This window comes from Moschus berezovskii, chromosome 18 (assembly GCF_049115385.1).
Source record: "Moschus berezovskii isolate FMDL1 chromosome 18, NW_MosBer_1.0, whole genome shotgun sequence".
Lineage (NCBI taxonomy): Eukaryota > Metazoa > Chordata > Mammalia > Artiodactyla > Moschidae > Moschus > Moschus berezovskii.
Window position 1 is genome coordinate 53,014,887 of NC_142477.1, and position 144,179 is coordinate 53,159,065.

General features: G+C 42.7%; 1 protein-coding gene across 1 annotated transcript; it reads right to left on the reverse strand.

Moving 5' to 3' along the window:
• Positions 1–31,136: 31,136 nt before the first annotated feature.
• LOC129553261 (chondroitin sulfate proteoglycan 4-like) lies at positions 31,137–109,119 on the reverse strand. Its single transcript, XM_088827687.1, is given in 12 exon segments — positions 31,137–33,713; positions 33,716–33,928; positions 33,931–35,313; positions 35,940–36,123; positions 54,613–54,785; positions 66,431–66,562; positions 71,298–71,496; positions 85,221–85,397; positions 90,083–90,553; positions 92,149–95,718; positions 96,042–96,205; positions 108,558–109,119. Coding segments are annotated over 12 exon segments (7,617 nt in total). The 5' UTR covers positions 109,072–109,119; the 3' UTR covers positions 31,137–33,276.
• Positions 109,120–144,179: the final 35,060 nt, after the last annotated feature.

A 144,179-nucleotide genomic window follows, 5' to 3' on the forward strand; every position in this document is an offset into this window, starting at 1 on the left:
GATATATTTAAAGTGGTGAAAGGGAAGAACCCACAACCAAGAATGCTCTACCCATCAAGACCCTTCTTCAGACTTGATGGAGAAATAAAAAAAGCTTTCTAGACAAGCAAAAGAGAATTCAGAACCACCAAACCAGCTTTACAACAAATCTAAAGGAACTTCCCTAGGCAGGAAACAGAAGAGGAGGAAAAGACCTGCACAAAATACACCCACAACAATTAAGAAAATGGTAATAGGATCATGAGTTCAGTTCAGTCACTCAGTCGTGTCCGACTCTTTGCAACCCCATGAATCACAGCACTCCAGGCCTCCCTATCCATCACCAACTCCCGGAGTTCACTCAAACTCATGTCCATCGAGTTGGTGATGCCATCCAGCCATCTCATTCTCTGTCGTCCCCATCATCTCCCACCCCCAATCCCTCCTAGCATCAGACTCTTTTCCAGTGAGTCAACTCGTTGCATGAGGTGGCCAAAGTATTGGAGTTTCAGCTTTAGCATACATATCAATAATTACCTTAACTATAAAAGGATTAAATGCACCAACCAAAAAGCATCAACTGGCTGGGCAGATGAGAACATGTGCATGTATGCATTTCCACTTACTGCATCACTCTACTTAACCCCCAAAATTATATGTAATTATTTTATATTGTTAAGCGTATGCTGATTGCAGCCATGAAATTAAAAGACACTTACTTCTTGGAAGGAAAGTTATGACCAACCTAGATAGTATATTAAAAAGCAGAGACATTACTTTGCCAACCAAGGTCCATCTAGTCAAGGCTATGGTTTTTCCCCTGGTCATGTATGGATGTGAGAGTTGGACTGTGAAGAAAGCTGATCACCGAAGAATTGATGCTTTTGAAATGTGGTGCTGGAGAAGACACTTGAGAATCCCTTGGACTGCAAGGAGATCCAACCAGTCCATTCTAAAGGAGATAATCCTGGGTGTTCGTTGGAAGGACTGATGCTGAGGCTGAAACTCCAATACTTTGGCCACCTCATGCGAAGAGTTGACTCACTGGAAAAGACTCTGATGTTGGGAAGGATTTGGGGCGGGAGGAGAAGGGGACGACAGAGAATGAGATGGCTGGATGGCATCACCTACTCTGTGGACATGAGTTTGAGTGAACTCCGGGAGTTGGTGATGGACAGGGAGGCCTGGTGTGCTGTGATTCATGGGGTCGCAAAGAGTCGGACACAACTGAGCGACTGAACTGAACTGAATTGAACTGAACTGAAGCTGATCATGTTTCCATATGGCTTGCAAGTGCAATTATCTTTTATTTTTTGTCTGACTATTTATTGATTGTGAAAACTGATAAACATCTTTTACTATTGAAAAAATAAACAATGTTTTTCTAATACTGTGATATTTTCAGTGGCGAGAGGAAAGAAGATGGGACTAAATGCCAAGTTCAACGAAAATAGCATTACACTTTCCCCTCACCCTGAAGAAATTTCCTCCCAACCATACACACACACACACACACATACACTCACTAGTGATATAGCAGTTGGCTTCTCCAGTGATCCAAGAGAGAGAGAAAGACGCCTTTTATGACTTAGCCAAGTCATGCCATTAGAGTAAATGTTTCTTTTCTTTCTGTGTTCTGAATGAGGATGTACACAAGGAAATTTTTCCAAAATGGACAAGTTTTGTATATATCTAACCTTAGCTGCCCCACCCCTGAAGAAGTACCCAGTTTTATATTTAACTCTTTATTCCTTTTAAAGAAAAATGTGGTAGTAGAGAAGAATCTGGGGGAAATTCTTAATAGACACATCACCCTTTCCAAACAATATTTTCAAGTAACTTCTTCACAGAAGATGAGGGTCATTAAAAAGTACTAGAACTGTCATATTCACAACCAGCAATTAATATTCATCAAGTAGAAATTTGTCTCTAGTCACCAGGGTTGAACACATGCATGTTGTTGCTGTTATTCAGTAGCTAAGAGCAAAGCTAGTGGAGGTGATGGAATCCCAGTTGAGCTATTTCAAATCCTAAAAGATGATGCTGTGAAAGTGCTGCACTCAATATGCCAGCAAATTTGGAAAACTCAGCAGTAGCCACAGGACTGGAAAAGCTCAGTTTTCATTCCAATCACAAAGAGAGGCAATGCCAAAGAATGCTCAAACTACCACACAATTGCACTCATCTCACACGCTAGTCTAAAGTAAGCTCAAAATTCTCCAAACCAGGCTTCAGCAATATGTGAACCGTGAACTTCCAAATGTTCAAGCTGGTTTTAGAAAAGGCAGAGGCACCAGAGATCAAATTGCCAACATCCACTGGATCATGGAAAAAGCAAGAGAGTTCCAGAAAAACATCTATTTCTGCTTTATTGGCTGTGCCAAAGCCTTTGACTGTGTGGATCACAATAAACTGTGGAAAATTCTGAAGGAGATAGGAATACCAGACCAGCTGACCTGTCTCTTGAGAAACCTGTATGCAGGTCAGGAAGCAACAGTTAGAATTGGACATGGAACAACAGACTGGTTCCAAATAGGAAAAGGAGTACGTACGTTAAGGCTGTATATTGTCACCCTGCTTATTTAACTTATATGCAGAGTACATCATGAGAAACGCTGGGCTGGAGGAAGCACAAGCTGGAATCAAGATTGCCGGGAGAAATATCAATAACCTCAGATATGCAGATGACACCACCCTTATGGTAGAAAGTGAGGAATAATTAAAGAGTCTCTTGATGAAAGTGAAAGAGGAGAGTGAAAAAGTTGACTTATAGCTCAGCATTCAGAAAACTAAGATCATGGCATCTGGTCCCATAACTTCATGGCAAATAGATGGGAAAACAGAGTAAACAGTGTCAGACTTTATTTTTCTGGGCTCCAAAATCACTGTAGATGGTGACTGCAGCCATGAAATTAAAAGACACTTACTCCTTGGAAGGAAAGTTATGACCTACCTAGAGAGCATATTAAAAAGCAGAGACATTGTCAACAAAGGTCCATCTAGTCAAGGTTATGGTTTTTCCAGTAGTCATGTATGGATGTGAGAGTTGGACTATAAAGAAAGCTGAGCACCAAAGAATTGATGCTTTTGAACTGTGGTGTTGGAAAAGACTCTTGAGAGTCCCTTGGACTGCAAGGAGATCCAACCAGTCCATCTTAAAGGAGATCAGTCCTGGGTGTTCATTGGAAGGACGGAAGCTGAAGCTGAAATTCCAATACTTTGGCCACCTGATGCGAAGAGCTGATTCATTTGAAAAGACCCTGATGCTGGGAAAGATTGAGGGAGGGAGGAGAAGAGGATGACAGAGGATGAGATGGTTGGATGGCATGATCGACTCAATGGACATGGGTTTGGTAGACTCCAGGAGTTGGTGATGGATAAGGAGGCCTGGCGTGCTGCAATTCATGGGGTCGCAAAGAGTCGGACACGACTGAGCAACTGAACTGTACTGAACTGAAGTTGTGTTTGACTCTTTGCAACCCCGTGGACTGCAGTACACCTGGCCTTTCTATCCCTCACTATCTCCCAGATTTTGCCCAACTTCATGTCCGTTAAATCGGTGATGCTATCCAACCGTCTCATCCTCTGTCACCCTCTTCTCCTTTTACCTTCAATCTTTCCCAGCATCAAGTTCTATTTGAATGAGTCAGCTCTTCCTATCAGGTGGCCAGAGTATTGGAGCTTCAGCTTCAGCATCAGTCCTTCCAAAGAATATTCAGGGTTGATTTCCTTCAGGATTGACTGGTTTGATTTCCTTGCTGTCCAAGAGACTCTCAAGGGTCTTCTCCAGCACCTCAGTTTGACATCAATTATTTGGTGCTAAATCTTCTTTATGGTCCTACTCTCACATCTATACATGACTACTGGAAAGACCATAGCTTTCACTATATGGACATTTGTTGGCAAAGTAATGTCTCTGCTTTTTAATATGTTATCTAGGTCTCTTGCCTGGAAAATCCCATGGATGGAGGAGCCTAGTAGGCTGCAGTCCGTGGGGTCGCTAAGGGTCGGACACGACTGAGCAACTTCACTTTCACTTTTCACTTTCACACATTGGAGAAGGAAATAGCAACCCACTCCAGTGTTCTTGCCTGGAGAATCCCAGGGATGGGGGAGCCTGGTGGGCTTCCGTCTATGGGGTCACACAGAGTCAGACACGACTGAAGTGACTTAGCAGCAGCAGCAGCAGGTCTGTCATAGCTTTTCTTCTGAGGAGCAAGCATCTTCTAATTTCATGGCTGCAGTCACCATCTGCAGTGATTTTGGAGCCCAAAAAGAGACAATCTGTCACTGCTTCCACTTTTCCCCCTATTTGCCTTGAAGGGATGGGACCGAATGCCGTGATCTTAGTTTTTTTAATGTTGAGCTTTAAGCTAGCTTTTTCACTCTCCTCTTTCACCCTTATCAAGAGGCTCTTTAGTTCCTCTTTGCTTTCTGCCATTAGAGTGGTATCATAATTACCCCAGTTACTAAAGATGAGGTCTGATCTTACTTACAAAGTTTTAGTTACAATTAGTATCCACAGTGGTACAATTTTGACACCACTGGGTATCGAAAAGGATGACCAAAACATACAGACATAGCTGGAGTATGGTATCTAGACTCCAAAATAGTCTCCAACGAGCCCTGTCTTTTTGTAATTACATGCTTGTGCAGTCACCTCCCACACTGTATCAGGATTTGTCTATGTAACCAATAGAATATGTCAGAAGTGATAGCATATAATTTATTAAGCTAGGTCATAAAAGATATTGCTTCTGTCTCTCTTAGATCACTTACCTCGGGAAAAGCCAACTGCCACGTCATGAGGATACTCAGGTGGCTTCTGTGGAGAAGCTCATGGCAAGGAACTGAGGCTCCAGCTAACAGTCATACTCTCCAGCTCCAGCAAGTCAGCATCTTAATTATAATGTCATGAGGGATCATGATCCAGAACCATCTAGCTAATGCGTTCCTGAATTCCTGACTCATAACAGTTGTGAGGAAATAAATGTTTGTTGTCTTGAGCCACTAAAGTTTGGGAGTAATGTGTTATATGCATGCGTGCTAAGTCACTTCAGTCATGTCTGACTCTGCCACCCTATGGACTGCAGCTTGCTGGGCTCCACTGTCCATGGGATTCTCCAGGCAAGAATACTGGAATGGGTTGCCATGCCCTCCTCCAGGGGATCTTCCTGACCCAAAGATCGAACTGAGTCTCTTATGTCTCCTGCATTGGCAGGCAGATTCTTTACCACTAGTGCCACCTGGGAAGCCCTAATTTGTTAATATAGAGGGGCTACATGCTCAATAAGAAGTATTCTCACTTTGTTTCTGGGATGTGACCCAGAGTAATATTTAAAATTCATTTTAAAAGGAAAAAGTCATTTGCAAAGCCATCTATGAAGCCAGAATAACATGTATTCAAAACCTGACAAAAACGGCACATGATAAAGAAAAGTATAGTTTAAGTCTCACTTAAAAATATACAGGCAAATATTCTAAATGTTATATGAGAAAATGGAATAAAAATATATTTTTAAAATACATCATAATCAATTAACTCATTCCAGGAATTCAAGGATGATTTGATTCGTTCATCTATTCATTCAACATATTTTGGAAAATCAATTAATAGAATTCATTGCATTTTATATTGAATGAAAAAATTATGTAATTATCTGGATAAATGTCAAAAGACAGTCAGTGAAATTAAACATCTATTCTTGATAAAATATACATGTGTGGGCGGTGTACTTAGTTGGTAGGTAGTTGCTAAGTTGTGTCCGACTCTTGTGACCCCACAGATTGCTCCTCTGTCCATGGGATTCTCCAGACAAGAATACTGGAGTGGTTGCCATTTCCTTCTCCAGGGGATCTTCCTGACCCAGGAATCAAACCCAGATCTCCTGCATTGCAGGCAGACTCTTTACTGACTGAGCAGTTGCATATACATCAGTTCAGTTCAGTTCAGTCGCTCAGTCATGTCCGACTCTCAGTGACCCCATGAATCACAGCATGCCAGGCCTCCCTGTCCATCACCAACTCCCGGAGTACACTCAAACTCATGTCCACAGAGTCGGTGATGCCATCCAGCCATCTCATTCTCGGTCGTCCCCTTCTCCTCCCGCCCCCAACCTTTCCCAGCATCAGAATCTTTTCCAGTGAGTCAACTCGTCGCATGAAAACCAGATATAGAAAGAAGTTTCCTTATTTGACAACATTTGGTCAACAGATAACACATACTTAAATGGAACTACTTCTAGTGTTGTACATTCCATCAGAAATAAGGTAAATATGATTGTTTATAATATTACACATTTTTGTGAAGGTTCTAACAAATTCAATAAGACAGGTTGAAATATAAGGAAGGAAGAGACAGGTGGTCATTATTTGTAATACAACTATACCTCAAAAACAATTAGAACTAATAACAGAATTTAGGAAGACAATCATATAGCAAGATGATACTTAAATATCAATTACTAATATAGCAGAAATAATTTAGGAATTACTAAATATTTTACAAAGTTCCAACAAAAGTTTTATGCTATTATAAATGGAATATTTTTAGATTTATATTTTCCTACAAACTGAACTGAAGACTTCTATAAAAAAAAAAACTTTACTGAAAAACAGGAAGGACTTAAATAAATGGATTTCTATATTGCAATGGACATGAGTTTGGGTGGACTACGGGAGTTGGTGATGGACAGGGAGGCCTGGTGTGCTGCAGTTAATGGGGTCGCAAAGAGTCAGACACGACTGAGCAACTGAACTGAACTGAATATTTCATTTCTGTTTAGGAAGATTCAATCTCATATAAATTTCTATTCCTTTCAAATTAATTTATAAATTCACACAATTCTAATAAAGTTCTAATGGCAGTTTGACAGAATCAAAAAGTTAAAATCAGTTACCTTGATTCTAACTTTCATTTGAAAGAATAAATGCACAAAAAAATTAATGAGTGGAAATCTGCCCTTCTAAATATCAAGACATACTTTAAAGCCACAGCAATGAAAACACACTGGGTTTGAATTAAGTATGGAAAAAGAGACCAATGAAACAGAATATAGGGTCTAAGTTAAAATCCACACATGTTTAATTTGTTTTTATGTTTAAAACCTATAGATGAATTTTAAAATAACTGGAGTATTTTAATGTTTCACATTTCATTATGTAGCACTGAAATGATGGTTATATACTGGGTAAATAAATATGTTAACTCCATTTTGGAGAAATATTTTTTTATACGATGAGAGCATATTCATAAGTTCTTTTGTTTTTACATTTAGAAGTACTTGAAGAAAATGTAGAAAACTTTTTTACTTTTGAGGTAGTAAGGGCTTTTCTAAGCATGTCACAAAGCCAGAAACATTAAAGCAGAAAATTAACTTTGTGACTTTTGCTTTTACAGGAGTACATAAAACTTTAAATCAAATCTTTCAATATGAGAAACGAATAAAATGTGTTATAAAATATTTTCAATGTATATCACAAAGATTTAAGATCTATAAAATATATAGAGCTTTTATCTATCAGTTATAAAACATAAGCAAAAGAAAAAAGGGCAAAAATTAAACACTCAATTAGATAAAATACAAATGATTACCACTATCTGAAAAGAAACTGCTTAAATTCAATAATAAACAGAGAAAGGCAAATTTTTTTAAAGCAAGATTGAAGATTTATTTAAACCTTTCAGAGTAATTGGAGTGGTAATATTCAGTGATCCAAAGGTATGCAAAAATGGGTACTCTCATTCTAGTTTCCAGAAGTATAAACTGTTGCAACATTTCTAGAAAATGATCTATTAACAATTTGAAAGATATCCTGTACATGCCTTTGTGCTAATATTTCTAATTCTAGTGGTTTATCCTAAAGAAATTATAGGACAGATGTACAAAGATATATTGTATAAAGATGCTTATTGTAGTAGTGGTCATAATAATAAATGAATGGCTATAACCTAGTCTCTATCAATGGAGAGTTAAGTAAATATGTCATGGTCCACCCACATAATTACACACTGTAGATTTTTTTTTTTTTAATGAGGTAGATCCCACTGACATGGAAAAATGTCCCAATACCTTAAAGTGAAATAAAAATTTAAGTTACAGAGCAATATATACATATAGTATGATCCCATTTGGGCTTCCCAGATGGCACTAGTTGTAAAGAACCCTCCTGCCAATGTAGGAGACATAAGAGACAAAGGTTTGATCCCTGGGTCAGGAAGATCCCCTAGAGGAGGGCATGGCAACCCACTCCAATATTCTTGCCAGAATTCCATGGACAGAGGAGCCCTGCAGGTGGGCTAGAGTCCATAGGGTTGCAAAGAATCAGACACTACTGAAGCAACTTAACATGTGTGCATGCATGATCCCATTTATATTTTTTAAATATGTGGATTTGTGTGCATGCATCCATACTAAGTCACTTCAGTCCTGTATCTGATTCTCACCAGGCTCCTCAGTCCATGGGATTCTCCAGGCAAGAAAGTTGGAGTGGACTGCCATGCCCTGTGGATATGTTAGCATAAAAACATGGAAGAATATATGCCAAATAGTTCACTTACCTGTTCGAGATTTAGGACTAGAAAATGACCATTTCTTTCTGTCGTATTTCTTTTATCTTTACAATTGAAATAGATTTTTCAAAAAGATAAATGTCAGGAAAATAAAGTATTTGTGACAATAACTCCTTGGTTTTATGCATAAAATATTGGGCATTTGCTGGCTCTTCTAATTCTCTATTTGCTAATTATTTTATCTACCAGAACCTAGTGAAGACTCTGTCATTATTAATGAAAATGGAAGAGATTAACCCAGTTACAGGGATTTCACACATAATCTATATGATCAACAACCACAGAATCACCGTCCAGCTGTATCACATCCTGTTCTCTGAGAAGAGTCTGCATGCAATGAAACCACTAACTATGACTTTAAATAGTAAGTCTTATCAAAAGCTACATGAGGTGAGGATATGAAAGTCTGGCCTTGCACCTGCTGACACTGGAATACGTGACTGTGATCATCTATGGGGGAGTCACTCCGAAATAAAATGCCATTAATGGAGGGAGAAAGGCACAGTCAACCCAACTCTCCTCAGTGAACTTCACCACTGTGGGTGTGCCAGGTTCAGTGGCAGGACACCCAAAACCACCAAGGCCAGCTGGCCAGAATTCAACACTGGGGCCAGCAATCCATGTTTCAATTTGAGGTCCTAGAGCCAATGGCCATCCAGTTATTGCTGCAGAACCAACTGCCTGGCAGAGAGGGGCTTGTCTGGAATCACAGTTGTGCCCACCAGGGGAAAGGGTTGTGAATTCTCAGTTCAGAGCCAGGTCCTGAGAGGCCCACTGCAGGTGGGGCATGAACTGGGGTCTGAAGAAGAGGTTTCATAGGGAAGTCTCATTGGCTCAGTTCCTCCTACCAGTTCTGAGGTCACTTATGAGAGGAGATGCAGCTGGGCTCAGGCTTGAAAAGGCAATGTGGCCACAACCCCACCCTGGTTGTAGAAAGAAAATCAAGAAAGAACACACCAGAGCTACCTAACAGCCTTCTCCATATCCTTGGAAACTTGATTTCCTAGAGTAGGAAGGTACACTCAAGTAGCAACTAGTCTTTCCTCAACTTTGAAATTCCTGCCTTCTCTCAGGCCTCTGCCTCTGAGTTGAGAAGGAGGTGTCCAAGTGATGAGTATCACATTCCTATTGACTTCTCCCACATGGAGGCCTGCTGTTGCCAAATCTTGCTCCTTATGTATTGTTCCAGCAAGCTGGCCCAGAAATATAGAAGCCTGTTGAGTTGGTGGTGAATACTTGCATCTCAAAGGCAAACTTTTGAAATCTCAGTGGCTTCAGAGAGCTGTGGCTTATTTCATGCTCAGATGAAGTCTCATGTAAATTGGAAGGCCATCCTCTGCCTTGCAGCTTTGCCGTATGTTCCAGCTGATCTCCAAGTTCTCCTTTGCAGAGCACATGAAGAACGGAAAAGGGACACTGACCTGAACTCACTAGCCTGGATGAGGCTCCTCCTCCAATTCTACTCACAGTTCAAGCCAGATGGTCTCGTGATTCCAACCTAACTACAGAGGAAGCTGGGATGTGTTAGAGGGACACATGGAATATGCACTGTGCAGCAACTGTCTCTGGCACATTCATCATATTGGAAATGCTTTATGAAATCTCAAAATGGAAGAGTAGAGCAGTAGAAAGAGCCCTTGAGTGGCAGCCCAGGTACAGTGTTCCAGAGCCATTTCTGCCACTGGTTAGCTGAGAGGACCCTCTGCTTTTCTATACTTCAGCATCCTCATCTATAGAGGATGAAGTGGGGTTGCATGTCCAGAGCTACTCCCACATCCAAAGACACAATTCCATAAAGCTTGTGAGGATGGTACATGGATGATCACTAAGCTTTTCACCAAGGATTCCACACAGAGAAAGCCCTGATGGAGAAAGCTGTGGTGGCTTCTAACCTTCTTCCAGGGCCTGCCTCCCTTGCTGTCATTTACAAGGCTCAGTTCTCAAGGGCCCAAGAGTCATTAAACTCAAATTTTAGAAGCTCATTGAAAAAGAGTAGAGGCCCTTATTTCTACCAAGGTGTGCAACAGATCTCTATTCATATCACTAAAACATGTACAGGGATGGGGGAATGCATTGGCTAAGAACATGGCCTATGGAGCCAGATGGCCCAAGTTCAAATTGTGGCTCTTGAACTGTCATGGTGTGGGTTCTCCAGGAAGCAGACTCTGAGTCAAGGGTTTTAGAAGGTTGGAGAGTTATTAGGGAGTGTTCCTGGAATCAACTACTATGGAAGGAAAAGGAAATAAGTAGGACTGGGTTAAGGGAGAAGTTAAGCTGCAGTGTAATCTCATTGAAGGCCTAAGTCAAATTTTCAGGCTTCTGAAACTGAGATGGACCTTCAGCATTATCCTGAGATGAACTGGGGGTGAGTGTTACCTTTTTATTTCTCTGTTAATCAATTACTGGATACGGGCTGCCCTAAGAAGCAAGTATGGCCCTAGGCTTGATGGTTCTCTTCAGCAAAGGCCTTTCCCAAAAAGGGCTGACAGCTAAGGGCTGTCTGCAGCCACACTCTCAGCAGCTGGAGGTGCAAGTCCTTCATCTCTGAAGAGGGAGCTGAGCAGTACATCTCAACCTCTTTATAAGTACTCATTAGTTACATGACCTTGAGCAAGTTAGTCTCTTTATACTTTACAAAGGAGAAAAATTAGATACTATTGGAATATGTAGTTCATCGTGATAGTGCTCGGTCATGTCTGACTCTTTGTGACTCTATGGACTGTAGCCTGCCAGACTCCTCTGTCCATAGGATTTTCCAGGTAAGAATACTAGAGTGGATTGCCAGTTCCTTCTCCAAGGGACCTTCCTGATCTGGGGATCAAACCCATGTCTCCTGAGTCTCCTGCATTGGCAGACAGATTCTTTACCACTGAAGCTCCTGGGAAGCAAGAACTTCATAGAGTATGATCATTAAATAAGTTAAGACATGTAAGACATTCATGAAGTACTTGCTGTATGCCTAGTGCTGTTGCAAGTGTTAGATCACATGCCTCTCATAAAACTGCATAGTAACAAGAATGTTAACATTTGGGGATTAATTGGAACTGTGGAATCTTATCGGAGACCAGAAAAAGGGGAGATGTCCCCACAAAAATCTATCTGTGACCCACCCCATTGTTGATTCCTCAGAGGCCCAGGCTCTCAGCCAAAATGGTTAGCATGAAAGACTTCAGATCGGTTCGCATTCATTCCTAAGCTTACAACCATAAAAGTTCAAGGAAGTAACTTCACCTCAAAGGTCTCCTTTTTAATGCTTCTGAATGTGATCAACTCTCATCTCCCTCAGTACCACAGGGAAAATGTTCTCTCTCTCGTAAGGAAGGCATGTAAGAGCTCTTCCTTTTGAGCTTAGCCCCCAGATTCTCTGGATTCTTCAAGTAATGGAAGAATGTGTCAGATCTCCTGAAGGAATCCCAGCCTCCACTCTTTCAGGGCTGGAAGAGACACTGCTCAGTGAGAAATTGTTCCACGTGGGGACCTAGCTGGCAAAGACTCCGCCCTCATCTGCATTTGGTATGGGCCATTTGTTTAGGAATCAAATTCTGACTTATGAAGAAAAAAAAAAAAAAAAGCTAAGGCCAGAGAATATGGAGTCTGCAGGAAACAAAAGGCAAAGGGCACGATGGGATGAGTGTTCAACCTTCCTCGTTGAAGTCAGACAGATACCTGGAAAGGTAATGGGAATTTTCCTTCTAAGGCTGGGAGGGTCTCTCCTTATCTTCTATAAACTATTAATATTCCCATGGCGGTGTGAACTAACGTCCGCTTCTCTTTTTTAAAAATATGGATGGCAATAAAGAAAGGAAGTTTTTTGTGCTGGACTCGCCTTCTTACTGCCTGCCTCTGAGACTGTTACTCTAAAAAGTTCAACCGGCTTCTCTCATCCATAGCCTACTTTGCCATCAGGCGGGTCAGACGGAAATTTGTTCTACATGGAAACCTCCAATTATTTTCCCTTCTTTTCACCAATAAATTTTTTTTTTCTTGCCCCAACCCAACCACTATTTTCCCCTCCCATCCTCCAAACCATTCTTTCCCCACCCGCTCCTGGACTAGCTGCCGGTGTTAGTTCCAACTCCCTACACATTTCAGTAGAAACAGAACAGTTGTTTTCAATTACATTCCAAAGCACAGGCGAGGGTTTCTGCAAGAAGCTTCCTAGTTCTCAATTGACCGTGGCAATAGCAGCCTCAGAGAAGAAAACTCTTTCCAGGAAGAATGCAGACCTCACTTACTCAGAAAGCAATTTGAGGCTTCTTTTTCCATTGCGCACACACACACACACACACACACACACACACACACAATTATTGGGGGCTTTCCGGTGCTCTCGTAAGGAAGGGTTTTTCATCAAATCACTCCATCTAGAAGCAAGTCCATCAGAGAACAGGATGGAGGGGCCATAAGATAGTTTTCTGGCCTCTGGAGCTGGGAGGAAATGCAAGAAAAGCAGGCGTGAAGGCCAAGGTCTTTCATGACTGGACTGTGTAAAATGCAGACCAAACTGGGGCCCTCACAGTTTGCAAAGCTAAGCTGCTCCTTCATCTGTAACATGAAACAAACCTTGGAGCAGCCGGTCTAGGGTAACAGGAGAAAAAGAGAAGTCAGAGTGTTTTAAAGACCTTGATGATACAAGTCTGGTAACTGGGGTTCTAGGCCCGATTGGGCCACACACCATCTGTCTTGTACCTTCCTTGTGTTACTGTAGAGCCATTTCCCCACCCTCTTTACCCTGCTGTCTGTCCGGGAAGGCTGCTTTCTATGGACTAAATCAAAGGCAACCTGGCCCTCTGGCTTCCCATTGGGTTCAGTGGATGGCAGTCAACTGGCAGGAGGTCAGAAGGAAGAAGGCAGGGATAAGTGTGTGTCCCCCACCCCCCACCCCAGCTTTCTCCCTTCCATTCTCTGAGGTTGGCTGCTTCTCACAGCCAGGGAACCTCTCTCTCCAACTCTAGGAACCACTCCTTCCTTTGTCCTTCCAGCCTGAGGGGTCACGATGGCTCCCTGTGGTGGCAAGTCCTGGGCGTACTGAGCCATACTTCTTTTTTCAGAACCCTGTCCACATTTCTGTAGAGTCCATTGTTAACTGCTTCTCAGTGACCCAGTTTGGGTGTGCCTTCTGGGACCTTGAAAGTTTTATTACTAAATTCATCGTTATGATGTTTTTAGAGGCAGGAACTCTGAATTTCCCAGGGCCCCTCAGTATAGTTTCGTGGAGGAGAATGATATATGAAAGCAGTGACTTTTCATTCTTCAACATGAAAACTGGGACCCAGAGAAGTAAGTCATTTATCTGGTCTGCTGATGCTAAGTCACTTCAGTCATGTCCGACTCTGTGTGACCCCATAAAAGGAAGCCCACCGGGCTCCCCCTTCCCTGGGATTCTCCAGGCAAGAACACTGGAGTGGGTTGCCATTTCCTTCTCCAATGTGTGAAAGTGAAAAGTGAAAGTGAAGTCGCTCAGTCGTGTCTGACCCTGAGCGACCCCACGGACTGCAGCCTACCAGGCTTCTCCAGCCATGGGATTTTCTAGGCAAGAGTACTGGAGTGGCTTGCCATTGTCTTCTCCGTTATCTGGTCTACATCCCTTAAACCATATTCTGAAGGGGATCTTGGCAGCTACTGGGGAGAGGATGGAGAGGCTGAGAAGGTGACATGAAAGCCCCCACCAAGGCTTCCAGAGCAGCTAAATTTTATTTGCTTAAGAAAATTTTAGATGGATACTCCAAAATATTCGAGAATAAAGATGATCACTGAAGAGCCCATCTGTAGACTTTGAAATGAATGCAACTCTGGATGTTATTTTAGTTTTGTTCAGTCGCTAAGTCATGCCTGAGTCTTTGCTACACCACGGACTGCAGCATGCTAGGCTTCCCTGTCCTTTACTATCTACTGGAGTTTGCTCAAAACTCATGTCCACTGAGTTGATGATGCCATCCAACTATCTCTTTCTCTGTCACCCCCTCCTCCTTTTGTCTTCAATCTTTCCCAGCATCAGGGTCTTTTCCATTTATTCAGCTCTTCACATCATGTGGTCAAAGTATTGGAGCTTCAGCTTTAGCATCAATCCTTCCAGTGAATATTCAGGGTTGAATTCTGTTAGGATTGATTGGTTTGATCTCCTTGCAGTCCAAGAGACTCCCAAGAGTCTTCTTCAGCACCACAATTTGAAAGCATCAGTTCTTCAGTGCTAAGCTTTCTTTATGATCCAACTCTCACATCCATACATGACTACTGGAAAAACCATAGCTTTGTCTATACGGACCTTTGTTGGCAAAGTGATATCTCTGCTTTTTAATACGTTATTTTAGTAGTAGAACCCTTACTCCAAGAAGAGTCAAAGAAAGTGCAGTAGGAGTATTTTGCAATGTCAGCCCATCATACTGACATTTTTTTGCCAAGTAATTCTACCCCACTGCTAGTCACAGCTAACTGAATTCAGGTGGATACCTGACTCAGGAAGAATGACTATAAGTTAGGCTGAGAAAATTCCTTTCTCTTGAGAATTTGAGCCAGGTGGCCATAGTCAGATGCCATTATGACCTGATGCAACAGTCATAAAAGAGCGACTCAGGCTATATGGAGGCTCTGGCTAGTTGAAGCCATGAGGAAATTAAAACTAAGAACCTTGTAGCAGGCGCCAGTCGACTGCCAAGGAAACAGAGCAGGTTCATAGAGATCATCTCTCTTGTTTCCTCCGTGTGGTCTCTTGTCTCAGTTTATAATATTTCTCTAGACCTTATCATGCCGGTTATTTTTCCTGCCATTGGATTCTAAACTTTCTCTCTGAATTTTTACTAACAAATGCCCTTTTCTTGTGCTAGAATGAGAATTGAATAGATAGATAAATGTCTACAGACATACATAAAGGAGAAAGGACAAACCTTTCTTACAGAAGAATTCCAAGTAATATATGAACACAAGCCTTCTCTAGCAGATGGAACTCACCTTCCCTATCTCTAAGTGTGAGCTGGACTTAGGGGCTCCCTTCTAACAAAAGTATGAAAAGGGAAAAATAGTAGCTTCACAGTGGAGAAATCTGTCAGCACTTTACTAGATGATCAAAGTTAATATACCAGTGATAAATCATGTGGATATCATGTACGTCCTGATATTCAACACTTGAAGGGAAGAGACACTTCACCTCTGTGCAGTTCTTCCCCTAAAGCCATAATTCCAGTCAAATAGTGAGAAAACGTCAGAAAAATTCAACTTGAAAAACATTTTACAAAACAACTGACAAGTTCTCTTAGAAAGCAAGAAAAGATTATTAAGAAATTGTCACAGATGAAAGAAGACCCAGGAGATATGACAACCAAAAGGAAAGTGGTCTCCTGAACTGGATTCTGTAAGAAAAAAGGAACCTTAGTGGGAAAGTTGGTGAAATAAAGTCTGTTGTTTGGATAATAGTGTTATACCAATGGTAGTTCCTTAGTTTTGACACAAGTATCGTGTTTATATAAGATATTAACCTTGGGAGAAGCTGGGTGAGAGTACCTGAGGACACTCGCTACTATGTCTGTAGCTTTTTGTAAATCTATAATTACTTCCAAAAAAATAGAAAAGGAAAAAGATGACTGAGAAGCTCAGCGAATGTCCAGGAGCACCAGAGAACCAGGCATAGCTACAGAGCCAGGATCTGCTGCCAAGCCCACATGGCAGAACTGGGCCAACAGATTCTATGGCCTCGGGGCATAGGCTCTGCAGGCTCTACCACCCACACTATAACACCAGGCCCTTTCCTCGCTCACGGCTGCCTCTAGAAACAGATGTGGCTTCCGCTACCACCATCTGTCACCACAGTGAAGTCCAGACAACCCAACTCCTCCCGTTGCTGGGCTACACTTGCACAACCTCCACAGGGAGGGTGGGACTTCAACACCGACATTTTGGCTTCTATCCCTTGGTGGGGTTCTGCTTCCTAAGATCAGAGATTTCCCAGACATAGGAAGGAGGTACCAATGCTCAGTGGCCAGAAAGAAGGACATAGGTCCATTGTGGTTACTGAGTCCATATAAATGGGGTGGTCAGACAAGGCCTCTGGGAAGAAATAGTATACAGATACGGCATTATTAGAGTGAAACTGAAATAGAAATAAAACTCAGCAGCCTCTGGCACTCAGCCCTGTGGTCAAGGTGTGATTCTAACAAATAAAAATGCATCCTTCTCATGCAAACACTGTACTGAACAAGCAGTACACAGAGTGTCAGCAGAAAACAATTTCAGTTTTGTCTTTGACTGTCTCCTTCCATCAGCTCTGTGAGGCCATGTCTGCTGATTTTTATGCCAGAAGCATGGAAAGTCCTCAAGAATTCTCTGGTTGGTCTTGAGTAATACACACAATTCTAGGGTCACTTCAAGTCATAAATTATAATTTCAGATTTGCTTCAAAATGTGTCTAGTCTTAAATAAGGGTCGAAATTTCAAATTTGCCTTTAAATTGTGGCTTCTCCCCCTCTGATGGTGTGGGTCTGAAGTCAGGAAGTAAAGGGTCTGTCTGCTCTCTTCTCTGCTTCCTCTGGCTTTTATGGTTTCAATCCATAGAGCTGAAGCACACTCAGGGTGAATAAGTCAGGGGAGAAGAAAAGTTTCTACTTACCTGGTACTGTCAAATTTATCTAAGGATTCAATGAGACATGTATCAAAATCTTTGCTGCCTTCTTTGAAGAAATAAAAAAACTGATTTTAAAGTTCATATGAAAATTAAGGAGCTCAAAATAGGCAAACCAATCTTGAAAAAGAAGAATAAAGTTCGAGAACTCACTTCCTAATTTCAAAACTTACTATAAAGCTATAGTAATCAAGACAGGGTGGAACTGGCATAACGGTAGATATAAAAATCAATAGAATTGTATTGAGAAGACAGAAATAATCTCTCACAGTCAACTCATTTTTGAAAATGGAGTATAGACAATTAAATAGGGAACTAATAATCTCTTCAACACATGGTGCTAAGATAAGTATACATTCAACGTAGAATGAAGTTGGACCTACGCTTCACACCATATATACTATGTGTAAAAATGAACTCAAAATGAGTCAAAGATCTACTTTTAAGACCTAAAACTATAAAACTCTTACAAGAAAGCACAAGCATAAATCCTCATGACTTTGAATTAAGAAATGTTTACTTAGATTCTGCACCATAAGTACAAGCAACAGAAGAAATAATAAATTTTTTAGATATCGTCAAAATTAAAACATTTTGTGTTTCATAGGACACCATCAAAAAAGTGAAAAAACAGTCTACAGAAAGGGAGAAAAATTTTGTATATCACATATCTGATAAGGATTACTACCATAATATATAAATATTTCTTACAACACAAGAACAAAAAGAAAATGCCGTTAACAAACGATGTGAGTAGATATTTCTCTCAAGAAGATAGACAAATGGCCAATGAGTAAATGAAAAGATGTTCAGTATCATTAGTCATTCCGTTCCGTTCCGTCGCTCAGTCGTGTCCGACTCTTTGTGACCCTGTGGACTGTAGCCTACCAGGCTTCTCCATCCATGGGATTCTCCAGGCAAGAATACTGGAGTGGGTTACCGTTTCCTTCTCCAGGGGATCTTCCCGACCCAGGGATCGAACCCGGGTCTCCCGCATTGGAGGCAGACGCTTTAACTTCTGAGCCACCAGGGAAATGCAAATCAAAACCGCAATGAGATAATCACTTCACACCCAGTGTGATGGCTAAAATCATAAAGGCAAATGATAAGTATTGGTGAGGATGTAGAAAAATTTGAACTCTCACACATTACTAGCGGGAATGTAAAATGTAGTAGCCACTTTGGAAAAATATAGCAGTTTCTCAGAAGATTAAACATAGAATTACCATGTTACCTAGCAATTCTACTTTCCTTTCAAGAGAAATGAAAACATATCAACACAAACAGGTCCATAAATGTTCAAAGCATTATTTTTTACAAAAAAGAGGTGGGAACAACCCAAATGTCCATTAACTGATGCATGGATAAATAGCTCAAATGGTAAAGAATCTGCCTGCAATGCAGGAGACCAGGGTTTGATCCCTGGGTGGGGAAGATCCTCTGGAGAAGAGAAACAGCAAACCACTCCAGTATTCTTGCTGGAGAATCCCATGAACAGAGAAGCCTGGCGGGCTACAGTCAGTAGGGTCGCAAAGAGTTAGACACGACTGAGCAACTAACACACACACATATTCATACACTGAAACATAGACAGCTACAGAAAGGAACTGATACATGCTACAACATGATGCACCTTGAAAATATTATGCTAAGTGAAAGATGCCAATCTCAAAGGCTCAAATACTGTATGATTCTGTTTAAATGAAATGTCTAGAATAGGCAAATCCATATAGGCAAAATATATTAGGGCTGAGGGATTTGAGGATAAATGAAAAGTGATTGCTAATGGGCACAGGGTTTCTTTTTCAAGTGATGAAAATATTCTAAAGTTGATTGTAGTAAGGGCTGCACAGCTCTGTGAATATACTAGGAACTATTTAATTATATAATTTGAGTAAATTTTATGGTATGTAAATAATGTCTCAATAAAGCTGTAATTAAAAAAAAAAGTGCCAGCGTAGTCATTGCTATGTGAAGACCTGCAATGCTGAAATGAAATGCAGAATTTTTTTCAAATATTACAAAATGCAGTAAATCTTGGTCTTGCTACAAGTTGTGGTGGATAATTTATTGTTTCTGGGATCTAACACAACCAGCAGAGAAACTGTAATCTAGAGTGAGGGGATTTTCAACTAGAAGGTGGTTTGGGAAAAGCCTAGCTTCTCAGCATGAGACCAAAACAGCCAAGTCTCCTACCCACACAAGGCCTCCTGGCTTCCACTTGCAGGCAGACAGCAGTGTCCCAGCAGACCCAGGTCCTTTGGGAAACAGATCCTGGAGGCAAGTAACCCAGAGCATAACTGTGTACCTAAGGGCTGTGCAAGAGCCAAGACCCTGAGAGTCCACGGTCCTGAGGCACACAATACAAGAACAATGAACTATCATCTTAGCCTAGGTTTCCTCCAAAGCAAAGGGTCCTCTGTGAGACAGACAGGGCTAATAAACAGAACCGGAAGTATCCATGCAAGTGTATTTGTGCTCAACCTTCAGAACATTCTGAGAAGCCTCACAATGCATTTTATAGCTGTTTACCCCTGAGATGAATGGAGGAAGTGCTTTTTTGTCAGCTGCACTTGGCCAATGGCCAAGGGCCATTCTGTGGAGAAGTAACTCTCCCTCCTTCTGGGTTGTGCAAGCATAAGTTCCCACAGGCATGCTGTGGAGACCAAGGGACCCAAGGTAGAAGGTACCAGGCACACCATACACTCATTTTTAGCTGTAAACAAGTTGATAACAATGCTTATGAGATGTCTGATGTAGCCATTAACTAAGTTCTGTAAGGTCTCAGAATCAGCTACAGAATTTTTAAGGTCCAGTGAAACATGAAAATGTGGAGTCTTTGTTAAAAAATTATTAGAATTTCCAGATGGTGACAGCAGAGCATTAAGCCAAACCCAGGGTTCTTCTGAGAGTGGACCTTGTGTGACTGCACTGGTTGAACATGGACATGAAACTGGCCTTGTCCGGACTCTAAAGTAGCAAACTACCCTCACCCCAACTCCCATCCTGGCAATACACACACACACACATACACACACACATACCAGGTACTCCTGACTAACATTTCCATAAGAAACACCGAAATCAAGGAGCTGAATTCCCCTGTCCCTGCCTCTCCCTCAGCTCTGACCACACACCCATAGCAGGGCCTCTGCAAGGGGGTTCCTGACCCTGGTGTGTGCTAAGATTTTTCCAGGCCCAGGTCAAGTCTGCTTATTTTTTTCCCCATAAGATTCTTTAATATAAGATTTCTTCCTTACTTTAGAAATGAAATTCTGGTGATAGTAAACAGCACTTTTTTTTTTTTTTTGCTATAAAAGGATATTAGTTTTTTTGAGTGTCAGTCTTTTGCAGTTTTGGACTTAAGAAAATTACTGGCTCATGAATACCTGGAAATCCTGTGTTGGGAGGAAGAAGAGAAGATAGGTGTTCAAAATCAAGAGGTTGACTGTTGTTAGGATTTGATGCTACTCAGATAGAGAACAGTCAGTTCAGTTCAGTTGCTCAGTCGTGTCCGACTCTCTGCGACCCCATGAATCACAGCAAGCCAGGCCTCCCTGTCCATCACCAACTCCTGGAGGTCACTCAAACTCATGTCCACAGAGTCGGTGATGCCATCCAGCCATCTAATTCTCGGTCGTCCCCTTCTCCTCCCGCCCCCAACCCTTCCCAGCATCAGAGTCTTTTCCAGTGAGTCAACTCGTCGCATGAGGTGGCCAAAGTATTGGAGTTTCAGCTTTAGCATCAGTCCTTCCAATGAACACCCAGGATCGATCTCCCTTAGAATGGACTGGTTGGATCTCCTTGCGGTACAAGGGACTCAAGAGTCTTCTCCAACATCACAGTTCAAAAGCATCAATTCTTCGGCGATCAGCTTTCTTCACAGTCCAGCTCTCACATCCATACATGACCACGGGAAAAACCATAGCCTTGACTAGACGGATCTTGGTTGGCAAAGTAATGTCTCTGCTTTTCAATATATTATCAAGGTTGATCATAACTTTCCTTCCAAGGAGTAAGCGTCTTTTAATTTCATGGCTGCAATCAGCATCTGCAGTGATTTTGGAGCCCGAAAAAACAAAGTCTGACACTGAATCCACTGTTTCCCCATCTATTTCCCACGAAGTGATGGGACCAGATGCCATGATCTTTGTTTTCTGAATGTTGAGTTTCAAGCCAACCTTTTCACTCTCCTTTTTTACTTTCATCAAGAGGCTTTTGAGTTCCTCTTCACTTTCTGCCATAAGGGTAGTGTCATCTGCATATCTGAGATTATTGATATTTTTCCCGGCAATCTTGATTCCAGCTTCTGCTTCTTCCAGCCCAGCGTTCCTCATGATGTACTCTGCATATAAGTTAAATAAGCAAGGTGACAATATACAGCCTTGACGCACTCCCTTTCCTATTTGGAACCAGTCTGTTGTTCCATGTAAAGTTCTGACTGTTGCTTCCTGACCTGCATACAGGTTTCTACAACAGTGAAGGGTATTTTATCAGCAACCCAGCATCCCTTACAAGATAGAGAACCATCAATACCTCCAAACTCAAGTCTGCCCCTTGTGAGTGTTCTTGATGTGCTTTTTCCTTCATCCATTTTTCTTGCCAAGGTTCTGTGTAAGGACGAAGGAAAAAGCCCTGTCTGTCAGTCCCTTGGACTGTGAGGAGATCCAACCAGTCCATTCTGAAGGGAATAGTCCTGAATATTCATTGGAAGGACTGATACTGAAACTGAAAGTTCAATACTTTGGCCACCTGATGCAAAGAACTGACTCATTTGAAAAGACCCTGATGCTGGGAAAGATTGAAGGTGAAAGAAGAAGGGGACAACAGAGGATGAGATGGCTGGATGGCATCACCTACTCAATGGACATGAGTTTGAGTAAACTCCAGGAGTTGGCGATGGACAGGGAGGCCTGGTGTGCTGCAGTCCATGGAGTCACAAAGAGTCGGACGTGACTGAGCCACTGAACTGAACTGTCAGGTAGAGTATGAGCATTCAGGAAGCTCTTCTTAAAAACACCTCATCTATCCTTAGATCATCCACCTGGAATTCCACTGACAGTACTGCACAGCTTTGGGTAGAATATGAGCTTCTGTTTTACTTAAGTGGCTTAATGTGTTAATTCTTTAAATATTCATTAAAACCCTAGGCAAGAAGATTCAATAGCACTTAGTATAGTGCCTGATGCATTGAAGATACTGCTCACAAATGATGATAGTGATATTAACATCAGGTGATTATATCTCTAAATTCTAACAAAACCCAGAGAAATAGGTGCTAATAGCATCCCCATTTTTTGGCTGAGGAAATTGAAGTTCAGAAAGACTGAATAAGTTACTCAAAGCCACACTGCTTGGAAGCAGAGGGCCAGGATCCAAAACAGATCCAAAGTCTATTGTTTAACCCACCTGCTATGTCACTAGTCCTGTGAGAACATGAGTGGGGCACCCTGAGGGACAGTGATGCAAAGTTAGAGGTTGATGCCAACCACACTGAGAAGTGTGGGAGGTTGGTGCCAGCGAGCTCCGTGATTCTTGCTGTAACCACTGGGTGTGCAGCACTTACCTAAGAGGGCTTCAAATGAAAGCACAAGGTCCTTTCCTCACCTCTGTTTCTCTTTGTCCTTCTTTTCTGTACCCTTTTTTCTCCTAGCATTCCTTGTGTGATTCTGGCAGAGCCAATAGAGGAAACAGACCAAAAATTTCCTTTTAGGACAAAATCTTTGCGTCTTCAATATCTAGAAGCAGTATCTAGCATTTAGCATCTCACATACAGTAGGTGCCTAATAAATGTTTGCAGATCACTCTGAGAAGGCAGCCTCTTCCAGGTCCCCATGAAATATCCAGTGGTGTTCTTGAGCAGCCTGGCAAAGTCTCTGTCATCCAGCATGCCACACAGTGGGCTCCATGCCCACTTTTATTCCCACATATCTCCCTACATAGGGCCAAAATGAAAGGTTGTTGCTGAACCACAAAAGACATTGGGATTCTTGGCCTCCGGAGGAGAACAATTCAATCCGGGGCCAGTGACGAGGCTTGATCGCTCAGAGCTTTTGTGTAATAAAGTTTTATTAAAGATAGAGAAAGCTTCTGACATAGACATCAGAAGAGGGCAGAAAGAGTGCCCCCCTGCTAGTTTTTAGCCAGATGCTATATAGCTACTTGGAAAAGGCAGTGGCAAGCCACTCCAGTACTCTTGCCTAGAAAATGCCATGGACGGAGGAGCCTGGTGGGCTGCCATCTATGGGGCTGCACAGAGTCGGACACGAATGAACTGACTTAGCAGCAGCAGCATATAGCTACTAGCAGTCTGCAAACTAGAGAACGGAAATGTCTCAAAACTCAGAGAATGGCACCAGGCCCTTTATCCACAACAAGCATTTTGAGATAACATTGGCACCAGGTGAGTCATCCAGGCCATAAAATGATTGACATGAATCTTGAAGAAAGGCAGACTTCTAAGCAAATATATAGTTTCATTAACATAGATTAGGAGAACAATGTATGAGTTAAACATACTGGTTTGCCAAGTCGGTTCTGAGTCTTAGGCAGAACTGATCCGAAGACCAAGTCTAGGGTAAATGCATAGTATATTAACATAGCTTAAGACAAACATTTCCATAAGAAAAATGCCTTGGTTAGCTCAAGGTTTGAGAAAAGTTAAGTTAGGTTGAGCCAGGTGCCATCATGGCAACACAGAATTTTAAGAGAAAACTCTTTTAAAATTTGTATAGAAAAGGGGAAAAAAATCTAACACTTGTTTGTTTCCTCCTGCTGCTTAAGAGAGAGAGAAAAAAATGTCAGACACTTGCAGCCTATTTCCTCCTCTTGGAGACCCCTGGCCTTCCTGCCTGTTACCCTCTCAAAAACAAACCTCATTATTGATTACAATGCCTCTGAAAGATGCAGGAGGTGTGTAGTGCAGCCCCCATTCCCAAATTCAGGGAATGTCATCTGATATGGTCCATTGCCTCCCATTACCTACCATCCACCCTCCAAATGTATCTACTTCAGCTTCAGAAATCTAAAGAAACAGTTTCTGTGTCATTTCCACTTAATTAATGCATGACTCTAAGGAAGTACTCCCAAGTGTTTGAACAAGATCTCTTGATGCTATTTGAGCACGACTGGCTTCCCTGGTGACTCAGATGGTAAAGAATCTGCCTACCATGCAGGAGATGTGGGTTCGATTCCTGGGTCAGGAAGATTCACTGGAGGAAGAAATGGAACCCATTTCAGTATTCTTGCCTGGAAGATTCCATGGACAAAGGAGCCTGATGGGCTACAGACCATGGGGTTGCAAAAAAGTTGGACACAATTGAGTGACTAAAACTTTCACTTTTCTGAAAGGTTCAGTTCAGTTCAGTTCAGTCGTTCAGTCGTGACCGACTCTTTGCGACCCCATGAATCACAGCACGCCAGGCCTCCCTGTCCATCACCAACTCCTGGAGTTCACTTAAACTCATGTCCACAGAGTCGGTGATGCCATCCAGCCATCTCATTCTCTGTCATCCCCTTCTCCTCCCGCCCCCAATCCCTCCCAGCATCAGACTCTTTTCCAGTGTCAACTCTTCGCATGAGGTAGCCAAAGTATTGGAGTTTCAGCTTTAGCATCAGTCCTTCCAATGAACACCCAGGATCGATCTCCTTTAGAATGGACCGGTTGGATCTCCTTGCAGTCCAAGGGACTCTCAAGAATCTTCTCCAGCACCACAATTCAAAAGCATCAATTCTTCGGCAATCAGCTTTCTTCACAGTCCAACTCTCACATCCATACATGACCACGGGAAAAACCATAGCCTTGACTAGATGGACCTTGGTTGGCAAAGTAATGTCTCTGCTTTTTAATATGCTATCTAGGTTGGTCATAACTTTCCTTCCAAGGAGTAAGCGTCTTTTAACTTCATGGCTGCAATCAGCATCTGCAGTGATTTTGGAGCCCAAAAAAACAAAGTCTGACACTGTTTCCACTGTTTCCCCATCTATTTCCCATGAAGTGATGGGACCAGATGCCATGATCTTAGTTTTTTGAATGTTGAGCTTCAAGCCAACCTTTTCACTCTCCTCTTTCACTTTCATCAAGAGGCTTTTGAGTTCCTCTTCACTTTCTGCCATAAGGGTGGTGTCATCTGCATATCCGAGGTTACTGATATTTCTCCCGGCAATCTTGATTCCAGCTTGTGCTTCTTCCAGCCCAGCGTTCCTCATGATGTACTCTGCATATAAGTTAAATAAGCAGGGTGACAATATACAACCTTGACGTACTCCTTTTCCTATTTGGAACCAGTCTGTTGTTCCATGTCCAGTTGTAACTGTTGTTTCCTGAACTGCATGCAGGTTTCTCAAGAGGCACGTTAGGTGGTCTGGTATTCCCATCTCTTTTCTGAAAGGTTAGAATCTGCCAAAGCCTCTAGAGATGGAAAAATATTAGCCCCTCCACTCCCAGTCCACCTCAGACAAAATATACCTTCTCTTAAGCAAAATTAGCCACTCTTCTGATACTAACCCTTAGTATCCACTTAATAAATCACCAGTCACTTGTTAAAATGAAAGTGAAAGTTGCTCAGTCTCTTTCAACTCTTTGCAACCCTAAGGACTGTAGCCTGCCAGGCTCCTCTGTCCATGGAATTCTCCAGGCCAGAACACTGGAGTGGGTATCTATTCCTTTCTCCAGGGGATCCTCCCAACCCAGGGATCAAACTTAGGTCTCCTGCATTGCAGGCAGATTATTTATCGTCTGAGCCACCAGGGAAGCCCAGTCACTTGTTGAGAAGCATTGAATTCATCATGACAGAATTGAGACTATGCAGTTATAGTTCTGCATTTGGGAGAAATCTTTTCTGACTAATTTAACACTAAACAAGGCTTTTCCAAAATGTTTTATTTCATGTTTTATTTGAGCCAGGACCAAATGATAGGCATTTTTCCTTTTAATTGAACCCATATGCAAATAGGTAGAATATTCCAGATCCTCTGGAAGAAATCTTTCCAAGCTCTATTTGAATTACTTGATTTATGACTGAGTCTTGACAACTAGATCTCACACTGATGTTCTTATTCTAGCAGGCACACTCACAAACAATGTGAATTATCATTTTAAAGCAGTTGTGTGTGTCTCATTCCAAAATGGACACCAAGTTTGTTTGGAGTTGCAGAGTTAACAGGAGAAAGAGGAGGGAAATCAGGCTTTTTTGTTTGGTTGGGCTGGTAGTCCTAGCTCCAGAGATTTTATGACTGAAGCAAGGAAGAGGCCAACATAGTCACAGAGCCAAGTATGTCCGGCTCTTCCACAAAGAACAGGCATTCTCCTTCCCAGTCAAAGGAGAGCAAAGGCTCACTTACTGTATGCAAAGATGCTCCTTGGCCTTCTCTTTCTATGTATAAACTCAAGCACACACTGCCATTCTGCTTCTTCTGAGTGTCTGACTACTTACAACAGACATAAGAACAATCCTATGTTGTATAGTGATCAAACCAACCTTGGATTATGACTCTCATTCCTCCTTTTTCTAAAGGGATCAAGTACAAAAAACACTTGGGAGGTCTATATAAAATTCAGGAATCCAGAAACTGCAGGAGAGAATCACTTTTGGGAGAAGCACAGAGAAGTCTACTTCTACTAGAGGATGAGATGATTAGATAGCATCTCTGACTCAGTGGACATGAGTATGAGCAAACTCTGGGAGACAGTGGAGAGAAGAGGAGCCTGGTGTTCTGCAGTACATGGGGTCACAAAGAGGTGGACATGACTTCGTGATGGAACAACAACAAAGAAATTTAGTTCGGCAGCAGTTGTCCATGGCCAGGGATGGTGGCAAAGGCTGTCTGAGGCATACATCCTAGGGTAGTTGTCCCTAGGCCTACATATGCTATGGTGGTGGTGGTTAAGTCGCTAAGTTGTGTCCGTCTCTTGCAACATCCAAGGACCATAGCCTGCCAGGCTCCTCTGTCCATGGGATTCTCCAGGCAAGAATACTGGAGTGGGTTGCCATTTCCTTCTCCAGGGAATCTTCCCAACCCAGGAATCGAACCCAGGTCTCCTGCATTGCAGGCAGATTCTTTACCAACTGAGCTATAAGGGAAGCCCCTACATACACTATACTTCCATTTATTCTGTAGTTTGTGAAATCTGCTTCCACAAAGAACAGTTAAAATTGGGTTGGGAGAGAAAAGCAACCTAGAACAGCGGAAAAGGGAGAAGGTGAGGAAAAAGCCTTTTCTGTATAGAACACATTAGGGGCATCAGACTTCTGGGGACACTCTGACCTCATCTTTACCTTTGTAAATATCCTCCCCCTTCCCCCTTTTCTCTCTTTTTCTCCTGATGTGTTCCACCTGTTAGAACAAGGAAACTTTTTCCCTTTGTTGCTGTTGCTAAGTCACTTAAGTCGTGTCCGACTCTGTGTGACCCCACAGATGGAAGCCCACCAGGCTCCCCCGTCCCTGGGATTCTCCAGGCAAGAACACTGGAGTGGGTTGCCATTTCCTTCTCCAATGTGAGAAAGTGAAAAAGTGAAGTCGCTCAGTCGTGTCCGACCCTTAGCGACCCCATGGACTGCAGCCTACCAGGCGCCTCCATCCATGGGATTTTCTAGGCAAGAGTACTGGAGTGGCTTGCCATTGCCTTTCCCTTAGACAAAAGATTATAAAGAAATGAGTCTGGTCAAGCTTTGGTTTTTAATATTCTCTTTAAAAATGTTCATGTTTGCCATTAGCCAATCACAATTTCAAACACACTATGGAATTTTTACCCTTCCATTCCATTTTTAGAATACAGTTTTTGCCTAGACTTGGTAATGGATCTATTAATCCTTTACTGGATATAAAGGAAAACTCCACATTTATGACTTTAACCAGGGTTCTCAACTTGGCATTACTGACTTTTGAGGCCAGAAAATTATTGTACAATGTTGGATATTTAGCAGCATCCTTGGCCTATGCCTACTAGATGCCATCAGCACCAGTTGTAAAATCCAAAAATGTCTCCTGATATTGCCAAATGTCTCTTAGGAAGAAATTCCTCCCCCCACCCTAGAAATACTGGCTTTAAGAAAATCATTAAAATATGAAAAGGAGATATTAGATACCAATTTGAAAACTCAAAATCTTCCTTTCCAAAGTATTTCAATATTTCAATACGTGAAAACTTTTTTAGTAGATCTTATTCATTGCCTATCTAATGGCCATTTCCCAGCCCTCTGTAATTACATGGTGGGCTGATTCATTGATCTTTTCTTAAAATTTTTTCAGCCTTGCTGAATGGCTTGTGGAATCTCAGTTATCCCAACCAGGGACTGAACTAGGGCCACTGCAGTGAAAGCACTGAATCCTTACCACTAGACTACCAGAGAACTCCTGGATTCATTGATCTCTGAGCTGGCAGAATCCTGTCCCAGCCCTGGAAGAGATGCCAATCATGCAAATCCCCTTTCCCTTTGCCAGTGGTTGGTCAAGGGATGGGAAACATGTAGCTTGGTTCTAGACAATAAGAGATAAAAGTGGGGGAAATGCTTGGGAAGGCCTCAAGATTTTAAAAAATATCAATAAATAACAATAAATAAGATCCTCTCTAAGAAAAAGTCTTTCGGCCATCTCTTCTTTTCACCCACTAGGATTTTTGCCTTTGGGTGGGGCTATATTGTTTGGAGCTTCAGCAGCTATCTCACAATCACAAGGAACTAAACAAAAGGCTGAAATGCCAATACCTTGAGGAAGGTAAAGTAGAAAGAACAAAAGAGCTTCAGTCCTCAATGATGTCTTTGAACTGTTGAACTGGCCTTGGAATATCCACCTTGGGCTGCTTGTTAGTTGAGATAATTCAACACTTTTATTGCTTAGCTAAACCAACAATTGGCACACTATGGTCTGTGGGTCACATCCAGGAACTAAGAATTGTTCTCACAGTTTTAAAAGGTTGTTAAAAAATAAAAATAAACACTCATATGTGATCCACAAAACCAAAATATTTTTACAATATGGCCCTGCACAGAACAAGTTTGCCAGTCCCCAACCTAAATCCCACTCATAGCAGATGTCTGATGATTTGCTACCCAAAATATTCCTAACTAACAGAAGTACTGATGTACCCATTTTATAGCTATGGAAACTGAAGCTGGGTTGGCCAATTGTAGGCTCGACTAGGCAAGTCAAATACAAATTTGCCATTATTTCAATTCATTGTAAAGTTAAGCCAAATTGAGGCATCACAAAAGCATTAAACCTATTCCTTCAGTTCAGTTCAGTTCAGTCATTCAGTCATGTCCGACTCTTTGTGACCCCATGAATCATAGCACGCCAGGCCTCCCTGTCCATCACCAACTCCCGGAGTTCACTCAAACTCATGTACATTGAGTCGGTGATGCCATCCAGCCTTCTCATTCTCTGTCGTCCCCTTCTCCTCCTGCCCCCAATCCCTCCCAGCATCAGACTCTTTTCCAGTGAGTCAACTCTTCGCATGAGGTGGCCAAATTATTGGAGTTTCAGCTTTAGCATCAGTCCTTCCAATGAACACCCAGGACTGATCTCCTTTAGAATGGACTGGGGCTTTAAATAATGTTTGTACAACAGGTTTGATTGCTAGAATTTTGTTAAGTATTTTTGCATCTATGTTCATCAGTGATATTGGCCTGAAGTTCTCTTTTTTTGTGGCATCTTTGTCAGGTTTTGGTATTAGGGTGATGGTGCCCTCATAGAATGAGTTAGGAAGTTTACCTTCCTCTGCAATTTTCTGGAAGAGTTTGAGTAGGATAGGTGTTAGCTCTTCTCTAAATTTTTGGTAGAATTCAGCTGTGAAGCCATCTGGACCTGGGCTTTTGTTTGCTGTAAGATTTCTGATTACAGTTTCAATTTCCATGCTTGTGATGGGTCTATTTAGATTTTCTATTTCTTCCTGGTTCAGTGTGGGAAAGTTGTACTTTTCTAAGAATTTGTCCATTTCTTCCAAGTTGTCCATTTTATTGGCATATAATTGCTGATAGTAGTCTCTTACGATCCTTTGTATTTCTGTGTTGTCTGTTGTGATCTCTCCCTTTTCATTTCTAATTTTATTGATTTGGTTTTTCTCCCTTTGTTTCTTGAGGAGTTTGGCTAGTGGTTTGTCAATTTTATTTACCCTCTCAAAGAACCAGTTTTTGGCTTTGGTGATTTTTGCTATGGTCTCTTTTGTTTCTTTTGTATTTATTTCTGCCCTAATGTTTAAGATTTCTTTCCTTCTACTAACCCTAGGGTTCTTCATTTCTTCTTTTTCTAGTTGCTTTAGGTGTAGAGTTAGGTTATTTAGTTGGCTTTTTTCTTGTTTCTTGAGGTATGTCTGTATTGCTATGAACCTTCCCCTTAGCACTGCTTTTACAGTGTCCCACAGGTTTTGGGTTGTTGTATTTTCATTTTCATTCATTTCTATGCATATTTTGATTTCTTTTTTGATTTCTTCAATGATTTGTTTGTTATTCAGCAGCGTGTTGTTCAGCCTCCATATGTTGGAGTTTTTAATAGTTTTTCTCTTGTAATTGAGATCTAGTCTTACTGCATTGTGGTCAGAAAAGATGCTTGGAATGATTTCAATTTTTTTGAATTTACCAAGGCTAGATTTATGGCCCAGGATGTGATCTATCCTGGAGAAGGTTCCGTGTGTGCTTGAGAAGAAGGTGAAATTCATTGTTTTGGGGTGAAATGTCCTATAGATATCTATTAGGTCTAATGGTCTATTATATTGTTTAGCTTTTGTGTTTCCTTGTTAATTTTCTGTTTAGTTGATCTATCCATAGGTGTAAGTGGGGTATTAAAGTCTCCCACTATTATTGTGTTATTGTTGATTTCCCCTTTCATACTTGTTAGCATTTGTCTTACATATTGTGGTGCTCCTATGTTGGGTGCATATATATTTACAATTGTTATATCTTTTTCTTGAATTGAGCCTTTGATCATTATGTAGTGTCCAACAACACATTAAAAATCCAACACATTAAAAAGATCATATATCATGACAAAGTGGGCTTTATCCCAGGGGTGCAAGGATTCTTCAATATCCGCAAATCAATCAATGTAATACACCACGTTAACAAATTGAAAAATAAAGACCATATGATTATCTCCATAGACGCAGAGAAAGCCTTTGACAAAATTCAACATCCATTTATGATCAAAACCCTCCAGAAGGCGGGAATAGAAGGAACATTCCTCAACATAATAAAACCTATATATGACAAACCCACAGCAAACATTATCCTCAATGGTGAAAAACTGAAAGTGTCTCCCCTAAAATCAGGAACAAGACAAGGGTGCCCACTCTCACCACTACTATTCAACATAGTTTTGGAAGTTCTGGCCACAGCAATCAGAGTAGAAAAAGACATAAAAGGAATCCAAATTGGAAAAGAAGAAGTAAAACTCTCACTGTTTGCAGATGACATGATCCTCTACACATAAAACCCTAAAGACTCTACCAGAAAATTACTAGAGCTAATCAATGAATATAGTAAAGTTTCAGGATATAAAATCAACACACAGAAATCCCTTGCATTACTATACACTAATAATGTGAAAATAGAAAGAGAAATTAAGGAAACAATTCCATTCGCCGTGGCAACGAAAATAATAAAATACTTAGGAATACCTATCTACCTAAAGAAACAAAAGACCTATACATAGAAAACTATAAAACATTGGTGAAAGAAATCAGAGAGGACACTAATAGATGGAGAAATATACCGTGTTCATGGATTGGAAGAATAAATATTGTGAAAATGAATATATTACCCAAAGTAATTTGTAAGTTCAATGCAATCCCTATCAAGCTACCAACAGTGTTTTTCACAGAGCTAGAACAAATAATTTCACATTTTGTATGGAAATACAAAAAACCTTGACTAGCCAAAGCAATCTTGAGAAAGAAGAATGGAACTGGGGGAATCAACCTGCCAGACTTCAGGCTCTACTACAAAGCCACAGTCATCAAGACAGTATGGTACTGGCATAAAGACAGAAATATAGATCAATGGAACAAAATAGAAAGCCCAGAGATAAATCCATGCACCTATGGACACCTTATCTTTGACAAGGGAGGCAAGAATATTCAATGGAGAAAAGACAAGCTCTTTAACAAGTGGTGCTGGGAAAACTGGTCAACCACTTGTAATAGAATGAAACTAGAACACTCCCTAACACCATACACTAATAAACTCAAAATGGATTAAAGACCTAAATGTAAGACCAGAAACTATAAAATTCCTAGAGGAGAACATAGGCAAACACTCTCCGACATAAACCACAGCAGGATCCCCCATGACCCACCTCCCAGAATATTGGAAACAAAAGCAAAAAAAAAAACAAATAGGACCTAATTAAAATTAAAAGCTTCTGCACAGCAAAGGAAACTATAAGCAAGGTGAAAAGACAGCCTTCAGAATGGGAGAAAATAATAGCAAATGAAGCAACTGACACAGGATTAATCTCCAAAATATACAAGCAACTCCTGCAGCTCAATTCCAGAAAAATAAATGCCCCAATCAACAGGTTTGATGTTACAGATCAGAATAGACAAGTCCTCTTGATGAAACACAATGTGTTCAAGGAATACCTTCAAAAGGGGCCAGACTGTCCCACTGTCTAGAGCACCAAGGCATTTCCTGCATTAGGAAATCAAAGCTGGAGACTCCAAGGAGGAAATGTCATTACAGAAAAACACCAGAAACAAATTCACAGATATGATCGATTCCCTCTTCTACTTGCTGACACAGTTCCTTCACTTCCTCACTGACTCACTCAGACAGTGAATCTTCAGGGAAAAACATTCAAAGCCTTCCTCCACTAACTATAGCTCCTGTGTTAATCTGCAGTCAGGGCAGCACGTTCTGTCATGTAAACAGTGACAAAATCTTAGGCACACTCAGCACTGGGTCTAGAAGAAGGCACACAAAACTTGTGGACAGCCCCTAAGGTGAGTGCTGTACAAAAGTTACAGTAAACACCTGCCAGCATCTAACCATGGAGCTGAAACTGAGCACCAAGGGGTGGCAGAGCCAGGCTTTGCTCAGTCGATCCAACCAGCATTTCTCTGCCTTGCTATCCCAGGGCCTGGCACACAGCAGGCGGTCAGTGAGGAATGAGCGCCCTGAGTCTACACCCAGTACTGCTTGTGCTTCAGTGCTGGGTTGGTTTGTCGGCAGAGCTTGACCATGTCAGGATCCAAATTCACCCATGTCTCCCAAGAAGCACATCTTTCTGCTGGCTCAGAAGCTGGAGACTTCTCCATGTGTTCACACTGTGGGGCCCTAAAAAGAGTGACTGGAGGCCTGCCGGAGCTTCTTAGGAGAGGCATCACTGTGACAGCGGGAACTGTTGCGCTCCTTTCTGGCCTAGGACCTGTGGTTGTGGGTTCTAGGTTGATCTGGGGCTTAATAAGAGGTTTTGCCTTCTCTGCCTTCCGGCCCAGCAGCCAGACACACGAGGCCACCATGGTTACTGTTAGCAGGAAGAGCACCACTGTCAGTGGTATGATGACCATCAGAGGGTGACTGCTCTCCTTGGGCTGGGTGGGGACTCCAGGGCTGGCTCTGGTGACCAAATGACTCTGGTGGGAGAAGCCGTGACATCCAGAGTGGGCTCTTCACCACTGTGTCGTCCCCAGGGAGCTGCTTCCAGCCATCTGGTGTGGGTCAGCTTCCCTAGAGTTCCTGTCTGTGTTGTGGGTCTTAAGGAAACCACAGGCATTTCCTGAGAGAGACCTATAGTCACAAGGTTATCAGTTACTAAGAAGGAAACACTGGGGGGAAAGTCTGCGAAAGAAAAGGGTCAGGTGGCACTATGGTGAAGGGGAGACACCTTGTTGCTGGTTGGACGTGGTCTGCTCTGAGCAGAAACGTGAAGGAGTCATTGAGGCTGTTAGGGCCTGTTAGATTGGCATGCGGTTCAAGCATCAGCAGTCCTTGGTCAATATCCCTCTGAGTGAACAGAGCAGCATCTTCCAAGGCAGTGTCCCGGCCTAATCTTCGTACAAGTCTGCTGTGGACAGGGGGTTCCGTCACTTCAAATTTGGGATCACTGTTAGTCCTGTTAGCAAGCTCAGTAGCATCAAGGTCCTTTCTTGTCAGCTGATGGGCCACTCTGTTGGCAATGGTCAGGTTTGACATAACCCGCAGTAAAGGTTGCACTCTGATGCACAGTGTTTGTCCTGTCAGGTTGCTTTCTGAGGTAAACAGTGAGAACTGTAGCTGGTCCTCTGAGGCAGTGAGGTTTGTCATGTGGTAAGAGAGCTTTCCTAAATTCAGATCTTCCTGTCCAAAACTGATGACCACCTGGTCTTCAATGAGCAGATGACCATGTTGGAGGGGCCACATAATCTTGTAAGTGATTTGGGGGCTCCTCCCGTTGGTCACTGCTGACAGGTGAGCACTTGTGATGGTGACACTTGTCTGGCCTTGTGGAAGAAGAAGGTCAGTGAGGTTCACAAGGGTGATGGAGACGGGGATGACATCCAGGTGGAAGAGCTTGTAGAGTGGGCGGTGGTGGCCATCGGTGACACTGAAGTAAAACGCTCCAGAGGATGGGCTTCCATCTTGTGTGAACCACACCTGAGAGTTATCAATGTCGGATTGTGTGAAGTGATGAACAGGTATCTGTGGATGGTGAGCCATTGCCAAAAAGCCATTATTAGGATCACGGATGATCACATACCTGATCTTTTTTGGAGGACTGTCTAGATCTTCCACTTTTAGGTTTTCAGGTCCTAAAACCAACCTATTGCCCTGCAGAACTTGCAGTCGAAGTCCTTTTGTCTTTAATTCTGGTGCTTGGTCATTTATAGGCGTGATGGTGATGTTAAACATCTCTTCAAGAAAGTCGGCCTCTGGCTTCATGGTGGACTTGCTCTTTTCATTGGGCCAAATGGCAAAGGTAAAGTTATCAGCCAGTGATTCAGAGTCATCGTGAAGGTATGTGACTCCAAATTTATTAATTATATATTGAGAGAAATTGGGTTTTCCTTTGGTAATATTTCTCTCTCCAACCATAAGTGTTCCATGGTGAGGAAGAGATGTAACTTGAAACCAAATTTCATATGAAGAACGCTGAGATATGGGCAATTTAAGTAAGAGATTGGATGCATCTAACTTAGATTGGTCAATGAGAACTTTGTCTCCCTCCTTGACAACTGCTCCTGTTAAAAACACACGTAAAGAACAAAGTGGCATTTCATTAGAACTTTCAAATGATCTCACATTTTCCTGTCCCAGTGGATGATTCAAAACACCTTAGTACCTGAATTAACATTGCTACCCAAGGCATACTAAAAAATAAATTTTAAATACACAAAAAATTTAAATACTAATACACACTATTAGTATTTCAAGTAAGGGTTAGGGTACCTTGAGATTCACTTATAACAAGTTTATCTCCTAACTTTCCCACTACTGGACTTTCTCTTACCATAGAAACAGGTGTAGCTTTCAGTATCTCTTTCTTTTCAAGAATTTACCCTTTTTGTTATGTTCATTTTCAATCAACAGTTTTCAGTTGTGGGCATGGTGAAGTCCCCATTTGGAAGTACAAATAGTAATTCTTGAAAGCTAATTTTCCATCCTTTCCCCACTGAAACTATTAAGGCTCAGGAGAGGAAAAAGCATACATAAAGAAATAACACATTTCATAGCCAAAGAAGTTTTATTTCAAAGATTGATATCATGGCACTGATAATTAAAAGGGTAAGATTTATTCTCCAAATGTCCCTGTTCTAATAAGTAGAGATAAGGTACTGACCTTATCAGTAGGATAAGGTGGAATTACCTGTATTTGCAAGCAGACGACTCTGCCGACCAGGTTCGTTAATTTCATATGAAATAGTTATATGAAACTCCTCAGGGCCTAGAGCTGCTGGCGGGGAGGACATTGTGAACGTGAAAGAGTCTTCCGCAGTCCAGCCTGTGTTTTCCCAGTCCATATGCTGGTATAATATCAGCTGTTCACTCACCTGGCCAGATAGTAAGAAAAATCAACCCCTGGTTTCAGAATTAATATATGTTAATTGAGAATTAACATATATCCCAATTGGAAGAGATATATGTTTTTTCAGGGTTTATTCATCCTCAGAGTATTGCACATTTCCATGCAAATTCAGGAACATTTAAAAATGAGGTAACTTACTTATCAAACCGAAGTGATTATATTACCAAAAGAGAAAGAACAGCACATTGATTTTGAGATGACTGATGCCTATGGTATTTATAACAAGTTTATAATGAACCTTTACTTCCATGTCAGCATCATCACTCCCAATTCCTAACCAATCTTGCTTCATAAGTATTCCTACTTTTCTGCCCAACAGATTATTTTGAAGCAAAACCAGACATCAAATCATTTCATCTGTAAATGCTCTAGTAAGTATTAGTAAAAGATGACTTTTTTCAAATATTCAGTTACCACCCATATGGCATCATTTAATGTGGTCCTCTGGCACCTACAGTTTTTATGTATTTGCAATTATATCTAGAGGTTTAATAAAAATCAGGTTCAATTTTCCAATAAGAATGTTTTACATGTATATTGCCTCTTGCATTGGATCACAAGGCAAAATAACGTTGGGCTTCTTCTCTTTTGGATATGTCAAGATTGATAGGTGGTTTCAAGTGTTGCCAGACTGATCCAACTATCTTTAAACTCCCCATAAGTCTATCAACTAATAGTTTTACGTGCTCACTGATACAATTGCCTAAACTCATTATTTTCATGGGTTTCCCCAGTGGCTCAGACAGTATAGAATCCGCCTGCAACGCAGGAGACTTGGGTTCAATCCCAAGGTCAGGAAGGACCCCTGGGGAAGGGAATGGCTACCCACTCCAGTATTCTTGTATGGGAAATCCCATGGACAGAGGAGCCTGGTAAACTACAATCCATGGGGTCAAAAAGAGTCAGACATGACTGAGAAACTAAGCATATTATTTTCACAGTGACAAAACACTGATATTATTCATCATTCCTTCTTCATTCTTACTTGGAATTCTTCTATAAAGAACTTTCTCTTATCAGCTAGTTGGCTGCACTGATATACAGTACATGCAAGACAGACAGGATAAGTGTTTTATTCTTTTCCTTGTAATATCATTCTTCAGAAGAATGAGTCCCTTGGCTCCAGTCTCCAAACACTGACCATTGGTTTGGTTTTGTTTGCTTGAGAATCATCATTAATTTATGAATTTTAATATATGGTGTATATCATTCTCTTGCAAGTATTACTCCTACTGATTTTCAAATTTTCCCATCTTGCTTAAGATATTTTTCAAGATTTAATCAAAGTCTTTAATGTCTGTGGTCTATCAATGTCCTTTTTTTGAAAAACTTTTTATTTTATATTGGAGTATAGCCAATTATCAATGTTGTGATAGTTTCAGGTGGACAGCAAACTCAATCATATGTATACATGTATCCATTCTCTTCCAAACTCCCCTCCCATCCAGGCTGTCACATAATACTAGCAAGGTCCTTTTTATATCAATTGATGGAGATGGTCCCACCCAGTGTTTTGTTGTCCAGATACCATGTGAGCAGCCCTTCCTCCAACAATAGTGACTGAATGTTCTCAAACTATAACCAAGAAGGGAAGGCTAGAGATAAAATATTCAGCCCTTAGTTCCTACAGGTCACGTCTTTTTCTGACCTGCTATCTATTATAATATCCGAACTTACAGGTAGGTTCTGCCGAAGTACGTGACTGTCTACTTAAAAAGTGCTGAGGATAAACTATCATATAATGTAGAGAGAGATTTTCATCAGTCAGTATTTGGAAATATGGCCTTCCATATCCGTGGGTTCCACACCCAAAGATTCAACCAACCATGGATCAAAAACATTTGGAAAAAAATCCCATAAAGTTCCAAAAGTCAAAATTGTTATGTTACATACTGGCAATGGTTTATACAGCATTTATATTGTATTAGGTATAATAAGTAATCTAGAAATGATTTAAAGTACACAGAAGAATATGTGCAAGTTATATGCAAATACTATTCCATTTTATATATGGGACTTGAGCATCCTCAGGTTTTAGTATCTGCAGTGGTGGGGGATATAGGGAGGGATGGTCCTGGAACTAAAATCCTATAGATATGTAAGGATGACTGTAATGTATTAATTAACAGAGGTTTGGTAATGCATTGCTCTGAGTCTCTGCTCATGACAGTGGCTATATCTAGAACCAGAAAGGCTGTGGCTAGTGAGTTTCATGGAATCAAAGATCTGTGTTCCCAGAGTGGCCAAAACTGCTGATGAGGAGTTTTTTGTTTCTTATACTATTCAAGGATAAAGCAAGGAAGTGCTGTCACTTGGGGATTTTAAGTGGGGAGAAGAAAATATCATCTCTCAACATTTCCTAATAAAAAAAAACAAGGTTACTCATGAGAACTCAGACTTTCTCCAAAGATAGTAATTTCTGCTACTAACTAGTAACTGGATACCCCAAAAGTTCCTGGGGAATATGTCAGTTTTATTTAGTAGATCTACCATTTCTATTCCTAGTTTAAGATTTATGACAAAAGGTTAGTTATAAATATATTCCTCCTCCTTGAAGTAGGTGACTGTGCCATGGATTTTAGACCAGAGGATGGTTCCTGAAATGTTTCCATTCTGCTTGAGAAGTATATTATAAGGCAAACAAGACCCAGTTTCTTAATATGAAAAGTAACAGACTATTAACCAGAAGGAAGGTTTTTGTGGATACAGGTCATTCGTGCCCACTGCTTCTTTAGTATGAGTGAAAGTCAGCTTCCCTAAAAAATATATAACAAATTGTTAGAATAATCTAAGATCTTTTGATGGCTATTGTAAGGAAAATGATTTTCCCATGGAAAGAATGGTTTTCATAGATGGTATTGGAAGGACTGATGCTGAAGCTGAAACTGCAATACTTTGGCCACCTCATGTGATGAGTTGACTCACTGGAAAAGACTCTGATGCTGGGAAAGCTTGGGGGCGGGAGGAGAAGGGGACGACAGAGAATGAGATGGCTGGATGGCATCACCAACTCTGTGCACATGAGTTTGAGTGAACTCCGGGATTTGGTGATGGACAGGGAGGCCTGGTGTGCTGTGATTCATGGGGTCGCAGAGAGTCGGACACGACTGAACGACTGAACTGAACTGAACTGAACTGAACTGAAGAGTAGACATGAAGGTCAGAAATCTTCTGAAAGAAGTAACTGGGGAACAGTCTTAAACATAGTTTTGTATTTCAGGTGCCTAATGTAGGAGAGGTCTGTTCTGAGGTCTGATATTGAAAGGCATTTTAAGAGTAAGAAATTGTGGATAACAAAGTGACATTTTACACTGGAGAGAGAGAATGGAATTAGATTCATCTTGAGTTCGTGAGCTTTAAGACCAGAGAACAGGTAACTGAATGGGCTGAGCTAGAAGCTAAAGGCAGTGAGGGCGCCTGTGGAATGTCAACTTGCCAGTCATGCTTTGAAAGAGGATACGAGGGTTGAGGTGATGTTTAGAAAACAACTTTGGCTTCACCAGTTTTAAGAATCAGGTTCTAAGGGGTGTGTGTGTGTGTGTGTGTGTGTGTGTGTGTGTGTGAGTTGGTGTATTTGTGAGAGTGCCTGTGTGTGTGTGCATGCTGAGAGAGGGAGGAAGAATAAGATCAAGACCTTAGGAGAAAAAGTATAGGGTCAACCTTAAGAGAGAAGGTTCTCAGAGATGATTAGGAATTACTTGTTACCTCAAATAGAAAGCAGCCTTAGGAACAACTTCCAACAGCTCTGCATATTTCCACTGTGTTAAATATAGACAGATAAGCCACTTAGCAGAATACCCGGGCTCTGGGATTAAGGGGAGGGGAGAGGGGTGTTTTTGTTTCCTATGGATTTAGATTAGCCCAGATATTTTCTCTTTCACAATCTTTCAGGTATGTCATTAGAAACTGAATGGTGTATAATTCCAATATAGAAAGAAAAATAGAAAATCAGAAAAGTCAGGGTTTTCCTGGTGGCTCAGTAGTAAAGAATTTGCCTGCCAATGCAGGAGACACAGGTTCCATCCCTGATGCCGGAAAATTCCACATGCTACGGAACATAGCCCGTGTGCCACAACTACTGAGCCTGTGCTCTAGAGCCCTCAGCTACTGAAGCCTGTGCACCTTAGAGCCCATGCACTGCACCAAGAGAAGCCACCGCAGCGAGAAGCCCGTGCACCACAGCTAGAGAACAGCGCCGCTTGCCACAACTAGAGAAAGTCCACACAGCAGTGAAGACCCAGCACAGCCAAAAATAAACAACAGATACAATTATTTGAAAAAAGAAAAGAAAACTCACCACTTGGCAACCAACTAGCAATAAACGCTTCAGGTAAGAATCCTAAATGACTGGTAAAACTAGTGAGCTGAATTATGATGAGAAACAGGATATTTAGATAGTTCCAAAGCGTCTCCTCATAGATACCTACTAATTTTCAAAGGGGAAAATAGTACCTTCACAGTTGAGAAACCTGAAAAACAGCCCCTGACCAAGTGATGAAAGAAAATATCATCAGGGACAGGGCAAAGCAAACACAGGACAGGAAGCTCTGGGAAGAATCCAGCCTCTCTTGTGGCTCTCCTGCCCCAAACAAGAGGAAACATCAGATAAAACCAAAATGAGGGACTTCCTACAAATAACCGGCCTGTTGGCCACAGAAAACGGCAAGGTCACAGAAGTCAACATGACTGTGGAATGGATCCAGATTAAAGACAACTAAAGGCTCCTGACATCTATTTGCTATGTTTTGTGCTGTGGGTTTCACCCTCTGCATAGAGGACATTCACTGAAACAACTTGTCATATTTGACTAAGGTCTACAAATTATAAAACAGCATTAGTGTTAATTTCATGCTGTTGAAAATTAAACTGTGGTTATATAAGAGAATGGCCTCTTATTTTAGGAACTGCTGCTGCTGCTGCTAAGTCGCTTCTGCTGCTGCTGCTAAGTCACTTCAGTCGTGTCCGACTCTGTGTGATCCCATAGACGGAAGCCCGCCAGGCTCCCCTGTCCCTGGGATTCTCCAGGCAAGAACACTGGAGTGGGTTGTCATTTCCTTCTCCAATGTGTGAAAGTGAAAAATTAAAGTGAAGTTGCTCAGTCGTGTCCGACCCTCAGCGACCCCACGGACTGCAGACTACCAGGCTCCTCCATCCGTGGGATTTTCTAGGCAAGAGTACTGGAGTGGCTTGCCATTGTTTCAGTCGTGTCCAACTCTGTGCGACCCCATAGATGGCAGCCTACCAGGCTCCTCCATCCATGGGATTCTCCAGGCAAGAATGCTGGAGTGGGTTGCCATTTCCTTCTCCAATGCATGAAAGTGAAAAGTGAAAGTGAAGTCGCTCAGTCGTGTCCGACTCTTCCCGACCTCATGGACTGTAGCCCACCAGCCTCCTCCATCCATGGGATTTTCCAGGCAAGAGTACTGGAGTGGGTTGCCATTGCCTTCTCCATTTTAGGAACTATACAGAGCTAAACATAAATGTACTAAATACAGAGGTAAATAAATACAAATATGTTACCAAATATAGTGGTAAGGAGGGCATTGTGTCTGTAACTGGCTCTCAAAATATCAAAAGTGTGTGTGTGTGTATAGGGATAATGATAAACGCAGTTAAATGCTAACATTTGGTGAATGTGGATGAACAATATAAGAGAATTCTGTATTCTGTTGTGATTTTTTTCCGAGTCTGAAATTATTTCAAAATATAAAGCTAATATAACAATTTTTTAAAAAATCCTGGGGTCTTTTACTATATCAACTTCAAGAAGGGATGAACAGTCCCTTTTCTCTGATGACTCAGTGTATGTAGAATGGGGGAAGTGCCTTGGGCACTCTGAAATCAACAAGAGGTTGTAGACTATCCCAGCATGCATCCCACCTCCAAATTGGTCCATTTTTCTAGGACTTTATTGAGGTTGTATTCCTCTCTGAATGGGTGGATATGTGGTTCCAAATCCAAGACCTTCTCAGAGTAGTGCTTTTACTAGAAGGGACACTATGATAACATCCTTTGGATCTCTGAGATCTAAACATTCTGGATCTCATCCTTGATTCCTACAGAACCACAAAGAAAAACATTTATCGGAGACTAGAGACAGATTTTACTCTAAGAAAGCTAGGGATCCTATTGGTTTTTGTGTGATGGGTTAAAGTTTACAGCTGAGAGGCTCCTGAGATGCTCAAAGAAGTTGGAATTTCAGTAACTCCTCTCCCTCCCCACAGTGACATGGCTAGCTAGGAGCAGAGCAGGGGCCAGAAGCCAGATGTCCAGGCTTATAAATAAGAGCTCTTTCTTAGAGCCACATTACTGGGAACTTTTTGCTCCCAGCTACTTGAACCATTAACCTTCTTCCTCCAAGAAGGAAAAGGATGTTCATTAATATAAAAAGGGAAGAATAAGAATGTTGTAAAATTTGAACCCTGGATTGATCAGCCACTGTGTGGTACTTAGTTGCTCAGTTGTGTCTGATTCTGCAACCCCATGGACTATAGCCCACCAGGCTCCTCTGTCCATGGGATTTCCCAGGTAAGAATACTGGAGTGGGTTGCCATTCCCTTCCCCAGGGGATCTTCATGACCCAGGGATCAAACCCATGTCTCCTGTGTCTCCTGCATTGGCAGGCAGATTCTTTACACTGAACCACCCGGGAAGCCAGATTGATCAGACCCAAAGTCAAACATAAATATTACCAACTGCCAGCTCTGTGGCTTTCATGCAAGTCATTAATCTCACTGAGCCTCCATTTATGCATTGAAATATAGAATCATATCTCACTTGCAGATACGCATTTGACCTAATTGGTCTTTTGCCATATCAATGTTCAAAATGGCAGGCTTTGGGCATTTCTAGGGCTTTTAAGAAAGGATCTAAGCCCTAACTAACCAATTCCTTACAGATGGAAGACTATGTTCATTTTTTATAGGGAATCATGGCATGAGAATATTAGGCAATCAGAAAGTTCTAAAATATGCCTAATAAAATAAATACTTTCCCATAAAACAAAGGAATTTGTAGGCTGAAATTCTGGCACATATTCTGGAAGCTTACTTTCAGTTGCTTTGTAAATAAGTATTAGCTCACCATTCTATGGGCTTCCCAGGTGGTGTGAGTGGTAAAGATTGAACGTTCTGATGCAGAAAACATAGGAGACACGGGTTCAGTCCTTGAGTTGGGAAGATCCCCTGGTGGAGGAAATGGCAAGCCAATCCAGCATTCTTGCCTGGAGAATCCCATGGACAGAGGATCTTGATGGGCTACAGTCCACAGAGTTGCTAAGAGTCAGACACAGCTGAAGAGACTTAGCACGCAAGCATGCACCATTCTACACTTGGTGATTCAGTAAATATTTGTTTAACACACAGTTACACTACTTACAAAGTGTTTTACAAAATTTAATTATAAAGTGTACATTTATATCATGAAGCAGTAGAAATAAGGCAATCCAAGACACCTTACCCATTTATTTAATAAAAACACATTGACAGTACCTAACTTTAATTGCACTCATCTCACACTAGTAAAGTCATGCTCAAAATTCTCCAAGCCAGGCTTCAGCAATATGTGAACCGTGAACTCCCAGATGTTCAAGCAGGTTTTAGAAAAGGCAGAGGCACCAGAGATCAAATTGCCAACATCCGCTGGATCATGGAGAAAGCAAGAGAGTTCCAGAAAAACATCTATTTCTGCTTCATTGACTATGCCAAAGCCTTTGACTGTGTGGATCACAATAAACTGTGGAACATTCTGAAAGAGATGGGAATACCAGACCACCTGACCTGCCTCTCGAGAAACCTGTATGCAGGTCAGGAAGCAACAGTTAGAACTGTACATGGAACAACAGACTGGTTCCAAATAGGAAAAGGAGTACGTCAAGGTTGTATATTGTCACCTTGCGTATTTAACTTATATGCAGAGTACATCATGAGGAACGCTGGGCTGGAAGAAGCACAAGCTGGAATCAAGATTGCTGGGAGAAATATCAATAACCTCAGATATACAGATGACACTACCCTTATGGCAGAAAGTGAAGAGGAACTCAAAAGCCTCTTGATGAAAGTGAAAGAGGAGAGTGAAAAGGTTGGCTTGAAGCTCAACATTCAGAAAACGAAGATCATGGCATCTGGTCCCATCACTTCATGGGAAATAGATGGAAACACAGTGGAAACAGTGTCAGACTTTATTTTTTTGGGCTCCAAAATCACTGCAGATGCTGATTGCAGCCAGGAAATTAAAAGACATTTACTCCTTGGAAGGAAAGTTATGACCAATCTAGATAGCATATTAAAAAGCAGAGACATTATTTTGCCAACAAAGGTCCGTCTAGTCAAGGCTATGGTTTTTCCCGTGGTCATGTGTGGATGTGAGAGTTGGACTGTGAAGAAAGCTGATCGCGAAAGAGTTGATGCTTTTGAACTGTGGTGCTGGAGAAGACTCTTGAGAGTCCCTTGGACTGCAAGGAGATCCAACCAGTCCATTCTAGAGGAGATCAATCCTGGGTGTTCATTCGAAGGACTGATGCTAAAGCTGAAACTCCAATACTTTGGCCACCTCATGCGATGAGTTGACTCACTGGAAAAGACTCTGATGCTGGGAAAGGTTGGGGGCGGGAGGAGAAGGGGACGACAGAGAATGAGATGGCTGGATGGCATCACCGACTCTGTGGACATGAGTTTGAGTGAACTCTGGGAGTTGGTGATGGACAGGGAGGCCTGGCGTGCTGTGATTCATGGGGTCGTGGAGAGTCGGACACGACTGAGCGACTGAACTGAACTGAACTTTAATTGTGCCCTAAATATATGCCAGGCATTCTGTTTGGCACATATGTAACTCACTTTATTTTTGTTTTAGGAGGGATTGTTATATTCATTTGACAGATTAAAAAAAAAAACACCAACTGAGGTTCAAAAAATTTAAATAATTCACTAGCCAACAGGTGTAAGAACTCAGTTTTTAATTTAGTCCTGTATGACTCCAGAGTTCATAGTACCTATGTGTGGAAAGCTCAGTGTGTGCTAAGTCCCTTCGGTCATGTCCAACTCTTTGCAACCCCATGGATTGAAGCCTGGTGGGCTCCTCCGTATATGGGAGTCTCCAGGCAAAAAATACTGGAGTGGGTTGCCATTTTCCCCTCCAGGGGAATCTTCCCGACTCAGGGATCAAACCCCTTCTCTTACCTCTCCTGCATTGGCAGGTGGGTTCTTTACCACTAGTACCACCTGGGAAGCCCAGAAAGCTCAGTGGCACTATAGTAAGCCAGAAATCCACGAGTTAGGCTCTCTAACCCTAAGGAATTCAGGAATGTGGAAAGTGAATGGGTAAGTATGATTAGGGCAGACAAGTGCCATTTTGGTCTGGCCTGATTAGGACACAGTCAGTAATCTCACCAAATAATCTCTGTCTTGGGCAGATATTTGTAAGGAAAGGAGACTACAGGAATCCAAACAGTTTAAAAAGAGAAAATCTCCTAGGTTCCATGTAGGTTAATAAAAAAGTCCTAAAGGCTAAGACTGGGGAAATAACAAGGTCCTGTGCTCCTGAAGGATGGTATCAGCGAAATGACTCCTTTCTGTGTGCCCTTTCTTATTTCCACCAGGACTGGGACCACCATGTCTGCAGTCACTATTGGCCAGAGCTCATAAGGATTCAAAGGAATAGCTCCACATACTGTATCTATTACAAATAGCACGTTAAGGGAAGGTTGTATTCCTTTTCTTTACTGCTGCCATTGTAGATAAGGTAGATTTTCTCACAGGACACCGAGGGAAAGAGAATAGGGCTGAAAGGAAAGGAGTTCCCACCTGGCTCCAGACTGAGGGCAATTTCTGTCCAAAAGTACATGTGGTCAGGACTGAGTGCTGGAGAATAAAATTGTCAAACTTGGCCAAAGGGAAGGGCTAGAAAGTTCCACATCACGTTTTCATTCTGGGGATCTTTCTAAATATAGCTCCCCATGACCCTGATAAGAAAATCAGAACATGAGTTCTTTACACCAATCTTTCCCTCTGTCTGTACTCAGTTGTTCTGTCATGTCTGACTCTTTGCAACCCCATGGACTGTCGCCCACCAGGCCCCTCTGTCCATGAGGATTCTCCAGGAAAAATATTGGAGCAGGTTGCCACGCCCTCCTCCAGGGGATCCTCTCAGCCCAGGGATCGAACTTAGCTCTCACGCATTGCTGGAGGATTCCTTAACCGTCTGAGCCATCAGGGAAGCCTGATCTTTCCCACAGTGGGTACTAAAAGTCGACTGTAGCTTTGATATTTCCACTGGAGGAGAGAGTAACCAAATTATCCCAGGGTCAGCTGGGTGAAGAGGCAGGGAGAAGGAGGGACATGCAGGCCACTCACTTGATTCTCCATAATATGATGGCCTACAGCCCTACCTGACAGACAGGTCCAAATCCACATTTATATGGAAGCAGACTTGCTGCCAGACCAGAGTTTTTTTTCCTGGAGAAGGGAATGGCTACTCACTCCAGTATTCTTGCCTGGAGAATTCTTTGGACAGAGGAGCCTGATGGACTACAGTCCATGGGGTCACAAAGAGTTGGACACAATTGAGCAACTAACACTTTCAGACACAGATTTGGGCTTCCCAGATGGCACTAGTGGTAAAGAACCCACCTACCAATGCAGGATATGTGAGAGACTTGGGTTCGATTCCCGGGTTGAGAAGATCCTCTGGGGAACTGCATGGCAACCCACTCCAGTATTCTTGCCTGGGAAATCCCATGGACAGAGGAGCCTGGTGGGCTATGGTCCATGGGGTTGCAAAGAGTCAGACACGGCTGAAGTGACTTAGCACACACACACAGACATAGATTCTCATGGGCCTTATACCACTAGAAGCATGGAGTCCTTTAATGAAACTACCAAGTGACATCATATGGGACACCTTGCTTTTATTCTATATGAGCATACTAGGCTAAAACACCCACCAAAAATATCCAAATCTCTTGAACCTGTGAATGTTACCTTCTATCACAAAGGCTTTGCAGATGTGACTAACTCAATTTTCCTAAGATGAGAAGAGTATCCTGGATTATTCAGGTGGGTTCTAACTGCACTCACATGAATAAGAGGGATGCAGAGGGCTATGAGATACAGACAGAAGAGGAGAAGGCAATGTGACCACGAAGACAGAAATTAGAGCGACGCGGCCACATGCCAGGAAAGGCTAGCAGCCACTGGAAGCAAGAAGACAGGCGAGGAAGAAGTTCTCCCCAAGTGCCTCCAGAGAGAGCAAAGCCCTGCCAACGCCTTGATTTCAGTCCAGTGAAATGGAGTTCCAACTTCTGGCCTCCAGAACTATGAGATAGTAAATTTCTGCTGTTTTAAGCCACCAAGTCTGAGGTCATTTATTACAGCAGCTTTAGGAAGTTAATAAAAGAAGAAAGGCTCAACCATGCTCACTGAAATAGGAATTAGTTCTCTCTGCTCTTTGGGTTATTCAAAGCCAGCTTCCAGTCTGAACAATGAATAGGTGGCTAGATGACAATGCAATACAATAATTTCCACGCATGCAAAAATATGCTAGCACATAATTCAGTGAACTGCAAGGGCCAAATCAAAATCGCCAAAACAAGAAACTGGAAAATGTTCAAAATGTCTACTGAGTCTAGTTGCCATTAAGCTTGTCACTGAAGAGACCCCAAGAAAGCAGGGGTCAGGGTGGGGCAAGAGTGATCACTAACACAAAGAAGCTTATCCTTCCCTGTTCAGAAAACAAAAGAGCCAAAGTTTAACCATCCCACCGCATGCTCCATTAAGTTGTAATAAATTAGCTTCTCTCCTATGGGAAATGCATTCACAATTTCTTAAAATGAACACGCCGATTTCAGACTCTAGAAGGGGTTATTAGACAAAACTCATAACCCAAAATCGATTGTATCATTTTCTAAATGTGGTCCTGTAATCCTGTATCTGTGCTGAAGCAGCAGGCAGAGACAAAGATGGATGATCTACCCATAACAGCATTATGGCTAAAACGCAATTACTGGGCTTTATGGGAAAGCAAAAAGGCCAGGAGTCATAAACCTCAAAACCAGAACACTTTGCTTTTTAATGATTCCAAATTATCTAAACAAGCACTGGAATGAAAATCACTCAATTAGCCTTGTGCTCTACTAGTAAGATAATTCTTTAGAGAATTCAGTTCTTACTTTGTACATTCTTTGAAATGGACAATAATTTCTCTACATTTATAAAAAGGTTTTATTTCATTTTAAAATTTGATGATTCACCTTCTCTGTGTATTTGTATGTTTAATTCTTTTGGATATAAGATTTTCAGCACAAATTTTTGTGGTTTAGCTATTCCCTCTTGGGCAGTTGTCAAATTAGGCAGGTGAAAAACATGAATGTTACCTGTTTATCTTGGTTGGTTGATGTGGTATGGTTTGAAAATCATTAATTTATTCCAGGATAAGAAAGTATTTTGAGCTATTAACTAACAAATATTTTCCCTGCAATTACTCTTCCAAAGGATAATATTAAGCAAGAAATGTCTTGATTTCTTTCATAAGCTGTAACCAACCAGAGCCATTGATTTAAATGGTCATTTTTGTTTATCCATCAAAAGCAAGACAGGGTATAGGTTTTACAAGCAAATGATACAGTGTTTCTGCCTCCCCCAGCTGAGTGGTAGAAAGCTGGAAAGAATTTAGTCCTTTAAGGTAAAGGTGTGAAAAAAGACTCAACCATCACCTGTCTGAAGCCCTCTCCCCATTGGACCCTTAGCAGGTTATAGGCTAGAACCAACTTGTGAAATTAGAAAAAACTGATCTAAAAAGTCAAAAGGCAACTGAAGCCATTATATTACATGAACATGGCTGAACAGCTCTGAGCTCCTTTTATAATGAAAATTGTTTCCTCTGTAATATCTCTTCTCACCAACCAGATTGAAGAGGACTAATCAAAGCATACAATAAGTGTTCAATTAAGGTCCTTGTTCAGTAATTTCAGAGAAAAGGTTTTAACCATTGTCACTACCTCCAAAACCTATCCCACCCTCTCTTTTACTTTTTCTGGAACTGCTGGGGAGGAAATTGAACCATCATAAAATGGCTGAGAATTTGACTAAGGTCCTGTATGACAGAGGCCATAAAGCTATTGATTTTATGAAAGGATTCATAATCCATTTGCATGTGAGGAAGAAGACAGGATCTGAAAAGAGGAAAGTCAGGGAGGTAAGTAATAAGTTTCTCTTCCCAAGTCACAGATCAAAATGTGCATTTTCGAACACACAAGCTAAACAGAATTGGAATGCCTTCACCTAAACACCAGTTGCACTGAATTTTTTGATGATGCTCTACTCTTTTTCAGTATTAATTTTCTTTGTTTTGATGTCAGGACCCTTTTTTATTTTTATATTTTTTTAGCTTTTTATTTTATGTTGTAGTATAACTGATTAACAATGTTGTGATAGCTTCAGAGGGACAGCAAAGGAACTCTGCCATACATATCTCAATATTATTGTTCTGCTTTAATGTTTCCTAATTTTATTTTTACAATAAGCATGTGTTATATACAAACTCAAAAAACCCACACACACTGAAAGAGCCAGAGTTAGCATTTGGGTTTATATTCTTGCAGAGCTTCCTCTGCACATTCTCCTCACCCCCAGTACTGATACTCTTTGTGAGTAAAGTGGAAGGCGAGTCAGGGTATTTCGATGAGATTTATTCACAGAAGTTTAGAAACTTAGCCAAACACATCCTGCAAAAAACACCAGGTTTGTTCAGCCGCTCCCAGCTGCTCTGGTGAGGAGTCCTTCCACCGGGTCCTCCGTGCCCTGACCCTCTGGGGTGGGATCCTTGTCGCTGCCCCAGCCTCAGGCAGCCTCAGTCTGCCTCCAGCCTGTGCTCTGCCCAAGGATGCAGTGCTGCTGGATCCAGACATGAAGCCCCTGACATGGTCAGCCTCCTCTTCTCGTCATCACTCAGGGAAATGTGTTCCAGAACACCAGGGACTCTTCCACAAAGGGAACCAGTGAGTGGGTGACAGGATGAAGCAAATGCCACTTTCTTCTAATGGTCTCATTTCCATTCATGGAATCACCACAGCCCATTAGGGGAGATAGAGCAGCCAATTCCAGTGTCCCAGAAAATGGCCAGCCCCGTGAAATTAGTCCTTTGGCTACGAGAGGAAAGGAACCTCTCGCATTTTCAAGGACAAAAAGATAATCACAACAGCCTTAGCTACTATTTATTTAGCATCTGCTACTCCAACCAGTCCATTCTAGAGGAGATCAATCCTGGATGTTCATTGGAGGGACTGATGCTAAAGCTGAAACTCCAATACTTTGGCCACCTCATGCGACGAGTTGACTCACTGGAAAAGACTCTGATGCTGGGAAAGGTTGGGGGCGGGAGGAGAAGGGGACGACGGAGAATGAGATGGCTGGATGGCATCACCGACTCGATGGACATGAGTTTGAGTGAACTCCGGGAGTTGGTGATGGACAGGGAGGCCTGGCGTGCTGTGATTCATGGGGTCGCGGAGAGTCGGACACGACTGAGCGACTGAACTGAACTGAACTGAACTGAACATGTGGGGCAGTGTGCTAAACATTTTGTATTTACTGTCTTGTGTTAATTCATTACAAACTCTGACAGGAAAGCATGGACTGGCAGATAGGAGCATGACCTATAGTCGAGACCCTGAGTTCCAATCCTGACTCTGACTCTTGTGAACTGTGTAGCTGCGGGCAAGTGGCTTAACTTCCCTGTGCTTTAGGATCCAAGCCTGCAAAGCAATATAATGAGTAATATAAAATAAATCTGTTAAAGTGCTGCACTCAATATGTCAGCAAATTTGGAAAACTCAGCAGTGGCCACAGGACTAGAAAAGTTCAGTTTTCATTCCAATCCCAAAGAAAGGCAATGCCAAAGAATGTTCAAACTACCACACAATTGTGTTCATCTCACATGTTAGGAAGTAATGCTCAAAATCCTTCAAGCTAGACTTCAACAGTATGTGAGCCAAGAATTTCCAGATATACAAGCTGGGTTTAGAAAAGGCACAAGAACCAGAGATCAAATTGCCAACACTTGTGGGATCATGGAGAAAGTAAGGGAATTCCAGAAAAACGTCTACTTCTTCATTGACTATGCTAAAGCCTTTAACTGTGTGGATCACAACAGACTGTGGAAAACTCTTAAAGAGATGAGAGTACCAGACCACCTTACCTGCCTCCTGAGAAACCTGTATGTGGGTCAAGAAGCAACAATTAGAATTGGACATGAAACAACGGATTGGTTCAAAATTGGAAAAGGAGTATGTCAAGGCTGTATGTTGTCACCCTGCTTATTTAACTTCTATGCAGAGTACATCATACAAAATGCCGGGCTGGATAAATCACAAGCTGGAATCAAGATTGCCAGGAGAAATATCAACAACCTCAGATATGCAGGTGATACCACTCTTATGGCAGAAAGTGAAGAGGAACTAAAGAGCTTCTTGATGAGGGTGAAAGAGGAAAGTGAAAAAGCGGACTTGAAACTCAACATTGAAAAAACCTAAGTTAAGGCAGACAGTCCCATCACTTCATGGCAAATAGATTGGGGGAAAGGGAAGCAGTGACAGACTTTATTTTCTTGAGCTCCAAAATCACTGTGGACAGCGACTGCAGTCTCGAAATTAAAAGACGCTTGTTCCCCTGAAGAATAGCTATGACAAAACAAGATAGCATGTTAAAAAGCAGAGACTTCACTTTGCAGACAAAGGCTCATCTAGTCAAAGCTATGGTTTTTCCAGTAGTCACATACAGATGTGAGAGTTAGACCATAAAGCAAGCTGAGTGCCAAAGAACTGATGCTTTCAAATTGTGGTGCTAGAGAAGACTCTTGCGAGTCCCTTGAACAGCAAGGAGACCAAACCAGTCAATCTTAAAGGAAATCAACCATGAATATTCATTGGAAGGATTGTTGCTGAAGCTGAAAATCCAATACTTTGTTTGGGCACCTGATGCAAAGAGCCGACTCACTGGAAAAGATTCTGATGCTGGGAAAAATTGAAGGCAAAAGGAGAAGGGAGCGACAGAGAATGAGATGGTTGGATAGCATCACTGACTTAATGGATATGAAGTTAAGCACACTCTGGGAGATAGTAAAGCTTAGGGAGGCCTGGTGTGGTGCAGCCGCAAAGAGGGGTCGCAAAGAATCAGACAAGACTGAGCAACTGGACGACAACACAACTCAGCAGAAAGCTGAGAAAGTTGCCATTATAATGGCATTCCGGGACATAGGCAATGTTCAAAATGGTTTCAATTGTCATTACTACTATTTCTTCCCATTTTACAGATGAGGAAACTACGGATTAAAAGATACATTATAACTCACAGAGTTAATCCAGGTCTTCCCACTTCAGAGGCCAAGGCACTGTCCTCTGTCATAAGTGGTCAGTAGTGGCTCAAGGAGCAGCAAGAAGGCACCCGATTCCTACATGATATGCTCTGTCCACACTCATACACCAAAGACAGGGAGTATGGGCTGCTGTGCTGAAATCCCACAGACTCTAAATGCCTCTCAGATGCTGTTTTGGGGAGACAGGAATCATCCCATCCGGGAGTTACCTGCATAAAGGCCTGATGCCTTGTACACAACAGAAGGGGCTCTCCTTTGTTCTCTGATTCAAAGCACTGGGCAAGGCCACACTGGCATGTTGGCTGCATGCTCTGGAGAGGAAAGGGCTGTGTGGAGAAGAGGGATGTTCTCCTGGTCCATTCAAGAAGGAGAACACACCTTTCTCTCTTACCACACCTGACTTGTGATGTTGCCCAGGTTGTGCTTCCACACTGGAGCCTGCCTCTGCCTCCACGAGGACCAACAGCTGGGTCTAACACCCCTCATCCCCGACACCACTGTGCAGGCACTTTCCAGCCCTGAGCCCCATGTAACACATCACCCACAGACGAACACCTGCCACTGATGATACATTTTCCTGATACTCACCTCTTGACTCATAAAGTAGAAAAAATAAAACCTTAAATAACTGATTTTTAATAAATCAAGACTTTTTATGCCCTACTAGTTGGCCTTCTGGGCTTCCCTGGTGACTCAGCTGGTAAAGAATCTGCCTCAATGAAGGAGATCTGGGTTTGATCCCTGGGAAGTTCCCCAGGAAAAGGGAACGGCAACCCACTCCAGTATTCTTGCCTGGAAAATTCCATGGACAGAGGAGCCTGGTGGGCTACAGTCCACGCAGTTGCAAAAAAGTTGGACGTGACTGAGCACGCACGCACTCCAATCTAAATTATTATATATTTGCAATGAAAAGTAGTGGAAATTAAAGTTTGAAATGATCACCATCAAAAAATAATTTTTTAAAGAACTAGGGCTAGAGTCAAGGCATCTTAATGTGACTGTCATTATTCTTGCTAGTATTCAAAATACTAGCAAAAAAAAAAAAAACTGAGGAAGTTTTGATGCCTTTGGGCACATTAAAAGTCTCCCTCACAATGTAGTTTTCATCCTTAATTCCTTTTTTCCTTCCTCCAGAGTGCATCTGTGAACTGGAGAATTTATACTTCCTCTTTTCAGTGTCCCTTTCAGAACTTCTGCTAGCTAACCTTAAGATCTGTTCCTTTCAATGCATCCCAGACAAAGGCAATTGCAAAGCAAAAGCTAAATTCAATTCTGCTACATCACGCTGGAGAAAAAACGGCTCAATGGTTAAAGGCAGACTTGTGGTTCACTCTGGCTATTTTCTCTAAACTTGACAAGGCTTTTTTACTCCTTAGTCATGTAAAGCTATAGCCAGATTAGCTACCATATCCCTGTACCCATTGTTTAAGAATGGAAAAAGAAAGCTGAATGACATGCAATAGTTATATTCAAGAAGACAATTTGGAAACAAAGATTTTTAGAAAATGAAATCACATATAAGCAGTCAGATTCCTAGGGTGCAAAAGTAAAAAAAAAAAAAAATCAAATTACTTGAAGGCTTATACATTTAAATAAAAAGGTATGTACATAGATGCCGGTGGTGATAAAGTACCAGTGAACTTGGAAACAGATGGCTCTGGGTGCAGATTAAACACACACACACACTTTATACACATACATATTTACATGCATACATACAACTGTAATATGTGAAATTTTATATATCACCTCATATATTAAGCATAAATGTAAACAGACATATCCTGCAGGATTTACTCTTGCAACTCTGCCTTGGGTTCCCTTTTAAATTCATCTTTAGTGATAAAAGGATCCCCTCTTATTTATTAGACACAAGGTTTGAATTTGCTTGGTGTTTTCTGCCGGTTGTGTTTTATCCTGTGTTCACCACAAAGTGTCCAGTTTTAAGACCAGCACAGCTGGAATGAGTAACTGCCTGGGCAAAGGGGCACCTCTGCTTGACTTTAACAGGATGAGGACGAGCAGCGAGGGGCCCACTTTGCACAGACACCGAGCCCTGTCCAGCTGCACAGAAGTACTCAGGACTCACCAGATTCTGCGTAAACACGGAAATGTCCTCTGTGCTGTTGTCAGAATTGACGCATAACAGCCTCCCGAGTCTGGGGGAACTTATGACAGTAAAGGTTATAGTTCTGTTTCCTGCACTGTCCACGTCATTGGTCACAGCTCGTAGGTCACGAGACGAAAGGGGCTTCATGGAACCTAAGTGAAGATTAAAACATGCATGGAAAGCATGGAAAGCATATGAAGGCTACGGTTAATGACTTTTAAAGACCCCTGGGAACTGGAAAACACATAGTTATGTACAGGAGACTAGTTAACTTTAACTTGAAATTGGGCTATGAGGCATCTGTTTGTGGACGTGCTTTGCTACTGGGGCTGGAGATGAAGAGGAAAATCCCACGAAAAGACCCCCTCAGCCCCCACAGTCCTGTGTGTCTAACTGATCCCAAGAGAAAGAAGGCATTGCCAGGTGAGTGGCACCCAGCTCAGCTCCAGGCACAGGAATGGGGAGTCGACGTTGTGCATGGAGAGAACAGGAGACAGCCCCCTCCCTAGGAGGACAGGCACATCCTGGCCTGATGGCGGCTGCAGGTGCTCCATGGAGCATCCATCTGTGGACCCCTGAAGGAGAGGCTGGCTCTGGAACAAGTATGAGAGGTCTCCAGAGTACCCCCAGACATGCACGCTGCATGGATAACATGGGGAGGGAAGAGCCTGTGTGGATATCATGGGCAGAAGAACCAGAGTGAGCGGTCAGTGTGGTAATGTGACCTCATTGATAATCAATGGCCAGAGAGACAGGGGGACATGCAGGTTAGAGCAATGCTTGTCACATGCTCTGTACTGAAGGATCAGTGTTTCCCCCCAGATCCACTGTGGGCCAATAATTTTATACAACACAATAAAACATTGCAACAGTGTCAAATTGCTATAAAATTTTCTAAACACCTCCTTTCACTTTCCATTCTTATCACTTCACAGACCAGAAGGTCCATGGACCACAGCTTGAGGAATACAGGGCTGAAGTACATATCCCTTCACTTTGCACGGGATTAGGGAGTAATCCCAACCTGACAGGATGGCAGATCTGAGAGAGATTTATGCAGTCCACCTGGCTCAGAATCTCACCTTCTCTCTTCTGTTTTAGCCTTCGCTAAAGGGCCTTACGGAGAAGGCAATGGCAAGCCACTCCAGTACTCTTGCCTAGAAAATCCCATGGATGGAGGAGCCTGGTAGGCTGCAGTCCCTGGGGTTGCTAGGGGTCAGACACAACTGAGCGACTTCACTTTCACTTTTCACTTTCACACATTGGAGAAGGAAATGGCAACCCACTCCAGTGTTCTTGCCTGGAGAATCCCAGGGACGGGGGAGCCTGGTGGGCTTCCGTCTATGGGGTCACACAGAGTCGGACACGACTGAAGTGATGCAGCAGCAGCAGCAGCAGCAAAGGGCCTTAGCATCAGGTCTTGCACAGGGGCCTTGCACTAGCTCTTGGAGTAGGCACTTGATAAACTGTTTAACTAAGACTGATGCTACAGCTGAAACTCCAATACTTTGGCCACCTCTTGTGAAGAGTTGACTCACTGGAAAAGACTCTGATGCTGGGAGGGATTGGGGGCGGGAGGAGAAGGGGATGACAGAGAATGAGGTGGCTGGATGGCATCACCGACTCGATGGACATGAGTTTGAGTGAACTCCGGGAGTTGGTGATGGACAGGGAGGCCTGGCGTGCTGTGGTTCATGGGGTCGCAAAGAGTCAGACACAACTGAGCGACTGAACTGAACTGAACTGAAGCCTCCTAAGTGACATCCACTGTGCTTTCATTACTCAACCATTATAGCCCTGGAGACTGAGGGCCACCAACTGCAGTATTTAAACCATGTCAGGTGCTTAAAAGCAGGACCTTGACTATAGCTAATACACAGGGAAAACCAGCTTTCAGTAAGATTTCTAAACATGCAAGGAATGTTCTGAGCTTTTAATTAATTAAGGTTCCCTTTAAAATAGCAGACAACAAAACCAAAAATAAACAAAATTGCCCTCACTCAGCAAAGGAAACCATCAACAAGATGAAAAGGCAATCTGTGGAGAAAATACTTGCAAACCACATATCTGATAAAGGGTTAATATCCAAAATATACAAGGATCTAATACAACTTAGTAGCACAATCCCCAAATCACCCAATTTTAAAATGGGCAAATGACTTACATAGACATTTTTCCCAAGAAGACTTACAAATAGGCAACAGGTACATGGAAAGGTGTTCATCAAAGCTAACCATCATGGAAATGCAAGTCAAAACCACAATAAGATATCACCTCATACCCATCAGGATGCCCATTAACAAAAAGACATGAAGTAACAAATGCTAGTGAGGGATGTGGAGAAAAGAGAACAGAACCCTTGTGCACTATTGGAGGGAATATAAATTGATGCAGTCACCATGGAAAACAGTGCAGAGTTTCCTTAAGAAATTAAAAGTAGAACTACCATATGATCCAGAAATCCCACCTCTGGGTATACATTCAAAGGGAACAAACTCATTATCTCAAAGGCAAATCTGTACTCCCATGTTTGTTGCAGCATCATTCAAAATAGTCAAGATATAGAGACAACTTAAATGTCAATGAGTGGATGACTAGATCAAAAAAATGTTGTAAAATGTGATATATATACACACACACATACACAGATATACACATACATATATATATATAGAGAGAGAGAGATACACACACACATACACTGTGCTGTGTTTAGTTGCTTAGTCATGTCCGACTCTTTGCGACCTTATGGACTGTAGCCCACCAAGCTCCTCTGTCCATTCTCTAGGCAAGAATACTAGAGTAGGTTGCCACGCTTTCCTCCAGGGGATCTTCCCAACCCAAGGATTCAACCCAGGTCTCCCACATTGCAAGCAGATTCTTTATCATCGGAGTCACCGGGGAAGCCCAGTTATAATCTGCATGCCCTGCCTAATTTGAAAAGTCAATCTTTAACTCAATTATTTTAAAATAGGAGGACCATCGGAGTCACCAGGGAAGCCCAAATACACTGGAGTGGGTAGCCTATCCCTTCTCCAGGGGATCTTCCCGACCCAGGAATCAAACCTGGGTCTCTTGCATTGCAGGCGATTCTTTACCAGCTGACCTACACAGTGAACACACACACATATACACACACACACACACACACACACGAATAGTACTTAGCCTTAAAAAAGAAGGAAATCCTGTCATTTGCAACAACATGGATGAAGCTAGAGGGTATTAGGCTAATGGGAAACACGTGAAACAAGTCAAAGACAAATACTGAATGGTATCACTTACATGTGGAATTTTTTTTTAAGTCAAACTCATAGAAACAGAGATTAGAAAGTAGTTGCCAGGGGCTGGGGGTGAAGGAAATGGGGAGAGTTTGGTAAAGAGGTACAAACTTTCAGTTATAAGATAAATAAGGTCTGAAGATCTAATGTACAGCATGGTGATTATAGTAAATAACACTTCATTGAATAATTGAAATTTACTAAGGGAGTAAAAGTGAAAAGAAAGAAGTAAACATAGGAAGAGATGAATGTATTCATTAGCTTGAATTGGGGGAGGATCTTTTCACAGTGTATACATATATCAAAGCATCACATTATATATTTCAGATATCTTACAATTTTTGTCAATGATACCTTTATAAAGCTACCAAACGAAAGACTAAAATAAGATAAAACAAGACAAAAAAAACATAATAAAGTAAAATAAAATATCTGAGCTCTGGGGATAGGCACTAGGCCCTGGGGCTCCTGAGAGGAGGCAGAAGTACCTGAAATATCAGCCTCAGGAACACAGTTCTGCCCCAGAGTCAGGACTGCCTTGGTACACACACACAAAAGTATCCTTTAATTGCCTCCTGTATTTCTATAGTTCTTGCTGCTGAAAGTCACTGCCACCTTTTAGCTTCTGGAACTGGGGACCCAGGCAATGAGGTCATCCCGGGGAGGCCAAGAGGACTTATTCTGTCCATTCAGTCAATGTTACATGAAGTCATAACTGAGGCCCATTCTCTATCACCTGTCAAACGAGGGTCCCCCCTCCTTCAGGTGGATTACATCTCTTTTGTGCGCAGTCTCTGGGCACCCCAACATCCAGCTTCTACTCATCTTCAATTTTTCTTTGGAACTTTTAACACTGTGCTTTCTTAATTATTTCCTTAATGAAATCAGACTCTTATCTTTTCATTTATTCCTTCACCTCAAGGATTATCTTTGGCAGGTGAAGGGGGGGTTGGTGGGAGGGCTCTTTAAAAAAATCATTTTATTTATCTTTAGTTGAAGCATGTGGCATCTAGTTCCCTGACCAGGGATTGAACCTGAGCCTCCTGCACTGGAAGGGCAGAGTCTTAGCCTCTGGACCACCAGAGAGGTCAATTTCAAAGTCTTTTTGGGTAGAGGGCCCACCAGAGATGTCCCAGGTCAAGAGTACTTCTCGCTCAGCCAGGGTATATTAATCCCTCATCCCCTTGTCCAGCTTCCTAACCCAGAAGGGTGTCCAGTTCCTAGTCAGCAGTCACCCAGAGCATGCTCATTCAGCAAGACTAGCTGGCTCCTTGCTGCAAAGGCCTGATGAGCATCTCTGACCACGCAGCCCAATTCACCAAGGGCCAAACATCACTTCCCCCCAACCCCACCTTCTTACATCCAGGCATTGATATTTTCACCAGTTAGCTTCAAGCGCTTAATTTGGGAAAAATTTCATTGAAGTCCCACCTAAATTTATATTCTATAGAAGAACTGCCCCACCAGGAGTGTGGTAATAAAAGGGGACTGTAGCCATATCTGTTTGGCAAGCTCCCACTCTCTATGTACCTCATGGCGATTTCAAAAGCAAGTTGGCATGTTAAAGACTCTAAGTCTTGGAGTAAAGATATCTTTTCACCCTTCTTTTAAGTATAGCAGTTCTCAAACATACTCATACCCTGTTGTGTTTGCTTCATGAAAAACCACCAGTGACAGTTTCACGGCCGTTGAGCTAGGAGGTCTTGTGCATTCCTTCAACAGACATTACCAGGTGCCTCGTATGTGACAAGCCCTCTGAGAAGGAATGGAGATGTACCAGGAGACAGCACAGACCCAGTCCTGCCTTTTCATTTAGATGTCATGATAACTCCTAAGATGTATGTATTTTTTTTCCTCATCGCTAAGAAGGGATGATAAAGTTAAGCAACTTGCCTAATGGTCAAACATAGATCTCACTGCCTCGGAAGTCAGTACTATTAATAAGTTGGCTCTATATTGCCTATATCATACTATTGAGTTGGCCAAAATGTTTATTTCAGTTTTTCTATAAGATGCTACAACCGAAATGAACTTTTTGGCCAATCCAATACTTTGAGCTCAGTTAAAATGACCTGAGTTAGGAAATGTGATGAATGATTCAGGAAATCTGATAGATGTAGCTCTCCACCTTCCAGACACAGCCTGCCTCCACCCTGGGCTTTGCTTCTGCATCATGCTGTCCTCACTGGTAACCTCTCCCCTCTCTGTTCCCACCATCACAATGCTGCTCACTCTGCAGAGGCAGCTTAAGACCCATCTGGCCAACAAGATCTCCCTCCCCATTGTTGCCCATGGGAAATTTTCTTCCCCCAAACTCAAGGAGCTCACCCCGGCTGCACCCTCACTGGACACTTAGGATAATATATTTTGCATGATTATTATACTTCTGAGTATAAGTCTCTTATTTCCCCAATGATTAGCTCTTTAATTTTTTCCTTGAGGATTGACAGTCTTTTCTTAAAGCTCTTGGTTATCTCCCGCTAAGTCTTACAATATTCAATTCAGTGTTTCAAGACCATCTGACTAAAAGATTTTATAAATCTCTGCTCCAAACCCTTTAGCAACATGCTGTGACTTCCTTCTGCTTTCTTCTCTCCCTCAATTCCCATCATGCAAGACAGATGGCCCATTGGTGAGATATGATTCCCTCCATAGCATAACCAAACCCCAAGGGGACTGAAGTCACACAGTTTGCTATGAATATCCTTCACTGATCAGTTACTTAACTCTAGGTCTGTGTAAGCTTATACTCCAGACCAGTTTGACAAAACTCTCAAGGTCAACCCCCCCACCACTCTTTGTAAAAGAGCCAGGTACAACTTAGATATACAGAAAGACTAGGACCTAAGGCCACAGTATGTTCCAACATGCTATAACTAATATAAACACATTCAATGGTGGCATTCAAGGTGAAAAATTGGTTACAAAATTCCTTTCTGGGGAATAAATTTCCTGAAAGAAATAGAATATATGTATAAACATATACACACATATTTATGTATGTATATTTATGTGTACGTATACTTACATACAAAATAACAATGAAAATATACATTAAGTTTACTTTCTTAGTTGAGAACCAAAAAGTCTGTTTAGAATTACACCTCCTCCTATTTTAAAATAACTGAGTTAAAGATTTACTTTTCAAATTTGGCAGGGCAAACAAATTAAAACTGGGTTTCCCAGGTGAGTCAGTGGTAAAAAAAAAAAATCCGCCTGCAATGCAGGAGATGCCAGTTTGATCCCTGGGTCAGGAAGATCCTTGGAGAAGGAAATGGCAAACCACTCCAGTATTCTTGCCTGGAGAATCTCATGGACAGAGGAGCCTGACAGGCTACAGTCCACGGGGTCACAAAATAGTCGGATATGACTTAGCAACTAAACAGTAACAACAACACAAATTATAACTAACCTTAAAACATTCACTCAGTGAGTATTTTTATAATTATTTTGGCTTACCCTACAAATTCTCACAAGTCTCAAGCCAGGGCCGCTTTTTAAGGCAGTATACAAATGAGGCAGAACAGCATGGACCAAGTCTGCTGGGCTGATGGAGAAAAGCCAATTGGTATGGGCTCAGTAGGAGTGATTAAAAAAAAAATTGACTAATGCTGGGCTATAATATTTTAATAATCCAAGAGAGCAAAGCACACAAAATTTCCACATAAGCACTGCTGCTTATTAAATTGCTCTGCACCTTTTCCTGGTTGTGTATATCAATCCATCAGTAACATTAAGGAGACAAACTAAGCAGCCACCATAATTGTCTTATTCTCAGGGAGCTGATATTCTAAAATAGAGGCAGTCCTGGAACACAGGCACATACAGAAAGAACAGATACTGTGAACCAAGCACAAGGTTTGGGGGTGGTGTCGGCACTTAGTCTCGAGGTTTACGATTCCCATTAGTTACCTGACTTTGAACCTGCCCACGTCTCAGTTACTTATGTGCCAAATAAAGATGATCAAAACTTGCTTTTAAACACATTATTTTGTTTAAATCTTTCTAACAACTCAGTTCATTAGATTAAAAAAATACAAAACACTATAAAAACATAGATATCAATAGTATCTATTGATACTATCCTATAATAGAAATAGATTTTCTCCTATTATAGTTCTATGAAGTCCATAGCTCTATAAAAAGGAATAAACTGTCTCCAATATTTCAGAACATATCGGCCAACTTGAGTCTGACAAGAACTATAGTAGCTGACAGCTGACACCTGGAGCCACACCAGAGGCGGGACACAGAGAGTCTCCCATCTCCTTCCCCTGCCAAAGGGCTGGCTAATAGATGAAGGAGGCAGAGGTCACTCAAGGCCTGCTCCCAGCAGGACCTGATATGATGGAAGGGGGGTCCCAAGGGAAGATGAGTCGGGCATTTGTCATCATCACCCCTGCAGCTTTACACAGCATCAGGGACCAATACCCTAAGGAGGCTGCAGCAGAGCCAGGCTGAGCAAGACTCAACTATGCCTCTGGAGAGAGGATGAGGCCATGTGATCTTCAGAACCACAGCCCACATCCAGGAATTCTAATGCAGAACAGAGGGGTCACTGCTACTTGGGGACATTAGGGTAGGAAGAATGCCAAGAACAACTGGACCAAGGGACCCATAATGTCCATCCCATCTCTAAAATCTATGACTCCCTCATTCTCATTCCACACCCACCCAAGCTCAGATCAAATGTAAGAATCAACTGATGGAAATGTACACGAAAACTCATCTTCCTTCCTACTGACCAGGGGCTGGAGTTGGATATAAGTCATGGTCTGGGGATAGAGAACAACAGAGAAACAAGAATAACAGACCTAACAGGCTAGGGGGAGCTGAAAAAAGAAGCTGCTCAGTTTGGGATCTAAGGATAATGTACAAGTTCTGGTGGAGGGTTCTTAGATACAGGATGCAGGGAGGCCAGAGTAGGGCAGATGCAGTGCATGTCGGAAAGGGAAGCGGATGGTTACTCAGGGCTGTGTCCATGGTTACTCTATGTTTTGCAGAGTTCCACAAGGCTGACAACAGATACTTTAACATGTTTTTCTTGCGAAATTAATATTCAGTAAAACAGGTGCCAGAAACTTGAAACTTTCTAAGCTGTAGTGGCGATAACTCCCCTTGAATCTAATAAAACTGTCTTCATTCACAAACCAGAGTTTAGCCAGAATAGATGAAAGGTATTTAATCTTTTACAGCAATCAGATTTACTTGACGTTTAGACCCTCTTTTTAATAGATGGCTCTATTTTTTGCCCAAAAATATTAGGGTATAGTAGTTTGCTTATTTTTTAAAACACCAAATGGCACTCTAATTGTCTTAAAAAATGATAGAAGCATTGCACTTTTCAGAGAAAAATTATGGAATATAAAAAGGTTTTAGAAGAGTCCAGGTTAACATATCTTCAATTAGATTTTGATAAAGATTCTTTTTTGTGAGCTCAAATGCTTAAGGCACCTAAAAATTTCAAAATTTTTCGTTAAAATTCTTGTTTTTTTTTTGAAAGTTATAAATAGTGATTTTTCTCTAGATTTATTTAGAGGTATGTAAGCTTTATCTGCATATAAGTTAAATAAGCAGAGTGACAATATACAACCTTGATGCACTCCTTTTCCTATTTGGAACCAGTCTGTTGTTCCATGTACAGTTCTAACTGTTGCTTCCTGACCTGCATACAGGTTTCTCAAGAGGCAGGTCAGGTGGTCTGGTATTCCCATCTCTTGAAGAATGTTCCACAGTTTATTGTGATCCACACAGTCAAAGGCTTTGGCATAGTCAATGAAGCAGAAATAGATGTTTTTCTGGAACTCTCTTGCTTTCTCCATGATCCAGCAGATGTTGGCAATTTGATCTCTGGTTCCTCTGCCTTTTCTAAAATCAGCTTGAACATCTGGAAGTTCACGGTTCACATGTTGCTGAAGCCTGGCTTGGAGAATTTTGAGATGACTTTACTAGCGTGTGAGATGAGTGCAATTGTGTGGTAGTTTGAGCATTCTTCGGCATTCCCTTTCTTTGGGATTGGAATGAAGATTGACCTTTTCCAGTCCTGTGGCCACTGCTGCGTTTTCCAAATTTGCTGGCATATTGAGTGCAGCACTTTCACAGCATCATCTTTCAGGATTTGAAAGAGCTCAATTGGAATTCCATCACCTCCACTAGCTTTGTTCGTAGTGATGCTCTCTAAGGCCCACTTGACTTCACATTCCAAGATGTTTGGCACCAGGTGAGTGATCACGCTATTGTGATTATCTTGGTCATGAAGATCTTTTTTGTACAGTATATGCAGAGTACATCATGAAGAATGCTGGGCTGGAAGAAGCATAAGCTGGAATCAAGATTGCTGGGAGAAATATCAATAACCTCAGATATGCAGATGAAACCACCCTTATGGCAGAAAGTGAAGAGGAATTAAAAAGCCTCTTGATGAAAGTGAAAGAGGAGAGTGAAAAGGTTCGCTTGAAGCTCAACATTCAGAAAACAAAGATCATGGCATCTGGTCCCATCACTTCATGGGAAATAGACGGGGAAACAGTGGAAACAGTGTCAGACTTTATTTTTTGGGGGGCTTCAAAATCACTGCAGATGCTGATTGCAGCCAGGAAATTAAAAGACGCTTACTCCTTGGAAGGAAAGTTATGACCAATCTAGATAGCATATTAAAAAGCAGAGACATTACTTTGCCAACAAAGGTCCGTCTAGTCAAGGCTATGGTTTTTCCAGTGGTTATGTGTGGACGTGAGAGTTGGACTGTGAAGAAAGCTGATCGCGAAAGAGTTGATGCTTTTGAACTGTGGTGCTGGAGAAGACTCTTGAGAGTCCCTTGGACTGCAAGGAGATTCAACCAGTCCATTCTACAGGAGATCAGTCCTGGGTGTTCATTGGAAAGACTGATGCTAAAGCTGAAACTCCAATACTTTGGCCACCTCATGCGATGAGTTGACTCACTGGAAAAGACTCTGATGCTGGGAGGGATTGGGGGTGGGAGGAGAAGGGGACGACAGAGAATGAGATGGCTGGATGGCATCACCGACTCGATGGACATGAGTCTGGGTGAACTCCGGGAGTTGGTGATGGACAGGGAGGCCTGGTGCGCTGTGATTCATGGGGTCACAAAGAGTCGGACACGACTGAGCGACTGAACTGAACTGAAGCTTTATCTATTTCCTGGTTGCACAATCAAATTATATCATCTCTGTAAGCCACAAATTCTGCCCACCTGCTGTGAGTGTATCACCTATCTCACACAGGAATCAGGATTAAAAGACTAGCGCCCCACTAGCTTCACAGTCTCAGTCCTGGTTGGACTTCAGGACCACCTGAAACTTAAAACAAAATGATGGCCAGGACCTAGTCCAAAGATTCCCATTCAACTGGTGAGGCTGAGACACTGGTATTTTTTAAAGCTTCGCAGCGGCTAAGAACAACTGGCTGGAGTAACCATGGAGTGACCGTATTATTAAAATGATCAACGTCTATATTTCACTGATAACACTGCTGTTGTTTGTTCAGTTGGCAATTCAAGTCTGACTCTTTGCAATCCGATGGACTGCAGCTTTACTGATAATGTATATCAGTTAAACAAGTTATAATACACAGGGTTTTTTAAAACTGTAATGTAAAATTTTATTATTTCCTGTGCCATCTATCTCAGTGCTTTTGGAGGGAAATAACAAGTTTTCCATTTTTTTCCTCCTTTATTTTATTACCCTTGCCATTGGGTAAAACCTTGTTCTATCCTTTCAGTGAGGGTTTTGAGTCAGAGATACTCACTTATATCTCTCCAGCTCAGCCAGGTTGAAATTCTTGGCAAAAACCAGTTCAAAGGCTGCAGGGCCTCAAAGCAAGAACTGCTGGTCCCCTGATACAAAAGGTTTTTATATTCAAAAAAAGAAAACCCCAAGATCTAGATAGTCATGACAGAAGCTCCTGCTTCTTTAAGGATCCTAAGGCTAGTGCAGGAAAAGTGTACATGGACCATAAAGATTCCTTCCCCCATTGCCCTTCACCAGCATGCCCTCTTCTGAGGAACAGGAAAGAGGAAGGACAGGGGTGGGGGATACCCAGCCTTACTTCTGTTAAATTCCTGCAAAGAGACAATCCTTTTGGGGACTTTGTGTACTCTTGCCTGGAAAATCCCATGGATGGAGGAGCCTGGTAGGCTAGTCCATAGGGTCGCGAAGAGTCGGACACGACTGAGCGACTTCACTTTCACTTTTCACTTTCACACATTGGAGAAGGAAATGGCAACCCACTCCAGTGTTCTTGCCTGGAGAATCCCAGGGACGGGGGAGCCTGGTGGGCTGCCGTCTATGGGGTCACACAGAGTCAGACACAACTGAAGCGACTTAGCAGCAGCAGCAGCAGCAACTGTTGTTGAAGTCACTCTATAGTAAAAGATAATACTTTATACCATGCAGGTAGAACTTTCTATATTTAGAAAGATATTATATTAAATTATATTTCAATTTATTAATTGAAAAACACTTAAACCCAAACACTCAATGAAGTTAAAATTTTACCTGGGAAGATGCTCAGTCCTCTGTTTACTTCCAAGCTAATGATCAGAGCTCGAGCTGTGATGCTAAAAATTTGTCGTGGTGCAAAGTTCAAACCGTCAGTAACCTGAAAATTAAAGCCTCCTGACATTGCTCCTTCAAAAGAAGAAATTACACTCTTGTCAGTCTGGGTCATTTTGCAAAAGCCACCCACTTGCACCTTCTCTCCCACCTGATCTCCCTGCAAAGCTACTCCTATCAATTTGAGAGTTAGTTAATATGGTCACCAAGCTCACCAAATCAAATACTGCCAAAACACAAAATGAAAAGAATACCAATAAAGGTCTAAAATGCATATTTCCACCTCATCCTCTCCTGAAAGTATAACAAAAGAAAGCAAAGACGTCACCTCCAAGAAATTTTTTTAAAAATTTAAGACATGTTCATTACCTGTATTTTATTATCTTGGAGTCAATTTACCGATAAAAGTATTATAAGGATGCCACAGACACATGCATCCCTTAGCAGTTTCTGAACTATTGATAACACTTACTTGATGATAATGAAAATCAAAACTAGAGGGAATTAAATAACACAGCCCCTTCCCCCAGATACTTCCCCATTATTCATCCATCTCTGTTTCCTGCTAAGAGGGGAAAGAGAAAAGTGGAGAAACACTCAGCCCCAGTTTTGTTAAATTCCTACAAGAAGATAATTCTACTCTCACACTTTTGTCAAGGGATCAGTGACCACAACAAAGTTATAAATTAACTTAAGTGTGAAACAGAAGTTGAGCCGGGCCCCCTATTGATCCTGTTCCCCCGAGTGCTTTATCAGTCTGACTCCCAAAGCACCTGGCAAGATCATCACGCAGAGAGCATGACGATCACAGTCCCCTCGCCTTTTGAAATTGTTCATCCAGCAGGAAATGTGCAGCCCACAGGTCTCTGCATTATGTAATGGGTAGAAATGCCCTCCTCGTTGCCCTCAGGGACATGTGGCAAGGAACAAAGGAGGCATGATCAGGATCTGCAATTACCTACAAGTACTCCCTTAATAACATGATTTAATAAAAGGTTGGTTGATGACTTAACCTTCTCTTAAGTCTCTGTTATTTAAGCACAGAAAGTTCTGACTCCTCAAAATAAAAGGTTACAGCCTTTAAACATTTTTTCCCCAGTACACTGGAGTCACCATATTTTAAAAAAAAACAGAGGAAGAGAATTCTGGGTCTGCTTAATTTAGAACAGAGGCGCACAGCCAAACAGTATTTTTGTTTGTTTGCTCCTTTTTACTAGAAATAGCACTTTGAAAGTTGTAATTAATTAAATGTGAAACTATGGAGAAAATGTTTTCTGCTATTAGGCACTTTGAACATTTCATGAATTCGGAAACAAAATGGAAATGGAATCCAAAAGAATTATAGCAAAACGAACACTAGACTAGTGCACGAGGTGCACTAACTATCATACAAATTATGACCAAAGAGACGGAGGGAGGGAAACATGAAAGTGACCTGTGGATTTTATTGTACAACCTGAGATTCTCCTGACCTGACAGTACTTTCAGAAGGGCAACCTGAAATCACTTATCCACAACTTCTTGGCTCTATCGACCTACTTAGGTTGTTATTTGGAATAATGAATTAGATTAATGGTGGAGCACTTTGCAGATATAAATGCTAAGAGAGACTAATTAAACCTAAGCCTTTGTTTGGGGCTGTTGAGGGACAGATGTAGCAGGGAGAACCAGCTGGTTTCAGCAAGAGGCTCATCTGCAGCTGGGCTCCTGCCACTTTGAAGGCTATTACTGCCTCCAGGTCCATTTAGAAAATGTGATGGATTGACTCTCAAAAGAGCTTGACTTTAACTCTCCTTTCTGCTTTTTTAGGAGAAATTATTTTCTCTATTTGCCAAAAGCAAATATTGACCTGGTAGTTGACAAACAAATCAATCCAAAGAGCTAATTTATATTTCAATCCTTCACTGCAAAGAGTAACTTCAGCTCTTCAAACTACTCTGCCCTTCTATGGTGGCAGCTATTAGAGAAAGCCCAGCTTTAGAGTCAGACCAAGTTACGTCTTTCTGGGCCTCAGTTTCTTCACCTTTATAATGAGATCGTTTACTCCCAATAACTCAGAAAACTTCTGCAGATTAAACAAAATGGGTCCTGTCATTGTAGCTCCTGCAGTGCCTAGCACACGCCAGACAATCAGTAACCCCTTCCCACTGCACATTGCTTAGTCTTAGAAATTCTGAACTTTCTCTGTGCAAGTCTCTAAAGCAGTTCTCATTATTTTGAACATATGATAATCCTTTCAGAGAGATAAAAAAACTTCTAGGCCCTTGTCTAATAATACCTGGATTTTTCGCATCTACTAACCAAAACCACACATAATTGGCAGAAACATCCTATCAATTCAATGCCCCTTTAAATGAATTTGTATTTTATTAATGAAAACAACTGCATACAATTAAAAAATAAAAACTCATGTGGAAAAGATCATTCAGTCTAGAAACAACACTTTGGTACATATGTGGGTAGATTTATGATTTTATTGCAATAAAACTAACCCCCAACAGGTCCCCGGGCTACAGGTTTGGAACCACTAGATAAGAGCAGTCACACAGTAAATGCTTTTCAGGTTATCTGGGAATTCTTTGTACTTAACTGCAGAGATAATCAGGAAATTACTACCTTTGAATTTAGCAGATTTTTATCTTTGTTTTCTTTATTATATTTTCAAAGAAGGTAATTAAAAGTGGCTGGAAAGATACAGCTTTTAGCTTTCCCATCATGCACCCCAGTCTCACACTTCTCCTCCCCCAACTTCCTCCTGTGGCTAAGAATGGGCAGCTTGCCCTCTCTGACCGCTGTCAAGGGCAGCCAGGAAACAGGCCAGATAGATCACCCCTCCTGCAGATGGACAGTGGTGATGTGGCTTATTGATTTACTGATGACCAGCTGGATCATGAAGAAAGCAAGAGTTCCAGAAAAACATCTATTTCCTTCATTGACTATGCCAAAGCCTTGACTGTGTGGATCACAATAAACTGTGGAACATTCTGAAAGAGATGGGAATACCAGACCACCTGACCTGCCTCTTGAGAAACCTGTATGCAGGTCAGGAAGCAACAGTTAGAACTGGACATGGAACAACAGACTCGTTCCAAATAGGAAAAGGAGTACGGCAAGGTTGTATATTGTCACCCTGCTTATTTAACTTATATGAGAGTACATCATGAGGAATGCTGGGCTGGAAGAAGCACAAGCTGGAATCAAGATTGCTGGGAGAAATATCCATAACCTCAGATATGCAGATGACACCACCCTTATGGCAGAAAGTGAAGAGGAACTAAAAAGCCTCTTGATGAAAGTGAAAGAGGAGAGTGAAAAGGTTGGCTTGAAGCTCAACATTCAGAAAACGAAGATCATGGCATCTGGTCCCATCACTTTATGGGAAATAGACGGGGAAACAGTGGAAACAGTGTCAGACTTTATTTTTTTGGGCTCCAAAATCACTGCAGATGCTGATTGCAGCCAGGAAATTAGAAGATGCCTACTCCTTGGAAGGAAAGTTATGACCAACCTAGACAGTATATTAAAAAGCAGAGACATTACTTTGCCAACCAAGGTCCATCTAGTCAAGGCTATGGTTTTTCCCATGTCATGTATGGATGTGAGAGTTGGACTGTGAAGAAAGCTGATCGCCAAAGAATTGATGCTTTTGAACTGTGGTGCTGGAGAAGACTCTTGAGAGTCCCTTGCACTGCAAGGAGATCCAACCAGTCCATTCTAAAGGAGGTCAGTCCTGGGTGTTCATTGGAAGGACTGATGCTAAAGCTGAAACTCCAATACTTTGGCCACCTCATGCGACGAGTTGACTCACTGGAAAAGACTCTGATGTTGGGAGGGATTGGGGGCAGGAGGAGACGGGGACGACAGAGAATGAGATGGCTGGATGGCATCACGGACTCGATGGACATGGGTTTGAGTGAACTCCGGGAGTTGGTGATGGACAGGGAGGCCTGGCGTGCTGTGATTCATGGGGTCGCGGAGAGTCGGACACGACTGAGCGACTGAACTGAACTAACTGAACTAGAGGGAAGAAAACAAAGCCTTTAAATATCAAGGTCTCGTAGATTTGCAGTTATATTCATTCATTCACCCTTGTATTCACTCATTTAACAAATGCATTTGTTGTGTTCACTAACGTATTCGTACCATTTGGAACATTACCCGGCACATAACAGGTATCAATAGGATTTCATTCTTACAACAAATTTTGATTAAGCACCTACTATGTTCAGTCATTGTTCTTAGGTGCTGAGAATGTAAGAGCAAACAAAAGGAAGACCCTATCCTTCTAGCACTTATACTCTAGTGGGGAAGACAGAGCACACAAATGAACAAATCAATCTAGACTACAACGTAAGGTAGCCAGAATAAGGGACAGAGATAAATGCAAGAGATGTGATTTCAGTGGGCGGTCAGGAAAAAGATCTCTGAGAAGCTTACATTTATCTATTTTATATATAATGGATAAACAATAAGGACTTACTATACAGCATAGGGAACTATATTCAATATCTTATAATAACCCATAATGAAAAAGAATCTGAAATGTACATATTTCACCTCACATGACAATGTGAGTAAGCCAAGTATGAGTTACAGGTACCCTCTGATGTTTGCTATTATTGGCCTTACTCAAATGTAAGCTTAAATGTACTGGCCTTACTAAAATGTGTCACTTTAAAAAAAAAACTATACAGTCTGCAAGGTTTTTAGATGGCTTGTGGTTTTCCGTCAGTAGCTATTAGGTTTGACTACATGTTAACCTTTGACTGAAACACATTTTAGTTTCACATTGCTTTTCTCAGTTACCTACCGGTATGTACAAACACTAGCTGGCCCTCATTGATCTGAGCCTGGGTAAAGTTCTGGATGCTACGGCCAGGAATGAACTTGAGAGCCAAATGTCCATTGCTGGGTGGAGAGACCAAGTAGGCCAGGTCCTGTGGGGAGGAGTCCCCATCCACTGCACAGAGTTCATCATGGGTAATCTCAGTGACAGAATTCACCCACACCTTAAAAAGAAAGAATCACAGATCTTGTAAGGACAAATTCCAATCACACAACAGCAGTAAACTGAATAGCTATGAGACACTGGCCCCTTGCACAAAGACTTAAAAGAAAAAAAACCTAGAGCAACTCCCCCAAGTTTTTAAAGCATGATGAGCTTTAATTCAAAACAGACATATAATTAAATGCCAGATGAAATGCAGAGCATGTCGTAGTGTTTAATTTATGAGATTTCAATAAAAAAAAAAACAGAATTCATTGTTATTTATTCAAACTAATTATTTAAACTGCATATGCATTTATGTCAAGCGCAAAAGCAATAAAAATTGATGGTTACTAAGTACTGCCTGTGTGGCTGGTATATGCTAAGCACTCCATATGGAATCTCAAATAATCACAGAAACTACCCCATAGGGTTGACTTAAGGATTTCTATTCATTACTTTAAGAAGCAAATGATTTCATCAGCTTTTAAATATTTGAGGGCAGAACACAAACAGTACAGTTTTTTTTTTTTATTCTCCTTTATCCTATCCATCTTGCAGGGAAACACATACCTAGTCCCTACGGCCTTGCAATGTTTGCTGTGCTGGTGTGTGTGCGCTCTGTTGCTTGGCTGTGCCCAACTCTACAGGACCCCATGGACTGTAGCCTGCCAGGCTCCCGTGTCCATGGGATTCTCCAGGCAAGAATACTGGCGTGGGTTGCCATTTCCCTCTCCAGGGGATCTTCCCAACCCAGGGATCAAACCCGAGTCTCCTGCCTGCATTTCCTGCATTGGCAGGCAGGTTCTTTTACCACTTGAGCCATCTGGCAGGCCCAGGTGAGTGCTTATTGCAGTTGTTTCTGAGTAACAGTCTTTATTTTTCCAATTGTATTTAAAATCTATTTACATTATTCAACAAGTCATCCTTTTTTGAGCATCTGCTACATCCCAGGCAATGTTCTGGTGTTTGCAGTACATCAGTATACAAAACAGAGTCCGGTCCTCAAGGAGCATACATTCCAGCAGCAGAGGATAAAGGGATACAGGGAAGAAATAACAGGAATAATGAAGAAATAAATTATGCAGTCTGTTAGAGAGTCACAGGCACTGTGAAAAAATTTTAAATGAAGCAAAATGAGATGCTCAGATGTTAAATAGGAGGCTTATCTGAGGAAAACTGGAGGGAGGTGAGGGAGGATCCATGAGGACACGTGGGGAAGAACACAAGAAGACAGCACAGCCCTACAGTGCGAGCGAGCCTCAGCCGTCTGTGGAGCAGCAAAGAGGTCAGGGCAGCGGGACCAGAACTAGCAAGCTAAGAGTAGAAGGCACATCGACACGGCCTCCAAGGTCAAATCCTGCAGGCTCCTGAAGCCCACCTGGGCTTCACTTGAGTGCAACCAGGAATTACCATGGGGCTTTAGGCGAGTTGTAACCTGGGCCAGCTTAGGTGGTAACAGATCCCTGTGGCCTTGTGTCAAGGACAGAGTGTGGGAGGCCAAGGATAGAAGCTGGACAACGGTTAGGAGATGGAGAGGAGGGAAGAAGCAGGGAAATTCTGGGTGCTGTCGACAGTTTCTAATGAGACAGACGTGGTGAGGTGCAGAAGGAAGACGGTGAAAAGGACCTGGGTTGGGTCTCAGCAACTAGAAGGACCAAATCACCATCAACCAAAATGAGGGTAGCTGTGGGAGGAGCGGATCTGGGCAGTAACAGAAGGAGTTCAGTTTTGAAACCCCCAAAGCCCCACAAGTCACTTCAGTCATGTCCAACTCTTAGCGACCCCACAGACTGTAACCTGCCAGGCGCCTCTGTCCATGGGACTCTCCAGGCAAAAACAATGGAATGGGTTGCCATTTCCTCCTCCAGGGGATCTTCCCGATCCAGGGATTGAACCCGTGTCTCTTATGTCTCCTGCACTGGCGGGTGGGTCCTTTACCACTAGGGCAACTGAGTTTAAGGTGCTCGCTGAGACATCACATCACATCTCATGGAATCATGCAGCTTGGGGTTTCTCTAATCCTGTGGTCATGTGATATTTCACCAACACTAAAGGTGTCGGCTTTATCACTAAATAGATTTTCACATTTCTCTCTGTATTTATAAAGTCCTCCCACAAAAATACTGTGCATGTTTCCAAGCTTATGTGTCATTCTCTGCTCTCTGACACGAAACTTATCCTCTTCTACACTTGTTGCTGCTGCTGCTGCTGCTGCTAAGTCGTTTCAGTCGTGTCCGACTCTGTGCGACCCCAGAGACGGCAGCCGACCAGGCTCCGCCGTCCCTGGGATTCTCCAGGCAAGAACACTGGAGTGGGTTGCCATTTCCTTCTCCAATGTGTGAAAGTGAAAAGTGAAAGTGAAGTCGCTCAGTCATGTCCGACTAGTAGCGACCCCATGGACTGCAGCCTACCAGGCTCCTCTGTCCATGCGATTTTCTAGGCAAGAGTACTGGAGTGGCTTGCCATTGCCTTCTCCGTCTATACTTGTTACCAACTCTTTAAAAATTCAATCCTATTTAGGAGGTAATCGCTCTGGTCTAATGGGCTGTTCTCCTCCATAGAAAATGCAGTTTGTGAAATTAACTATAACTAAACAGAATTTGAGAAAGGGAGATCAGAAAGTACATAGGATTTCTACATGTTTCTACCAGAAATGATATGCCACTTTAGCTATGAAACTTTGGGCACATTTCTCAATTTCTTTGTGCCTCAATTTCCTCATTAGTGTAGTAGGAATAATAGGATTATTATGTATAATGAATGATATAAAGCACTGTAAAGTACTCAGAACAAGTTTTACCTGGCACAGAGTAACAATCCAATAAATATTAGCTTTATGTTACTCATCTTTCTTCATCAGATTTGGCTCTGAGAATGGATGTGATTTTTTAATATTACTTAAAAGTCACCTGGAGTGTAATATCACTCGACGCTATTCTATTTTTTAACTTTAAAAAAAATTGGAGTATAGTGACTTAATTGGTGTTCCAGTGGTTAACCACCTTCCAACACAGGGTTTGATCCCTGGTTGGGGAACTGATCGCACACGCCACGGGTCAACTGAGTCTGCATGCCACAACTACTAAGTCCATGGGCCACAAGGAAAATCCCCCACCCCCACACACAAAAAAATTTAAAAAGAATATTGGAGTGTAGGTGATTTATAATAATGTGTTACTTCCTGGTATATAGCAATGTGATTCAGTTATATATGTATGTATTTTTTCAGATTATTTTCCACTATAGCTTATTATAAGATATTGAATATAGTTGCCTGTGCTATGCAGTAAATCCTTGTTATCTATTTTACGTACAGTAGTTTGTATCTGTTAATCCCATACTCGAATTTACCCCTCCCCCATCTCTTTCCCCTTTGATAACCATAAACTGGCTATTCTACAATATGCACCGCACATTTTGTTTCATCCCACAGCATTCCTCCATAATTTAGGATGCGTAGTTTGTCTGTTTAATGTTTGTGTTGCCAATGGATGCTCCTATGTCTTGGCATTTGGAATATGCCCACAGTGGATTTTTCAGCCCTAAACTCTAAGAACATAAATTTCAGTAGCTACCAGAAATACTAATCAACCTAATGTCAAATTGTAAGTTTTGGCTTTCAGTTAATCCATGAAAAGGCTACAGTTTCTATAAAATATACAAGTTGGACTGCCTAACAAAATTCTAAGCCCAATCATCCTAGTTTTGCACTTTTTACATTTTTAAATCCATATATGAATCTTATCTTCATTTCTTCAGGAACTTGAACTGATTTGGAAATATACTGCCATTTCTCTTCCTGTGACTTGTAGATACTCATTTTTTCCAATGGTGCACACAAAAGCTGGATGAAGCATGTTTTCCACTGTAGTTACTCTTCTGTGAAACACTGTTTTGCCCCTCTTGCCTCTAGAATATATCATTTTCCAAAACCAATGTAAAATCTGCCACTCAAAACAAGAGCAAGTAACCTCAGTTCTCCATTTCCACTCAAACAAAATTTAGTTCAGTTAAAAGTCTTATTGCTTTTGATGAGACCTGATCTAATGCCTAGTCTTGGGTAACAGAAACTTCAAATGGGCAGGGATAAGAAAACAAAGACTCCAAACTTGAATTCAGATTTCAGTGTGATCCAAAGCCCAATAAATAATGGTTTAAGGAATAAATATCTGAAAAAATTAACACTTGAACCTGGAATGATGTATTTTTTTTAATTCACTTTTAATTTAAACAGGACGTCAGATTTAGAAAAATGATCCAATATATCCAAATTATGATCCAAATATTTAAAAACCCAGGCCTTTGTTTTGAGTTTCAAGAGGGATGTGAAATATTTGTGAGTGGACTATCCCACTCTTTGATCCTTCCAGGCCTTCAGGCCTCCAAGTCACCGTTTTGGACTTCGCTGCCTTCATTGCTCCACTGTCCATAGCTCTCAGAGATCTTTACAGTGATGGCAAGTGCTTATCAGAAACAAGCGAATAGTTCTATTTTTGGTATAAACAACAACAACAAAACAAAATGTACAGTATCATTGAAAGCAAAAGGTGAAAAATAGAAAAACGAAGCCCCCTTGTGGACAACAATACATTTTATCAAGCATGCACGAAAATCACTGGTCATGCCTGAGTATGAAAGTCTCAGAAGAACATACTTCAGAGGAAAATGCAGATGATTCACCCCACACAGTCTAACTCAAATTCCCAGCTCCAGTTTGTCATGCTGAAATGACCTCCTGTACCACCACTGGTTGGTCATCATCAGCCAGCCATGTGCTTCAAAGCAATGTTGTTCAAAGTACTTCAGGAGAAAGGAGTGTACTTGGAATGCTGGGACTGAGTGGTTAATGCTCAGATTCCTGACTCTGAACTCCCATCCAGAGTCTGAGATGCCCTCAGCAGTTCTACCCCATCCTCCCGCTATCTTCTCCTACACAGACTGTAGATGACTCTCCGTGCCACCTCCTCTAAGCGCCGATGACAAGTAAGGAGAGTGAGCGGTCATGTGGGATGGTCTGAAGGTCTTGAGAAAACGCTGTTTGAAAGTCAAAGACAGCAAGAGAATCTGAAGACTCTGATGGTTAATTTTATATGTCAACTTGACTGGGCCACAGGGTACTCAGATATTTGGTCAAGTAGGGGTGTGTGTGTGTGTGTGTGTATTTGGTCAAGTAGGTGTGTCTGTGTGTGTGTATCACTCAGTCGCCTCCGACTCTGTGTGTGTGTATTTGGTCAAGTAGGGGTGTGTGTGTGTGTGTGTGTGTGTATCACTCAGTCGCCTCCGACTCTGTGTGTGTGTGTGTATTTGGTCAAGTAGGGGTGTGTGTGTGTGTGTGTATCACTCAGTCGCCTCCGACTCTGTGCCACCCCATGGACTGTAGCCTGCCAGGCTCCTCTGTCCATGGAATTCTCTAGGCAAGAATACTGGAGTGGGTAGCCATTCCCTTCTTCAGGGGATCTTCCCAACCTAGGGATTGAACGAAGGTCTCCTGCATTGCAAGCAGATTCTTTACTGTCTGAGACACCAGGGAAGCCCCATCTCAGGTGAGAGGGCCTCACCAATCAACTGAAGGCCTGAGTGGGACAAAACTGGCTGATCCTTCCCTGAGTAAAGAGTATTCTTTCCTGCCTGACTGCCTTTGAACCAGGAAAGCCTTTACATGGAGCTTCCCTTATAGCTCAGTTGGTAAAAAATCCACCTGCAGTGCAGGAGACCCCAGTTCGATTTCTGGGTTGGCAAGACCTGCTGGAGAAGGGATAGTCTACCCATTCCAGTATTCTTGGGCTTCCCTTGTGGCTCAGCTGGTAAAGAATCCACTTGCAATGCAGGAGACTTGGGTTCGATCCCTGGGTTGGGACGATCCCTTGGAGAAGGGAAAGGCTACCCACTCCTGTATTCTGGCCTGGTGACTTTCACTTCACTTCACACTATTGGCTGTCCTACATCTGCAGCCTGCCCCCTTGCCCATAGATTTTGGGACTTGCAAGCCTCCATGATCACGTGAGTCAATTCCTTATAATAAACCAACAAATAAATACACACTCACATTTATCCTATTGGTTCTCTTTCTCTGAAGAATGCTTCGTAACACAGAGGCCTTATTAATTCACATTTAGGACTGTTTTTGTCCCAGACTCTGCCACTGTCTAACTTGATTATTTTGGGCAACTCACTTCATTTCTGAAACTTTCTCTCTTTTTGAAAATGGAAATAACAGTAAAACTCACTTAATCTACTTCCCCAGGTCCTTGGGCTTCTTAACTATAACCGTGAAGGAAGACAGAGTAGAGCGTCACAGTTACAAGTGAAAACTCACATCCTCACCTCTGTCACTTACTGTCTACCAGGGGCTCTTCCATTTCTGATCATGGGCAAATGCCTGAGTCTCTCTGTGCCCCAGATTCCTCATCCTTAAAATAGAAACCATATCCCATAGAGTTGTTGAAGAATCGATGAGTAAATAAATACAAAATGCTGAGAACAACGTTGGAAGCAGAGTAAGTGCTATGTAAGCATCAGCGACTGTTGTTGCTCAGTCGCTCAGTCGTGTCCAACTCTTTGCGACCCCATGGACTGCAGCACACCAGGTCTCCCTGTCCCTTACCATCTGCCAAAGCTTGCCCAAGTTCATGTCCATTGCATTGGTGATGCCATCCAGCCATCTCATCCTCTGACACCCTCTTCTCCTTCTGCCCTCAATCTTTCCCAGCATCAGGGAATTTTCCAATGAGTCAGCTGTTCGCACCAGATGACCAAAATACTGGAGCTTCAGCTTCAGCATCAGTCCTTCCAACAAATATTCAGGGTTGATTTCCCTTAAGATTGACTGGTTTGATCTCCTTGCTATCCACAGGACTTTCAGGAGTCTTCTCCAGCACCACAGTTTGAAGGCATCAATTCTTCGGCGCTCTGCCTTCTTTACGGTCCAGCTCTCACAACCATACATGACTACTGGGAAGACCACAGCCTTGACTGTATGGATCTTTATCGGCAATGGCTCTGCTTTTCAATACACTGTCTAGGTGTGTCATAGCTTTCCTGCCAAGAAGCAATTGTCTTCTGATTTCACAGCTGCAGTCAACATCTGCAGTGATTTTAGAGCCCAAGGAAAGGAAATCTGTCACTACTTCCACCTTTTCCCCTTCTATTTGCCATGAAGTAATGGGGCCAGATGCCATGATCTTAGTTTTTTTTAGTCTTTAGTTTTCAGCCGACTCTTTCACACTTCTCCTTCACCCTCATCAAGAGGCTCTTTAGTTCCTCTTCACTTTCTGCCATTAGAGTGGTATCATCCGTGTATCTGGGGTTGTTGATGTTTCTCCCGTCTATCTTGATTCCAGCTTGTAACTCATCCAGCCCAGCGTTTCTCATGATGTGCCCAGCGTATAGGTTAAACCAACAGGGTGACAGCAGACAGCCCTTGTTGTATTCCTTTCTCAATCTTGAACCAATTGGTTGTTCCATTCAGGGTTCTAACTATTGCTTCTTGTTGCTTCAAGTTTCTCAGAAGACAGGTAAGATGGTCTGGTATTCCCATCTCTCTATGGGCTTTCCACGGTTTATGATCCACACAGTCATAGGCTTTAGCGTAGTTGATTAAACAGAGGTAGATGTTTTTCTGGAATATTCTTGCTTTCTCTATGATCCAGCAAATGTTGGCAATTTGATCTCTTGTTCCTCTATCTTTTCTAAACCCAGCTTGGACATCTGGAAGTTCTTGGTTCGCATAATGCTGAAGCCTAGCATGCAAGATTTTAAGCATGACCTTACTAGCACAGGAGATGAGTGCAATTGTTTAACGGTTAGAACATTCTTTAGTACTACCTTTCTTATGATTATGTAAATAATAGTTATTATTGCTGTTTCCCATGCTCTGAAATCTAGGAAAAGAAAAATCACTGCCTGAAATAATTCCCTACATTTGAAACTTTTCCCTAGAAAGAAGTAACTAGTAACCATAGCTTTGGGGAAATTATTATTTTGTTGGAAAAAGTACTCCCACAGCTTTACTATTTTGACAAAATGTATACACTTTATATATTAATTTTCAGAACGTTAACAAGCCTAACATGTGGTACTTCTTTAATTGTATTAAAAGTTGTCAATTTTGGAGAACACTGCAATATGTTCAACACACACAGTTTTTCCAGGAAGTTTTCTGTGTTCATTTGTCATTGCTATTACACATTGTCATGGATATGATAGAGAGATCATACTTCAATAAAAAAAAATATTAGGGGCAAAAAGCAAAGGATATCTTAGATGTCATAAACTACCAACACAGGCTCTCGAAATTAGCTGCCTCTTGGCTCTTTTTCATCAGGTCTAAATTATACTGAGATTGATAATAGACATTATAATTATATCATAAAATTTTAGGGCTCAAGATTTCCTTCTTCTAAAATCCTTAAACCAATTTCATTCACATTATACTATATATAACAGAAAAGGAAGGTTGTCATTATATACCCTGGTCTACATCCCTTTTTCCCCTAATATTTAAAATTTTATAATTTATGATGTTCTTCCTTTTCTGTATATGCCCTCCTCACCATGACTCTGGGCTGTAGAGCGGTACCTAAAGTGAATCAGCCATGTTTGCAGACAATGTACCTAGTCTGACCATCCCCGTCTCCTTTCTTGCTGGACAGAACAGGCAGATGGGCAGCGAATGGGCGGGCAGGGCTGAGCCAGCAGGCAGGCCTATGACGACAGTGTTCACAGGGAGACTTCAAAGCTGATAGTGACAGTCTATGCCCCCTCCCCTGAACACAGAGACTTCTTGCATGTGGTAAAGTACCCTGATGAAGGGGTATCTGGTGGTGGGGTGGGGTAGGCGGGGGTTGTTACAGGCTGCATTAACTCTGTTACATCCCTCTAGTATCCACTTCCAGGTCCCTGCTAGATAGAAGTTTCTACAAATGAACTTCTAAGACTTGACTCAACTTATCAAAGGTCAGGTGTTCCTAGGAACAGGAAAAGTAATTTTAAAAAGCGATTTATCTATATCAAAACATTTAGATTTGCTAGATCAGTGGCATATAATGTTCTTTAACACCCAAAGAGAGGGATACTTTTTACACAACAACCTAGAACGTATATGTGTATTTGTATGTGTGTGTGTTTAAAATGAAGCAAAAGTTTCACATAACAATCCTGCCCTTGCTACACACAGTGCATTCTGATGCTACCTGTTCTATTTGATTCTATTTAATTTGTTTTTAAAATGTTGGTCCTGGTCCACTCAATTAATTTCACAGACTGTGAACAGTTTGCAACCTGGAGTTTTAAAACACTGAACCAGATCATTCACATCGTGGATGGCAGAGTGGACTCTGCTCAGACCACCTGGGCTTGAAACTCACTCTCTTTACTAACTGTATGACCCTGGTCAAGTAACTCGACCTTTCTGTGCCCAGATCTACTGCAATCCTCATTCTATGTCAAGGACTGTGAGAGAAATGAATGAGAAGTCACACGTGATGCTTTCAGAATGGAGCCTGGCAGGGGCTCAATAAATGCTGGCCCACTGCCCCATCTCCTCTGAAGCCTAGTGGAATGAAATGGTATAGCATAGGGGGTCCCTATGCCCAGCAATCAGCTCTCACCATGGAACCTAATGGCTGAGCACTCTCCTCCCTCCATCTGCCCCAGTCACTCTGAGCTTCTCATGTCCTCAAACACTCCAAACCTGCTACAGACTCACAACTGTTGCTCTAGCTGAATCCTTTGCTGGGAATGCTTGTGCTCCTAACATTCATATGGTTTCTCTCTCCCCCACCTGAGCCCACTCACCCTGGCCTTTATTCAGAAAAAGTAGGCTTATAAGACTGCCTTTCCTTAGGAAGTCCTGTGTGCAAATCGGTACTTGGCTGGCATCTGGGAACTCCGTTATTAAACAGTTTCCTGGACTGATACAGACCTTTTCCTAAAATAATAAGAGTGTATATCTAAACAGCACAAACAATGTAATTTGTGCTGGACCCCTGCTTTCCTCCTGGGAATCTGGGACTTGGTAGATACTAGGTAGAAGGCGCCTATGTTTATTGGGCTCCAGCCCCCAGTAAACATCCGGGGTACTCAGGATCTAATGATCTTCCCTGGTAGACAACACTTCCTGCACATCATCACAATTTGTTGCTAGAAGAATTGAATGCGTCCTGTGTGACTTCACCAGGAGAGGACTCTTACAGCCTGACCTCCTTTCCTCTGGACTTCACCCCACGTGCCTTTCCCCTGAGCAGAATTTGCTTCATATCTCTCACTGAAATAAATCTTAGCCATGCTTTGACTCTAGGCTGAGTTTTGTGAGTCCTTGCTAACCAACAAAGGTGTAGAGGGCTTGGGAACCCCTGACACACAGGGCTCCGCTCAAACGTCCCTTCCTTGATAAGACCTTCCCTCACCGTACTCTCTGCAAGGTCATCATTCTCTGACCCCATGGGTCGCTGTCCCCTTAAGTGCTCTGCAGAAAAATACTGCAGTTCATCACTCTGTTTATCATATACTTTCAAGGTCTTCCCCAATCAACAGAAGCTCCATGGAGCACTCAGTCAAAATTTATTGCCCGTATTACTTGTCAGGGACTGTGCCAGACACTGAGGCCACCACAGGAAAGGGACAGCAAATTCCCTTCCCAACGGAGCTTACATTTATGGGAGGAGACAAACAATATTTGTTTACTACAAACGAGAATAAAGCAGGGTCAAGGGACAGAGGACGACACACTGCTCCTTCGGCTGGGTCGTCAGAGAAGCATCTATGAGAGGAGCATGTCTAGAAGGCTGGGTGACCAGGGTCCAGCTAGGCTTCCAGAGTAGGCAACACACCCATGCTTAAGGAGTCCTGGTACTATTAATATATTCTGCACCAGATGACTGGTAATCAGTGAAATCTAGAAAGCCTCTATGCACAATCATCACAATTTAAACAACAACAAAAAAAATCATTTTTGGCAAAGAAGCCTGAATGCCTTGATATAGAAAGATTTTCATTGATAAACAAATTCTTGCGATTTCTTCCATTTTAAAATAATTAAGCAAATCTTACCAAAACTATTTCTACACATGTACATGACTAGTTAATATGTCCTACAGTCGTACCTAGTCACCTCCAGATTTTAGACACACTGACTTTAAAACCAAAACTGTTCATACGTTCCCCAGTCAGAGAAAAGGTTCCCCCAGTCTAGCCTGGAATGATTCCATCCAACAGAAAATGGAAGCTCAATAGCCCCTTCATCCATCCAAGTGCAGCTTCACCCAGAGAGTGTCAAACAATGTGTACAGTCATAAAAACTACAAGATGTTAGAACTGGGCGGGACTGCGAGATGATCAAGGAAAACATACACATGCATGGACACTCACACACCCCACCCTGCAACAGGCTTATGGTTTTTCTACTGAGGAAGGTGAAGCCCAGAGATTGTTCAGTCGCTAAGTTGTGTCCAACACCCTGCAACACCATGGACGGCAGCACACCAGGCTCCTCTGTCCTTCTCTATTTCCCAGAGTTTGCTTAAATTAATGTCCATTGAGTCGGTGATGCTATCTAACCATCTCATTCTCTGCTGACACCTTCTCCTTTCGCCTTCTATCTTTCCCAGCATCAGGGTCTCTTCCAATGAGTTGGCTCTTCAAATCAGGTGGCCAAAATATTGGAATTTCAGCATCAGTCCTTCCGATGAATATTCAGGGTTGATTTCCTTTAGGATTGACTGGTTTGATCTCCTTGCTGTCCAAGGGACTCTCAAGAATCTTCTCCAGCACCACAGTTTGAAAGCATCAATTCTTTGAAAGATCAGCTGAGGCCCAGGGAAATTTTGCTTAAATGGGGCAGTTTACAAGCTTTTAACTCTGGTCTCCTAACTTTAATCCAGAACTTTCGTGGCAGAAATGAATTTCTTACTAGATAAATAAAAAATAAGCTCAGAAAAAGCCAGTGTCAAATGACTACACAACTCAAAACTGGGAAGTTGCATCTTTCCTGGCCTGGATCCAGGCTATGGAGGGGGAAAGGCAGGAATAAAGGCAACGGCCCCTGCTCCCAGCTACTATTATTTTATTTTATTGAGAAAAACACTGGAATCAGGGATGGGGCGAGAGGTCTGGGCAAACCACTTGAGCAAGCAAGGTTCCCAGCAGGCTGTATTTTCCTAATTTTAAGAGAAGACAAAGGCTAGGGTACACTTTTTTCTCCTCACAATTTAATGTTTTGAACATCTTAAATTGACAAGCACATTTAAATATAGTAAAGCTATTATCAAGTTGATAGTGCCTCTTACAATTGACAGTACGTCAGAACTGAACGCCAAGCCCACAGCGGGGCTTCAGCTCCTTTCCATAAGGAAGCCTGAGAGTTCACTACCTAATTCCTTGGTCCTCCTCTCTCTCAGGCAACTTGAGCTCTTCTCTTTCTAGAGCCTCGGTCCCTCCCCTGGATCTTTCTCACCCCGCAGTTTGGCATCACTCAGCAAAGGGCTCAGATCCTCTGCTGAGGCTCCTGAGCTCATAGAGGTGTCAATATGCCTGCTTCAGAGCTATTCCTGTAAGTCCAATTTAGTAGGAGCAAAAGGAAGAGAAGCTCTGGAGATTTTCTTCACTAATAAGACAGCCCTTGATCACACAGACACACTGGGAGTGCTTGAGTCAGTCATGGGTAAGAGGGGAAGTGGCAAATCACAGTGGTGAGAGAGTCAGGCTTGGGCACACTCGGCACAAGTCTACACCTTCCCTTGAGACTGCTCAGAGCCTTAGCACTGCCATCTATAACACGCGTATTAATCACAGCAGTTCCTTTGTAGGGCTGTGAAAATGACACCCGCATGGAAGATGTACAGTACTCTGCTCAGTAATAAATGTAAACTTTTATAACTGTTTTCAATAACGATTGACTCCTACAGTTCATCACACTAGCCCACAGCCTACTTCTCAGATCATTTTGCTGAGAGTGGGTCAACAGGTACTAAAATAAGTCTGGAGAGAGAGAGAAAGGAAGCTGAAAACATAGGGGGAGGCCCACATGGTTGACCAGTTGGAACACACTATTCCCAGGTACCTGGGCAATGACTGGGAAGTCAACTAAAAGATAAAGGAACGGGTTCCAAATATCTAAAAACACCATCATCAATTTTTCCCTTAAAATGTAGAGGCTGCATAACGAACAAGCTGTAATAGAATTAAAAGCACTAAAAAGCCTATTCCCAGATCCAACTATTGTGAGCAAATAAAAACATAAAACTGCAGTGATTTTTAACAATGCAAAATTTTCTATTTAGATTAGCCCCTGGTGGATTCCTGGGTATGCAGGCATAATCATCCAGCTGGTGTTGGAGTGTCTTATAAATCAAGGTCAAAGGCTTCTTGTTCCTTATTTCTTTGTTGTTCTCCTTGCTTTCTTCCTGCCCCTCTCTGTCACCTGCCAGGACACCATTCTCCAAAGATCCTTTTTCTCTTTGTGTCAACTATCAGCTGGATATTATGGTTATGTTGCACCAAGTTGTAGCTTGGGGGACTAGGTCCTTTGTTACTTAGAAAATAACATTTTAGATGACTGGTTTAGAACAGCACAAGCCAAAATCAACATAATGTCTTGGTATGACTAACATTTATTTAAAACCAGCTGGAATATGTCAACTATACATACATAGTAATATATCTTATTAACATTAGAAATAATACAAAAGAAAATCAAGCAGGTAGCCCTGTATTATTATGATAAATCCAAAAGCACGGAGCACTTACCTGGAGGATTTTATTGACTGTTATTACTGGAGCCTCATCGTTTACTGATTCAATGGTCACAAAAAGAGTTTGGGGCAAACTCTGTTTTCCAAGCTCTGAGCTATTTGCAAAGATGATGAAACTGTCAAGAAGTGCTTCGCTACCATCATGCACATAGGAAATCAATTCATTTTCCACCTGTAACCAACAAAAAAAAATCACCAAACTACTGGATATGTAATTTAAAAATATGACAAAAATGCTCTAAGAGAAATCCTGATATTTTATATCTCTTTAAAACACAGAAGCATGTGTTCATCTCATAAAATTTGATTCTGACAATCAGAATGCAAATTCTGATGGATGGCATAATTTTGATGAAGCAGTGCAGCATCCCAAAAGTAAGTTTAAGGATGAACAGAGTGATTGAGGAACATGGGGTAATAAAGAAAATGCTGGATTGGTTATTAAAAGGCCTGAGTTCAAAGGCTATTTCAAACCCTAAAATGTGTTGTAGGTGACATAGTCTTCCCTTTTTTCCAACAGATCACCCATTAAAATTCAGACTCTGCATGTGTATTTAGAGAGACTAATTTTTGAAGTTGTAGACAATTCAGAATGTTGGACAATTCAGAATATTGGGCTTAGGCTCTGAAGTTTCCACCCACTGGCTGGATTTCTGCTCTTTGGGGACACATGGACCAGTGCAACTATTGTGTGCATGCATGCCTGTTCAGACTTCTTTAAGTTTCCCCAAACTTCTCTTTTCTGAGCTAAGTATGCATTATTCCCTTAACTGCTCTTTGCATGCGAGGTTACACCTGCTACCTCCTCCTCCTGCAGAATACAATCATTTTTTGATGCATCTCTTAACAGCCACCATAAAGCTCCTGAGGACAAACTATAATGAAATATATTGTAAATAAATTATTTTATCAAGCCAGATTTCTCTCACTGTAATAACCAAAATGCAAATGTTTATTTTTATCCCTGGTTGATTTCATCTTTCTAATTTTCATTCTGAAACGGTTGTCCAATGAATCAGTTATTCTTCTTGGATTTGTGATAGCCACAGATTTAATCAGAATGCCTTTCATGTCTTTAAGGTTCTGATGAAAGTATGGATCAAAACCAGACACCAGGAGAATTTTAAAGCTAGAAGGGAACTTGGCTTCGGTGAACCTGTGACCCCAAAATACAACAGCAGAGAACTTCCAAAGCCCAACAGGAGTAGCTGAACTTCCAAAAAGTCTCTGGGGTTGTGTTTGTTTTGATAAAATACAGCCAACATTCTTAACAGTTCAACTTTGTCCAGTCTTATGGCGCACTTCCTTTGAGCAAAGACTTTTGATCTCTCAGAGGTGTCTCTGACAAGAGTTGAAAAGTTCACAAACTGTCTCAAGAGAAAGTTGTAGTCACTTGAACACAGGTGCATGAAAGTTTCTTTGGAGTTCTGTGGGAAGAGAATTCCAGACTGTAGGCCTGACCACATATTCCTGGAACATACTGTTTTAAGCTATTAAAAAAAAAAAAAAAAACGTGGAAGAAGGCAGGAGAAATTCTAACCTAACATGCTTTAAGAAGATAACATTTAAATAGACATCACCTTCTCTGTATCCTTCCTGCAGAAACACATCATTTCCTCAACAGAGTGGTACTCTCTCAAATTACCATTTAAAATGCCAGTGAGCACGTGCATGTGCTAAGTCACCTCCGTTGTGTCCAACTCTTTGTGACCCCTTGGACTGTAGCCTGAAGGTTCCTCTCTCCATGGGGATTCTCCAGGCAAGAATACTGCAGTGGGTTGTCATGCTCTCCTCCAGGGGATCTTCTCCACCCAGAGATCAAACTCGCAGCTCTTAAATCTCCTGTATTGGCAGGTGGGTTCTTTACCAGCTGAGCCAGCTGGGAAGCCCAAAATGCCAGTTAGGAGGTATTAACCTAAAGGCAAGGAGGATTTGGTAGGAATGTATCTATTCCTAGTTCTAAAGCTAGAAAAACATCTGCTGACCTTCAAGTACTTAATAAACTTGTAGAAAATCTTAAAAGATTGAAAAGCATTTGGTCCCCTGTCACCAATCATGTTCAGGGAATATTAAGTTTCCCCCCTTCTGTTCTCAGCAGGCTTTCCAGGTAGTTCAGAGGTAAATAATCCACCTGCCATTGCAGGAGACGTAAGAGACACGACCCCTGTTTTGACCCCTGGGTTGGGAAGATCCTCTGGAGTAGGAAAAGGCAACCCACTCCAGTATTCCTGCCTAGAAAATTCTGTGGACGGAGGAGCCTGGCGAGCTACACAAAGAATCGGACAGAACTGAGCACACAGAAAAATAACAACGGTTCACATTCTCTCTCCCTCACTGTTCTGAACCTCACTAGGGGTCAAAGGTGAAGTCAAAAGCCCTCCCATACTGGACCTCCCTAAATCTCACTTACGGCCCCCCACCCTTGTGTGAAGCTCCACACACTGAGCTCCTCCTGCTCCCCTCACAGAGCTGTTCGCTTGCTCTTCCCTCTGCCTGAATGCTCTTCCTCCATATCCACCAAGCTCACTATCCATCACGTCCTCCAGGCGTCTGCTCAAGGCTGCCTTGGGCATCAGCACACACAGACACAAAACACCACTGATGTTCCCTGCGTTTCCTATCTCTCTTTCCTGTTCTATTTTTCTCCATAGCACTAATCTTCATTCAACTATTTTATTTATATAAATTCACTTACTTATTTTATTTATTCTCTCTCTCTGCCTCTTTCTTTCCCCACCAGGAAAAAAGATCCATAAGAGCAGGGTTTGTTGCTGGGTCAATTCACTGCTTGACATTCAATACTTAGAACTAGCATACCTGACACATAATGGACACTCAAAAATTATTCATTGAATGAATGAAGGGCAAAAATGGCCAAGACCTCTCCTCCTCTGAGTCACTGAAGGTTATAGCCACAAGTTGTTAGGTGTCATCATAAGTGAAAATGACCGTGTCTCAAACCCTGGAGACCTCAGAAGGCAAAAAAGAAGAGAAAATGTAAAGGTCTTGAGAAATGGAGGATTTCCTGTCACATCAGTAAACAAAGGATGTCACAGTGATATTCTGGCTCTCCAAATGTGAATTCCTGAGCCTTTCGGGCACTCAGGAAGGAGAAGAATACCTACAGCCTGGCAGCCATTAGGCTGCAGCCACTCCCCACAGTGAGCTCTGAGCAGCTCAGCATATGAAAACAGGATACTGACTCCAGATAGCTGAGGTGTACGTGAAAGGAATGATTCCAGTGAGCCCAGACTCTTTCATCGTCCCATAAATAGAAAAGTGCTAAATTCTTTAGCTTGTTTAATCTGGTTTTACTTCATTAACAATAATCTTTTGACATTCAGACTACCTGCTCTTTGTTGCAAACTTCTATATAACCTGATTCCTCCCCCACCTCCTTGGAGTAGGTCTCTCAGGGTCACTTGAGATGCTGTCTCCTGGGCTCGAAGTCCTTTCCACCAAATAAAACACAACTCTCAACTTTTAGATTGTGACTATTTTTTTTAAGTCAACAGGGTCACCTGAAGATCAGGAACATATAACCTTGACTGTGAACAAGGCTACACAGCAACATGGATACTGGGAGCACACGCACTTGATGCAGATTTCAACCAGCCACGCTTAAATATACACGTCTCATAATACAAAGCACAGACGATAATGAATTGGTTAAGACAGAACCAAAATTTAGTGCTCGGTCTCTCACCCAGAGTACATGGGGTGAATAGAATAAAATTCCATTCACATGAGAGCAGGTGGTTATCTTAGGTGGCTTGTCCGGCCTTTGGGAGGGAAGCTATGATTAAGAGATGGCTGCATGGAGTGACTGAAGAATCACCTCCCCTGGATCCCCAGTTGAGAGGCACCGAGCCCCAAGGTCTTTTCCACCCTTAGCACTCTCCAGTTCTCCCCATGGCTCTGAATACCACCTGATTGAGTCTAACTCTCTTGACAGGTGCCTCAGGGCTCTCCAAAGTTGGCCCCTAAGCACCCTCCAGCACACTCTGTCCATCTGGGAGCCTTGTGAACTATTCCTTGGCCTCTAGAACACCATTCACTTCAATGCCTTCACGCCATTGCCATATAGTCTCCTTTTGCTTGCATTTCTTTGCTTTCTCTCTCCACCTCTATTATCTCTCTGCTCTTTCTCTATCCTAAAAGTCTAGCTTAAACTTTATTCCCTCTGAGAAGCCTTCAATTAGAGTCAAATGTGACCATTCTGCACACCCACAGCATCATTGTTAAAGTGCTACATGAAAGACAAGAAGAGTATAGCTTATATTAAAGTTCATGTGCCTAACTCCCCCACAGCAATTCTTGAAGGCAAAAAAAATATGTCCACTTATCATGGAAACCTTACACAGTAACTTGAACAGAGTAAGTTTTAGTAAATGAATTCAAGTCACTTGACGAGGTAAAATCCTTAGAAGCAAAATGAAGCAGCAACATGCGTTCTCAGCTAACTGGACAAAGATATCACAAGATGCTAGATAGCTGTTCAAGGTTTCCATCCTGAAGACAGTGTGTTCCTAGGAGCTTATAAAGGAAATAATGGGGATCTGAAAGATACTTTGCAATATTTTTTTTTAAGTATGGAAATCATTCTTTTATTCATGGTAAGAAAACAAACTATCACAGTAATAACACTCTAATAACTCACTGAGGATATTTAATTAATGACTAGATGACCTCTCTATGGGGTTATCATGGAAACGCTTCTCCATCTGCTGGGAAGTTGGACCAGATATCTTCTAAGGCCCCATCACTTCCCAAAGTCCATGAATCCAAGTGATAAATAGCCAATTTTTTGCTTATCACACATATCCAAATCCAAATAAATTAACTGAGAGTTATTACCTGTTTCCTGGTAAATTTCATCAGCTTTACTCGTGGAAAATGAGAATTTTGAACATAACCATGTTTCGGTGGTTTGAGTAAAACAAATTCACAGTCAAATCCTGCAAAATGCTTGTTTTGAATTCTGAAATAGTCTTCTGGAAGTGCCTTGGAGCCACCTTCCTGGACTGTGAAATTTTGTACTGTCAGAGGGATCCGTTTAGGGACAATATCCACCAGGATTTCAAGTCTGCTCACAGCTTGGAAGCCACTCATAACATCCAGTATAAAATGGTCCTGTTGTTGGTCAGGCATTGTCTGTACATAATGGATGTAACCATCATCAACATCCTGCTGCGTAAACATCAAAGGGAACTTCTTCTCTGCACCCATGCTACCCTCCTCCGGTAAAGACCTTCGAAGGTATCCATGCACTGGTGGAGTTCTAACAATGAACACTGCCTCTGAAGGAACCGGGTCTTCGTGCACAGCCTTGAGTGCACATTAAACGACACAGAGACACAAAAAGAAAAACATTAATCTATGGAAGAGTCAAGACCCTTGATGAACCAAATTTTTTTTCTATTAATGTTCACAAATGGCTTAAGTTACAATCCAGGTTAAGACACAGTTTAAACCTAGGAATGTTCTGGTAACGATGCTAATATTTCAAATTTCAGTCCTGATCACAAAGACAAAGCAACATTTGAACAGTTACTAATGTATTATCAAGACATCGTTCACAGTGGCAAGAAACCTAGGACTCAAAAAACAGAGCTGAAAGAAATAAAATGGTATCTAGAGAAGGAATAAAAGATGGTAGAAGTAGCAGTTAAAGCACTAAAATTGCAAGACTTTAAATGAAAGTCGATTTTTAAACTAGCTCAGCATTTTGAATATACATTTACTGACTCAGCAAAATTCATCTCAAAACTTTCTGTAACAGATTTATAGTCCATGAACTATGTACACCCCCTTGTGGTGAAACTTAAATTCTCTAAGATCCTGAAAAATAATTGAGAAAAAAACTGGTGGGCTCCATATTCTCTTGGTCAAAACTCATTATTCAGTAAATTGCTCTGACTTGATTTCTGCTGCTGCTGCTGTTCAGTTGCTCAGTCATGTCCACCTCTTTGCAACCCCATGGACTGTAGCCACCAGGCTCTTCTGTCCACGGGATTCTCCAGGCAAGAATATTGGAGTGGGTTGCCATGCCCTCCTCCAGGGGATCTTCCCGACCCAGGTCTCCTATACTGCAGGCAGATTCTTTACCACTGACCCACCAGAGAAGTCCAAATTCATTTCTACTTGATGTTATTGGCTGTATTTAGCAAGCAGGCAAACTCGTTTGCAGTCCTGAGGGTAGATTCAGAATAGCTTGCATTTGTGGCCAATTGTCATAAATCAGTTTACGAACCCTGCACAGATTACTCATTCTCCCCTAACTCTGATCAGAAGGGCTGTGCTGCTAAAGGCTCTCAAGTCGGAGCCTCAGGAAACCAGGCGGCTTCTGGTGTGAAGTCTCACCCTTGGCATTCCCCGGGTCTGGGCCAATTTATCCATCAATTTCAAGAAACTACACAAGGCCACATTCAGAGCTAAAGAAATAAACTGTGTAATATAGTATCCTCGTCTGTTTTAGGAATCCTTTTTATGTCTGTTAAATTGCACTTTTATACCTTACTTCACCACATTACAAATGTAACTCAGATCAAATGAAATATTGGCAGTGTTGCCACGAAAAATGAAAAAAAGTAATGACCTCTGCATTGACTATACTATATACATTCCCTCCTCCTTTGCAGGTTATTCTACATTATAAATATATACGCATACTCATGTGATCATGTGCACACAGCTTTAAAATGAAGGGATTCTTTATATTCCATTTCCAAGTATAGAACAATTAGCAGCATCAAAATCATGGAACCATCTGGCTTTTCTTCTCAATGGCATCTGCATTTTTAAAAAGTCATTCCAAATACCAGGAGAGAAATCAGCACAAAAAGAGCTCACAGAAACAAACAGATCATCTGTCCCTGTGGTTCCAGAGGGAGAGGATGCCAGGAGCTGAGACCACCACCTACCTGAAGACTTCCTCTACTCAGTTCTACTGGTTTTCCTTCTTCAACCACAAGGGTCTTGCTGTGCAGAATTCGCGTGTGTTGTTGGTGGCTTTCTAAGTCCACGTGCACGTAGACTCCCACATATAAATGTATATCTTTAACTCGCACTGTTAGGTTGAACGTGTCGAAGCTGCCACTGCCATCATGCCTGTAAGTCACACGCCCTTGCTTCAAGTCATGCATGGAAAATGAGCCAGGCGCTGAGCTGCTGACCAGCACTCTGCCGTGCTTCGGGGGCTGCACAATGTGAAATTCGACCTCGTGGTCTGTTCTGACATCCTGGTTTGTGGTGACACTGAGGTTGGCCGTCGTGAGGCTGCTGTCTTTTCCTCTCTGGACGAGCAGCCCCGTGTTGTTGACTACACGGACGTAGGGGTCTGACACGCTGACCTCGAGGAGGGCTGATGTGTAGTGGACACCGTCTGTCACGAACAACACAAAGTGGGCCGAGGCTGCGCCCCGATGCCTGAAGAGCACGCGGCCTTCCCGCAGGTCCTCTTGCCTGAACTGGTAGAGTTTCTGAGCTGGGTCACTGGCTTGCACCAATTCCCCATTCGGGATGCCCCACCGGATGTACAGTAACTGCCCGTCGTCAAAATCTGAGTCAGGGTCATGGTAGCAGAGATCTGAGAGGGTCAACAAGCGCTGGCCATTCCGCACAACCTGAAAGATCTTATCCACCATGCGCACTGGTTTCTCATCATTCTTTAACTCCACAGAAACGGTGACTTTGATTTCTGTAGACAGATGCTCCATGTCAAGATCCCTGAATGCTCCCTCTTGGTCTGGTCCTGTGGTGGAGGTCACGAGGAGGAACTGGTCACTCTGGGTCTCAGAGTCATCGCGCTCATATATCAGCCGCTCACCCAGAATGTCTTGATCCGTGAAGGCAGTGATGTTGTCCTGATTTCCAGGAGAATCTGAAGAGAGAATCAGTTTCAGCTTCCCATGTTGCGGACTCCTGGTGACTGTATATTGGAAAGTCCGATTGTCCGAGGTTTGAGCAAATAATTCTGACTCTGTGATTAATTTCCCTTCTCCTTCTTTTACAAGTAATCCTCTGTTCGTTAAAATAATGTGCCTCCTCTCTGTTTTAAAGTTGATTCTGAAAGTATAATCTTTTGATTCTATGTGTTTTGCAACCATCAAGAACCTGAAAATATCTTGTGAATGTTCCCTGGGCCTCTCCTGTGGTTCATAACTTATCTTACCATCGGTAACGTTTTGTTGGCTGAAGACTGAGTTTGTCTGTAGAACTTCTGTGCCAAGCAGCAATTTTCCTTTCTTAGGTGGGGTCAGTAACTTAAAATGCAGTTCCCTCTCAGCTACTTCCACCCCCTCTGTCACGGCCTGTAAGTGATCAGAATTCAATACGTGCCTGTTTATTTTACTGATCTCAAGAGCAACATTTTTCAGAAGGGTAAACTTTAGCCACTGTATCATAATAGGAAACACCAGCTCTTTGCTGCTTTTTCCTTCTATGTCAACTTTAAATTTAAAGTGATCCGTAACATTTTCTAGTTGCAAATCTTTGAATGTAGCACAGTACCGGATCTGACTCCGATCAACAGAACGCTGAGAAAAGGTACTGATTTGTTTCCATTCGCCACCTGGCTCTTGTTGCTGAATTTGGCCAAAGCGAGGTGGATGAGTGATAACATAACGGGTTCCCACCTCAGGGCGTTCACCATTAACTTCCACCGACAGGTTGCTCTGCGTAATCAGAACCGAACCACCCTGCTGTACAGCCACACCGGTCCGATTGGCCACTGCCAAGTCCCAAGGAATAACCATGACCCGCAACACCACTGTACTGCTAACCAGCTCTCCATCATTTGCTCTCAGAAGGATCCAGGAGTTTGGATGGCCCCTATGCACATAGAAAATGTTGTCATCTCTTAAATCCCCATATGAGAAACCATTAATGGCTCTCCCAGGATCATTGATGTTTTCTAAAAACCCAGCATCTGAATTGAAGTTGCCAAGCACTGAGACACTAAGACTCAAGGAATCTGTGTCTGGGTCTGAAACATGTATGATATTTGGAGTCAGTCGTTTCTTAGAATTCTCAAACACGAGAAGCAAGTTTCCTTCAGGGAGCTTAAGGTTTGGGGGATCATTTACTGGAATGACAACAATGTCAAACACATAAGAAACATGTCCTTGCAGATACAGTGGCACTTCCCTCTTGCTGTTGGAAGAGACTGAAAATGTGAAATAATCCCTAGGTTCTTCTGAACCGTCATGGACATACCAAACATTCCCTTGCTCCAAATCCAACAGAGTGAAAACTTTCTCCAGTCCTTGCTCGGGGGAAATATCTAATCGAAGGAACCCATAAACAGGCATCTCCTTTATTTTAAAGAGTATCTGAGACTGATGGATACCCAAATCCTTCAGCTCCATATCCACCTTCATATGTCTTTGTTCCAGTAAGGCTTGCCCACCTTCTTGGACCTCCAAGTTATTTAGGACCAAGAAACAGCTACTCACATCTTGAAGACTAGGCTTGCCTGCCTCAGAGTCAGCAGTGGAAAGGGGAACTTCTGCCAGCAGCAGTTTCTCCATGGTTGTTGCAGAAGGGTTTTCATTACCACTGCCCTTCATTTTACACCCAGCAGATATATCTTTGGAAACAAAGGCATCCTTTAATGCTCTCTTTTCTGAGTTGGCTTTCAAGCCTCTTAAGCACCCTTGAAAAGAGATTCCTCCAGCAGATTTCCCAGGCACTGAGGCAAGTCCTAACCTCTTAACTTCCTCTCTCTTGTGTCTATCAAGACCTCCCACGAAGAAGGGGCCTGCAGATACAAACAGTTTGCTCTGCAAAGGCAGGTTTGTCATTACTCTTTGTTCATCCACCATCAGGCCCAGGTATCTTTCAGTGAATCTGAGTTGAATATCATGCCACTGGTTGTCACTAACTAAGCTAAAAGAAGAGAGCTGAGTATCACTCCTGTTCCTTCCTACATGAGCCTTCAAAAGACCTTTTACTATTTCCAAAGCGACAAAATCTCCTTCCCTACCTGACTGAAATAAAAGCAAGGCTTGTTGAGTTCCAGTCTGCAAAGCAAATTCCAACAGCCCGTCCCCTTGAACCTTCCACTCTGGGAAGGTGACATAGGATCTGGAACTAAAGAAATTGATGGCTTCATCCTCCCCTGCAAAAAATTCATCACTGCATCCTAGTGACACCTCATAAACTTTCTTAAAACCAGGGTAAGATCTAAGAGAGGAAAGGATCTCCCTCTGGTTAAACACCACATCCTCCACACAGCCACGGAAATTGGGGAGCTGTCCATCAAGATATGAGACATCAAGTCCACCACGGCCTGCTATGTAGATTCCATGCTGAAAGTGCAAACTGTGCATCCCACCAGTGATCTGGCCAGTCATCTCATAATGTTTGTCAATAACCAGAGAGACATGATCCTTAACACAGTACAATTCCACTAAATGCCAAGCCAAGTCATCCACACGAAGTCTTTGCTCAGAAAGAAGCACAAGTTCACCTGTCCCCAAATTCACTCTCACCTGAAAGACAAAGAATCATAATTAAGCAATCTCATCTCATACTGTTTTACTGAGAAAATACAGCCATTCATAAAAAGAAAGAGAAACCTGGACATAGAAACCCCTTCCCACACTTATGAACTACATACTGAAATTAAAATGTTTTGAGTTGGAATATTTAAGACATGCTCGTAAAATTGGGGAAGATCTCAACCCTTACATGTGGCATCTGATTTTATTCTAGTGAAATAACAATAATCAAGTGTTTTGTTCTCTTTCTCTCACTGTTTTTCCCTCCAGTAATTGAATTGTTGTACATTTTTAAAGATTTAAAAAAATCTTACCCGTAAGTTTCCTGATAGAAGTTCTATTATACAGTAGTCATTTTCCCCAGCTGCAAGAAAAAGTAATCCCTGTGGTTTGCTGGTTTGAAATTTTAATTGAAGAGATAGCTCAGAGGAAACTTCTATGATATTGAGCCCCACGTAGCTTTCACCATAAAAAGATGCTGTAGGAAAAAAAGAAGTTAGTAAACTTATTACACGATGACTGTTACACTTATATTATCATCTCCCTGCAGGAGAGACCCTGCTGAAGACAGCTGCCTTACCCAAGGCCACACCTGCTTCCTGGGGTAGCCCACAGATCTGTCGTAGGGGTATAAACGCTGTGTTCTCTTGCTCCAACTCAGGACACTTCTGATGGATCAGTCCCTCTTCAGAACTCTCAAGAGGGCCAAGGCTTCTACTGAAACTGCATTGCAAATTTGCTTCTCTATCTACCCAATTCTGCTTCTTTACCTTCTAAAGGGGCTAATCCCAAGTCGCTGATGGTGTACTGGTGTTATAGTGAAAGGGAACACATTAGTCAGCTCTGAAATATCAACCTACGAGAAATATAGGGCAAGTAGTAGCAATGAGAACAATGGAACTGGATGTCTATTGATAAGTTTGAATGAAGCTTTGGAAAAGATAAGGAAAAACTAGGAGAGATTAGCTGACAATTACAAGGCAGGTATGAAAGCCAAAGGGCTTCCCTTGTAGCATATAGTCTTTCTCATCTCCTACAGCAGGTGGGCAGGCAAAGTTGAGACTGTCACCCAGCTTCAAACAAAATTCAAGTTCCAATCATGTCAGGCTGCCTCTGACAAGTCCAAGGCTTTGTTTGGGAAAGAATGGAAACTTGACTTACGGGATGGGGACATCTGGATTGATGCTCAAATACCCTATGTCCCTAGATCCCTCTGAACATTCTGATTCTGAAGAAAAGACCCATTCCCTGATTAAAATGATCCTCCCTTTGCTGAAAGAGGATGCAGAAACCTCTCCCCACAAATAGCATGTAAGCCCTGAAGACACACCCCCATCTCTCCTCCTGACCACTAGACCCAAAACAAAGCCTAAGTCACAAAATAACCTTATGGAGACATGACTAGAGCCTACAGGAGCTGCAGGACCTATCCAGAAGGTAGTGCCAGCAGCTGGGAAATGCACATGGGACTAAGGGTACCTAATCAAGGGGGCAGAACATAAAGTCAAATAAGGAGAGTTTATAATATTTTGGGGGCACATCCCCAGGGATGCAGGATATAACCTGCTGGCACAGACTGCTATAAATGATGTGAACTCACAGCTAAGGTAGATCCTACAAGCACAGAAAGTGTAATGACCCAATCTGAGACGCACGTGACAGAATTGCCATGATGGATGGATGGTGGAAGCAGAGATTCAAGGGACAGAAGTGGTACATCCAGAATTGAGCATGGACAGGACCAGAAGTCGTGAGCGAGCTACATGACATGGTGGCCTGGAGCTTCATGTCATCAGCTGTCTTATGTCAGCACCTTTCCCACAGCCTGTGCGTCCAGTTGCCCAATAAGGGAGAAATCCCTTCTTGCCAGTTGATGGAAGGACAAGACACCTAAGCCTGGTTCACGGCTGAGTCAGCATCATCACGTGCATGCAGACTGGAAAAGGATCCCAACTGCACTACAGCTGCCCTTAGGCGTGGCCATGAAATCACCAGTGAGGGAAAATTCTCCCCAAGGTAAAACTATGGGTGGTACATCTAATCATTCAGTTTATATGGAGCCAGAAGTGGCTTGAGGTTAGAATAAAGGCTGATAGGTAGTAGCAGATGGGCTTCCTGAGTAACCCAGGCTGCAATGCCTGCTTCTCCTCTTTGTTCCTACAACATTGAGCATTTCTTTATCCTAGCGTTTGCCTGGGGGATTAAGATTACTTGTTTATTCATCTATCTCCTGCACCAGTCCATGAGTTTCCTGTGATGAGGGACTACATCTTTTTTGCCTTCCTCTCTCCAATACCTAGCACAGTACCTGGCACCCAGGTGGTATAGTAGATTTTTGATACCCCATTTAGATCTCTTTTAACAGGTTGGTACATCCATCCCCCAGCTGATGAACTCTGTTATCCAGAAATTTCAGTAAAATCATACCCTCTGTCCTGGAGGGCAACCTCTAGCCAATGACTGATTGAAAGAGGTATTTTGCTCTTCATATTCCACAGCTGAGATGAGACCACATTTTCACTTGGCTTCTTTCCTGCCCTCTCTGCTTCTCTCACTTCCTTAAAGTTCTCTCCTGGTAGCACTCACTCAGTTATTCACTCCCACAGGAATCCTTTCCTAAGCCTCTCTCTCGAGGGAACCCAATCCAAGCTAGGTAGGTAGCAGGCAATCATTTATTGAACCAAACTGAACTAACCAATAAATTTTCATTTTACAGTTAAGTCAGGCCTAAAGAAGCTTATGGACTTAGGTAAAGTCAAAGTTACTTTGAAGCAGAGCTAAGACAAAACTTAAGGATAACCAATCACCAAGCCAGTGTTTTTTGTTTTTTTCACCAAGGTACAAAGTTGATACAGAGGTGAACACGATCTCTTTCAGACTTCCTCAGATATGCAGAAGCATTCTTTTTCCTCATTAAAAACAGTCATTAATAATTAAATTCAATAAAACTAGAATATAGAGACACAGTCATAAAGTTGAAAGAAGCAATTACAAATCCACTAGCTTATCCTTCTGGCTCTCCCATTACTGAAACCCCCCATTCCAATTTTTGACAGACTTAGAGGGCGTATTGTTAAGTTTTCAAAACCAGGAAATGTTTTCTAAATCATAAAATCTACTGCTGAGAATGACTAAGTAACCTTAATAAACAACATCCCTATATTTTCCCATGTTTCACCTCTGGCACTGAATCAATCCCAGGCTCAGCTGATGGCTAGAAATTTCCATTGCCTCAGGGGAAAAACAAGGAAGCAGGTTTAAAACTTCTGGCCTGACAGCCTGAAGCTGCATACTTCCAAGTCGACCCTAATTTCTGTGGTCCCTAGTAAGCACCTCAAAATCAGAATAAAAAGCAAGTAGAAACACAAATAAAACTGGTTTCTAGAAAAAGAAAGGCAATCTCTGCCTGCAGTGAAGGGAAAGGTGTGTTTGGGTATTTTACAGGAGGGTAGCGAATCAAGTTGAACCAAAAAATCAGAGCAGCTTCCTGATTTTGTGTCCTTAAATAAATGGTCAAGTGTCTGAATAGAAACCCAAGTTTTGCCATGAAGTAAAATACTTTGCGTGGAAGGTTTCTGTAATTTCTCCCAGGTAGGTGACTATATGATTCATTTTACCTACTTTAGAATTGGTTTCCATTCCTTCTTTCAAACTATATCTTCCTGGATTTTTGTTTGATTTTGGTTTTATGTTCAAGTTTTTTGGCATTTACTGTGTGCCAGGTACTATGAGGGGTTGGTTGGAGAATTAATAAGACAAAGGAACTCCCAATCTATCACGGGGGGAAATTGTTTAGAAAAAAGAGGGTATCCAAGTGATAATAGAAAGTACCAGAACAGAAACTTGGCTTGAGCCCAGTGGGGTATGAGGGAAGGAGCAATCTATTAAGGTCTCTCCCTGGCAGATGTAAATATCCCATCCCATGTGCATATTCTGTCCAGACAGACTGTTTGGTCCTGGGAAATCAGTGGTGACTGAGAAAGACTGTATATCAAGTAATTACAGTTGCCTGATTATTAACCAGGAAATTCAGACCACAACAGAAGCACTGGGCCTTGTCAAGGAGGGTAGATGGAGGAAAGGTGTTTCAGGCAAGGCAGTGGCTTCTAGGAAGAGCTGGTGAGGGGTGGAGGAAAGGAAGAGGAAAGAAAAAAAGTGGGGAGATAGAAGAGAGGAACCAGAAGCCCAGTGTGGCTGACCGCAGTATAAGGAGTGGGCAGCCAGGACAGAAAGAAGCTGCAGAGGCACAAAGGGTTAGGGGGCAAATACCACTGCATCCATTTGAGGCCTTCCCTGAACTTTCAGTTCAAAGTGCATGTGCACAGCCACACACACACTCACACACACACGCACACACACATGCATGCTTGCAAAAGTAGACACCCAGTCCCAGTACCAGACTACTCCCTTCAAAGACTCTTACTTGAATCTCTGATTATCTTCTCTATTTGTTTTCTGGGTTATTATTTGGTCCCAGCACCACATCACTCCAAACAGAAGGTAAGACTCTGAGGTCAGGAGCCTTTGTTGATCTTGATCACAGCTTCACCGTGCACACAGCAGTGCAGGGCACATTAGGCACTCTGTAAATGATGGCTTAGAAGCCAAGCTGAAGAGTTTAGATTATCCGAAGAGGGCTATAAAGGGGTCACACAGGGACATGACATAACCAGATTGCAATTTAGAAGAGGACTCTGGCTAAAATGCAGAGAATGGACTCAAGGGGATGGTAGGGTGGGGGGAAGCAAACGGGGGGAGAGGTAAGCAGGTTCAAGAGATATTTAAAAAGTAGGACGGTCAGGAGAGGGAAAGGGAGAGGCCAAGGGGGCAATCCAGATTTCTGGTTAAGTAGCCAGTTATTACCACTCCAGTGTTCTTGCCGGGAGAATCCCAGGGGCGGCGGAGCCTGTTGGGCTGCCGTCTATGGAGTCGCACAGAGTCGGACACGACTGATGCGACTTTGCAGCAGCAGCGGCAGCCAGTTATTAAGTGAGGGCACCTGGGAGGGGAGCTTTAGTTTTCCTTTGTTTTGTTGTGTATATATGACAGGAAATTCTCAATAAACGTTTAGGGAGCAAATAGCTGACTGATCACCTGGATCCCGACTTACAGGGGTGGGTGACTTACAAGCCATATTAAGAAGGTTGAACCTCATTCTTCAGACAGTAAGGAAGCATCATGGTTTTCAGCTGGAAAAAGACATATCAGTTCTGTGTTTTAGAAAGATCAGTCTGGTGACTATGCAAGGGCAAAACAAGAATAGGACAGAAATTAACCAGGAAAGTATTTAAAGAAAGATTTCAGAACGGTTTGCTTTCACTGAAATTAGAATTGTCTTTTCATAATACAGTATTTTTGGTAACTTTATATCATGCCTTTTTATGTACTGTGTTTCTTCCAAAATATTCTATAGATGATATGGCATAAGTGTAGAAACTTATTTTTTAAATTAAAACAAAAAACAATGAAAACAAACTTCTCTGCTAGAGTATTTGCATTATACAGACTCCTAAGATGAAGTTCTAAGAGAAGGGCTGAAGTTATAAAACAGCTCTTACTCATGCTGTATCATTTGAGTGGAATAACTTCACTTGGAAAGCCACATTTTACCCCACAAATGCATCTGTAAGAGCCTTGACAGTGTTTCACCATGGTATTGACGGTCCATACTTTATCAAACTGATGTTGAGCATTTATTCAAGAGATCACTAGCTTTATCCACCAGTTTCCCAGGTGGTGTTAATGGTAAAGAACCCGCCTGCCAATGCAGGAGACGCAAGAGACACTGATTCGATCGGTCAGGAAGAACCCCTAGAGGAGGGCATGGCAAGCCACTTCAGTATTCTTGCCTGAAGAATTCCATGGACAGAGGAGTCTGGCAGGCTACAATCCATAGAGTCACACAGAATCTAATACGACTGAAGCAATTTAGTTCACGTGCGCACAACTTAATCCACAGCATTTTGAGAAAGAAGAAAACTTACAAATGTGAAAAAAATGAGCACAAATATCTAACACGCCCTAGGAGGCCCGACCTCCTTTATTCACTGAAAGCAAATCCCAACAGGGAAAGTTCTGACAGTCTCTCCCACAAGAGTCAGGTCCACTAACAGTTAAAGAAAGAAAATCAATGGGTGAATAGATATTTGCTCCACGGCTGCAGGCTGAGCGACTGACCGGCTGTTCACTAGGCTGGGAAGGTGGGACGGGTCCCTGGCTCTACATCTCTATACTAAATGTGTTGCTGACACAGTTGGGAGGGTGGCGGAGAAGCGAGTAGTAGGCCCAAGGCCACGATGAGGATGGAAATCTTAGGTTTTCAGGAAGAGCCGGGGCAATCCACAGCCCTGGAATCCTGGCTATTACAGAACATGTCGCACCAGCCTCTCAACTTTCATTCATTCCCCAAACATCAGTCTCCATGCCCACTGTTCAGGTTGCAAGAGAAAACCAGCACTTGCCCTGCCCATACCCTCCTCAATGGGGCAGAAGTTCTCTAGGACTGCTAAAAATAGTCATAAACATTGTGTCCCGCACAACTGCAGGGGGAGCTAATCCTGTAGACGTAGATTCCTATAGAAACCCCTAGAATTGAGGCAGTGGTCATCCTAGTCCCCAGCCACCTCGGGCTGAGCTGACAGCTCCTTCCTTAGTGACCGCAGAGCTTATGTCTTATCCTGAATGCTCCATGAGTGACACTCAAGACATTTCTGTGTCTGCTCCCCCACTATCTAGGAGCTCTCTAGGCCCAGCCACAGACTCTAGAGCGAGTGCTGGAGTCAGGCTCGCTCTACACATGGACAGAACTTTCTCTAAAGCTCCCAGCTCCACTGCTCTCTGATGGCATGTGCTTTCTCCTGACAATCAGAATCAAATGGCCCCCAGAACTTTCCTCAATGATACGTGGCAGCCTGGATGGGAGGGGAGTTTGGGGGAGAATGGATACATACATATATATGGCTGAGTTCTTTTACTGTCCATCTGAAACTATCACAACACTGTTCATCAGCTATACTCTAACATAAAGGGCTTCCCAGGTAAGGCTAGTGGTAAAGAATCTGCCTGCCAATGCAGGAGACATAAGAGACATGGGTTCGATCCCTGGGTGGGACGATCTCCTGGAGGAGGGCGTAGAAACTCACTCCAGTATTCTTGCCTGGAGAATCCCACGAACAGAGAAGCCTGGAGGGCTACAGTCCATGGGGTCACAGAGCTGGACACAACTGAAACGACTTAGCACTCACGCACACTCTAATATAAAATAAAAAGTTTAAAAACAAACAGAATTAAATAGCCCTTTATATGATCTCTTACTAGTTCAGACACTCCCTCTGTAAACTTCCTATTGCTGCTGTTAGATCTTCCCTAACAGGGCTAGGGCTCAGCTGGTAAAGAATCCGCCTGTAATTTGGGAGACCTAGATTTGATCCCTGGATTGGGAAGATCCCCTGGAGAAGGAAAAGGCTACCCACTCCAGTATTGTGGCCTGGAGAATTCCATGGACTGTATAGTCCATGCAGCCACAAAGAGTCAGACAGGACTGAGCTGCTGTTAACAAACTGCCACTAATTTAATGGCTTAAAATGATACACATTGATTGTCTTAAAGAGTTCTGGAGTTCACTGAGCTAAATCAAAGTGTTTGAAGGCCTTCATTCTTTCTGGAAGCTCTGGGGGAGCCTCTGTCTCGCCTTTTCCAACTTCTAGAGATCATCACATGTCTTGGTTTGTGGCCCTAGCCAGCAATCATATCACTCTGACCTCTGCTTCCATCACATCATCTCCTTCTTTGATTTTGACCCTCTTGCCCTTCTCTTATGGCACCCCTATGATCACCTTTAGGGTCCGTTGAGATAATTCAGGATAATCTCTCCACCCTCAAAATCCCTAATTTGATAACATCTGCAAAGTCCCTTTCACTATGTAAAGTAATATAATCCATGTTGAATGAAGTAAGATGTGACTATCTCAACAAGAGTATCTGTAGCATCCCCAATCTGCTTACCAGACAAAGGTGACTTCCTACTGTGATGAGACTCCATGAGGACATAACACCCTGTATCATATAAAGACTGAGAGCAGCATTTATCTAAGCCTTTGTCAACCATAAATTGGCACTTGCCTTCTACCTCTACAAGGACTAAATCAGTTGCTAGCGCAGCTACTGATTTTCAACAAAACACCCTCTGCAAGGAGATCAGGGTGGAGAGTAGAAGTGAGGCATTCTGTGCTCTGAGAAAAACTTGCAGAACAGGTTCTCAGACAGTTAGATATTTTCAGGAGATGATTTTATAAGCCCATTTCTTGAGTCTCCTCACATCTAGAAAAGCACTAAAATCCTTCATGGTGACGACTGCTCCGTGTGACTAGCAAAAACCTGCAGAAAACAGGTGCTTGAGTGCATGCACTCCACCTTCACCAAAATCATGTATATACTGACCTTCCCCACTACCTCTTTGGAGTGGTTTCTCAGAGCTACCTGAAATGCTGTCTCCCTGCTGTCTCCTCATTTTGCCCCAAATATAAAACTTAACTTGCAACTCTCATGTTGTGTGTTTTTTAGTTGGCATCTTCGGCAATTAGATTCTTCAAAGTAACAGCCTGAATCACCCAAAGAAGAAAGATAAATTCACATTACACACCTGGCTATGCAAGAAAATATTCTTCAAAGTGCCTGAAAGCAGCTTTTGGTGAGACCTCAGTATCCGATATTTGTCATGTAATTAGAGTCGAGGGTGAAGAACAGTATATATGCTAAATTATATGCTATGGAATTCTTCATTCAATAAATCTCCCCTATCCACATTCTGTACCCCTCAATGGATATCTAACCTATTGGGTCTTTCTCATGCACAAGCTAACAGCACAGATGAAAAGGACAGGACAGTCATCAGTAGGAGAGAAGGGAAATGAGCATTTATCCAGTAGTTCCCAGGCTGCCAGGAGATCTTGCCTGCGTGCATGATCAGTCACTTCAGTCATGTCCAACTCTGTGACCCTATGGACTGTAGCCTGCCAAGCTCCTCTGTCCATGGGATTCTCCAGGCAAGAATATTAGAGTGAGTTGCCATGCCTTCCTCCAGGGGATCTTTCCAACCCAGGAATTAAAACCCTCCCCCCTACCTCCCCTCAACACCTCCCTGTGTCTCCTGCATTACAAATGGATTCTCTACCCCTGAGAAGTCCCTCTAGGAGGGACTTGAATACTTCATTCAAGTTTTTCTGAAGAAGCAATTATCATCCCAGTTTTACAAAAGCAACATCAAAACTAAGTAATTTTCCCAAAGTCACTCTGAGAATAAGTGATGACACCCGATTAAAGCCCAAGTCCACCTGACTCCAAAGCCATAGGCTTCCCATCACCCCACACAGACCACTCGGATCCCTGGCTCTGACCATCACCACCTCACCTGTCCCCCAACACCATTCACTACCCACTCAGATCCCCCTGGCCTGCATCCAGCACCTTCCCTCTCAATTATACACCAAAGCCACAGCCACAGTGGCCTCACACCTGGAGTCCTGTACCCTCCGGTTGCTCCCTGCACGCCAGGCAGGAAGAGGCCGGGAAGCGGACAGAAAAAAGAATCTGGAGACGCGGGAGACGCCCGGCTCCGGCGGCGCAGGCGCAGACGCGGGAGACGCCCAGCTCTGGCGGCGCAGACGCGGGAGACGCCCGGCTCTGGCGCAACCGACCACGTGCAGAATCGTGGCTGAGAGGAGCTGCCCCGCACCCAGGGTTAGGGCGGTGGCCGAGAGGAGCTGTACCACGTCCAGGAGGCGGTGGCTGCTTGGGCACTGGAGGGCCGAGAGGAGCTGATCCACATTCAAAGCAGGAGGGGTGGCCTTGAGGAGATACCCCTCGTCCAAGGTAAGGTACAGCGGCTGCGCCTTGCTGGAGCAGCTGGGAAGAGATACTCCACGACCAAGTGGAATATAAGAATCCAGTGTTCTGGGGAGGAAGGAACAAGATGGCGGAGGGATAAGATGGCAAGACCACTTTCTCCCCCACAAATTCACCAAAAGAACATTTGAACGCGGAGTAAAGTCCACAAAACAACTTCTGAATACTGGCAGAGGACATCAGGCTCCCAGAAAAGCAGCCCATTGTCTTCTAAAGGAGAGAGAAGAAATCCAGCTGCACCCACCAGAACACCGACACATGCTTCCCTAACCAGGGAACCCGGACAAGTCACCCGTCCAACCCCACACACAGCGAAGAAACTACATAATAAAGAGAACTCCACAAACTGCAAGAAGAGGGAAAGGCCACCCCAAGCAAAGCAATATAAGCAAGATGAAGAGGCAGAGAAATATCCAGCAAGTAAAGGAACAAGATAATTGCCCACCAACACAAACAAAAGAAGAAGATATAGGGAATTTACCTGATAAAGAATTTCAAATTTTGATGGTGAAAATGATTCAAAATCTTGAAAGCAAAATGGAGTTACAGATAAATAACCTGGAGAAAAGGATTGAGAAGATGGAAGAAAGATTTAATAAGGACTTAGAAGAAATAAAAAAGAGTCAATATACAATGAATAATGCAATAGATGAGATCAGAAACACTCTGGAGGGAACAAACAGTAGAATAACAGAGGCAGAAGACAGGATAAGCGAACTAGAAGATAGAATTGTAGAAATAAATGAAACAGAGAGGAAAAAAGAAAAATGAATTAAAAGAAATGAGGACAATATTAGAGCCCTCTGGGACAATGTTAAACGCTCCAACATTCGAATCATAGGAGTCCCAGAAGAAGAAGACAAAAAGAAAGACCATGAGAGAATATTTGAGGAGATAATAGTTGAAAACTTCCCTAAAATGGAGAAAGAAATAATCACCCAAGTCCAAAAAACCCAGAGAGTCCCCAACAGGATAAACCCAAGGCGAAATACTCCAAGACACATATTAATCAAATTAACAAAGATCAAACACAAAGAACAAATATTAAAAGCAGCAAGGGAAAAGCAGCAAATAACACATAAGGGGATTCCCATAAGGATAACAGCTGATCTTTCAACAGAAACTCTTCAGGCCAGAAGGGAGTGGCAAGACATACTTAACGTGATGAAAGAAAATACCCTACAGCCCAGATTACTATACCCAGCAAGGATCTCATTCAAATATGAAGGAGAAATCAAAAGCTTTACAGACAAGCAAAAGCTGAGGGAATTCAGCATCACCAAACCAGCTCTCCAACAAATGCTAAAGGATCTTCTATAGATAGGAAACACAGAAAGAGTGTATAAACTTGAACCCAAAGCAATAAAGAAAATGGCTACGGGATCGTACTTATCAATAATTACCTTAAACGTAAATGGGTTGAAATTTTCAAAAAGGCTAGGAAACAATTCTCATAGCCATCAATAGTTCAGTGTTGAGTTCATGAATAGTTTTTAAAGTTTGGGACAAACTGTAGTATTTGCTATTTGAAGTACTATTTGTAATTGGCATATTACAATGTAACATTGGTCTTCATTTCCAACTTAAAACGCCTAAAAATGCCTAACAGGTTTTTAGATTTGTGAATTTTAATTGAAATGTATTTTACGATGTTACTAAACCTGCAGAAATATTGAAATATTTCAGAGAACTTATTCACTGTACATTTAATTTATTTTATTTATTAAAGTTATGAACTATAGGAAGTTTTACTTGTTGGGTCAAATGCTTGTTGCATTTGAAGTGCTAGTTACAAGAAAATCAAATACCTTCAATGTATAAATGCTATTAAGTTTTTAAAGGACTCTGGAGTATAAGTAAGTTTGTTTAAAGAAATTTAGTCTGTTCAACTTGAAAAAAATAAATAAAATTGGATTATTTGATTTAAAAAAAAAAAAAAAGAATCTGGAAGGAGGAAGATAAAGAGGGAGGAGCTCACAAGTGCACCAAAGAGTAGAACTGACTGCGCAGTTTCAGAGGAACTTTGAAGCAGGTTCGCACAGGGGTGAGAGCCAGGCGTGCCCCCAGTACAGGGCCGGGCGCTGTACATCACTCCAGAGCTCCTTGCGAAATCGCCTAAAGTGAAGTAAAGAACCATTCCGAACTTAACAGAGGACCGCAAAGATTGGCAAGGCCTTTGATTGAGAATGCGTTCTCAAGTCTGGAAGAATGTCTTTTGTTATAAACTGAATTAAACTTCAAACAGCCAGAGAGGGCAGGAAGGCCCCAGTGTCCATCCAGCTCAATGATGGAAAAAGTCACTGTGCTTTTATTAGTCATCTTTGACTTCTGAAAGCCGCCAAGGGTAAAGCACCTCCAGCGAAAGAGGTCCAGAAATGTCTGCGGACGTGTGCGGGGACTTGGGAAACGAGAGGACAGCCACCCACAAAAGAAACTCAGCGAGCAGTTTAAGGCCTCTTGAGGGTCACTAGCAGTCGAGGAAGGGCCTGGGTAGGGCAGGGCTGGAAAGCCTGAGAAGGGAGGACAGCAGGAAGCCTTCCGTCTGCTCCTCCGAGTGCCGCCGGGAGTCCGGCCCCAAAGCCCAGACCCGCGGCGCAGGGCCCGCCCCCGGGGCTCGCGAATCCGGGCCCGGAGGGGCCGGGCCGCGCGGGGCGGGGAGTCGGAAGTTTTCCGCCGAGGCGACGGAGCCGCTGCGCAGGGCCGAGCGGTCTCCTCCCCGGGCTGCCGGGCTCCCGAGGCCCCGGCTGAGAGTCCAAGTCGCGGTCGCCGCGGGACTGGCCGGGCCGCGGGGTCTCCCGGGGCCCTCGGATCACAGGGGGCTCCCGCCCGCGCCCTCCACCCCGCTCCCCACCGCCTCCAGCGGGCGCCGCGCGCGGCCGGCCGGGGAAGGGACGGGGAGGGGAAGTGGGGAAGTTGGGGGCGCGTACCTCCAAGCGCCCCGCGCGCCCCGCAGAGCCCCAGGAAGGCGGCGAGCAGGACGAGGCGGCGGGCCCCGAGGCGCCCCATCCCGCTGCAACAGCCCCGCGCCCCGAGCTCGCTCCCGGGTGGCGGCTGAGCTACCTGCTCCGGCCCCTCCCTGCCCCCGGCCGGCACCGGAGCGGGACCGGGGGGCGCCGCCCCCAACCAGCGCGGGGGCTGGGCCGGGGCGGGGAGGGCCGCTGGCAGCCCGCAGCTGCTGCGCCCCATCACGCTCCGCCCGGCGCCGGGGTGCACGGCGCGGACACGCGGCGGGGCCGGGCCGACTCGGTACGGAGAGAGCGAGTCACCCGCCCTGCGCGGCGAGTTCTGCGGTGGAGTTGACTGTGCGTGCGGGCGCTGATGAGAAATGGAGAATGGAGGGGGAAGCATTCCTGGTGGAGGTAGGACCTTACCGAACACGACTTTAAGGTGCCAGAGTGAGCACCAGCTTATTGCTGAATCCCCAGTGCTGACCTGGTGCATAGACACCGGCAGATGAATGAGTAAGAATTAAACACAAACTGAGCCTCTGGTTACTTCCTTCTAGAAATGGAGACTGCACCAAATCTCTAAGGTTCTTCCAGCTTTACCAGTCTCACTTTCGAATTCTCAACAAATGGAAAGGCTGTCCACGAGGAATGTGAGTGTTAGCACAGAGAAGGGTCCCGCCCCGGGCTGGCTGTGTCCTAGCCAATAGCTGGAGGTGTAGCTGTGCCTGGGGTTGGAAGGCCAGGCTGAGCCAGGCATGCAGACTTTCTCCTGGCAGGCTCAGGTAACCACAGAAATGTAAATGCACAAGCAGTGCAGAGGGAGATTGCCCAGAGAGCCCAAGACTGTCACCAGTGTCCCTAGGGAGCCTCTACTCAAATGTCATCCTTGGTTAAGGACATAAGCTTGGTTTCTTAAGAGACCTGAGGGCAAATCACGGTTCAGATATTAGTAGGTGACCTTGGTCTGTGACCTGGAACAAATCTCTTAATTGTCTCAACTTCTGTCTCCACCCCTGTAAAAGGAAGGTAATGATGCTGATCCCATAGGTGGGTTGTGTGGTTATTCCAGTCCATGAGGACTGATTGTCGAGCATGGTGGCTGGCTTATGGTAAGAACTCACTGGGCAGGCGTGTTATACCCAGGACCCCAGCCAGGCCCATGGAGCTTCTCTGACCAGTTTGGAACAACTCTGGCTAGATACACACTCCTAAGAGTGAGCCATCTTTTCTCTTTCCTTCAGGATGGAGTGCTGTCTCATTTTCCTTCCATGGGCTTAGCCATATGTACTATTGAAGACAAAAACAAGACCGGGAGCTGACTTGTGGCTCAGATCATGAACTCCTATTGCAAAATGCAGACTTAAATTGAAGAAAATGGGGAAAAAATTCAGCTATGACCTAAATAAAATCCCTTATGATTATACAGTGGAAGTGACAAATAGATTCAAGGGATTAGATCTGATAGAGTGCCTGAAGAACTATGGATGGAGGTTTGTGACATTGTACAGGAGGCAGGGATCAAGATCATCCCCAAGAAAAAGAAATGCAAAAAGGCAAAATGGTCATCTGAGGAAGCTTTACAAATAGCTGAGAAAAGAAGAGAAGCTAAAGGCAAAGGAGAAAAGGAAAAATATACCCATTTAAATGCAGAGTTCCAAAGAAGGGCAAGGAGAGATAAGAAAGCCTTCCTCAGTGATCAATGCAAAGAAATAGACGAAAACAACAGAATGGGAAAGACTAGAGATCTCGTCAAGAAAATTAGAGATACCAAGGGAACATTTCATGCAAAGATGGGTACAATAAAGGACAGAAACGGTATGGACCTAACAGAAGCAGAAGATATTAAGAAAAGTGGCAAGAATACACAGAAGAACTATACAAAAAAGATCTTAATGACTCCATGATGGTGTGATCACTCACCTAGAGCCAGACATCCTGGAATGCAAAGTCAAGTGGGTTTTAGGAAGCATTACTATGAATGAAGCTAGTGGAGGTGATGGAATTCCAGTTGAGCTATTTCAAATCCTGAAAGATGCTGTGAAAGTGCTGCACTCAATATGCCAGCAAATTTGGAAAACTCAGCAGTGGCCACAGAACTGGAAAATGTCAGTTTTCATTTCAATCCCAAAGAAAGGCAATGTCAAAGAATGTTTAACTACCACACATTTGGACTCATCTCACATGCTAGTAATGCTCAAAATTCTCCAAGTGAGCCTTCAACAGCACATGAACTGAGAACTTCCAGCTGTTCAAGTTGGATTTAGAAAAGGCAGAGGAACCAGAGATCAAATTGCCAACATCTGTTGGATCATAGACAAAGGAAGAGAGTTCCGGAAAAATATCTACTTCTGCTTTGTTGACTACGCCAAAGCCTTTGACTGTGTGGATCACAACAAACTGGAAAATTCTTCAAGAGATGGGAATACCAGACTACCTCACCTGCCTCCTGAGAAATCTGTATGCAGGTCAAGAAGTCGCAGTTAGAACTGGACGTGGAACAACAAACTGGTTCCAAATAGGGAAAGGAGTACGTCAAGGCTATATATTGTCACCCTGCTTATTTAACTTGTATGCAGAGTACATCAGGTGAAATGCCATGCTGGATGAAGCACAAGCTGGAATCAGGATTGCTGGGAGAAATATCAGTAACCTCAGATATGCAGATGACACCACACTTATGGCAGAAAGCGAAGAGGAACTAAAGGGCCTCTTGATGAAAGTGAAAGAGAGTGAAAAAGTTGGCTTAAAACTCAACATTCAAAAAACTAAGTTCATGGCATCTAATCCCATCACTTCATGGAAAATAGATGGGGAAACAATGGAAACAGTGACAGACTTTATTTTCTTGGGCTCCAGAACCACTGCAGATGGTGACTGCAGCCATGAAATTAAAAGACGCTTGCTCCTTGGAAGGAAAGCTATGACCAATCTAGACAGCATATCAAAAAGCAGAGATATTACTTTGCTGGCAAAGGTCCATCTAGTCAAAGCTATGATTTTCCCAGTAGTTGTGTATGGATGTGAGAGTTGGACCATAAAGAAAGCTGAAAGAAAGTGAATGTGTCAGTCGCTCAGTCGTGTTCGACTCTATGACCTCATGGACTGTAGCCCGCCAGGCTCCTCTGTCCACGGGATTCTCCAGGCAAAATTACTGGAGTGGGTAGCCATTCCCTTCCCCAGGAGATCTTCCCAACCCAGGGATCGAACCCAGGTCTCCTGCATTGTAGGCAGATTTTTTACCATCTGAGCCACCACGGAAGCTTTGATGCTTTTGAACTGCGGTGTTGGAGAAGACTCTTCAGAGTTTCTTGGACTGCAAGGAGTTCAAACCAGTCAATCCTAAGGGAAGTCAGTCCTAAATGTTCATTGGAAGGAGTGATGCTGAAGCTGAATCTCCAATACTTTGGCCACTTGATGCAAAGAACTGACTCATTGGAAAAGACCCTGATGCTGGGAAAGATTGAAGGCAGAAGAAGGGGACAACAGAGGATGAGATGGTTGGATGGCATCACCAACTCGATGGACATGAGTTTGAGCAAATTCCAGGAAATGGTGAAGGACACAGGGAAGCTGATGTTCTGCAATCCACTGGGTCACAAAGAGTCAGACACTACTGAGCAACTGAACTAAACTGATCTGAAATACTGAAGATGCCGTATGTCATCCATGTTCATAATCTCCAGCATTCCCCACTTGCTCACAGTCGAGCTGATTTTCCTGGGGCTGCAGAACCTTGGACCAGGTTGGTGGGAGTGGTAGTTCTACCTCTAGATGTGTCATGGCTTCCATTTTCTCTCCTATAAAATGCAAAGATTGGTTAAATGATCTGTAAATTCCCTCCAGGTTCAAAATTTTATGATTCTGATTTGTCATCTTTGGCATCAGGATAGCTCTGCCATTTAAATAGAGCCCTTTTAATTAGTGCACAAAGAATCACGAAATGTTTGAATTTCTTTACTTCAAGCAGTGATTGCCAATAAACTTCTAGCTTTTAATTTAGAAAAATCATTCAAAGTGTCAAAAAGAGACTAGGAATTATCTCCCTATAGAGCACCATTTTCTCCTCTTCTTTAAATTAGTTCTAATCTATCACATAAATTCCTCATAGATTGAATGAAGTCTCCAACCAATTTCTGCACCAGTGAAGTTGGCTCTAGAATGATGAGAAATTATCATGCTCAGTTGTTATGGAAAGCCCAATGATAAATACCGTGACTCTAAGGATGTTTATAGTGTCTGATCAGGAAACCCACTTATGTAACCCACCTATAGTCACTCAGATCTAATCATCTAGTCATTTTGACTGGCATTCACCTGCTATGCCCCAGCAACAGGAATTATTCTGTTCAGATGTTAATCTGAACACTGTTCTCTGAGGAATAAAGATATGGAGAACAGAGAATGAATATAGAGATGGACATTCACTCAACAAATATTCATTGAATTCTTCCAAATGGAAAAGGCACAGAAAAGATGTCATTCACAGAAATGAATTAGAGCCCCTGCGTCCAAGGAAGTTCAATAGAGAGGAATTGGGACTTCCCTGATAGTTCAGTGGTTGACTCTGTACTTCCATTACAGGGGGCATTGGTTCAATCCCTGTTCAGGAAACTAAGATCCCATTTGGTAAAGCCAAAATTAGCAGTAATTTTAATAAAGGTGCATTAGAAACTGGGCTTCTCTGGAACTGTCCAAGCCATACATCTTTGATGATGTTACTGGCTTAAACAACCATGTCTCATTTAAATGACCACCCTCCCTTTGACCCCCACCCCACCATGACTGAGGCAGGGGGCGTTTCTCATCTAAGGAGCATGGAACCAGAGAAAAGAGTGTCAAAGCTGATTCCTTCTCAAAACTTTCATCCTAGAAGCATTAAGAATGAAATGATTGGTGGTGATCTCAGACCAGTAAGTCATGTGGAGATGGCACCTTAGTGAGCACCAGCCAAAGACCCACGTCCGCAAATGTTTGGCGGGACCATGAGTCAGGAGAAGAAGCTGTTTGTGCTTCTTTCTAGGTCTTTGCAGAGAAAGGATTGGCACCGGGTCCCAGAGAAAAGGTGATTATGAGGGACAGTCAGAGCGACAGACCATAAGTTGCTGCCCATTGACTTTCTTAGTCCTATGAAACCCAGATGTACTTCCTGAGTTTTGTTTCCATAAGATTCTTCTGAGTTCTTGTGATAAATCCACATTTTACTGAGTTGGTATACAACTCTAGCTTCACAAATTCACATATACATAAATGATAATTTTCTACATTTTTTAAAAACTCAACTTGATTTCTGTTTTGACCTCTCAATTTGCTGTGGATGAAAAACTATTTCTCAGTGAATTGAGGTTTTCTCTCCTGCATTGCCCTGTGTTGTGTTGTGCAGTGTTGTGTTGTGTCGAAGTGCCATAAACCTTCAGTTCAGTTCAGTTCAGTCGCTCAGTCGTGTCTGACTCTCCGCGACCCCATGAATCACAGCACGCCAGGCCTCTCTGTCCATCACCAACTCCCGGAGTTCACTCAAACTCATGTCCGCCATAGACCTTATGTAGTGCCAAAACAGGAATGACTGAGAGAAGGGGTGTGGCAGCTCTCTGTTTGCCTTCACAAGGACACCCATGATGTTTTGCCATTTGCAACAACATGGAGGGCATTTGCTTAATAAAATAAATCAGACAAAGACAAATGCCATACACTATCATATATGTGGGCGCTAAACAATAAAGCAAATGAATGAGTATAACAAAACAGAGACAAGCTCACAGATACAGAGAACAAACTAATGGTTACCAGTGGGGAGACAGAAGGGAAGAAGGACAAGAGAGGGGTAGGCGGTTAAGAGGTGTAAACTACAATGTATAAAATAAATAAGCTACAAGGATATACAGCACAGTGCAGGGAATATAGCTGATATTTTATAATAACTATAAATGAAGTATGGGGCTTCCCTGGTGGCTCAGTGGTAAAGAATCCGCCTATAATACAGGAGCTGCAGGAGACCTGGGTTGGATCCCTGGGTCAGGAAGATTCCCCTGGAGAAGGATTTGGCAACCTGTGCTAGTATTCTTGCCTGGAGAATCCCCTGGACAGAGGAGCCTGACGGGCTACAATCCATAGGGACACAAAGAGTCAGACATGACTTAGCAACTAAACAACAACAATAAATGAAGTATAACCTTTAAAGATCATGAATCACTATCTTTGTACAACTGTAACTTACATGATATTCTACCTCAGTTAAGAAAAAAAGGAAGACCTCCTCAAAATAAATAATGAAGAAGTTTACTCTGCCAGCAAGGAACAGCATCCCATTAGAAGGGCCTTGGGTAGAACAAAAGGCCATATATGATGAACATGAGGGGACCAAGAACCATTTTTGGCACTGGAGCTTGACTTTGAAGTGTGGGTCACTGGAGATGGCCTAAGAGCCCAGGAAGAAAGAGGACATGAAGGCCTCGAGATCTGTCTCTGAAGAGGGTGAGGACTGAAGACAGTGGCAACAAGTTAGTAAAAAGCGTGGGGGGTGCTGGTGGTATAACGAATTTACCTTTACAAGACCTTCATGTTTCGCTTGGTTCTCATTTCATGTTTTTCTGACAGCAATGAACAGCTTAACACTGAAGGAATGTAAAACATTTTGAAATAACAGGACTTGATACAATGATAGAGGTCAGGCTCTTTCAGAACTTAAAAAGACTGGCATCCTGGGCTCGTGGATCTCTGAGGCCCCTGTCAGCTCTCGCAATCCATGCTGCCTTGAACCAATGAACTTTTCCAGAGACCTTTTAGTAACACAGGCCACACAAAGATGACTCTGGTCCTTAGCCATAATGGGAATTCTTGCAACCTTCCCACAACTGGTGAATCCTCTACTTCCAATGGCCAGATCTTCTTACAAGTTATATAAGCAGAGTATGTATGACAACATACAACCTTGATGAACTCCTTTCTCAATTTTGAACCAGTCCATTGTTCCATGTCAGGTGAGGACAGAAAACAGCAGCAACAAGTTCATAAAAAGAGTGGGAGATGCTGGTGGTATAAAGAATTTAGCTTCACTCAGAATCAAGGCTCCATCAGGCCACAGGCTTCAATGTAAAGCCACCCACCAAGAGACAGGGGGTTCATACAGCCAGCTCTGAGGGTAAGCTGCTCCCCACAAGGCTCCGTGTAGAGTCAGGCCCCACATGGAAGCTCTACACTGGGTCCCAGGGTAGGGGTATGGCCATATAATATGTCTACAGGATGCCTATGGGCTTCACAACAACTGGAAAATCACCCACTGAACAGCCCCAGGGACTCAGACATAATACCGACAGGCACCAGGCCTCATTAGGGGAAGACGTTTCTGCTAAACTTGCATTTCTGACACAAAGCTGAGTTCTGGTAACCCTAGTGAAAGAAATAGAAGAAGCCACAGGAAACTATTTTTGGCTATCTGAGAACAAAAGTTGATTTTAAATTGTTGAACTCTGCTTCCCAAAAAACAATTTAGTGCTGCGTTTGGCCTCCCTCTTATGCAAGTTACACACGTGGCCCACTCCGACCTTCACCCCACAATTGGGTGAGGCTTGAAAAAAACTAAGTGCTAAAATGATCCCTCAGCCACATGACTCCTCCGGATCCAGAGCACTGAGGGTTTTCAAGTCAGGAATAAAGGGCATCACCAGCTTTTCTGAGCCCCTTCTCTGTCCTCCTGCTCTTGAGTAGAAACAGCCAAATGTTCTGTATCTTCATATGGTGTTAGTCCAAGTAATGTACTAGTGACCGCTGACTGTGGAGGAGGCTGTAAGTGAGCAGTCTCACAGAGTCACCAGGAGAACCAGGAGAATGAGGGAGTCGTCAGTGTTCATCAGGAAGGCTCAACAGTGCTAAAGGCAGCTAGAGCAGTGAGGAAGAATAAAGGTCATCCAATGGTCTTGACCACTGGAATAAAGCTGACATTTTTTTCTTTTGGCCATGCTGTACATGTTGCAGGATCTTAGTTCCCCAACCAGGGATTGAACCTGGGGCTCCAGCAGTGAAAGCATCAAGTGCTAACCACTGGACCACTAGGGAATTCTCCATAAAACTGACCTTGATGAGACTAGCTTTAATAACTCAGAGGGAGACAGAAATTGTTCAACCCTGTATGGATGGGATACAAAGAAGAGGAGACATCACATGCAGATAGCACTTCAAAGGGTTTGATTAGAAAAGTAGGAATGAAATTAGATTATAGGATGAGGGGGTCATAATATCAAGAAAGAGATTTTTAGGATTAGAGTTTGCTTTTAGGTGGTGAGAAACAGAGAAGAGATTGAAGATTACAGGAAAGAGAAGGGAAGCTGGCGGTAGGTCCTGGAAGGAATGGGGTTCACATGTGAGTGGAGGTTTGTCCTGACTGAGAGGAGAGAAGGGGAGGGTGAACTTAGACATATGGCAAGTTAGACATATGGCAGGTTTACGGGTCAGAGCAAAGGGAAGTGAGCTTGGTAGCCTCGATTTTCTCTATGAAATGGGATCAAAGATGCCTACTAAGTATAGATGGATTCAACAAAGGTCTGGAAGGTTTGGAATTATCCTTTTTTAAAAAAAAAATTATCCGCCACCTGGTATCCCCTTTGGGAACTGTAAGTTTGTTTTCTCTGTCCATGAGTCTACTTCTGTTTTGTAAATAAGTTCATCTGTGTCATTTTTAGATTCCTCATGAAGTGGTATCACACAATATTAGGAATCATTCTTGATCTGCTCCTCCTTCCATTTTCTTTGGTTGAGGAAACTTGTTTATAAGTAGGTTGACCATTACCTGCTCTGTGTTCCAGAGAGTCCTGGTTTACACCTGTCGTCAGGTGTGAGTCCTCACAGCATCCATCCACTCTCAACAGTGTCCTAGTTGGAACAGTAGTTTAGACAGACAGATACGCAGAGATTCATGTTTGTTTCCATCTGCACAACAGTGTCGTTTTCTCCTGTGGTACGGAGCCCTGAATCCAGACGTAAAGCAAAATGTAAAACTGACTATACTAGTTTTAGGGTTGGGATGTTTCTCTGTTGGTGAAGTGGATGACTGTGCACTCAAGAGATTCGAAAGTTCTGGTAATTGGACAATATGGAGATAATGACAGCCATCCGTGCTGTTTCTGTGAGACACAGGTAAGAAGACAGGAAGAGTCTGCAATTTCAAGCATCTCTCAGAGGAGAAACTCTGCCTTACAAGGTGATTTGACCTGTGCCCACTTCCAACCCTCTACTACTCCCCTCTCATTTACGCATTGTGGGAAACAAGACAACAGCCTCAGAGTTCACAGTGAAGACTGCACTGTAGGAAGGAGGGAGGGAAGTGCCTAGAACTTGTGTGAACACCGCAGCCCACGTCCTTAATACATTAGCATCAGAGACTTCTTTCATTGTTGTTGTTGAGTCACTAAGTTATATCCAACTCTTTGGTGATATCGTGGACTGTAGCCCGCCAGGCTCCTCTGTCCAGGGAATTCCCCAGGCAAGAATGCTGGAGTGGGTTGCCATTTCCTTCTCCAGGGGATCTTCCCAACCCAGGGATCGAAACTGCATCTCCTGCATTGGCAGGCAGATTTTTTTTTTACCACTGAGCTGCCAGGGAAGCTCAGACTTTCTTTTACACACAGATAAAATTGCAGGCCTGCCCACCGCCACCTGAGAATTGCCTTATGCATTGGGAGGGGTGTGGGAATTTCGTGATGCACAGATGGGACTGGAGGGACTTGTGATAGGCTGGGGAGAGGAAATCTGGGGGTCACCAGAGAGGGGAAATATTGTCGTCCTGAATGGCAGACTCCAAAGGGCCATATGGAAGGAATGGCAATCGTGTAGTCAACTATTAACAACCTTCACTTTACCAGACTTTGCTTTCTTTTTCTAAAGAGCACTTTATGAAATTTGAAACTTGGAGGGACAGTAAAACATCAAGGATGTCTGGAGTGGATTCCTAAGGAAAAGTCAGCCCCATAGCAGACAGCCACCCTAGGTGCATTCCCTGCTCTGGACCCTGACACTCACTGTGTCCTCTGCCAGCAATGCTCCTGTGTCCTCCTGGTCCATCCCTCTCCGTCTGTAGGTCTCTGCTTAAACACCCTCTAACAAGGGGGACCTTCTATACTACCTGGCAAAAATAGCTCCTCAATCTCACTTCCCTTGCTTTTTCTCCATAGCATTTATCCAGTCAAGGCTATGGTTTTTCCAGTGGTCATGTATGGATGTGAGAGTTGGACTATAAAGAAAACTGAGCACTGAAGAATTGATGCTTTTGAACTGTGGTGTTGGAGAAGACTCTTGAGAATCCCTTGGACTGCAAGGAGATCCAACCAGTCCATTCTAAAAGAGATCAATCCTGGGTGTTCATTGGAAGGACTGATGCTAAAATTGAAACTGCAATACTTTGGCCACCTCATGCGATGAGTTGACTCACTGGAAAAGACTCTGATGCTGGGAAAGGTTGGGGGTGGGAGGAGAAGGGGACGACAGAGAATGAGATGGCTGGATGGCATCACCGACTCTGTGGACATGAGTTTGAGTGAACTCCGGGAGTTGGTGATGGACAGGGAGGCCTGGAGTGCTGTGATTCATGGGGTCATGGAGAGTCGGACACGACTGAGCGACTGAACTGAACTGAACTGAACTGAATATGTATGTGGACTTATTTCTTGTCTGCCTTCACACACTGTAATGTGAACTCTGTGTAGCAGAGACTTGGTTTGGTCCCCTGCAGTAAGACCAGTGTTTGGGCCATCATAGGTTTTTAATTACTGTGTGTTGATTAAATGAAAAAAAAAAATAAGTGAATGAGTGGTTACTTCGAGTTTTAATGCTATGTCTGTTTTAATGGAATTTTGATAAGTCTTCATGATCAAATGGGAAAGAGATTCTATGAGAGTGACTCAATCTTGATTCTTACAATACAAGTAGATGAGTGGCCTCTATCTCCCTTCAGGATTTACCTGTTGGGTAGGTGAGCTATGCTGTTTCTTAGGATCAAGGGCAAAAGGCAAATATTAATATTTAATATTTAAAGACCAAAAGCAAAACAAAACTCCATGGAGCAGGCAGTATTGTCAAACCCACATTGCCAATGAAGAAACTGACACTGAAATGTGGAACAGTATTTGTTCAAGATCATCCAACTGATGAGTCTCAGTCCTAGGATTCAAGTCTTCTGACTTCAAATTCCATCCTGTTCCTATAGCCTAATATGCCTCTCCTCTTGTAACACAGAAAAGACTTTGTGGGATGGAGTCATCTCCTTTCACTGCCTCCACTTTCTCACCTCCCAGACTCCTTTCAGCCAACCCCAGTCTGGCTTCCTCATCTCTGCTCCCCTGCACCTGGTCCTATCCTGATCACTGGTCACCTCATCCAGTGGCATGTCTCCGTTCTCATCTTACCTGATTTTCAGAAGCATTCAAGGTAAGTACTCCCTCCTTGAAACCCTTCCCTTTCTTGGCCTCCATAAAGCACAGGCTCCTGGTCAGCTGCCTACTTCAGTAACCATACTTCCACAGTCTCCTTTGCCAGCTCCAAGCCATCTCTACAGGCTACAAAACCTTAGAGCTCAACCCTGCCTCTTCTTGCTTCTCTAGCTATAATCCCATGGTACTAAGACTCGAACTGGGGTCTCCTGCATTGCAAGCAGATTCTTTACTAGTTGAGCTACCAGGGAAGCCCACTACATGGAAATGACTCACAAATTCACATCCCTGGTTATGAACCGCACCCTGGATTTCAGCCTTACTTTCATTTCCAAAAACCTTGTTATGGGTTAAATGTGTCTGCCCCTGCATTCCAAATCCATATGTTGAAATTCTAACCCCAATGTGATAGTATTTGGAGGTGAGACCTCTAGGAGGTGATTAGGCTAAGAGGCTGGAGCTCTCATGAATGTAATTAGTGCCCTTACAAGATGAGACATGAGGGCTTGTCCTCTTCTCTGCCTTGTGAGGATACAGTGAGAAGACAGCTAAGTGCAAACAAGAAGGTAAGCTCTCACCAGGCATTGGATCTACCAGCACCTTCTTCTGAGACTCCTCAGATTTCGGAACCATGAGAAATAAATGTTTGGTATTTCAGTCATCCAGTTTATGCTATTATAGCAGCCCGAGCTAAGACAAGCCTGCTTGCCATCTCCTCTTGAATGTCTAGCAGACATCTCAAAATTAACGTGACAAAACTAGAACTCTTTATTTTACCACTGCCCCAATCCTATCCCTCATCTCTGTAAATAACACTACCATCTATTCAGTGATTCAAATCCAAACTTTAAACTTCAGTCTTCATTCATCTCTTTCCCTCATATCCAGGGTTCTTCATTTCTACCTCTGAACATGACCTAAATTAACCTCTTCTCTCCATCACTACTGCTGCCCTAATCCACCTCACCATTGTCTCTGTCTTATACCCCTAGAGTCTGGAGCAGTGGTTTGTTGATTGGTCCAGATATAGCTGATAGTAAATATAGGGTGAAAAAATGAATATGAACTTTTTTTCAATTTAGAGTTACCAGTTTGCTGGAGAATACTTGCCATCCAGGAGTCACTTCACAGCAGAACTCAGAGACACCCAGGAAAAATTTAGAAGTCAGTACACTCTAATACCGCCAATGCCAATCCTGCCCTTACTCCCATGGGACCTTCTACTCCTTAGCTGTCTTCATGATGTCTTATAGACAAAACCTACTCAGAAGAAAGTAGATGAAATTCCCCCATACAAAAGTGCAGATTGGTGGTAATCACTTAAGGACTTATCTCCCAGAGCATTTGGAAGTTCAGTTCAGTCACTCAGTTGTGTCTGACTCTTTGCGACCCCATGGACTGCAGCATGCCAGGCCTCCCTGTCCCTCACCAACTCCCAGAGTTTACCCAAACTCATGTCCATTGAGTCAGTGATGCAATCCAACCATCTCATCCTCTGTCATCCCCTTCTCCTCCCACCTTCAATCTTTTCCAGCATCAGGGTCTTTTCAAATGAGTCAGTTCTTCGCATCAGTTGGCCAAAGTATTGGAGTTTCAGCTTCAACGTCAGTCCTTCCAGTGAACACTCAGGACTGATCTCCTTTAGGATGGACTGGTTGGATCTCCTTGCAGTCCAAGGGACTCTCAAGAGTCTTCTCCAATACCACAGTTCAAAAGCATCAATTCTTCAGTGCTCAGCTTTCTTTATAGTCCAGCTCTCACATCCATACATGACTACTGGAAAAACCATAGTCTTGACTAGACGGAACTTTGTTGGCAAAATAATGTCTCTGGTTTTTAACATGCTGTCTAAGTTGGTCATAACTTTCCTTCCAAGGAGTAAGCGTCTTTTAATTTCATGGCTGCAGTCACCATCGGCAGTGATTTTGGAGTCCAACGAAATAAAGTCTGCCACTGGAAGCAAGGCTTTAAATTGAAGGAAGAAAATATTAAAGCAGACATGAGCCAGTGGGGATTTTCCTCTATTTCCTCTCAGAGACATCTCTGGAGACTCAGGACCATGTGAGGCACTTCCTTTAGCCAAGATTAGATTCAGGATTAGTCCATAAGCACAAGTCACACACAAGTCCCCAACAGGCCACAGAGTTACAAGAAGAGTTCCTAAAACCATGGAAGTTGGCATTCTGCATGATGCCATGAAAAGCACCTGCTTATCTCTTATTCCTCTAGTCTTGTAACCCCATCATCTCTCTTCTGAGTCAGCAACTGGGTGACAGCTATTTTTATGTCATGGGAGAGAAGGACAGGAATCTAGAGGGAAATCAGACACGAGAACGTATAGGCTGCGGAGTGAATTTTTTTTTTCTATTCCCCTTCTAGTAATACGTGTAAGAGTGTCTGGATTAAAAGCCATAGTCCTCAGGCCCTATGCCCTATTGCCTTCATACCTACAGTTCTGTGTCAGATATTTTGCTAGAGCATCATGAGACATCTGCATCTTCAGCTGCTCAGAAAGTGTCAGCTGATGAAGCAGAAGCCCAAGACACAGCTTCGACACACCCACAGCATCTGTTCAGGGAGACCACAGTTCTGTGGCTCCTCACTGAAGCTCCTCAGCTTCAAGAGATCCTGCTGATGGAGGCTTCCTGCATCACTCACTGCACAGATATGGAGGAGCCCAGGGTCCCCGTCCTCAGGAAGCCTGCATTCCCATATGAGACTTCTGAACAAAATGTCTTAGCCAACTGCATGTCCCCAGAGCTGCCATTGGAGGGCTACTTGCCCTGCTGCAAACTGACTCCAAGTCCATTTGGTCATTCAGCAAACTTCTGGTTCTTTTTGGGTGGATACCAGAAGCTGAGGGCTTCCTTGGTAGTTCAGATGGTAAAGAATCTGCTTGCAATGCAGGAGACACAGGTTTGATACCTGGGTCAGGAAGATCCCCTGGAGAAAGGAATGGCTACCCACTCCACTATTCTTGCCTGGAGAATTCCACGGACAGAGGAGCCTGATGGGCTACAGTCCACAGGATCACCGGATCAGAGTCAGACACAAGTGACTAACACAACATAACAGAACAATCAGAAGCTGACTCTCCAGTGGTTCTGAGTGGGTGCAGTTAGACTTTCCCTTCCCTACCAGAAACTCACTACCAGGCAGTAGAACAATGAAAGGGACAAATTCCACTGAGAGTTACAAGTCAATCCTCAGTTTCTATGTGGCAGAAACCCTACACTCTGCTCTGGTCATATGATCATGCTCACATAAAAGGCTCAATCCAAGGTTCATGAACGCCCATCTTTGTGGTCAAATCCAGTGACAAAGTCCTCCTTGTAGCCAGAAGAAGCAGCAACAAAGGGGTTTTAGGTCTGGAAAACAGGTATTAAAGTCCTGGGCTTGCCAGATTCTTAAACATCATTCACTCAAAGACAGCGAGTCCTATACAATCCTCCCAGTCAAACCTTCTCTCACACCATGAATGCGGCTACTTAAAATTATCTGACATTCCTTATGCTAATTCACATGCCGTCTTAGGTCTTCAGTAGGAATACTTTAAGAGCCAAGAGATGATCTTTGAGGTTTAGATTGCTGTTTAGGATTCACTATACCTGTGAGTTTCAAAGATGGTTAACCACCTCTGGGATGAAGACTGGAGTTAACTTGTACATAAAAGTCATACCCTTTATACAAATTATGCTAGAGTAAATTAATCCAAAGACAATATTAAATTGACCCTAAAATAGAAGTCAACCCTAATGCTCTCGCTCAAGGACACCCCTCATCCTCGTTCCAATATGAATCAACGCAACCAATACTTCTCTCTCTCCGTCTCTCTCTCACACACACACATTTCAATGCCCTTCTCTGTTTACACTGGAAGGAACTGAGAACACTGGGCAATAGCTGTGCCCTTTCTTGAAGGCTCCTATTTCTCAGGCTCAGCAAAAGTTGGGACTCAGACCATTTACTCTCCAGGAAGCATTTCTCAGAACCCATCAAGAGCCTGAATACAGGGCGTATGACTGGAAGGTTCAGGAAAACCATGTGGTCTTCGTGTGAGCTTAGGGTTTCAGAGTCTGCTGATGTTGCTGAGGAAAGGGCCCACGTGAAACTTGCCCTGGGTGAGCCTAGGACTCTGGGATGGAGGAGCCCCAGCTTCCAGGCAGCGCTGTGACACCTGGGCCCAAAATAAAGGCTCTCGGTCCACCTCCCCGACTCAATCGCCAAGGTCACTCCCCACCAAACCACTGTGTGGGGCTCACTCTCCCTCCTCATCGCTCCCGCACCCTTATGCTCTCCTCTCGTTAGCCCTGCTTGGTCCTGACGATCTGAACGCCCTCATATTTATTAATTAGGCAATTATGTCTAGTATTCTAGATAGCCTCATGGCATCTTGCATAGTGTAGGTGCTTCACAAATACCTATTTCCATTTTCTCTACAGCTCATACATTCATTTATTCAATGATGTTTAAACTCGGGGGGGAGTATTCAAAGGTGACTTCAAAGGGAAACTTCAAGGTGCATTAATTTTTCACCTTAAAAATTAATTCTGCTTCATGGGCAGGTCTGTTCCAGGTTTCTAGGCACCACAGAGTCAGATGTTAGAGACAAGGGGAGTTTGCGTTTTTTTTTTTCTTTATTAAAGTATAGTTAATTTACACTGTTGTGTTTCTGGAGTACAGCAAAGAGATTATGTCATACATATATATGTATATATACACACAATTTTCCAGGTTCTTTTCCAGTATAGGTTATTACAAGATAATGAATTTAGTTCTCTATGGTATATAGTAGAAGCTTGTTTATCTATTTCCTTTCTTCAGGGGATCTTCCCAACCCAGGGATTGAACCTGAGTCTCCTGCATTGCAGGCGAATTCTTTACCATCTGAGCCACCAGGGAAGTCCCTTGGCATGCACAGGACCTTGTTTATCTATTTTATATTTTGTAGTACATTCTAAGTCGCTTCAGTTGTGTCCGACTCTATGTGACCCTATAGACTGTAGCCTGCCAGGCTCCTCTGTCCATGGAATTCTCCAGGCAAGAATACTGGAGTGGTTTGCCATGCCCTATTCCAGGGGATCTTCCTGACCTAGGGATCAAACCTGCATTTCTTATATCTCCTGCATTGGCCGGCAGGTTCTTTACCATTAGCACCACCTGGGAAGCCGTTATATATAGTAGTGTATATCTGTTAATCCTGAACTCCTAACTTATCCCTTTCCCTCCTTCTAATAAGTTCGTTTTCTATGGCTGTGAATCTGTTTTTTTGTGTGTGTGTGTGCTGTAAATAAGTTCATCTGTATCATGTTTTAAAATTCCACATTTAAGTGATATAATTTCTAAGTCCATCCATGTTGCTATGGATGACATTATTTCATTCTTTTTTATAGATAAGTAACATTAAGGTGATGTATAGTCTTCATTCCAATCCCAAAGAAAGGCAATGCCAAAGAATGCTCAAACTACCGCACAATTGCACTCATCTCACACGCTAGTAAAGTCATGCTCAAAATTCTCCAAGCCAGGCTTCAGCAGTATGTAAACCGTGAACTCCCAGATGTTCAAGCAGGTTTTAGAAAAGGCAGAGGCACCAGAGATCAAATTGCCAACATCCGCTGGATCATGGAGAAAGCAAGAGAGTTTCAGAAAAACATCTATTTCTGCTTCATTGACTATGCCAAAGCCTTTGACTGTGTGGATCACAATAAACTGTGGAACATTCTGAAAGAGATGGGAATCCCAGACCACCTGACCTGCCTCTTGAGAAACCTGTATGCAGGTCAGGAAGCAACAGTTAGAACCAGTCATGGAACAACAGACTGGTTCCAAATAGGAAAAGGTGTACGTCAAGGTTGTATATTGTCACCTTGCTTATTTAACTTATATGCAGAGTACATCATGAGGAACGCTGGGCTGGAAGAAGCACAGGCTGGAATCAAGATTGCTGGGAGAAATATCAATAACCTCAGATATGCAGATGACACTACCCTTATGGCAGAAAGTGAAGAGGAACTCAAAAGCCTCTTGATGAAAGTGAAAGAGGAGAGTGAAAAGGTTGGCTTGAAGCTCAACATTCAGAAAACAAAGATCATGGCATCTGGTCCCATCACTTCATGGGAAATAGATGGAAAAACAGTGGAAACAGTGTCAGACTTTGTTTTTTTGGGCTCCAAAATCACTGCAGATGCTGATTGCAGCCATGAAATTAAAAGACGCTTGCTCCTTGGAAGGAAAGTTATGACCAACCTTGATAGTATATTAAAAAGCAGAGACATTACTTTGCCGACCAAGGTCCGTCTAGTCAAGGCAATGGTTTTTCCCGTGGTCATGTATGGATGTGAGAGTTGGACTGTGAAGAAAGCTGATCGCCGAAGAATCGATGCTTTTGAACTGTGGTGTTGGAGAAGACTCTTGAGAGTCCCTTATACTGCAAGGAGATCCAACCAGTCCATTCTAAAGGAGATCAATCCTGGATGTTCATTGGAGGGACTGATGCTAAAGCTGAAACTCCAATACTTTGGCCACCTCATGAGACGAGTTGACTCACTGGAAAAGACTCTGATGCTGGGAAAGGTTGGGGGCGGGAGGAGAAGGGGACGACGGAGAATGAGATGGCTGGATGGCATCACCGATTCTGTGGACATGAGTTTGAGTGAACTCCGGGAGTTGGTGATGGACAGGGAGGCCTGGCGTGCTGTGATTCATGGGGTCGCGGAGAGTCGGACACGACTGAGCGACTGAACTGAACTGAACTGAACTGATAGATATATCCAACCAGTCTAGACTCACAAAGAGTCGGACACGACTGCGCGACTGAACTGAACTGATATATCGCATCTTCTTTATCCATTTATCTGTCAGTGGACATTTAGATTGCTTTCACGTCTTGGCTGTTGTAAATAATAGAATGAGAAAACAACAGAATGGGAAAGACTAGAAATCTCTTCAAGAAAATTAGAGATACCAGGGGAACATTTCATGCAAAGATGGGCTCAATAAAGGACAGAAGTGGTATAGACCTAACAGAAGCAGAAGACATTAAGAAGAGGTGGAAAGAGTACACAGAAGAACTATACAAAGAAGATTTTCATGACCCAGATAATCACGATGGTGTGATCACTCACCCAGAGCCAGACATCCTGGAATGTGAAGTCAAGTGGGCCTTAGGAAGCATCCCTATGAACAAAGCTAGTGGAGTTGATGGAATTCCAGTTGAGCTATTTCAAATCCTGAAAGATGCTGTGAAAGTGCTGCACTCAATATGCCAGCAAATATGGAAAACTCAGCAGCAGCCACAGGAGTGGAAAAGGTCAGTTTTCATTCCAATCCCAAAGAAAGGCAATGCCAAAGAATGCTCAAACTACCGCACAATTGCACTCATCTCACACGCTAGTAAAGTAATGCTCAAAATTCTCCAAGTGAGCCTTCAGCAGTACATGAACCATAAACTTCCAGATGTTCAAGCTGGATTTAGAAAATGCAGAGGAACCAGAGATCAAATTGCTAACATCCGTTCAGTTCAGTTCAGTTCAGTCGCTCAGTCGTGTCCGACTCTCTGCGACCCCATGAATCACAGCACGCCAGGCCTCTCTGTCCATCACCAAATCCCGGAGTTCACTCAAACTCTTGTCCACAGAGTCGGTGATGCCATCCAGCCATCTCACTCTCAGTCATCCTCTTCTCCTCCCACCTTCAACCTTTCCCAGCATCAGAGTCTTTTCCAGTGAGTCAACTCGTCGCATGAGGTGGCCAAAGTATTGCAGCTTCAGCTTTAGCATCAGTCCTTCCAATGAACACCCAGGATTGATCTCCCTTAGAATGGACTGGTTGGATCTCCTGGCAGTCCAAGGGACTCTCAAGAGTCTTCTTCAGCAGCACAGTTCAAAAGCATCAATTCTTCGGCGATCAGCTTTCTTCACAGTCCAACTCTCACATCCATACATGACCACGGGAAAAACCATAGCCTTGACTAGACGGACCTTTGTTGGCAAAGTAATGTCTCTGCTTTTCAATATATTATCAAGGTTGGTCATAACTTTCCTTCCAAGGAGTAAGCGTCTTTTAATTTCATGGCTGCAATCAGCATCTGCAGTGATTTTGGAGCCCCAAAAAATGAAGTCTGACACTGTTTCCATTGTTTTTCCATCTATTTCCCATCCGTTAGATCATAAAAAAAGGAAGAGAGTTCCAGAAAAACATCTACTTCTGCTTTATTGACTATGCCAAAGCCTTTGACTATGTGGATCACAACAAACTGTGGAAAATTCTTCAAGAGATGGGAATACCAGACCACCTGACCTGCCTTCTGAGAAATCTGTATGCATGTCAAGAAGCAACAGTTAAAACTGGACATGGAACAACAAACTGGTTCCAACTGTGGAAAGGAATACTCAAGGCTGTATATTGTCACCCTGCTTGTTTAACTTCTATGCAGAGTTCCAGAAATTTTCTTGATGGAAGTGAAAGAGGAGAGTGAAAAATTTGGCTTAAAACTCAGCATTCAGAAAACTAAGATCATGGCATCTGGTCCCATCGCTTCATGGCAAATAGATGGAGAAACAATGGGAAGAGTGAGAGACTTTATTTTTGGGGGCTCCAAAATCACTGCAGATGGTGACTGCTGCCATGAAATTAAAAGACACTTACTCCTCTAGTTATGGCCAACCTAGAAAGCATATTAAAAAGCAGAGACATTACTTTGCCAACAAAGGTCCATCTAGTCAAAGATATGGTTTTTCCAGTGGTCATGTATGAATGTGAGAGTTGGACTATAAAGAAAGCAGAGGGCTGAAGAATAGATGCTTTTGAACTGTGGTGCTGGAGAAGACTCTTGAGAGTCCCTTGGACTGCAAGGAGATCCAACCAGTCCATCCTAAAGGAGATCAGTCCTGGGTGTTCATTGGAAGGACTGATGCTAAAGCTGAAACTGCAATTCTTTGGCCACCTCATGCGACGAGTTGACTCACTGGAAAAGACTCTGATGCTGGGAGGGATTGGGGGCGGGAGGAGAAGGGGACGACAGAGAATGAGATGGCTGGATGGCATCACTGACTCCATGGACATGAGTTTGAGTGAACTCTGGGAGTTGGTGATGGACAGGGAGACCTGGCGTGCTGTGATTCATGGGGTCGCAAAGAGTCGGTCACAACTGAGCAAATGAACTGAACTGAACTGAACTCAATAATTAACAATGTTGAGCATTTTTCATAAGCCTGTTGGCCATCTGTATGTCTTCTTTGGAGACATGTTTATTTATCAGATAAAAACGGTTTTAAAGGAATTTGGTTCAGCCTGGAAGCTAGTCTACCCCTTTCCAAACATGTCTTTTGGACAGATAATAAAATAGTAATAATAGCAAAGAACAACTAGTATTTCTTAGATTGTTTACTGTTCGTCAGGTACTCTTGTAAGTGCTTTACCTATTTCGTTCACATTATAACTTTATGAGATAAATACTATTGATGCCCCCATGCTACAGATACAGCAGTTCCTAGAAGTCTGTTGTTAGAGACTCGTTTACTAGATTTAAACCACATCCTCTTTCAGGCAGTTCTTTCATTTTAAATGTGCATATCCCTCAGCATGATGATGCCCAGAAGTATACCAGATGAAAAAGGGAAGCTTCATGTAAGTTAATGGACAAATTGCCTCACCCCCTGGTAGTCTGCCCTCTCTGGTGGAACTGGAGGAGGAGTCTTGAAGAGAGACAGCTGCAGATAAAGAAGGCAGGATGCACATCTGTATCATACCAGACTGGGAGCCCTGTATCTGGGCTTTAACTGAGAAATCGCTGCAGATGTTGGCCAGAGAAACTTTGGTGTCTGTGCAGTTGTTTATTGAGCCCAGGCTAAAGAAAGAGTTTAGGGAAAGAGAATCTGAGGCTTGGAACAATGGTCTTACTGATGTCTAGATCCAACATTCAAGACACAAATGGTAGTCCATAGGAGGACGATTTTTGCCCTCCCCGGACATTTGGCAATCTCTGGGGATATTTTTTGTTGTGACTGGGTCAGGGGAGGGGGCAGTGAGGGCTATTGTTATTTGGTGGTCAAAGGTCAGATATGCTGGGCCATGCTACAATGCAGAGGGCAGCTGCCTTGCCTCAGAGATTGGTCAAAAGAGCACCAGTGCTAGTACTAAGAGACCAGATTCTGCATGATTCCAATACCTTTAGACCATGAAGATTTTGTACCTTGTTTTATGTCCCTGGATATGTTCCAGCGTCTCTCAGTTTATAATCTATGGGACTTCGGTAGAATTTGTATTCTATTGTGTGAAAATTGTATAAATCTTTATTATGTTGAATTTGTTCATAGTGCTTTTCATGTCTGTTATATCCTTCTACTTATACTACTATATCCATTCTGTTAATTTTTTTGAGAGCTTGGTATTGAAACTCCAACTAAAAATCTTAATTTATCTACTTTAAAAATAATTGCAGTTGTGATATATAGTAGAACTATATGTAAGTTTGCCCTGTGTTTTCCAAGAAGTGAAATGAGAGTCTCTCAGTCGTGTCCAACACTTTGTGACCCCATGGATAGTCTATGGAATTCTCCAGTCCAGAATACTGGAGTGGGTAACTGTTCCCTTCTCCAGGGGATCTTCCCAACCCAGGGATCAAACCCAGGTCTCCCGCACTGCAGGCTGATTCTTTACCAACTGAGCCACAAGGGAAGCCCAAGAATACTGGAGCGGGTAGCTGATCCCTTCTCTAGCAGATCTTCCCAAACCAGGAATCAAACTGGGGTCTCCAGCATTGAAGGCAGATTCTTTACCAGCTGAGCTACCACGACTATAACTATATGTAACCTTGCCCTATATTTTCCAAGTCTCCTATAAATGTTTTATCATACTTTCATAATTTAAAAAAATTTAAAAAAAAAAGAGACAAAAAAAAAAAAAGTATCACCAAGGCTGAGGCTCAGAAACCCTGCAATACATTTGAATCTGAGTCTAAAAATTCTTGTCTGGGCTTCTGGGCAGTGACGACTCACAGGCGCCCTCCAATGGCCAGTATGAATAATGATGCTAAATCCCAGTGAGTGTCTCCAGGTCTCAATCCTTTCCCCACTGTGCTCAGCTTTCTTTGAAAGAGCTAGAAAGCCCCTCTTGTCCTTTACGTGGCTGTCCCCGCCTCCCAGGCACACGCATTATGAGAAAGCATGGAGCGTGAGACCTCTTCCTTCATGATGAAACTCTGCTGATCTTCCAGTCTTGTAACTTTATGGAAACAGCTTGGTGTTACAAAAGTTAGTTCCTTCCCCAGAAAAGCAAGCAGGAAAACCAAGGAACTCTTTCTCCTTTGTGCCAACTAATTACACCTCTATTTGTATTTTCTCTTTCTTGGCTCTTTCAACTTCTTTTCATCTCCCAAGTCGGTGTGGACTTGTAATCCCATGATTAGCAGAGTGGCATCTGTTCATTGCTTTCCTGGGAACATTAGTGAGTTTAGCAACAACGATAGAATTCTGATGTCTTGGAAGCTGATGAACCTCCTGACTTGTGCATACATCTCAAAGACATCTTGCTGAAACTGATCTTTCATTCTCCAAGCAGTGAAGAGACGTTAGGAAAGCCTTTTCTTTCTTACTCCTATAGTTTTTAAGCTATTAGATAATTACTTTGACCCTTACCTTGGGCCTGTGTAAAATGCCAAAATTATTGGGAAAGTGTAAGCCTGAGAATCATTCTAGGTTATTCCCCTGACTGACATTGTGTGAAGCAATTTGCCATCCTACACCCCAGATCATGTCTGCATGTGCCAAGCTAGGTCTGCACTGACTGTCGATCAAACCACTTATCCTGGTTGAGTGAGGGGAGGGACAATGCTTCCTGGCCCTTAGGGAGCTAATTCTTTGGACCAAGTGACTAGTAACGCACCCACACAACAGACACTGGCCCGCTCAGCCCCAGCCATTGGCTGGCCTGCCTCTCCTGTTAGCCACGTCACTCTTGTTGCACTGGGGGATGTGGTAGGTCTGGTGAATGATTTGTCAGCCCATGGGAAACTCTGAATCCATCTCCTTAGAATGCCTCAAAGATTCTTTGTTCTAAGTCAGCCTTGAAAAGCAGTGACCAGTATAGTTCTTCATCCCACCAGTAACCTGATCACTGAAACTTGAGAGGAAACCTAAGAATTCAGGAGCATTATTTCCTTGTGAAGTATAAATCATTGTGCTTGCTTGAAACTGCATGTGTGTGAGGAGGAAGGTCAAGGTAGGCTTAGGTTCAAATCCTTTACTATTTTCTCAAGTCTCCTCCCTTGCTCAAGCCTTAACTCAACACAACCACTGATTCTGGGAGCGAATGCACCCTTCCCATGAGAATGTTCTGAGAAACCATCCGCCAGGCCTGCTTTGTCGCATTAACGCACGCATCTCCGTTCTTTCCTCGTGGCAGCAGGTAGCAAGAAGCATCTCAAGTTCTCCAGGAATCCAAGGCTAATAAGGACGAACTTAGAAGTCATCTTAAAAGAGAATAGACCTAACTGCAGCTTTGTCACTGAAAAAATAATTTCTTGACTTTCTAAAAAGCAAAGCTTGTGCCACTTGAGGGCGCCATTGGGTTTTAAGAAAAGAGCTTTCTATTACCTTGAAAGAGCCCAGACACATGTCCAACAAGTTCTGCGAAATAAAACTGAATTTAGGTCTCACTTCTAGGAAAAGGAAGGGAAACAGTAATCTACCTTTTATTTTCAAGAGAGATTAACCCAAATTCAGTTAGTTCTAAATTCCTTTTTACAAAGCTGCCTTTCCCCAGCCAAATGAAATAAAAAGAGATATTGTGTTAAAAGATGCCCTGTGTATTTTTGTAGAAGAGACAGTTGCTTAAGATCAACATTCCAGTGTGAAGTGAGAGAAATAGTGGGAACAAATTGCATAATAGGAACCTCCTGGCTTTAAACTGGAGACCTAAGCAATTTGGGTTCCATGGAGAAAAACTTTGCTTTACTTGGGTGTTTGAAAACTCCCAGAGAAAAGAAAAGCTGCCATGTGACCCCAGTTTCCTTATCAGGGTTTGTCTGTCTATCACAGGTCCCACTTTCAGCTGAGAATACTAGAAATAACAGGGAAAGCTGAAATTTCCAAGCTGGGGACTGCAAAGGGCTCCTGTAGGAAGGGATGGGTAAAGGCTCTAAAATGATTTTTTTAATTCAATTGAGTATAACAGTGTTAAGTGTGGATTTTTCAGAATGAGACATTTACTAGGCAAATAATCTGTAACAGAGCATTAGACATCAGAGCAGAGCATCATCAATATAAACTGGACTTTTCTCTCCCTGCCTTTCACCAAGCCCAATCTATTAAATCTTTGGTACTCAGTGCAAGTTCTATGGTTTCAATAGAGCCTTCTTTTATTTTTTCAGATAATCATCTCATTGCTTAGGTTTTCTCTTGCAACTGTATTGCTCTGAATGTTTTATATATAAATCCAGTCTCTCCCATTGGACTATAAGACCCTTGAAAACAGAGGACAGATATTATATACTTGTAACTCCTATTGCCCAACCCAGGAACATTTCAGGCACATGATACAATACTTTCTAATTTACTGAGTTATCCCAAAAGAAATAAGAAGATGGGGAAAAAGTTTCTATTTTCTGGTCTTAAAGGAAGAGAAGGTGGCTTCTATTGCTGAAAAGGCTTGAGGATGTCAAATATCTAAAAATAAATATGGATTAAAGTTTAAAAACACACATATACATTACATTCCTTGAGAGTTTTAAGATAAATTACCACACAGGCAACACAGCAAACCTAGATGTGTTTTAGGAAAACTAATTGAGTATATCATAAAGTTTTACCAAAAGAGGAGATACATCATCCAATATGCAGAGTGTGTGCTAAGTCGCTCAGTCGTGTCCGACTCTTTGTGACCCCATGGACTGTAAACCCCTAGGCTCCTCTGTCCATGGGACTCTCCAGGCAAGAATACTGGAGTGGGTTGCCATGCACTCCTCCAGGTGATTTTCCCTACCCAGGGATCGAACCTGAGTCTTTTATTTCTCCAGCATTTGCAGGCGGGCTCTTTACCACTAGCACCACCTGGGAACCACCACCCCCTGCCCCGTATGCATTACTGTTTATGAAATGCTGACTCTGCAAGCCACTTTATATTTACTACCTTTAAACTCCAGGAATCTTGCTCGGAGAGAATTAATCAGCTCATCAAAGGCCTGGAATGAATGGGTGGTAGAACTGAGGCTCAAGCTCTGAGGATATGAATCAGAATTCATGGTTCTGCACTACAGCAAGTCCAGACTCTCTGGGATGATAACTGTTGGTCTTTTCATCAGCAGGACAAGGACATAGCAAGAGTTGGGATATAAGAAGGATGTGATATAGCTCAAGCCCACCTCTGCCAACTCAGCATTCATGGGAGCTGTGAGCACCACCTCCAGCCCTGGTGTGATTGAAGTCTGGAGATCCAAGTCTTGGGATGCTGCTGTGTGACCAGCAAGGGGCTTCCTGTCTTGCTACCATCTCATCTCATTATTAGCAAGCCACCTGGATGGCTGGGTTGCATTCAGCCCCTCCTTGCATTTCCAGCAGGGCCCTTGTCCATAATAAACGTTCAGTATCAGTGGAGTTGAATCTTCAAGAGGGAGACTAGGGATGTCTAACTTCAGTACAGCATTAGGACTAGCAGCGGATTCAGAGGCAAGGCAGAAAGAATCTTGAGAATTTATCAATGACTCTGTGTGAATGTGAGGAAGACTTACATGATTCTAAGTTCCTATGTCCAGGGGGAAATATATTAAGACAAGAGGTGGTTAGAATGGGATTGGTGTTAGGGGCATGATAAATTTGGAGTGCTAAAAAGTCATCAGGTGGTATTGTTCAGACACAGTTTAAAATTGTGGGACTGGTACTTGAGAAAGAAACCAATCAGAGATGTCCATCTGGGATTGTTCTCGCCCATCTTGTTGGCCATGGCTTATAAATCATCCCCAAATTGATCACTCTTTCCTCTAACACTGTTACCCTGGTCCACACCACCACGATTTCTTACAGATGTCTCTTACCAAGTGTTGTTCTTGTTCAGGCCTTTGACCTGCTTCTGACCTTCCTGGATGTTGCCCAGACTCCATGCCTGCCTGCAAACACAACAAGTCAAAGTGAGTGGCCCTTAGAAGTCTTGAGCCCTTGGAGGTCTGGTCAACCCCTCAGGGTCTAAAGAAATCCTATGACTAACCAGGTGAAACAAACAGCATTTTAAAGAGGTTAAAGTAAAACCAAAGCTGCATTTTTGCATGCAAACTGATGATGGGATTATAAGCAGGAGCCCCCGAAACTGCAATCTGAAGTCTCATTCATGGAGTAGACACTCTGCCCAGGACCTTTTCCCAATGGGGACTGCAGATTGCTATTAATGAAGGACTTCCCAGCACTATTTGTCTCGATGTTGGTTGACCTAATTTTGTGATGTCTGCACTGTTACTGTTTTCTATTGTTTCTATTTCTCTTTTCTTTTAATGGTTGTATACTTAAATAATCCTCTATTACATACTGAAATTGTTTATTGTGTGTATGTTGAGTGGTTTCTTTTGTTAACAAATCCTTCAAACCTAAAACAAAAATAAAACTTGCAGCGAAACAACTGGTTTGGCTGTTTGTTTTTGCGACACCCCATCCCTCCCATCTATTCTTACAACAGGCAATGTGGTCCTTCTAAAACATAATTCAGATCACCTTCAGCTAGAACCCTGCAACGAGTAAAAGCCAAAGTCTTCACAAAGGCTTGCATGATCCCACCTGACGGGTACTCCTAATTCTCAGAACTTGTCTTCCTCTGCTGTCTTCCTGGTCCTTCAGCTCCAGCAACATCAGCCTCATGGCTGGATCACAAGCCCCACCAGGCTTACTCCTACCCCAGGAACTATCCCCTGGCCATTTCCTCTGCTTGGAGCACTTTCCCTCCAATGATCTTCATGGTTCACTCTCTTCCCTCCTTTAGGACTTTGCTCCAATGCCATCTGAACATTAAGACTTCCTCCAGCCCCTCTTTCAAATGACAGTTAACCCCATCCCTCATTGGCTCTCCTTTCCCTGCTTTAGTTTTCTCCCCAGTGCTTATCATCTTCATTTTACATATTTTATTTAATTGTTTATTAAATTGTTCATCTCTTACCACTAGAAGACATCTTTGTGTGTGTGTGTTTCAGCAAGCATTAAGAACAGTACCTGGTACATAGTGAGCAGGTAGTAAATATCTGTTACACAAACATTGAGTTTTGAACCTGTGCAAACTATTAGTTGGAGCCATGAGATTGCCAAGGGCAAGAAGTTAAGAAAGGAGAAAAGGTTTGAGAACCAACCTTGGGCACAGAGTTTCACCCAAAGCTATGCAGCTGAACTGGGACATATGCCCATCCACTGACTCCTGGACCAGTCTTTGGCCAAGACACCAAACAGCCTTGCCTCCCAGAGATTTGGAGCCCCAGTAAGATTGATAGAAGTAGAAGACAGCCCTTGTGATCACATTTCAGGTCCCAGATGCCTGTGAAAAAAAATAGAGGATTATTTTTCAGTTTGTGGCAATGAGCACCACTAAGGATCCACTGATTTTGCTTGTGGAGGCTGAACCAAGGATTATTTTATTATCTTTATAGCCTTGTTGTACCTCCAGGAGAAACAACATTTACTTTAAAATAAGGCAGGAATAAAACTACCCCCCAGATGGTAACTGTCACCCAAACTTTAGTTAATTTATTGAAACATGTTAGTAACTTACTAAATTGTACCCTGGCATCATGATAAGCCCAATGTACTTTCTCCAGGAGCTTTAATTGCCACCAGAGATGTCTAAAAGACTGCGGATTAGTACTGCTTGATGATGTGGTGACTATCCGGTTTCCCTTGGCTTTCTTCTAAAACTCATCTGGTTATTTCCCTGGAAATTTGACTGTATTGTCAAGGTGGTCATATGTCTTGAGACATGAAAGGTAGCCCATTGTTCCCTGGCCAAACCCACACGATTATTTCATAAGATGTCAGTCCATCACTGAATCCCTGAAAAACTGGTTCATTGAAAGAGAGCTGTGTGGTTAATTGCCTGTGACCCTCCAGACACAGCTGTCAGGCTCGGTGTTCAGCCAACCAGCAAAATTCCACTGCAAATATCCTCTGATTAGCTCTGCAGTGAGGCAGGAAATTGGAAAGCCAAAGAGTAGAACCAGATCAGTGGAAAATAATTGCCCATTCATCAGTAAATCTAGACATAAGAAGACCTCCAGAGAGCATTGTTAGAAAAATGGCTACATCTTTGCAAACATCAATATCACATTCATAAATGCAATGACCTTTGATGTGATCATCACCACCACCACCATCATCAATATCCACAGAGGCAGAATGTATTCATTACATTCCCACCATCTGTATAGTGCTGTTCTGACCACCCACCAAACATTGTCCAATGGCCCCAGCCTTTAGATGTTCACTAAATAATCTATGATTGTTGCCCGAAGCTAAAGCTGCCTTTCACAGAGACCAGCTTCCACCTGGCTGATATGTTTTGTTGCAACTGTTTTTTTAACCTTTTCAATAACACGATTCATGCTTTTATCAGACACAGGCTACTTTGGATTCCCTGACCAAAAGGAGTAATAACATAATTATTTGAACACTATTTTCATGAATATAAGTCAATTTATTTCTCACAATAACTCTTTGAGGGGGCAGGTGTTGTTTTCCCCACTTTATAAATAGTGGAACGATCTCAAATAAGGTATGTGACTCGTGGATTTATAATTTTGGATAAGTGGTAAAGTGCGTATTTGATGACTGGAGGAGAAAATAAAATCCCGAGCCGTAATCTTTTCAAAGGCTGACCCTAGTGATTTGAAAAGAGAGAGCCCTTGAAGTCTTAACTTGGAAAGATACAGTGTGTGTGAGAGAGAGAGGGTTGAGCAGAATGACAATGCAACAGAAAGACAATGAGAGTGAGTTCACGTGTGCCAATTCAGAAAGGACACTGAGCTCAGGGCAATAACAGTTCAAGTGCCCAGACAACAAGAAAAAACTCATCATAGGATCCCGAGAAGCCGAGTCCAGGGGACTGTGACCGAATGAAAACATCAAGTGACCTGAGGAGCGGATTCACGATGTTGTGATGGTTTCAGATACACAGCAGAGTGGCGCAGTCATCCATACACATGAACCACTCTCTCTGAAACTCCCCTCTCATCCAGGCTGCCACATAACATTGAGCAGAATTCCCTGTGCTACACAGTAGGTCCTTGTTGGTTATCTATGTTAAATATAGCAGTGGCCTTGGACCACGGAATGAAGCAGGGCAAAGGCTAATAGAGTTTTCCCAGGAGAACGCACTGGTCATAGCAAACACCCTCTTCCAACAACACAAGAGAAGACCCTGCACATGGACATCACCAGATGGTCAACACCAAAATCAGATTGATTATATTCTTTGCAGCCACAGATGGAGAAGCTCTATACAGTTAGCAAAAACAAGACCAGGAGCTGAATGTGGCTCAGATCATGAACCCCTTATTGCCAAATTCAGGCTTAAATTGAAGAAAGTAGGGAAAATCACTAGACCATTCAGGTATGACCTACATCAAATCCTTTATGATTATATAGTAGAAGTGAGAAATAGATTTAAGGGACTAGATCTGATAGATAGAGTGCCTGATGAACTATGGACAGAGGTTCGTGACATTGTACAGGAGACAGGGACCAAAACCATCCCCATGGAAAAAAAGCAAAATGGCTTTCTGAGGAGGCCTTACAAATAGCTGTGAAAAGAAGAAAAGCAAAAAGCAAAGGAGAAAAGGAAAGATATTCCCATATGAATGCAGAGTTCCAAAGAATAGCAAGGAGACATAAGAAAGCCTTTCTCAGTGAGCAATGCAAAGAAATAGAGGAAAACAACAGAACAGGAAAGACAAGAGATCTCTTCAAGAAAATCAGAGATACCAAGGGAACATTTCATGCAAAGATGAGCTCAATAAAGGACAGAAATGGTATGGACCTAACAGAAGCAGAAGATATTAAGAAGAAGTGGCAAGAATACACAGAAGAAGTGTACAAAAAAGATCACGACCCAGGTAATCACGATGGTGTGATCACTGACCTAGAGCCAGACATCTTGGAATGTGAAGTCAAGTGGGCCTTAGAGAGCATCACGACGAACAAAGCTAGTGGAGGTGATGGAGTTCCAGTTGAGCTATTTCAAATCCTGAAAGATGATGCTGTGAAAGTGCTGTACTCAATATGCCAGCAAATTTGGAAAACTCAGCAGTGGCCACAAGACTTGAAAAGGTCAATTTTCATTCCAATGCCAAAGAATGCTCAAACTACTGCACAATTGCACTCATCTTACACACTAGTAAAGTCATGCTCAAAATTCTCCAAGCCAGGCTTCAGCAATACCTGAACCGTGAACTTCCAGATGTTCAAGCTGGTTTTAGAAAAGGCAGAGGAACCAGAGATCAAATTGCCAACATCCGTTGGATCAGGGAGAAAGCAAGAGAGTTCCAGAAAAACATCTCTTTCTGCTTTATTGACTATGCCAAAGCCTTTGACTGTGTGGATCACAATAAACTGTGGAAAATTCTGAAAGAGATGGGAATACCAGACCACCTGACCTGCCTCCTGAGAAACCTGCATGCAGGTCAGGAAACAACAGTTAGAACTGGACATGGAACAACAGACTCGTTCCAAATAGGAAAAGGAGTACGTCAAGGTTGTATATTGTCACCCTGCTTATTTAACTTATATGCAGAGTACATCATGAGGAACGCTGGGCTGCAAGAAGCACAAGCTGGAATCAATATTGCCGGGAGAAATATCAATAACCTTAGATATGCAAGAAGTGAAGAGGAACTAAAAAGCCTCTTGATGAAAGTGAAAGAGGAGAGTGAAAAGGTTGGCTTGAAGTTAAACATTCAGAAAACTAAGATCATGGCATCTGGTCCCATCACTTCATGGGAAGTAGATGGGGAAACAGTGGAAACAGTGTCAGACTTTTATTTTTGGGGGCTCCAAAATCACTGCGGATGCTGATTGCAGCCATGAAATTAAAGCGTGCTATGATTCATGGGGTCACGGAGAGCCGGACACGACTGAGCGACTGAACTGAACTGAACTGAACTCCTTGGAGGGAAAGTTATGACCAACCTAGATAGCATATTAAAAAGCAGAGACATTACTTTGCCAACAAAGGTCCGTCTAGTCAAGGCCATGGTTTTTCCAGTGGTCATGTATGGATATGAGAGTTGGACTGTGAAGAAAGCTGATCGCCGAAGAATTGATGCTTTTGAACTGTGGTGCTGGAGAAGACTCTTGAGAGTCCCTTGGACTGCAAGGAGATCCAACCAGTCCATTCTAAAGGAGATCAATCCTGGGTGTTCATTGGAAGGACTGATGCTAAAGCTGAAACTCCAATTCTTTGGCCACCTCATGCGAAGAGCTGACTCACTGGTAAGACTCTGATCCTGGGAGGGACTGGGGGCAGGAGGAGAAGGAGACGACAGAGAATGAGATGGCTGGATGGCATCACCGACTCGATGGACGTGAGCTTGCGTGAACTCCAGGAGTTGGTGATGGACAGGGAGGCCTGGCGTGCTGTGATTCATGGGGTCACAAAGAGTTGGACACAACTGAGTGACTGAACTGAACTGAACTGATACGTGTCAATCCCAAACTCCCAAACTATCCCCTCCCCACACCCTTGGCCCCTGTAGTTATAAGCTTGTTCTCAAAGTCTTGAGTCTGTTTCTGCTTGGTAACTATTGCTCTTTGGTTCCGTATATAATGGATGTCATCCGGTATTTCTCTTTCTCTGTCTGACTACTTCACTCAGTATGACAGTCTCCAAATCTTGAGGTACTCATCACCATGGTGAATAAGACTCAGCCCTGCCCTGTAAGAGCATCAGAAGGATGCTTGATAGAAACAACTTAATGTGATAAATCTGCAGTAGACATCTGGGTAAAATATTTGAGAAACCAAGAGGCAAATGAGATTAATGAGAGCCTTTCAGAGATGTTGCCACCAATAAGCCCTTTCATGGATCTTTGAAGGAAATCTCTGGACAAGAAAGCCCTGGGTAAGCTCCTCAACATCTCACCACCCCGTACTGAACAGCGAAAGGCTTAGATTCAACAACACTGGAGATTAGCTCGGACAATACTCCTTGGATGTATCATTAGTATCAAAGTGTTTCCTGAGGATAAATACAGGTAAGAATCAATACTCACTGACTCCTGGGCTTCTCTGAAAGCCAAACTCCTCTGGGATCGTTTTCTTTTCTTTTCTTCCTCTTCTGATTCACATCTCCAAAATGGACCAGGGCTATTTTTTTTTTTTTTTATTACCTGTGACTCAGCACTGATTCATTTCTTCACTATTTTGTATAATTTCCGTTGTTATTCTCTTTAGCTGAATCTTATCGACTTCCTATAATTTTTTGAAGCTTAGATTTCCCTTCCCAGGTCACTTATTCAATTGCTTTAGAAATATGGGATCAAGTTTGAATACTGACTGTATAAAATGAAACTTCAGATCTATGAATGTGTGACTCACTCTGGTTGACAAATTAGTTAGTACCCAGGCCCCATCTCCTTGCCTCCTGCTTTTCTTCACGCTCCTAAATAGGCACCATCAATGTTTTGTGGGGGGTTGGCATAACTAATTATTACACGGGGAGATTTTTTAAAATGAAATAAGGCACTAAAATCATCAACAAGCATTAACTGAGCTACAACATGTATGGATTGGGACCATCCTGGACAAACCAAACTGTAGCATCATCCAATTTGTTACATCTTGTAGGCACTCCTTGGGGTGGCTGTCATCTTGGCCAGTCAGATGACTGCAGGGCAATAGAGAAAATATTTTTCCTTTTCTACACAGTTAGGGCTTTCCAAGCAAAGGGAACTAAAACTTGGGTTAAAAAGCAAACTTTGGAAGTTAAAAGAGTGTTAGACTGGAAGCTGTTATCTCCCATTTCTAGGGTAATTTGTCTCTCTAGGTGGCTTGCAGTCCAGGGTAGGGACTTTCCCCTTTACTTCCTGAGAGAATTGGTTTACATTCAAAGGATTGTACTAGTAGGAGAGTCAAGGCTTTTCTCCCTCTATCAGAAGCAGAGTTTCTATTAATTGCTTTTTCCCTGTGTATAGGTCAGACTTTCTTGTTTCTCTGTATGTCTCATACATTTTGTTGAAATCTGGACATTTCAAATAATATAATGTGGCAACTCTGGAAATCAGATCCCCACTCCCCTCCACCAAGGTTCGTTGTTGCTGCTTGTTGAAGTTGTTTGTCTTGTGACTTTTCTGAACGAAGTCTATAAAACATGTATTCTTTGTCAAGGATTACCACTGAGGTCTCTACTGCTGCTGCTGCTGCTAAGTCACTTCAGTCATGTCTGACTGAGGTCTCTACTCAACTTTATAATCAACTAATGACTGAATGGAGAATTTCTTAAATTGTCTGAATGAATAAATCTCCCATCTTTGCTGAGGGCTTCTATGTGCAGGTTGAAGTTTGTCTTCCACATTCAACCAGGCCGCTTATGACTCTGCCTTAGCCTTTACTTCTTACTTATACAGAGCCTCAAGGTCAACCAAAGGTGAGGGCACAGGATCTTCTAGCATCATTCGTAAGTGTGAACACTGCCCCACATGTGCACATGGTTGTCTAGATTTTTCAGGAATATGTTAGAGCTTTTCAAAGCACCTATGGATAATTCATTCTTCAATGAAGAATGCAAATAAGAATTATGTTCAGGTAATTCATTTAAGCTTGTGTTTAATCTATTGTTTGTCTTGTTATCCATCACCTGAGGCACCTGTGAAGTTCCTGTATTTGTTTCTAAATGTTTTCAACAAATGACCCAGAGAAAGGGTTTTAGCCTTGGGTGAGCTCAAGTCAAATAAAAGTCTTCTGATTAGGGTCTTCCAGGGAACCACAAGGCAAAGCAAGTCATAACAGTTCTTTGGGAATGAGGTTTTGAAAGAGCTCAAGCTCCATTCTGCTGTCTCTAGTACCAGGCATGCAGACTCTGATTTTTCAAGGCTACTACCAAACTAGGGAGCATGGGATGAAAACAGGGCACATTAAATGCCACAAACATCACTTTTCTTACTGAGATTCAGTCATTTTTATCTACTAAATGATCCACAGGTTTCTGTAAGCTTTCAGTTAATTTCTAGATTTCTGAGAAAGTACCCCAATCAAATTCCAGCAAGTTATTTTATAGATATCAACAATGATTCTAGGTTTAGATAAAGAGGCAAAAAACTTGGAATAGCCAACATAATAAGAAATGAGAACAAAGTTGAAGGGGAGAGGCTACCTAATTACAAGACTTACTATCAAGTTACCAAGAAAGTGTTGTATTGACAAAATAACAGACAAACAGATCAATGGGATGAAGTAGAGAATCCAGAAGTAGACCTGTCAATGACATAAACATAGTCAATTGATATTTGACAAAGGAGCAATGGCAATACAGTGGACCAAAGACAGTCTCTTCAATAAAATGTGCTAGAACAACTGGATATCCTCAAACAGAAAAGATGGATCTAGACCCAGACTTTACAACCTTTACAAAAATTAACTCAAAATGGGTCATAGACCTAAATGTAAAAGGTGAACTATAAAACTCCTAGAAATAATGTAGAAGAAAACCTAAATGATTTGGGGTATATCGATGCTTTTTAGATACAACACAAAAGACACAGTACGTGAAAGAAATAACTTAAGCTGGACTTTGTTAAAATTTAAAATCTCTGCTTTCTGAAAGACACCATCAAGAGAATTAGAAACAAGACACAAACTGGAAGAAAATATTTGCAAAAGACATCTGATAAAGAACTGTTATCCAAAATAAACAAAAAACTAAAAACTCAACAATAAGAACAGAAATAACCTGATTTCAAAATGGGTCAATAATAGCCTTTCAATTTTGTTTATAGTGATCTTAATACTAAAAATATTTTTTTATTGAGAGGAGAAACATGTCAATAAGAATGATTGTCATACTATTAGAAAAACAGCAAAAGATGTGTGAAAGTGAAAGTGTTAGTCACGCTGTTGTGTCTGACTCTTTGCAACCCCATGGACTGTAGACCGCATATCTGAGGTTATGGATATTTCTCCCTGCAATCTTGATTCCAGCTTGTGCTTCTTCCAGCCCAGCACTTCTCATG